The sequence below is a fragment of the Dasypus novemcinctus genome, chromosome 13 (genome assembly GCF_030445035.2).
Source record: "Dasypus novemcinctus isolate mDasNov1 chromosome 13, mDasNov1.1.hap2, whole genome shotgun sequence".
NCBI classification, from domain to species: domain Eukaryota; kingdom Metazoa; phylum Chordata; class Mammalia; order Cingulata; family Dasypodidae; genus Dasypus; species Dasypus novemcinctus.
Genome location: NC_080685.1, coordinates 111,761,413 through 111,905,591, shown reverse-complemented (window position 1 = coordinate 111,905,591; position 144,179 = coordinate 111,761,413). Strand labels below are relative to the sequence as shown.

The window sequence follows — 144,179 nt, the reverse complement described above, 5'->3', positions numbered from 1 at the left end:
GAAGTTCTGAAGTACCAAGAGAGTAAAGTACTGTTCGTTATCTTAGTATGCCAGGGCTGCTAAGATAAATGCCACAGGCTTGTTAGCTTAAAAACAGGAGTTGTTTTTTTTTCCCCACAGTCTTGGAAGCTATAAGTTCCTAATCAAGGTATTGACAGGCCGTGTTTTTCTGAAGTCTGTAGCTTTCTGGTGGTCACATGGCAATTTGTCTCCTCCTGTGGCTTTTACTTCCATGTATAAATCTCATTTGCTTATAGGGACTCCAGCCATATAGGATTAAGGCCTACACTGATTCAATTTGGCCCCCTTTTAATAGGATGTTCAAAGATCCTATTTACAAATGAATTGCCACCCGCAGCACCAGGGATTCAATTTTGAACATGTCTTGCGGGGGCCATGATTCAATCCCTAACACTCAGTAACCATTATGGTGATACAGTAAATCTGAGATCAACAAGCTCCAGTAGCTGGGAGAAGAGGGGCAGTGTCTCTGGAATTACAGTACCATGTACTACTTTTGATCTACTCTTTCATCCTGCCCTCTCTGCTCTCAGGATGAATATTGGAGGAAGATCCAAGTATGTGACATTAGTTACCGTCAGACACGTATTTCTCTCAGTCAAGCAGTCTGAGAACATTAGAAAGACACAGTGATAAATTAGGAGAATCTATAATGCTAAATAAAATATGAGAATAATTAATTAATTCTAATCATTTGAACTAGATAGAATTTTTGAGGGGCTTGGAGATTTTGAAATCCTCTCCAAGAATGACATGAGATCTCTTTTTTCAAGGTTATTTCAATCAATTTTATCACTAAGGAATGTGATGTACAAACATTGCTGATAAAATTCATAAATTATATCATAGCTTTTTTCTGATTTTTTTCTATTTTTAAATAATTCTTTTTAATTTTTAAAAGATACATAGATCATACAAGATGTTACGTTAAAAAATATAAGAGGGAAGCGGACTTGGCCCAGTGATTAGGGCATCCCAGAGTTTGAACCACAGACCTCAATGACCTGTGTGGAGGTGGCCCATGTGCAGTGCTGATGCATGCAAGGAGTGCCGGGCCACGCAGGGATGTCCCCCATATAGGGGAGCCCCACATGCAAGGAGCATGCCCCGTAAGGAGAGCTGCCCAGCGCGAAAGAAAGTTCAGCCTGCCCAGGAATGAATATATATATATATATATATAAGAGGAGGGAAGCAGATGTGGCTCAACAGATAGAGCATCCGCCTACCACATAGGAGGTCCAAGGGTTCGATACCCAGGGCCTCCTGGCTCATGTGGCGAGCTGGCCCATGTGCAGTGCTGCTGCACGCAAGGAGTGCTCGCCCATGCAGGGATGCACCCGTGTAAGTGTGCCCCCCATGCAAGGAGTGACCCCTGTGCAAGGAGAGCTGCCCCACGTGAATGCATAGCCTTCCCAGGAGTACACACCAAAAAGAGACGCAGATCCCCAGGGCTGCCTGATGACAATACAGGCAGACACAGAAGAACACACAGAGAATGGACACAGAGAACAGACAACAGGGGGGAGAGAAATAAATAAATCTTTAAAAAAAAAAAAAATATATATATATATATACACACACACACACACACACACATATAAGAGGATCCCATATACCCCACTCCCTACCCCCCACTCCTCCCACATCACCAAGTTCTTTCCTCAGTGTGGCACACTACACAGCATGGATTAGAGTTTACTTTGTAGTTTACACTCTCTCCCAGTCCATTCAGTAGGTTATGGCAGGATATATGATGTCCTGCATCTGTTCCTGCAATATCATTCAAGACAACTCAAAGTCCTGAAATGCCACCACATCACTCCTCTTCTACCCTCTCCCTGCCCTCAGCAACTCCTGTGGCCACTGTCTCCACATCAATGATACAGTTTCTTCCATTGCTAGAGTCATAATAATTTTATAGTAGAATACCAGTAAGACCAGTCTAATCCATATTTTATTCCTCCATCCTGAGAACCCTGGGATGGCAATGCCCACTCTGCCTCTAACTTGAGAGGGGGCTTAGATCCCATATGACTGATGGATGGAATTCTCCTGCTTGCAGTTGTAGACTCTCTTGATTCCCTGGGTGGTGGTTGACCATCCCCACCTCCCTGTTAGCAGACATGGGCAAGTCCAATGAACCAAAGAGTAGGTGCTGCAACTCTGCTGAGGCTTGGGGCCTAGGTGGCACACAGTCAGTTCAGAGATTCAGGTCTCCCGAGCATACATCAACCCCAGCACCAACCACAGGTTCAGTAAAAGTGACAGAAGAGGCATGTGTATAGAGGTCACATATGAGTCCAGCTCCATCACACTCAGGAGCACAAATTCCACTGGCAAGGCACTGAACTCCAGAGCCATCTGTCATGACTATAGGACCTGGGTGTCTCTGTAGCCCTCAGGAGCACCACTACTTGGGGTTGTACCTACTTTGCCTGTCTCTGAGATCCTGCTGAGATGTGCATAAGTGTAACACCTCTGATGGCCTCCCAATTCACTTTGAAGTCTCTTAGCCATATAAACTCCTTTGTCTTTACCGTTTCTTTTCCCCCTTTTATTCAAGGTCTTTTTCTAGTTGCATCATCAGCTGGTGCTGATCCCTCGGTGCCAGGGAGGCTCATTCCCAGGAGTCATGTCCCACATAGGAGAGAAGGTAATGCATTTACATGTTGAGTTTGACTTAGAGAGTGGCCACATATGAACAAAGTGGAGGCTCTCAGGAGATAACTCTTAGGCACCCTGCAGCTCTAGGCCAAGTTGGAATTTCAGGCACACAGGCTCATAAGAATAGTTATCAGTATCAAGGGCCCATCACTGGACCATCCTTCTTCACTGGTCTTTGTCCTTGCACTTGGGGGACTGTTGCTGCTCCATTAGGGAGTGCGACAGATTTTCCTGGAATGGGAACTTAGTACTCCCTCAGTTGTCATGTGAAACTCTACCCATTATGTCAATACCCAGTGAACATATGAACATACCTATATACCTGTATGCAAGCCCTTGAGAACTCCCTCCCACCCATGCACCCCCATCAAAAAAAAAAAAAAAAAAAAAAAGAATGTAGACACTGAGGAAGAAATGGAAGAGATTGCCTTGCCCCTGTGCATAGGGAGCAATACCTATTACAGTGATGAAAGGCAAAATACAAAAAAAAAAATTTATTATGATTTTTTCAATTTTTTAATACCCCAATTTATTTTTTACTTTATTTTAGTTTTTCTAATTTATTATGTATTCTATTTCTAATCTTTACACCTACCATTACTACTTCATTTTCCTCTTAATTGAATTCAGCAATATGTTATACTTCATTTTTGAAGAAGTTTTGGATCACAGAGGGGTTCAGCTATGGCAGGGGAGGAGCATCATAGCTTTTTGACCTGACATTTGTGATAAGACATTAAAAAATCAACCCTGGTAGCTTTTTATTTTTTTAAGATTTATTTTATTTATTTATTTCTCCCTATCCCCTCGTTGTTCACACTTGCTGTGTCTGTTTGTTGTGTGCTGGCCTTCTTTAGGAGGCACCAGGAAATGAACCTGGGACCTCCCATATAAGAGGAAGGCACCTAATCACCTGAGCCACTTCAGCTCCCTGCTTTGTTGCATCTTTCATTATGTTTTCCTCCAACAGAATCTGGGGCCTCCCTTGTGGTAGGCGTGAGCGCAATCACTTGAGTCACATCCACTTCCCAACACTTGTAGTTTTTAAGACTAAGCAGTTTTAAAAGACTAAGAGAATCATTACTGATTTTGCAATTAATCTGAAGAACTTCATCTGATTTTACATTGCCCTTTCTCATCAGATCAATATGTTTAAAATACTGTACTAGTGTAGCAAATTTACATGTCCTATTGGATTTATGTCAGTGCATGAAGTAGTATTAATGACATGGCTCTGGCCTGTCCTTTGCAGATGGGAGAAGTGATTGAGCTCCTCCAGGCAGCCCAAAGGAGAAAGGAATTTCAATCTCCTCACCTCCAACCTACACATAGAGCTTTACCCTACTTTTGTTACCAGGCTCTGAACGTACCTGGGAATGCTAATGAATAAGTGACCTGAATTATCTCCAACGCACACTAAGAGGAACGCATTTCCAAGTTACAATATGTTTACTATAACTGAAATAAATTACTGGTAATACATCTTGAAACACAGCTGGACACTTGATGGATGAACTAAGGAATCTGTTGCTTTCCTGAGAAAAATGATATACGATTTTCCAGGCCTCATTTACACAGTCCTGCTCCCTGCTAATAAAGGGGATAATCTGGCTTCATTTAAACTTTTTGTGGTTCTCTCTGTCTTAGCACAATTGCTGTGTTCCTGAAAACCTGTGTGCATTTTGGTTTTACAAACAGTACCACCTTTGAAAGGCACTAAGGGAGATTCCTACCTAAAGGAATTCCTCATTAAGCAAATATCGAAAGTATGGCTACAAAGACTTTGTGGCAACATGAAAAATTCTTATGACTCAGTGTTAAGAGGAAAAAAGTCATAATTAAAATTGTATGTACAGGGAACGGTGTGTGGGAATCCTGTGCGTGATGCATAATTGTTTTGTAAGTTCACAATTTCTCTAATAATAATTTTTAAATTTGTGTGTGCACTGATTAAAACTGAAATAACATAGATGTGCATATGATAAAACTCTGGAAGAAAATTTACAAAAAATTATACTAGTTACATTAGAGGGAAACAATTGGGTGATTTTTTTTTCTCATTCTACTTTCTGAACTTTCTAGAATGATGTTATATTCTATAAATCAATGTTTATAAAACTAAAAATGTAAATTAAAATAAGTCCGTGATAAATCTCTCTTGAAAAGCTGAACAAGTAACCAGTTATGCTGTCAACCTGGATCTGTGCACACTGAACTTCAAGTTGGGGGCAAGCCTGTGTTTCAAAGGCTTTAGAGCGATGACTATTTCTGTCCTCTAAATGCAACTCCTGAAGCAGTTCTCTGCACAGGACAGGCCAAAACAGGAATCTCTCACCTTTGTTCTTTGCTCTGCAAGGAAACCCTCCACTCCTCTCTCCTCCCCCCCGCATGTTTACTTTCCATTATTTTTGCTAACAGCAATCACACCCTTCCTTAAGCCCTTGGAGCAGACTGAAATTATATTCACAGAGGCATCCCAGTTCTCCCCACCCCACCCCAAAAATACGTTCATAAACTCTCTCTCTCACCTTCCCTCCCTCCCTCTCCCTATTTCCCTCTCCCTCCCTTTTTCTCAACCCTCCCCCACCCCTTCTCTCTCTCTCTGTCAAAACTTTCAGAGCCTCACACCCCACACATGTTTCCCTGATCTTTCCTGGTTGCGAAGAACAATCTTAAAAGCCTAAGAATGGATTGCCAACTTCCTTGATGTTTGGTAAATATGAAATTTCCCTATGTCTACTACACAAATCAGTCACCTACTCAAGAACTTCATTACCCATTTTATCAAGTTTATACAAGACTAACAAAATAACTGCCAACAAATTGATTCCTTAAAAACAAATAAAAAGAAGAAAGATTTTATTTGTAGGCTTAAAATACCCACATAAATTGGTAAGAAAGAAGATACTATTTTATGGGACAAATTACATGCTCCAGGGTCAATGCCCTCACAATCCAGGGAGCTCACTGACTAAATCCATGTAAATTGATTAGGTGGTTCCCTGTCTCCATTCTGATAGTGTTGCTTATTATGAAAAAGTAGCCAAAGTCGTTCAGCCTTGCCATCAACAGATGCCATTTTTCCCTTATACCTGGTCTAAAGGCCCCTACTATAAAATCAGATATAAAATGGAAACCTTTAGAAGAAACCTCAGAGGGAAGAAGAGATGTGATGTGGGAGCATTTTTGGGATTTTGAGTTGCCTTAATGATACTGCAGGGTCAGATGCTGACTTTACATATCCTGCCAGAACCCACTGAATGTACTGGGGGAGCGTGAACTACAGGGTAAACTATAATCCATGTGGTGCAGCAGTACCCCAAAATGTGTTCACTGAGTTTGATGAGTGTGCCACAATGATGGGGGAGGTTGTTGGCATGGGAGGAGTGGGGTGGGGCGGTGGGAGGTATACGGGAACTTCTTATGTTTTTGAATGTGACATTTTTTGAGATGTATATATCTTCAAAAAAATACAATTGACAAAAATGATGGGGGTGGGAGTAGGGAGTGGGTTATATGGGAACCTCTTATGTTTTTTAATGTAACGTTCTTTGTGATCTATTAACTTTAATATAAATAAATAAACTAAAAATTTTTTTTAAATAAGAAGAAACCTCAGAAAGAGACTCATTCCCAGGCGGAAACAGATGTGGCTCAAGGGATAGGGCTTCCGCCTATCATATGGGAGGACCTGGGTTCAATCCCTGGGGCCTCCTAGTGAAAAAGAAGAAGAGAAAGTGTGCCTGCACAGTGAGCCTGTGCCCATGTCGGTGCCCGCGTGGCAAGCTGAGTGCCCATGCAGCGAGCTGAGTGCTCATGTGGTGAGCCAAGTGCCCGCGCAGCAAGCAGAGTGCCTGTGGCAAGCCGAGTGCCCATGTGGCGAGCTGAGCATCCACACAGCAAGCCGAGTGCCAACGCAGTGAGCCAGTGCCCACGCAAGTGAGTCACGCAGCAAGATGATGACGCAACAAAAGAGAGACGAAGGGGAGAGTCAAGGTGATGCACAGCAGAGACTAGGAACTGAGGTGGCGCAATTGACAGGGAACCTCTCTCCACATCAGAGATCCAGGATCGAATCCCAGTGAATCCTAGAAGAGAAGACAAAAGAGAAACAGAGACAGAAGATCACACAGTGAATGGACACACAGCAAAAACAACAGAGCAGGGAAGGGGGAAGGGAGGGAAAAAAGGTACCAGGGGGAGCGGATGTGGCTCAAGCCCTGGAGCCGTCCTTCCTACGTGGGAGGTCCCAGGTTTGGCTCCCGTGCTTTCTAAAAACAAAAACAAACCAACAACAAAGCAAACAAATGCCAAAGCCAACAGTGGTTGAGCCAGTCCATATATCTCAAATAAACAAAAAACTGTACCAGGTCCTCTTAACTACTGATGTTACAAAGAACATATTTATGAATGCAGGCTTCCCAGCAGAAGCAGGCGCCATTTCCACAGACATCTGTCAGTCTATGTCAAGGGCCTTAATCAGGATTTTCACGATTCTTAAAACAGCAACAAATGACTTCATCAAAGGAGACTGACTGCTAAACCCAAGATCAGCAAAGCTAATTTCCTAGGGTTAAATGAATTAATTTAATTGTGGCTAATGTTCTACTTTTAATGGGTCCATGAGAAAAAAATCCTTTTCTTTCTTCTTTATCTCTTACCAAGTTAGAACATATGTGTATAAATAGAAATGAAACATTCTTTAAATGATATCTTGTTCCAACATCCCCCTCAGTATTCAGGGGGGAAATATTATGAAAATTCATAATATATATTTTAAACTAGGAAATTGCCAGAAAAACTTAAAAATAATTACTTTGTAGAATGCATTGAAATACTTTATCTATATACTAGACAAAACAATGTTAAAAATGAGTAAATATTATTCAAAGTGTTTTTACTATTTCCCTTACTTTTCATCGTCATAAAGTTATTACTTAGGCTCAATAAAAACCCATCCTCCTTAATACAAGATTGAACTGGATAAATCAATATTTTAACAATATCCAAAACACAATCTCTTTTTATGTGATAGGACAAGCTACTCTTAAGGAACAAGACTAAACCTCACAGGTCAAGGGATAAAAAGTCAGCAAACAGTAATGTGTTGGTAAATATTTAACAACCACCTCTCTAAAGAAAAAGGAAGTAGGACTTTATAGCCCTGCCAATTTCTGTGGTGTAAATACACCGTTCAAGGTCAGTCTCACATGCTGAACATGACGCTGGAAAGAGATACACAGTGGCGCACTATTGTAAAAGAGTTCCTATTGATATTTACATCTAGGTAATAGATGTAAATAACCTCAAAACACAGACAAAAGTAAATATGCAATGATTAGGAAGTAAAGGGTTTTGAGTATTTATTACCACTGTTTTTAATATAACTCACTTAATTGTAAGAAATGCAATTTAATTTCTAATAATGGTCAGCTCACGAAATTCCTGCAGCCTTAACAATGGCTCTTGCATGCCAGCATGAGCCAGTTCCAGCACAATGCTAGTTCTATGATTTTATGGCTTATGTTATATCAGCTTTATTGGTAGTACAGAATTTCCTGGCAGGTCAGTAAATCGACAAATTTGGGGGTCTCAGACAAAGAGTTACGAAACCTGATAGAAAAAAATTGGATGGGTCTTTTTTCTTAGCTCTGTGGATAAGCTGATAAGGGCAATAAAATAATTCTGGTACACAAAAGTAAGTTACAACTGCAAAGGATTTACAAGTTAACTATTAAACCAAAAGCCTCGGGTTTGATTAATTTGGGACAAGGAGGTTTGTGTATTAACACCTCTTATACACTATATAAATAAAATTAATTGAATAAAACAAAACACTAAACGAGTTACATGCATAGAAAGCCGCAGGACAACCATGTGCCCATGGAGGAGGACTTAACCATGGGAGAGACCGAAAACAAAACCGACATCCTGCTGGGCTACCATTACAGGATGCACATCCCATCCCCCAGTCAGGGCAAAAAACACTTTGCACCCAAAAATCAAACAAAAAATAAAAGCATAAAAACCAGGGTCATTCTGTATCATTTTAGCCTCCAAAATAAGAAACCTTAAATTTCCTATAGGTCACTGACTCCCTAACTCTAACTTTTGCAATACTGATGTCAAGATAAGTCTCAAACTTTGTAAATATTAAAATCATGTAAGAAAATTACTGTTTTTCCACCATAAACAGATTAATAGCAAACTCAACAATTTAGTAATTTCACCCTTTAAATACCTGTCGATGAGCCTGCCTTTCTAAAGCCTAGACTTACTTGCAAATCTCTAAGTAAACTTTACTTTACTAAATGCTTCTGTCTGGGTCTCTCTTTGATGGTAACTTGCTTATGTTTCTATTTTTTGGTCCTTTATATCCATCTAGGTTCCCTGCTCATTCATGGCCCAACTATTGGGCCAAATCTCCCACAGACAATATCTATAAACTCCAGACAAACTATTAAAACAACTAGCTAAAGACACTGGAAGAGCAAACCAGAAGCAGGTTAGTCAACTTTGGAAGAAGCACAGGGCAGATAAAAGTCTAAAAGAAAGCCCAAAGACTTAGTGGCTTAAAAAGCCAGAGGAGGGAAACGGACTTGGCCCAGCGGTTAAGGCGTCCGTCTACCACATGGGAGGGTCACGGTTCAAACCCCGGGCCTCCTTGACCCGTGTGGAGCTGGCCCATGCGCAGTGCTGATGCGCGCAAGGAGTGCCCTGCCATGCAGGAGTGGCCCTGCATAGGGGAGCCCCACGCGCAAAGAGTGCGCCCCATAAGGAGAGCCGCCCAGCGCGAGAGAAAGTGCAGCCTGCCCAGGAATGGTGCCATGCACATGGAGAGCTGACACAACAAGATGACACAGCAAAAAGAAACACAGATTCCCGTGCCGCTGACAACAACAGAAGTGGACAAAGAAGACACAGCAAATAGACACAGAGAGCAGACCCTGGGGTGGGGGGGGAGGGGAGAAAAATAAATAAATAAGTAAATTGTTAAAAAAAAAGAAAGAAAACAGGTTAACAGGAATTATTCAATATAAAGATCAGAAAGAAAAAAAGACTGAAAAATCAACGGAGCATCAGAGACCTGAGGAACATGACCAAAAGACTTAACATGTACAAGTGGAGTCCTAGAAGGAGAAGAGAAAGAGAATCACGCAGAAAAAATATTTGTGGAAACGATGGCTAAATATTTTTCAAAATTGCTACATTCCCATCCAAACTGCAAGCTTAGTAAAGGCAAGGAATTCTGATTTATACCTCTTTAGTAGCCCACATAACACCTAACAAAGTTAGGCCACATAATAGAGTCTCAGCTAATACATATTTATGTATTCATCATTGAAAATAAGCATTTATTATGTAAAGTCCTGTGAAAGGTGCCAGAGTAATGAAAATGCATTAGCTAGCACCTTTGTGCTTAATGAAGAAATAGGATTTTGAAAAAGATAAGAGGAAGAAGTAACATTATTTGTTTTTGAGGAAGGAAAGTGCTTCCAATGACCTCTGATTTTCACTCTTTCCTGGATAATTCGCCATGACTGGATTTAACTTGCTTATGGCGATCAAGCCTGAAAGGAGAAAGTGATATTGGGAATCTGGAGAGAGAAGGGATCTCCCATCAGCAGGTCATGGTTTACAGGTATATCTTTCCAGAGCCCCTTCAAAGAGACCAGTATTCCTTACCTGTGCTCTTTTAGGACCAAAGGGGGGGCCTTTTCTATACAATTTTCTTTTTTTTTTTTTTAGGCACTATCACAGATTGAACCCAGGACCTCATACATGGGAAGCAGGCTCTTAACCACTGAACTATATCCACTCCCCAATTTTCATTATTTTTGCTTTAAGTTGCCTTTAGTTTTAAGGCAGAACTTAGAGTCTCCAAACATCTACAGATAATTAACCATGACCATTTTGACAAGTCAGTAAAATATGAGAGAAAACAGCAGAAAAAGATCATTTCTCCAATTTGGGGAGAAGATATAGAAATGGGCATAACCTCTCCAGAACCTATACAGTATAAATGATCAAAAGGACAGTGTAAGTGTGTGTGTACATACATGAGAGAGAGAGAGAGAGACAAAGAAAGATAAAGGAGACAAAGAAAGAGAAAAAGAGAAAGGGAAGGGGGACTCAACATTCCTTTCTCTGTGTGAACACTTGTGCTTCCTTCAGTCTGTTTGCAAATAGCCCCTGGTCTGGGGTCCTGAGAACCAGCCTGTCCACAATTAACTCAGCAAAACACCCCAAATGAGACGTACTTGTCTTATGTGCTTATTTCAAGTATTTGCGGACATGATTTTGGACATAAGGTCTGAAACTAGATGCCTGGAACAATAAATTTAGTAAATCCCCTTGAAATGTGCTGCTGGGAATGTCTTCTTTCATTATAAAATTGAATTCACTCAGAAAGATATAAGCAGGAATTGGATTTGTGTGTGTTTACAGGAGTCTCTGAGTCCAGGAAGCAGCATTTATGAATTTGGTTATGGAGCTCTCACTGGCTCTTTAAAATACTGACTTTGGTCAGTATTTTAGTCTCTCTGGTGCCTGTTTAGTCAGCCAAAAATTGTGGATAATACTCTGTTATCCATTTTACAGCAGTGCTTCATCTGTCATAATCAGAATAGCTACCATTTATTGAGTTACTACTATACATCAGGCATTGTGATAAGCACTCTGCTTGCATTATTCCTAACAATCATCCTGAGTGTGGGTATTATTCAATTTATGGAGGATGATATTGATTCTCAGAGAGGTTGAGCAACTTGGAAAAAGTCACACCAACTAGTAAGTGGCAGTGAGAGGATTCTATCAGGTGCTCTCACTATCCCATGCTAGTTTGCTTTTATTCATTAAGCACGGTTGATATATAAAGAACATTCTAGGTATAAAATGAGATATAGTCTAAATCAACAAGAGACTATTAACAAACCATAGGGTGAAAACTATCGGCTGTACTTAAGGATTGTGTAGAAAATACAAAGTAAGAGAGTTTTTGAGACGCTGTGGTACCCATGGAAATCATTGGACATCTCAGGTTTCATGTTGCATACATCCTAACCCTGCATAAGAAACCATCTCAACAGTGAAGCGTTCTCCCCACACCTCACAAGATCAAAGGGCTGTACACACCCTACTGCATTATTCCAGATGTAACCTGAAAACAAGCATATAGCATTTGCAAATCAGAAGCACTAGAAAAAAAGGCTTCACAAGTTTGATTGTTGTTGGGCACATGGGAGCCCAATGTACCAGACTCTATTTTTGTGCATGTTTGAAATTTTCCATAATTATAAGTTTTAAAAGAAAAGTGGAAAAAGAAAGTAAAAGAAAAATGGCAGTCTACCTGGAGTGGAAGAAGAGTGATGCCTGAAAACAGGAGAAATTCTGAGAAAATAAATGACTTAAGAAGGATGTTCTTTTTCCCTGCTGGTCAGTAGTGGTAGGGTTTGAAGAGGAGAAAACGTGGGGAAGAAACAGAAAGATTCCCAAGTTAAAACCTGGGAGTATTCTCACAAAAAGGGAGGGGTCCTTAATGATCAAGAAAAGCCAGCATCTTGGAAGAGGCACCCGAGTAGGCCAATGAAGAACCTAGTGTGGCTATATAAGGAATTCAGGAACAAAGGGGAGAGATGTCACAAAGGATTTTATCCAATGAACTTAACTGCATCCCAGAACAAAGTTCAAAAATACTCGTAAGAATACAAAAATATTCAGGACTCAAGATGGTAAAATACAATGTCTGGAATCCAATCAATGACTATCAGGTACACAAGGAAACAGTGAAACATCATGACCCCTAATGAGGACAATGATCAATCAAAATAAACTCACTGAGATGCTAGAATTGACAGACAAGGACATAAAAATAATAATTATAACTGTATTATACATGCTGAAAAACTTAAGTAGCCACATGAAAGATATTTTAAAAGACTCTAATCAAACATATAAAGATGAAAACTACAATATCTGAGAAAATACATTGATGAGATTAATGGTAAAGTAGAAAGTAGACATGGCAGAAAATTTAGTGAACTTTAAGAAATAGCAGTAGAAACTATCCAAAATGAAACATAGTAAAAAGAATTTAAATAAATGAAAAGAGCATTAATGAACTGTGGGACAACTACAAAAGGCCTAATATACATATCCCCAAGGGGTAGAAGAAGCTGGGGCAGAAGAGGAAATGGGATAAAAAATATCTGAAGGAATAATGGCTAGCATTTTGCTAAAATTGGTGGAAACTATAAAGCCACAGATACAAGAAAGCACGATGAATCCCAACACAGGAAACATGAAGAAAGCTACACCAACATGCATCATAATCAAAATGCTCAAAACCAGTGGTGAAGAGAAAATCTTAAAAGTAGTTAGAGAGAGAACTTACGGGGAAGATGATGGAGTAGGGAGCTCCAAGGCTTAGTCCTTCCATGAGACCAGCCATTAAACAGCCGGGAACCATCTGAAACAACTGTTCTGGGGCTCTGGAGGCCAGAAGAACACTGCAGAGCATCCAGGGAAGAGTGTTACGAAGAGACTGATCAGCAATGGAAAAGAACATTGACTGTTCTCCCTGCATGGTGGTGGCCAGCACCCATGTCCCCACTCTCATAGCAGGGTGCCTTGGGGTCCAGTCTCTGGCTAGGTCAGGGGTAACAAAGGAACATAAAAATGCTCTTACCCAAGAACAAGAACGGGTACAGCTGATCACTGATCACAGCTTTTCATTAACAAATCTAGTCAAAGAAAAGCCTTAACACAAATAGAAAGAAACTGACCTTCAGAGTAAACTTATCAAGATAATCAGATGCCTAGACAGAAGCAAAGAATTACAAATCATACTGAAAAACAAGAAGATATGGTCCAGACAAGGGAACAAATTAAAACTTCAGAGTAGATGCAGAATTTGGAGCAACTAATCAAAGATGTTCAAACAAATCACCTAAATCAATTCAAGGAGATGAAGGAAAGTATGGCTAAAGAGATAAAGGATTTTAAGAGGACAATGTGTAAACATAAAGAATTTGAAAGTATAAAAAGTTATAGAAGAAATTGTCAATATACATAGAAAATACCAGATCTCACAGTGATGAAAACACAATCCAAAAATTATTTATTTTTAATAAATTTATTTATGCTTTGGCAAAAAAAGAAATATAACAGGGAAGCAGACTTGGCCCAATGGATAGGGCGTCTGCCTACCACATGGGAGGTCCACAGTTCAAACCCCGGGCCTCCTTGACCCGTGTGGAGCTGGCCCATGTGCAGTGCTGATGCGCACAAGGAGTGCCCTCCATGCAGGGGTGTCCCCGCATAGGGGTGCCCCACGCACAAGGAGTGCGTCCCGTAAAGAGAGCCGCCCAGCGCAAAAGAAAATGCAGCCTGCCCAGGAATGGCGCCACACACACAGAGAGCTGACACAACAAGATGACGCAACAACAAGAAACAGATTCCCGGTGCCACTGATAAGGATAGAAGCGGTCACAGAAGAACACACAGTGAATGGACACAGAGAGCAGACAACTGGGGGGGAGGGGTGGAAAAGGGGAGAGAAATAAAAAATAAATCTAAAACAAACAAATATAACAGAAATTATGGAGACAAAAGTCACTATAGGCACAAACAAACTAAAGGTATGTGTAGTAGTTTGGTATTATTTATGAATTCCAAAAATAGGTATTGGATCATGTTTGTAAGCTGGTTTTTTCCTCTGGGCATATTAGATTATATTGGATTCAGAGGTTTCATTTTTACTTGATTAAATAAAATTAAGGCTTTGACTAGGCTGTGTCATTAGGACATTACCGCAAAGAAGGGAGGTTTGAGTTTTGACCTGGAGCCCCGGGAAGTAAACACACAGGAGAAGAACACAGAGGAATAGAGACAGCTCCACAGACACAGCAAAAGCCCCAGGAAGAGAGACAAGTCTTTCACCAGATAACTTATAGCTGACCTTGTGGAGAGCAGAGCAGCTAAGCCCAGAGAGAAATGAGCCCTGGGAGAGATACGGGACTTACCCAGCCTACAGCAGATACTGGAAGAAGCTGGGACCACAGAGCCTTAAGAGGAGGAGGAAGCCTGAATCTTCACAGACATTGCCCACCATCTTGCATCAAGACATGGCAAGAGACCTGGTGAGGGAAGTAACTTATGCTTTAGGGCCTGGTAACATAAGCTTCTACCCCAAATACATACCCATTTTAAAAAGCCAACAGATTTTTTATATTTTGCATCAGTACCCCTTTGGCTGACTAATACAGCATGTAAGTGCAGATTTGAACAGGCAGAAGAAACAATCAGTGAGCTAGAAGATGGAACAACCAAAACCTCACAAACAGGAGAAGAGATAGAGAAAAGAATAGAAGATATCAGGCAGGGCCTCAGGGATTTGAGTGACAGCACAAACATGTACATCATGGGTGTCCCAGGAGAAGAGAAGGGAAAAGAGGCAGGAAGAATTCTAGAGGAAATAATGGCCCAAATTTTTCCAACTCTTTTGAAAAATGTAAACATACATGCTCAAGAAGTCCAACATACTCCAAACATAATAAATCCCAATAAACCTACTCTAACACACAAACTAATCAGAATGTCAAGTGCCAAATATAAAGGCAGAATTCTGAAAGCTGCCAAAGAAAAGCAATTTATCACATACAAAATATTCGTAATAAAGCTAAGTGCCAATTTCTCATCAGAAACCATGGAGGGGGAAGCAGACTTGGCCCAGCAGTTAGGGCGTCCGCCTACCACATGGGAGGCCCGCAGTTCCAACCCTGGGCCTCCTTGACCCGTGTGGAGCTGGCCCATGCACAGTGCTGATGCACGCAACGAGTGCTGTGCCATGCAGGGGTGTCCTCCGCGTGAGGGAGCCCCATGCACAAGGAGTGCACCCTATAAGGAGAGCTGCCCAGCACAAAAGAAAATTCAGCCTGCCCAAGAGTGGTGCCACACACATGGAGAGCTGACACAGAAAAATGACACAACAAAAAGAAACACAGATTCCCAGTGCCATTGACAAGAATAGAAGCAAACGTAAAAGAACACAGAGCAAATGGACACAGACAACATACAACTGGGGCGGGGGAGAGGGGGAAGAGGAGATAAATAAATAAAAATAAATCTTTAAAAAAAGAAAATACTAAAGGGAATTCTGCATATCTTTTTTTAAAAAGATATGATATTTTTAAAAGGATAAAATGGCTGTAGTAAGTTCTGCCTTTACAGTAATAACACTGAGTGTTAATAAATTACACACCCCAATCAACAGACACAGACTGGAAGAATGGATTAAAAAAACATGATCCAACTATATGCTTTTAACAAGAGATCCAAAGACACAAACAGGTTGAAAGTGAAAGGTTGGGAAATGATTTTCCAAATAAGTAGTAACCAAAAAAACCTGGGGTAGCTATAGTAATATCTGACAGAACAGACTTTAAATTCAAAATTGCTATAAGAGACAAAGAAGGACACAATATATTAGTAAAAGGGGCAATCCACCAAGAAGAAATAACAATCATAAATATTTAAACATCTAACCATAGTAACCTAAAATACATTAGGAAAAAACACTGGCAAAATTGAAAAGAGAAATAGATGTCTCTAGTAGCTGGGGACTTCAATTATACAACTCTCATCAATAGAGAGAACATATAGACAGAGAATCAATAAGGAAACATAGAACTTGAGTAATACAATAAAGGAACTAGGTCTAGCAGACACACACAAAACGTACCTCAGAACAGCAGTATATGCATTCTTTTGGAGTGTGCATGAATCATTCTCTAGCATAGATCATATGTTGGGGCACAATACAAGGCTCAATAAATTTTAAAAGACTCAAATCATAGAAAGCACTTTTTCTGACCATAATGGAATGAAGCTGGAAATCAATAACAGAAAGAGAACTGGAAATTTCACAAATATACGGTAGTTAAGCCACATATCCAAGAAGCGTTTAATATCCAGAATATTTAAGGAAATCATGCAACTCAACAATAAAAGGAAAAGGAGCCCTATTTAAAAATGGGCAAAGACTTGAACAGACACTTCTCCAAAGAAGAAATACAAATGGCTAAAAATCACATGAAAATGTGCTCAATATCATTAGCTATTAGGGAAATGCAAATCCACACCACAATTAGATGCCATTTCACACCCACTAGAATGGCCACTATTTAACAAACAGCAAACTACAAGTTCTGGAGAGGATAGGGAGAAATAGGAACATTTATTCATTGCTTGTGGGAACATAAAATAGTGCAACAGCTGTGGAAGATAGTTTAGAAATCTAAATATAACACGACTGAATGATCAAGCAACCCTGCTACTACTAGGTACATATCTAGAAAAACTTAAAGCAGGGACCAGAACAGATATTTTCACATTGATGTTCATAGTGGCATTATTCACAATTGCCAAAAGATGGAAGCAACTCATGTCCATCAATCAATGAATGGATAAACAAAATGTGAAATATCATACAATGGAATATTATTCGGCCATAAAAAGGAATGAAGTCCTGCTGCATGCAACAACAAGGATGAACCTTGAGGACATTATGCTGAGTGAAATAAGACAGACACATTGTATGGTCTCACCATTATGAACTAATTATATTATAATAAGCAAACTCATAGACTTAGAATCTAGAATATAAGTTACCAGGAGATAGACTGGGGTTAGAGAATGGGGAGTCGATGCTTAATTTGTACAGAATTTCTATTTAGGTTGGTGGTAAAGATTTGCAAGTGGATGGTGGTGATGGTAGCATATTATTATGAGTATAATCAACAGCACTGAATTATACAGGTGAATACAGTTGAAAGAGGAAACTTTAGAATGTATATATTATTAGAATTAAAATTAAAAGATAAAACATAGGCTTGTAACAAATATAAGAATGTTCTTTCATGAATTATAACAAATATACAATACTAATACAAGGTGGTAATAATAGGGTAGTATATGGGAAAAAATACACCTGATGTAAATAATGGATGATAGAACTATTTTAGCAATCTTTCATCAATGGTAGTAAAGGTAACTACTATTTTTAAAACAGTGCTTTTAAAAAAAAAAAGTGCCACCGTCAACTGTTAGAAATGTTCCACACCAGTGCAAGGCAGTGATGGTTGGGTGGTATACGGGAATCATGTATTTTATGCATGATTGTTTTATAAACTCACAACTCTCTAATTTTAAAAAATTAAGAAAAAAAAATTAAGTAGTTAAAGAAAAAAGATGTATTACATATAGAGGAATAGCAGATTTCTTGTCAGGAATAATTCAAGTGAGCAAACAGTGGAGCAACACCTTTAAAGACCTGAAAGAAAAGCTGCCAAGCTATAATTATACCCCCAGCAAGGATATCTTTCAGAAATGAAGATAAAATAAAGATGCTTTCAGTTATTATATTAACTGCCAAATTTTCAATAGCTTCTGTATAAACTACAAATGACTACAGTAACTTCAAAGCCTTCCAACAGCAACTCAATTCAGTTACAACTCTACAAGGACAATTCTCTACAAGACTGTCCTTCAGGCACCATTCACCCACACTTCTGACCAACTGGCGCAAATCTGGGCTTTCCACTACTCCCTCAGGTTCAGTGATTCACTGGAATGACTCACAGAACTCACCGAAAGTGCTAAGCTTATGACTGTAGTTTTATTATAGTAAAAGGAAGCAAATAGGAAGAAAGCAACTGAAAAATAGATGCATAGGGTGAGGTCTGGGACAGTCTCAAACACAAGCTTCCACGTCCTTTCCTGGCACAGCAATGTATCTTCTCAATCACTGATCTCACCCAAGCTTCAAATGCCCCATATTTATATTGGGTTCCATTAAGTAGGCACACCTGATGTATCAATCTCCACCCCTCTTCTCTCCCAGAGGTTGGGCTGATATGACTTGGCCCAAAGCCTCAACGCCTTAATCACATGGTTAGTCTTTCTGATGTTGCCAACCCCTACCCAAAGACTACTCCTGTGGCTTGCTCCACCCTGAGATATCTCATTAGCATAGGAACTATCAGGTGTAGTCCCAAGCCCATCATGAAAAACAAAAGACACTTCTATCACAGAAAATTCCAAGGATATAGAGGTTACCTCCCCAGGAGCCAGGACAATGGACCTATTTCTTTTCGGAACCCAAATTCCTTAGTATGCAGATCTTTTAAAAAATAAAAAATAAATTTAGAAGTATCTGTTACTACCAGAACAGCACTGCAAAACACAGAAAACAAAGACCTGAAGACAATAAAAATGATACCAGATGAAAATATGGATCTACCCCAAAAACCAAACAGCACCAGAAACATTACTATGTGGCTAAATATATGGGATTTTTTTCTTATTATTTAATATCTTTAAAAGATAATTGAACTCTCAACAAAATATTAGTAAACCAAATTCAGCAAACTATAAAAAGAATTATACACAATGACCAAGTGGGACTTGCAAGGCTGTTTCAGTATTTGAAAAACAATCAATGTAACCCACCATATCAACATGCTAAAAAAGAAAAAATCATATAATTGTATCATTTGATGCAGAAAAAGCATTTGACAAAATCTAACACATATTCATAATAAAATATATCACTTGTTAGATAACAGAGCCAGACAAAGGGACGTGAAGACCAGTGAAAGCAGGCAAGAATTAATTGAGAAAATCCAACAGCAAGGGGTCTGAAGATAGAAACTTCAGCCTGCTGTTGAGAACGTTAGCACTGTTATTTATACAAGCTTGCAAGGGTCGAGAGGAAGGGCTCAGGGTAAGGGGCTAGTGTTGGGGACCAGCAGAACCTTAGTTTGGGGATGATCTGAGGTGTTATTTTTAGGGGTGCATGTGGTCTTGGAAATGGGATCTTTGTCCAGGTTAGTAGGCTCCTTCTGAGTAAACAGCTGGTTGCACTTCCACAAAGGGGCACGTTAATAATAAACTTGCAGTTTCGGCAAGTCGTGGCTGTTATCTGGGTCAGACGCTAGGGATGGGGCCTAGTCCTGTCATCACTAACTAGGAATAGAAAGGAACTTCCTCAACCTAATAACAAGCATCTACAAAAAATAAATAAAAAACCTACAGCTAACATCATACTTAACGATGAAAGACTGAATGCTTTCCCTCTAATATCAGTAACAAGGTTGTCCACTCTCACCATTTTTATTCAAAATAGTACTAGAAGGTCTAGCCAATGCAATAAGACAAGAAAAAGAAATAAAGACAGAATGAAAGGAAGAAATAAAACTTCCCTACTTACAAATGACATGATTGCCTACATAGAAAATCTCAATAAATCTCTTTTACAGCTCCTAGAACTAAGAGGAGAGTTCAGCAAAGTTGAAAGATACAAGCTCAACACCCCCCAAAAAAAATTTGCATTTCTACATGCTAACAACAAATGTGTGGTAACCAAAATTTAAAACACAATACCATTTGTAATTGCTACAAAAATGAAATAGGAACAGATCTAACAAAATGCGCACAGGATCTAAATGCTGAAAATTACAAAATGCTTAAAGAAAGCAAAGAAGACCTAAACAACCAGAGAGATGTACTATATTCATGGATTGGGAGACTCACCATAATAAAATATCAATCCTCCCCAAATTGATTTACTAATTTAATGCAATTCCTATCAAAATTCCAGCAAGGCTTTTTTAAAATAGATACAGACAGTCTTATTCTAAAATTTTATGTATAGGCAAAGAACCTAGAATAGTTAAAACAATTTTGAAAAGGAAGAATAAAGTGGGAGGAGTCACTCTACCCAATGTTAAGACTGATTAAAAATCTGCATTACTGGACAGATACATGGATCAATGGAAGAGAATAGAGAACCCAGAAATAGACCCACTAAAATATGCCCAAACTGGTTTTTTTGTTTTTTGGGCTTTTTTTTTTTTTTACAGAGGCAAAAAAAAAATTTAATGGAGGAAGGATAGCCTTTCAACAAATAGTGCTGCAACAACTGGATATCCATAAGCAAAAAATTAAAATGAAAAAAATTGAACTTCAATCTAAACCTCAAACCTTTTACAAAAATTAACTTAAAATGAATCATAGACTTAAACATAAAATTTTAAATTATGAAACCTTTGGAAAACAAAAAAATAGGAGAAAATCTTCAGGACCTAAGATGGCAAAGAGTGTTTGGACTTGACACCAAAAGTATAAAGGAAAACTTGATAAACTAGACCTCATAAAAGTATTAAAATTTTGTTCTGCAAAAGACCCTGATAAGATAATGAAAAGGCAAATTACAGACTGTGAGAAAATATTTGCAAATCATGTTTCCAATGAAGGACTTAGTATCTAGAATATATAAAGAAATCTCAAAACTCAACAGCAGAAAAGCAAATGATACAATTAGAAAACAGGCAAAAGGCATGAACATGCATTTAAATGAAGAGGATATACAGGTGGCAAATAAGCCAATGAAAAGATGTTCAGCAACATTAGCAATTAGGGAAATACACATTAAAATTCAATATCACTGTATCTCTATCAGAGCGGGTAAAAAAATTTTTTTTTGAGTGACAATTAGTGGAGAAATCGGATCATTCATACGTTGCTGTTGTAAATGTCGAATGGTACAGCCACTCTGGAAAACACTTCGGCATTTTCTCCTAAAACTAAAACACACTTTACCATATGTCTGGCCATGAACCTACAGAATAGATTCCTCCTATTATAGGTGGACCTAGGGTGGGTCTTAATCCACTTATTGGAGTCCTTTATAAATAGGATGAATACAAAGAGATAGACAGAGAAAGAGAAAGCCACACAAGTTGAGTGAGAAAGCCACAGAAGCTAGGAAGCCCAGAGGAGAGAGAGCACAGCAGAAGCTTCCATGTGCCTTGCTGTGATGGGTAGGCTAACGTGTCTACTCAGCCACGTAATTGTGCCCAGTTGTTTGGTCAAGCAAGCACTGGGCTAACTATAATACAAGGGCATTTATGGACTTCAGTCACCACTGACTTTACTGCAGTGTTAAATCATAGATAGCTGATTACAATTACATCAATCAGGAAGATTGCCATCAGCAATGAGCGATGCTTAACCCAGTCAGTTGAATGCCTTAAAAGGGGAAGTGATTCCAGCATTGACTGAGGATTTCCCAGCTCGTCTTTGAACAGCCAATCTCTCCCAGAACTCATCAAGAACCTTCACTGGACTTTCATTGGAGCCCCTGGCTGCAGCCTGCCTGCAGAACCTGGACTTGTGCCTCCCCATGGTCATGTGAGAGACTCTGATAAAATCTCTTACTATTGACAGATATCTCTCGTTGATTCTGTTTCCCTAGAGAACCCTGATTAATACACTTGCCATGCGGCAGAGTTCAGGATCACTAACAGCCAGGGAGAAAGCATCATGTTATGAGGACTTCATTTGGACATTTTTCTCAGCCTCAAAACTGTAAGCCTTTTTCTTAGGTACTGGGGCCAGTGAGTGAATCCAGGACTTTGTATGTGGGAAGCTGGTGCTCAAACACTAGGCCACATTGGCTTCCCTGAGTTGTTTTTTTCATTTGATTTTCTTGTTTGTTTTTGTTTTTTCAGGAGGCACTGGGAACCAAACCTGGGACCTCCCGTGTGGGAGGTGAGCGCTCAATGGCCTGCGCCACATCTGTTCCCAAAACTGTAACTCCCCATTGTAAAAGCCAACCCATTTCTGGTATACTGTATTTTGGCAGCCTAACAAATTAAAACAAGCTGGAACATCCCAGATTGTTATTTTGGCATTGGAGTTTTGTGCTCTATATCATTGTTCTGTTCCTTTCCATAGCTGGGACCAGAATCCAAGTGGTACTCACTTCCCATTTTGTTTTTGCCACAGGCCCCACCCAAACCCTTCTGGATAGCTGGCAACATCCAATTCACAAGTTTGCCCTGCTATTAAAATACCTAGAGGCTGGATCTGTTTTAGAGCTATTTTTACTTGTTGGATTGCTTGCTCAGCCTCAGTGTCCCAATACCACTGAGCCCCCTTTTTATTAATCTATGTAATGGCCAAAGTATTTGAGCTAGGTGGGGTGTAAAGGGTCTCCAGCAATTCAGTAAGCCTGTAAAGGCTTCAGTCCCTTTACAGTGTGGAGAGTTGGACACATTTGGACTTTATCTGTGATGGCTGCCAGAATGACCTTTGTCTTATCCAACCAAACCACCCTAGCAATTTTACTGACTATCTGTGCCCATGGATCTTGGCATCATTGATGGCCCATCCTTGGCTCATTAATGGCTGTAATGGTAGAAGCACCATTTCTAGAGATGTAATACTACCTGAAGTAATCATATCATCATCAATCTATAAAACATAGCAACATTCTCGATAATCAACTATCATTCTCCAACTACCATCAGAGTTTTTCACTGGCCATACAGAAATATTAAACAGGCTCTCTGCTGGTCATAAGAGCCCCACTCTGGCCAATTCTTATAATACCTCACTGATTTCAGCACGTTCTACTGGGAGACAATATTGTTTGGTATGAAGGACCCTACTGGGTGGAGGCAGATGCACTAGGGACCAATGAGCAACACCCCATATAACCGATTTCACCATGTGGAAATGAAGGCAAAATTCACCAGTGGTGGTGGTAAGGTCTAGGTCTTTTAACACATCTACCCCTAAGATATATTTGGGAATAGGAGAAATGCATACAGTATACTTGGTGGGGGGAGCAGGTAAGGCAACCAATTTATAATGTTAGGATAGTTTGCATTATGTGCATGCCTTGTCCCCCAGGCCTATCTATCACATTTTGGGGCCCATTAAATCTCCAGAGATACACATAGATGAGTGTTGTATTTGTCAGGGTTCTCTAGGGAAATAGAACCAACAGGAGAAATCTGTAAATAGTAGGAGATTTTACAAAATTGTCTCATGCAACCATGGGGATGCACAAGTACAAATTCCATAGGGCAGGCAGCACACCAGGAACTTTGATGAAGATCCTTAATTATTTCCCCAGGAGACCCTAGTCATCCAAAGTAGAGATGGAAATTCTCACTCTGAATGCTAGAATCACTTTCCATTCTCAGGGCTTCAACTGATTAGATGAGACATCACTCATTGTTGATGGCAATCTCCTCAGCTGATAGTAGATGTAACCAGACATCTATGCAATCAACTCACTGATGATTAAAGTCCATGAAATGCCCTTGTATTACAATTAACCCAGTGCTTGCTTGGCCAAACAACTGGCACCAATACCTAACCAAGCTGACCCATAAACCTAACCATTACAGACCACCCCTTGTCAACTTGGCAGCCATACACATCACCTTAAACCACCCTTAGCCTCTAAATAAAAACAAAAACAGACACATATATATATTTCCACCTAACAATACTCAACTGTCCTGCATGCAACCAGAAGTGCACTAAATTCCTCCAGAATAGGGTGCAAGTCCTTGGATAATATCCACTCTTAAACCTGGCATCCTTAAATACTATGATATAAAACTAATAAAACTTATGTCACATAAGGGGAAAGATTAGGGAAGAAAACAAAGATATTCATTTTATGTATATATATAAACATAGTCATAATGAAACAAGGAAGAGATATTCATGACCATGACAGTCCTTGTTTCTATTTTTGGTTACATGGTCAAAATTTGTATTTATCACTACCTTCTTCCACTACCTAGTCCATGTTCTTTACCCTCCAGCAAGCACTTCAGCTGGCCATGGTTCTTTGCCTGGTGGTGTGACCCAAACTTTCATCCCTGAAAATTCTAGGCCATTGTTAGTCCTGTCTGGACTGGGTTGTTGCAGCTTTCCATTGACTGTAATCACAGGGCATGGTAGTACTAAGAGATGCCCTAGAGGATCTCCTGTATTCCAGGCAAACTCTTCTTTCCCTCTATCAAGCAGATGCAGCCAGCCCTATTTCCCCTCGATGGTCAGGCTCAATCACCCCAGCCAGTATAGTAATTCCCTTCTTGGCCTGTTGATTCAGAGGCATGAAGAGCTTAAAGTGGCAGTCTTAACATCCACTTCAATGAAAGCATTATTGTGTTCCCTGGTGGAAGCACTCGTCCTTTGGGAACTAGCAGACCTTATGGTCCCAGGGACAAGAAGCAAAAAGTTTCCTAGTGGATCACTAAGGGTAATAGTGAGTCATGCCACTCCCATTTCCACCTCTTGATTCCCGGACCCATGAATCCTGGCAATGGGAGAAACAGCACCAAAGAGTGGGCAGAATAAAAAAATGCTGATTTAGAGCATATACAGCCTCCGGGAGAACACTGCCCCAGCCCTGCAAGGTATTGCCACCTAGTTGGCACCAAAATTGAGTCTTCTCACTCTGCTTCAGTATCAACGTGCACATGTTTGTTGGAGACCAGTGGATAACCAGCTCTCCCTGAGGCCTGTGAAGGCCTGCTGTCATCTGTATTTTCACGTGACCATGGCCCCACTATCTCTAGTTCAGGGACAGAGGTATCCACCTCCTGATACCAGACTTACTTCTCTTAGAAGGTGCTGTGGGAGTGCCAATTGGTGGCACAGATTTAGAGGTAAGCAGAAGCTGGTATTTTTTTCTCCTTTGACAGCTTTGCCAGGGCATTAGGTTGTTTATTTTTTCTATTGGAGTGCCTGTCACAATCAAATCAGCCCTTAATTGCTTATGGGTTACATGTACAGGCCCCCTCTGCCCCTTCCCTTGCAATCTCTTTGGTTACTTTCCTTACCTCTTCTTTTCTCATCCAAATCTCTTGTCTTTGCCAACCAGTGAATGGCCTGGCTGACTAGTGGGCTTAGAAGAGCTACTAATGTCCCACACCAGGCTGGAGGCACTGTTTGGAGGATTTTATCTTTCAGGCCAGCAGTGAACAGTTCATCAACAAGTCCACAAAAGCGTTCTGCGTATGCTGCACGCTTCATTTTAGTTCTCTGACTGTATCCTGTAATTCATGCACAGTTGCCCACTGGCCTGTGGTAGATGGCATATTCCCCTCATTAGGCCAGGCCTGTTTTGTAGCTAAAATGCACCACACTAATGAAATTTAAATGCTGTCTGATCTTTGCCGTATCTGGCAAAGACACTGATGAAGAACGGGATGTGTGATTGTTAGCCGTTCTTGTCATTTCCACTCCTGAAAATATAATACCATTTTCCCCTATGTCCCATAACCTTAGCATCCAAGTGGTTATGCTCTCCCAACCCTTTTGTTTAAACTTTTCTGTTAATTCTACTAATTCCACAGGTGTATAGTCCCTCATTACTGTTTGCTTATGAGCAGAGATCTCTTCCCCAGGGTCGTCGGGATTCCTGGTTACTTTCATTTTTGTAGTTATTAACAGCCTTTTTGCTTAGAGTCGTCTTCAGTTTCAATTTCCTCCTCTCATTCTCCCGCTTCTGCATTTTCCCAGAGATCCCACACGTGTGGATCCCAGCCCTCCCTCTGGATAACCACCCAACCTGCCGCAGCGGCTTCCTTTCTGTGCATTTTTGCAACTTTACAAGCTGTTACTTTTAATTGTCCCTCTTGGGTTTGTACCTTTTTTGCTAATTCATTAGCCTTGTTGGAGCACGCTAACCTAATACGCTTTTCTAGGATTACAGCCTCTTGTAGTCTCCTCACTTCAGCTTCCGCTTTCGATTGGGCTTTGGTGCATATCTAACTGCCCATAACGGTGGCCACCTGCTGGCAGCGATCACTTCTTTTCCTTGTGATTTCCACTTGCCTCCCATCTTCCCCTTAGAATAATGCGTTGCTGGCATTTTTCGGGCATTCCCGTACTCATACACTGGGCCAAACAGTTTTAAAAACAGGCTACCCCCCCCCATACATACTTTAAGTCTGCCACCCAGGATTTCCCCCGCTGAATTCACATTTCCCTCATCTTATTTCGTTTTCCATCTCCTGGCCGGCTCACCAATTCTAACCATGAACCTACAGAATAGGTTCAGCCAAAGTTCAGTGGGCATTTAAGACCAAAAAACAAAGCCTCTTCATTTAGCAAAATTGTAACAGTTTATTAGTGAACTTACAGGCTGAGAAGCTGGTCCTGGCAGCCGCAGGACATTCAGACCAGTGCTCCATCCCAGCTGGAGGATCACAGGGCGGGTATATCAGGTAAAAACAAGGAATGCACAGGGCCAAGTCAGGATTTGCAAGATTGTAAACTATCTCTTTGAATGTACTGATACGTAGCAGAAGTGGTTCTAGTACAGATAGTTATCCTGCTTAGGAATGTGCATTTGCACTTTAAGATGCACTTACAAAGAGTTGTTTGTTTGTTTGTTTTTGGGGGGTTGTTGTTTTGTTGTTGTTGTCATTGTTGTTTGTCTTATCTAGGAATTTATGGCTTCTCTGGATTTTGGCCTCACACCATATGACCCAGTCACTGTACCATTGGACATTTATTCCAACAAATGAAAACCTATACTCACTCAAAAAGCATGAATTTACACATGAATGTTCACAGCAACTTTATTTCATAATAGTCAAATACAAGCAACAACCCAAATATCCTTCACTGGGTAAATGGTTAAACAAACAGTGGTACATCCATACCATGGAATACTGCTCAGCAATAAAAAGGAACAAATCACTGATACTTGCAACAACTTGGATGGGCCTCCAGGGAATGATGCCGAGTGAAAAAAGCCAATCTCAAAAGGCTGCATAATGTATGATACTATGTATCATACCATTCCTATAACTATTCTTTAATTAACAAAGTTAAAAAGATGGAGAGGAGATTGGTGATTGACCGGGCAGGGGTTGGGTGAGAAGGGGATAGCTGTAGCTACAAGGGCACAAGGGAACCTCGTGGCGGCAGAACAGTTCTTTTTCTTGATTGTGGTGGTAGCTGTACACAGCCTCCCATACACACATAATGACTGCATGTATAACTGGTAAAACCTCAGTAAGCTAAGCTGTGAATTGTTCCAATTCCAATTCCTGGTTTTGATATTGTACTACAGTTATGCAAGATCTCACACTGGGGGAAGTGGGATGAAAGGTGCACAGGGCCTCTCTATGTTTATTTGTAACTTCTTGTGAATCTATAATTATTTTAAAATGAAAATTTTGTAACAAAATTTTTTTTTTAATTTTAAAAGAATAACAATATACAGTAGGGTTTATAACAAATGTATAAGTAAAATGGAGGTATACTTCTGTAAGGGTCTTATGATATATTGGAAGAGGTATAACTTGAAGGTAAATTGGGTTAAGATAAAATGATACTATAAACCATAAAGTAACAATTAAAACAATTAAATGTAACTAATAACCCAACAAACAAGATAACATGGGGGGAAAATACTCATCCCAAAGGAAGGGAGAAAAAGAGGAAGAAGAGAACAAAGATGAGACAAATAAAGAACAAATGTCCACGATAAGTTTAAGCCCAGTCTTATCAATAATCACTCTACCCAAGAGCAGAGCACACCCTCTTTTCAAGGGCACATGGAACATGGGAAGCAGACTTGGCCCAATGGATAGGGCGTCCACCTACCAGATGGGAGGTCTGTGGTTCAAACCCGGGGCCTCCTTAACCCCTGTGGAGCTGGCCCATGTGCAGTGCTGATGCATGCAAGGAGTGCTTTGCCACGCAGGAGTGTCCCCGCATAGGGGAGCCCCACGCACAAGAAGTGCCCCTGGTAAGGAGAGCCGCCCGGCGTGAAAGAAAGTGCAGCCTGCCCAGGAATGGTGCCGCACACACGGAGAGCTGACACAGCAAGATGATGCAACAAAAAGAGACACAGATTCCCATGCCGCTGACAACAGGAGCAGACAAAGAAGATGCAGCAAATAGACACAGAGGACAGACAACTGGGGGGGGGGGGAGGGGAAATAAATAAATAAATAAATAAATAAATAAATAAATCTTTTTTTTAAAAAAGGGCACATGGAACACTCATCAAGGCAGAACATGTCCCGGGCCACAGAGCACATCTCAATAAATTTGAATGGATTTATGTCATTCAAAGTATGTTCTATGACCACAATGAAATTAAATTAGAAAGCAATAACAGAAAAATGCTGGGAAAATCCTCAAATATTTGGAAATTAAGCAACACACTTTTAAGCAACCTATTCAAAGATTAAATCAAAAGGAAAATCAGAGAGTATTTTTAACTAAGTGAAAATAACAACACAACATATCAGAATTTGTGAGATGCTACTACAACCATACTTGGGGTGGGGGCGATTTATAGCACTAACTGCCTATATCAGAAAAGAGAGGCGGTTTCTCCAACTTTAAGAAACTAGAAAAAGAAGAGCAAATGAAACCAAAGTAAACAGAATGTAAGAAATGATAAGGATCAAAGAGGAAACCAATGAAATAGAAAATGACAATACACGGGAAACGGACTTGGCCCAGTGGTTAGGGCGTCCGTCTACCGCATGGGAGGTCTGCGGTTCAAACCCCGGGCCTCCTTGACCTGTGTGGAGCTGGCCCATGCGCAGTGCTGATGCGCGGAAGGAGTGCCCTGCCACACAGGGGTGTCCCCCGCGTAGGAGAGCCCCACGCGCAAGGAGTGCACCCCGTAAGGAGAGCCGCCCAGCGTGAAAACAAAGTGCAGCCCGCCCAGGAATGGCGCCACCCACACTTCCCGTGCCGCTGACAACAACAGAAGCGGACAAAGAAACAAGACGCAGCAAACAGACACAGAGAACAGACAACCGGGGGAGGGGGGGAAATTAAGTAAATAAATAAATAAATCTTTAAAAAAAAAAAAGAAAATGAAAATACAGTAAATTGATAAAGCCAAAATGTGGTTCTCCAAGAACATTAATAAAAATTGATAAACCTCTAGCCAGATTGTTCAGGAAAAAAGGGAGACAATACAATATCAGGAATGAGGAACCATAAAGCTTCTACAGATATTTAAAATGATAATAAGGGAATATTATGAACAATTTTATGGCTATAAATTTGACAACAGAGATTGATCAATTCTTTGAAAAACACACTATCAAAGCTCATTCAAGAAAAAATAAATAACCTGGATAGAGCTGTATCTATGAAAGGCATTAACTTTATGGTTTAAACCCTTCTCACAAGGAAAACCAGATGAATTTAGAGGTGGATACTACCAACCATTTAAAGGAAAAATAATACCAACTCTGCCCAAAGGCTTTCAGAAGATTGAAGAGAAGGAATACTTCCCACTTGTTCTATGAGGCCAGCACTATTCTGATATCAAAACCAAACAAAAATATTAAAAGAAATGAAATTACAGACTGATATCCATCACAAATATAGAAGCAACCTGATAATGACATCTATGAAAATCCTATAGCTAATATCATTCTTAATAGTGAAAGACTGAATATTTACCCTCTATGATCAGAAAGAAGACTAGGATGTCTGCTTTCATTACTTCTATTCAACATTGTACTAGAATTCTAGCCACTGCAAACAGGCAATAAAAAGTAGGGGGAAAGATATCCACACTGGAAGAAAAAACGTGAAATTGTCTATTTGTGGACAGTATGATCATGTAAGTAGAAAATCAGATAGAATCTACAAAAATAGTATTACAGATAATAAGTGAGTTAGCAAATTTGCAGGACACAAGCGCAATACAACAAATTAATTATATTACTATATACTAGCAATCCTCAGAAATTGAAACTTTAAAAAACAATAACATTTACAATAGCATAAAAAATAAGAAACTAGGGCTAAATCTGACAAAAAATGTGAAACTGTGTACACTGAAAACTATAATACATTGCTAAAAGAGGTCGAAGATCTAAAGAAATGGTGAAATAAATGTTGTTGCTGGGTCAAAAGATTCAATATTACTAAGATGTAGATTCTCCCCAAATAGTTGTATAGATTCAATGCAATCCCAGTGAAAATCCTAGCAGAATATTCTGTAGAAATTGATAAGATGGTTTTAAAATTCATTTGGAGATGCAAAGAACTTAGAATAGTTGAAATAACTCTGAAAAAGAACAAAGTTAGTGGACTCACACTACCTGACTTCAAAATTTATTTAAAAGCTATATAAAACAGTACAATTTGTTATAAATATGACCAAGAGATCAATGGAACAGAGCAGAGAACCCACAAATAGACCCACACATATATGAACATCCAATTTTTCACAAGAGTGACAAGTGGAGAAAGGATGGTCTTTTCAACAAGTACTAGCACCATCAGATACCCAGATGCCAAAAATGTGGACTTTGATCCATACCTCACCCCATATATAAAAATTATCTCAAAATGGAGACTAGGCCTAAACATAACACCTAGAACTATAAAAATTCTAAAAGAAAACATTGGAGAATTTTTTGTGACCTTACTAGGCAAAGGTCGTTCACATGTGACACCAAACCATAATCCATAAAAAAATTTATGAATAGGATTTCATCAAAATTAACTTCAGCTCTTGAAAAGACACTGCTAATTAAATGAAAGCTCAAAATCTAGGAGAAAATCTTTGCAAAGCCTATATCTAACTAAGGACTCATATGCAGAATATTAAAAAAAAAAAAAAAACTCTCTCAAAACTTAATAAAAAAATATGCTATTTTTTTAAATGGGCACAAGATATGAATAGAAATTTCACCAAAGATATACAAATGGCAAATAAGCACATGAAGAAATCCATTTAAAACCACAAGTTCCCACACATACCTATTAAAATGGCTAAAATTAAAAAGACTGACAATCCCAAGTGTTGACAAGGATGTGGAGAAACTGAAACTCACATACACTGTTGGTGGTGATGTAAAATGGTACAACCACTTTGGTAAAACAATTTGGAAGTTGCTTTAAAAGTTAAGCATTTCCCTTTCTGAAAACCCACAACTTCTCTAATAAAGAAAAAGAAGGTAAGCCTATCCCTACTATATGATTTAGTCATTCTACTCCTACATATATATCCAAGAGAAAAGCAAAGCATATGCTCAAGCAAACACCAGTACACAATTTCATAACAGCTTTCTTTTAATAGCCAAAAACTGTAAAGGAAAGGATCCAAATGACCATCAACAGGTGAAGAGACGAAACAAATTGTGGTACATCCATACGGTGAACCGGTAAAAGGAATGAACTTCTGATATATGCAACAACATGGATCCATCAAGAAAAAAATTATGCTGAATGAAAGAAGACAGGCAAAAAAGGAATAGAGTATATTCCATTTATATGAAACTCTAGAAAATGCAAATGAATTTAGAGTGACAGAAAGCAGTTCAGGGGTTGCAGGAAGGACAGGAAGGGTTACAAAAGGTCCTGAGGAAACTTCTGGGTGACGGATATGTTTACTATATTGATTGTGATGATAGATTCATAGCTATAAACATGTCAAAAATATCAAATTACCCACTTTAAATAGGTGCAGTTTATTGTATGTCAATTATACCTCGATAAAGCTATTAGAAAGGGGAAAAAAAAAAAGACAACTCCAAGATAAAGAAAGAAGAGGGAAGCGGATGTGGCTCAAGCAGTTGGGCATCTGCCTACCACATGGGAGGCCCAGGTTCAGTTCCTGGTACCTGCTAAAGAAGACGAGCAAGACAGTGAACTGACACAACAGGCTGGGGCGGCAGGCTGACACAACAAGAGGACACAACGAGGAGACAAAATGAGAAACACAACAAGCTGGCAGCAGAGGTGGCTCAAGCACTTGGGCACCTCCCTCCCACATGGGAGGTCCCTGGTTCAGTTCCTGGTGTCTCCTAAAAAGATGAGCAGACACAGAGAGCACACAATGAATAGACACAGAAAGCAGACAGCACTGCAACCCAGGGATGGGGTGGGGGAATAAATAAATAAAATAAATCTTAAAAAAAGAAAGAAAAAGGAGTCCCATGACCCTGACAATGCAGGGGGCGGAACCAGGGTTCACCCGACCCCTACCAGGGCCACACTTTTTCTGAGCTCAGGACCAGAACTCTGCACAAGCTCCAACAATGCATATGATGAAAGCAATTAGACCAGCCTGCCGCTTCCCTTCACTTCCTTACTGCCCCGATAATCCATATTAAACAGAAGCAAAAGACAAGTAAGTGTGTGCTGATGAAACTCCAGCTTCACGCCACCCCTCCCTGGGAAAGATTTCAAATTCAATAATTCTAAGAAAGGTAGTACAAACAGATCTGTTTTACTATGTGCACAGCGTCCTACCAGAAAGGATGCCCCACCAGTGATTTGAGTTGTGTTCTTTACCAACAGATATTTTCTTCATTGTCATAGTATAGATGAGGCCAGGAAAACACCTGGGTATCACCTGGATCACTGTATTTGTTACGATTAGGTATGGCTGAATGTAATAGAAAAGCCGCCACATGAAGGCTGATTCTTTCACTTCATCGAAGACCAGAGACAGTCAGGAGCTGTTACGGCCGCTCTGTGAAGTCGGCAGCGTCTCAGCGGCTCTGCCTCCTCTAGCGTGGGACTTGTAGCTCAAGGCCACATGATCTGAGCAGTAGGTGGGAGGAGGGGTGAAGGCAAGAGGAGGCAGGCGGGCTGTCCTGGAAGAGAAAAGCCGCCCTGTCCAGAGCACAGAGGGGCGGTCACCGGGACGTGGGGACCACCCTGGGACAGCACCGCGCTGTCTTGCTTCCTGGAGTTGATCAGTGGCGCTGACAAGCGCGTTAGTGAGTGCAGCGCGAAGACTTTCCCCTCCGTGAAGAGCTGCTGCACAAGGGCTCCACTCCTGCTTCTGATTCCCACCTTCAGGGACTGCACCCCAAGTGCAAGTAGAGCTGCACACCCGAGGACCACACTCAGCACCCAGGAGACTGCACTGCCACGCTGCCCTGAGTGTCTAGCACCCTCCTCTAAGGACAGGCAGGTGCGCAGTGGTTCTGGGCCACCAGTGACGAGCTGGGTGAATGGGCAGGGTGAGGCAAGAGGAGTGTTGGCTGTCCCTGAGCACAGACTTGAAAAGTGGTAACTTTTTGACAAATTCATAAAGTATGTCATCGTTAGAGGGAGTAGAGGGAAAGCAGCAGGAGGTCTGTCAATGCTGGAATGAAAGGTTGGTTTTAGACAGGAAGCAACAAGAGAAGGTAGTCAGAGTGGCCGCTTCCCTCAGACCTGGCTCTCGGGTCAACCACCCACTGGCCGCGTGCACCCCAGGCCCAGCTGTCTGATGTGAGAGCCCGGTTAGCACCCTGGCACCCTGGGAGGGGCCGCGGCACACCCTGTGCAAATGGACCGGGCAGCCCCAGGCTATGAGGCGGCAGGGACTTGAAGGAGCTCCCGCCTCTCTGGCCGGAGCCCCCACCGTGGATCACGACCTCAGGAAGAGGCCCGCCCACCCCTGCAGAGTCGACCCCGGCAGGCACCTGCTGCCTTGGCTCCTGGACTGCAGAGGGAGTGGGGCGCCTGCCCCTCTGTGCACAGCCTCACCACTCCCCAAGACCAGCTTCTGCTCGGCTGCGGGGCTCTGCCACCAGTCAGCGAGCAAGGTCAGCACACAAGGTCAGCGCACAAGGTACTGCGCTCCACAGAGCGCTCAGGAGCACGCGCAGTGCCTGCACCCGAGCCCAGGAGGCCACCTAGGGCCCCTCGGCTGCCACCATAGAGCAAGGCGCTCCTTTCGTTGTGAACGCATCCAGAGAGAACTAAGGGTGCAATGAGTGCCCTCCTCCCAGACCTAGCCACACTCCCTACAGAGCACAAAACAATTTCTGGGGTATCTTTCCAGAAAGTTTCTGTCCAAGTGCATCCTGTTGAATGCATGTGCAAGAATTTTACTTAGAAATAATTAAATCAATAATGGTCACTAGTTTATATAAAGATCTCATTTGCATATGGAAATTAGAGATGGAAAAACAAAACAACTAAAAATTGTTAAAGTGGACTTTCAATCCTTCCAGGGTGCAATTTTTGAAATGACCACCAGGTGTCAGAGTTACCAATAATATTCCCCAAATTTCGACTGGAAAGTTACCAGAAGGGAAAAGTGGAAATGAGACGGCGAGATTCCTCCCTCCACAAGCTCATTTGGCCCCTTGGCCCTGTATCTCATCTGCTTCGAGTTGAGAGGGAAAAGGGAGGGGAGCTACAGAAAAAATGTTAAATGCTCAGGTCGGGAATGCCCGTCCGGCCGGTCTTTGGAGAAGCTGCACTGACTCACGGGTGAGGTCGCCCAGCGGCCGGCGGGGGGTGGGCGGGCCGCGGAGCTCCCCGGGAGGGCCGGCGGGGGGGGGGGCGGCGCGGAGCCCCCCCGGGAGGGCCGGCGGGGGGGGGGGGGGCCGCGGAGCCCCCCCGGGAGGGCCGGTGGGGCGGGGGTGGGCGGGCCGCGGAGCCCCCGGGAGGGCCGGCGGGGGGGGGGGGGCCGCGGAGCCCCCGGGAGGGCCGGCGGGGGGGGGGGGGGGGCCGCGGAGCTCCCCGGCGCCCGCCTTCCCCGCGGGCCTCCCGGGCCGCCTCGGGCCCGCGCTCTGCTCGCCTCCCACCCGCCCTCACGCGCGTCCGGCCTCGAGGCGCTCGCCTCGGCTCCTCGGCCGGGCCTCCCGGCGGGCTCCAGGCCCGGCCCGCCCCCTGCTGCTGCGGAGGCGCGCCGGCCCAGGCCTCGGGGCTTCCCGGGCCCCGCCTCGGTGCCGGCACAAGGGCGCTGCGGCGCGGTCCGCACAGCGCGGGAGGGCGGCGGATCTGGGCTCGGCGCGCAGGCCCGGCCGGCCCTGCCGGCGGCCACCTCATCTCCCGCCCCCCGGCCTTCCAAGGAGCGAGCTGGACAGAGTGTGGTGATGCCAAGCTGTGGAAGGGAGGAGGAGGTGTGAGGAAAGGCGGGCAGGCGCGCCGGCGCGCCCCGTCTCACCAACCGAGGCCGCGGCTACTCAGGTTCTACCTGCGGCTTGTGATTCCCGTGAATTTTCTGACAGGCAGATTAAGGCGACCTTTTTATGAGCTGGATGACCTCATCTGCTAAACTGGCACATCCTATATAGGCCACAGGAAGCAACAGTAATTATTTTAGTCACGATGCACCTTAAATGATATATGCATAATTAAAAATGATACACCTGTGGTGCCACACATATAATAAAAATGCCAGCTGTTACTAAAACACGGGTAGTATTCATTTTCAAATAGGACCATACACTATGTTTGATGTTTCACAGTAGGCTACATTCTGTACATGCCAAATGCTTCATGTAAAAATAAAAAGGGATAAAACAATGATTATATTGGAATCTACCTTAGTTTACCATGACTGGTATAATAATTGTTGCTTTGATGTGGTTGGCGCAGGTATGGCAATTGAGACCTTTTTTCCATGATCCTATTACTTGTAAGAGGTACGGGACATAAAGAATCTCTCATAATGCTACAACACTGAGCCCCTGGCCATTTCAAGAATGCTCTCCCTGAGAAGGGCCAGGCTGCGCCGCGGATGAGGAGCACCCAGAGCCACCCATGCCTGCTCTGGGAGGTGAGATCAGCAATCGGCTCCCCCTGCGGAGTTCAGGCAGTGTGTGGTGACTCCTGGGCAATCTCAGGTCCTCTACACTCCTGAGAAACCAGACAGCATTCTAAACCCCTCCATGTCCAGCTATCAGGCACAAATCTGACTTCATTAGGCCAAATGACATGGCTTTTAAGTGTGCTAGACAGACTTTACAGGCCAATTTGTATCTTTGTGATCAACTGGGAAAGAAGCAGGCAATGGGGTCATGGGGGAAAGGTGGGAGTTGAGTTCCCAACTCCCTGAAGCAAGCACCTGCTTCCACCTGTCTCCTGCAGCTTAATCGTGCCCTGGGCAGGTGAATCAGGAGGTGGGTGGTCATGTTTGGTTTTGCCATGTGTACAGTATCCTAATAACTCCTCCCTCTAATTAATCCTCTTTCCACAATAGACTCCACCTCCAACCCCCGCATTCAGCCAAGCAAAGGCCTGATTCACAATCTCCAAAGTCCCTTCACCAGAATTAGAGGCTGCTTCCCTTTAGTAAAGTAAGGAATTCACTGATGTGAACGCACAAAAATAGAAGACTTCCTGAATCAGAGGTGAGCTTGAGTGCAGTCAGGACAAGCCAAAAGCTCAAACAGGTCACTGCCCATAATTACCCCTCCTACAAGAGCAGCCTCCCTCACCTGTGGCTGAGCAGCGTGAGGCAGTGAGAAATAGCCGTGCCTGTCGAAACTCCAGTAGAGACATTCCAGCCAAGTCTCCCAGCCTGAGCTCAGTACAGGCACCAGAGAAGGAGACTACCCCAAGAGAAACGAGAGAGAACTGCCTCTCCTGCACTCAAGATGGTTCATGCCATTTATTTTTACTTTTAAAGCAGTTGTGGGTTTACAGAAAAATCCAGCAGGAAGTACAGACTTCCCATATATCCCCACACACCTAACACACACACACACATTTTGCATTAGTGTGCTATGTTTGTAACAACTGTTGAACCAATATTATTATAATTATTTTATTTACTATAGTCCATAGTTTACATTGGGGTTTACTCTGTGTGTTCAACTCTGTGGGTTGTTGTTTTTTTCTATTGTGGCTAAACATATAAAACATAAAATTTTCCATTTTAACCACTTCGAAGTATACAATTCAGTGGTGTTAATCACATTCACAACGTGGTTCATGTCATTTAAGTTCCATGCAATATAGCTGAATTATTTTTCAGCTTTACAGAGCCTCCTGGCTTTGTAAAAGAAATATTAGTTGGCAGAGTTTGAGGATGTGAATGCAGAGATAAAGATAAATAAAAACTTGACAAATAGAAATGAGCCTGTAATTGGTACTAATCGCAATACTGGGCAGATAAAGCACAGGACACATTTTATTCAAGGAACCATGAGTAGAGTATATTTGGAGTACCATTCATTTATAATATATTTCTCAGAATAATATAGTGCATTTATTTTAAGCAATTTCACTGCTAAACCAGCAAATAGCAGAGGGCCCCTCAGCTCTGACTTCCAGGAGCTCTGCTGCCACAGCTGCGAGCTCACATGAGAACAGTTCAAGATAACCCTGCCTACAGTCAACCTGAAGAGGCTCTTAACACATGGACTTCTGGAGAACGTGCGTGATTCAGTGTCAAGACAAACTGACCTCACATTTCTTAGCTCTGCTTTGGGGTGGATTAAAGGGTGGCTGCAAGAAAAGGGTCCCATTTCACCCCTTTTTTCCCCACATTTCTTTCCCCCTGTATGCATGAAATTCTCTTTTCAAATCTTGTCAAAGGTACAGGCAACCCCAGAGTAAAAAGATGTATCCAAAGTTCCTCTGATTATGGTGTTATAGTTTAGCACCAGAGTTGCAACCTCCAATGCCTACAGGTACCGAATAGGTTTGTTTCATAATATCTTCTAGAGCTGTCTTCTTTTGGCCTGGAAAATGTGTTGCTTTTTAAATATCCACTCTTCTCAAAATACAGCCTACTTTCAATAGAGACATGGGTATAAGAAAGAGTTCACTTTCCTCTTAATTCTACTACCAGAAGTACAACAGTGCAAGTTTAACCATAAAAAGCAGGTGAGAGCCAATTTCAATGTGTGGGAGACAGTAGGGAAGAGTGGAAACTACACTGAACTGGAGAGCAGTTAACCTGTATAAAAACAGAAGCCACTGTTAATGCCAATAGTCTGCCTTGCAGAGGTGTGGACCCAATCTTTCAAGAGAAACCAGAAATCCAGATTCTCATGAGTAGTCTCCCAACTTTTAAAGACAGACAATTAGTTTTCAAAAATCTAATCAGGGCAGCGGACTTGGCCCAGTGGTTAGGGCATCCGTCTACCACATGGGAGGTCCGCGGTTCAAACCCCGGGCCTCCTTGACCCGTGTGGAGCTGGCCCATGCGCAGTGCTGAGGCACGCAAGGAGTGCCGTGCCACGCAAGAGTGTCCCCCGCATGGGGGAGCCCCACGCGCAAGGAGTGCGCCCCGTAAGGAGAACCACCCAGCATGAAGGAAAGTGCAGCCTGCCCAGGAATGGTGCCGCACACACGGAGAGCTGACACAAGATGACGCAACAAAAAGAAACACAGATTCCCGTGCCACTGACAACAACAGAAGCGGACAAAGAAGAACACGCAGCAAATAGACACAGAGAACAGACAACCGGGGCGGTGGTGGGGGAGAATAAATAAATAAATAAATCTAAAAAAAAAAAACCAATCAGGGAAGCAGATGTGGTTCAAGTGATAGGGCTTCTGCCTACCATATGGGAGGACCTGGGTTCGATCCCTGGGGCCTGCTGGTGAAAAAGAAGAGAGTATGCCCGTGTGGCAAGCCAGTGCCTGCATGATGAGCTGAGTGCCTGTGCAGTGATCCAGTGCCCATGCAAGTGAGTTACATTGCAAGATGATGATGCAAAAAAAAAGAAAGACGAAAGGTGAAGCACAGCAGAAACCAGGAACTGAGTGGGCACAGCTGACAGGGAACCTCTCTCCACATCAGAGGTTCCAGGGATGAAATCCTTTTGAATCTTAGAGGAGAAAAATGAGAAGACCGAAAAAGAGAAAGATAGAGAAGATCACACAGCAAATGGATAGAGAGAGCAAAAAACAGCGGGGTGGGGGTGGGGGGGAGATAAATAAATAAATCTTTAAATCCTTAAAAAAAAAAATCCAATCATGAGGACACCTGTAGGTCGCCACTTTGCTATCTCCATTTAAAGACTAGAGGCGGTAACACTGGGAATAGGAGAATTAGGCTGGCAGTCAGGAACCCAAGACTACTGACCCACATCTGTCACTAACCTCCTCTCTGGCCCTGGGCAAGACACCTAACTTTACTGGGCCTCAACTGCCTTGTCTGAAAAGTTTAGAGGTCCAAAATTCCTTCAGTCCCAAATTATTATACTAATGGTTGAAAAAATTTTTGAAGAAATTTTTAAAAACTAGATCACTGTGCCATGGCGGGCTCTATTACATTGTCTAGACATGGCCTTAGCCACAGGGTTAATAAAACCACAAGAGTGCACTCTTTCATCAGGCCAGAACTCCTCTGTGACACCCACCCACCCGCTGGAGAAAAGAAAAAGTGTCTACCTCCAGTCTAGGATGACTGTAGCAGGGAGTGCCTCTCTAAGAAACAGAACTCTCATGGATCTCTTGAATCCAGACCAAGGGTTGCAAGGGACCACTGTAACTCAGAAAACAAAACTGATCAGCAGGCTGCCCTGAGCTCAACTCTTGCTCTGGTTTCACACGCAGCCTTGCAGAGATGAGATTTTACCTGTTACATCACGGCCCCCTGCACGAGCCAGCTGTACCCAGAACAGGTCTTCTTATGTAACATGGCTTGCCCTGCACTAAGCATGCAGGATCTCAGATACAGCACCTCTTCTTTCGTTTGGGAAGCACAGGAAGGGAATAAAACACATTAAGCTGGAAAATAATGATCAGTGGGTAAACTGAGGGCCTTTTCCCAAGGTAAAGGTTAAAGAGGCACATTTCTGAGCCAACTGAAGTGTCCGCATTCTTGAGGGTATCCTGCATGGCCTCGGCAAATTGAAGGCCCAAGGGCAGAACCCACGTGAACTGCCATGTGGCAGCTTTTTCCCACGGCCGCTGTAGTAGACAGCTTGGCTCACGTGAAATGGGGAGTGGGCATTTGGCAGCTACATTCCTTGGTGCTTTGGTGTACCAGCTGTAAAAAGAGGGCTTTTTTATTTTGCTCCTAACCACTGCCAACAAGTATCTAGTATGTTTTAACAAATGGGTTACCTTTGACTCAAAGCCGGCTATCATCTCTGGTTCTGTCACCTTTAGAGGCATTTTCTTCACTGCACAGTTACTGCCCTGGCTTTAGGTAACCAGGTTATTTATTCTAAAAGTCAGCTCGGAAATGGATTTCACCCAGTGGTTAGGGCGTCCGTCTACCACATGGGAGGTCCGCGGTTCAAGCCCCGGGCCTCCTTGACCCGTGTGGAGCTGGCACATGTGCAGTGCTGATGCGCGCAAGGAGTGCCGTGCCACGAGGGGTGTCCCCCGCATAGGGGAGCCCCACGCGCAAGGAGTGTGCCCCATAAGGAGAGCTGCCCAGCGCGAAAGAAAGTGCAGCCTGCCCAGAAATGGTGCTGCACACTCGGAGAGCTGACACAGCAAGGTGATTCAACAAAAAAAGAAACAACAGATTCCCGTGCCGCTGACAACAATAGAAGTGGACAAAGAAGAACACACAGCAAATAGACACAAACAACAGACAACCGGGGTGGGGAGTTGGGGGGGGGGAGAGAAATAAATAAATAAATCTTTTAAATAAATAAATAAAAGTCAGCTCAGCCTCACCCTCAGGCCTGTTCCCTCTGCCTGGAATACTTTTTACCTTGACTTCCACCAGGCTAGAGACCTCAACCTAGAGGGTGCCCCTCAAGGAATAAGGACTTTGTGCCTTGTTCAGTTACTGTATTTCCAGCACCTAGAAGAGTGATTTGGGTATCGCAAATGCTCAATAAACACTAACTGAAAGAACGGACAGATGGTTGGTTGGATGGAAGGAAGGCCTTCAGCAAATACCTGTGCCATGCAGGTGGTACACTGGGAACACAATCACGAGGAAGACCCTCTTGCAGAGCCCTGACTGGAGTCTTGTCTTTTTTTTATCTCCCCGACTTTGCAGCTTTTTGCTTTCTGTCTGCTTTCTGTGTCCATTCGCTGTGCATTCTTCTGTGTCTGTATTTATTTTATTTATTCATTCCCCCCTCCCTTGCAGCTTGCTTGCTGTCTGCTCTCTGAGTCCATTTGCTGCACGTTCTTCTGCATTTTTGCTTGTCTCCCTTTTTGGTTATTGCATCACTTTGCTGAGGCGGCTCTCTGCAGCGTGCAGGCGAGCCTGCCTTCACAAGGAGGCCCCGGATGTGAACCCAGGGCCTCCCATAAGGTAGACAGGAGCCCAACTGGTTGAGCCACAGCTGCTTCCCTGGAGCCTTTTATAAATAGGATGAATAGAGAGAGTCATGGGAGCAGGAGACTGGTGGCAACAAACCCCGGAGAGAAGGGAAAGACCAGCAGACTCCGCCCCGTGCCTTGCCATGTCACAGCAGAGTCCTGGATTGCCGCGGCCAGTCTCTGGGGAGATAGCATCGCCTGATGACGCCTTGATTGGACGTTTCTCTCAGCTTTGATACAGTAAGCTTGTAAACTAATAAATCCCTATTGCAAAAGCCAACTGGTTTCATGGTATCTGCATTGTGGCAGCCTAGCAGACTAAAACGGATTTTGGTACCAGGAAAGTGAGGTGCTACTATTACAAATACCAAAATGTGGGAATGGCTTTATAATGGTAAGGGATAGAGTTCAGAAGAATTGTGAGGTGCTAGAGAGAAAAGGCCCAGATTGCTTTGAAGGGACTGTTACTGGAACTATGCATGCTAAGGGTAGTTCCAGTGAGGCCTTAGACAAATAATGAATGTCATTGCAAACTGGGAGAAAGGTAGTCCTTGTTTTAAAGTGGTAGAGAATATGGCAAAATTGAGTCCTGATGACGGATGAAAAGCAGAATTTCAAAGTGATGAGCTTGGATATTTAGTTGAAGAGATTTCCAAACTAAATGTGGAAAGTACCTGCCTGGTTTCTCCTTGCAGCTTATAGTGAAAGGCGAGAGGAAAGGGATAAGCTGAGAGCTGAACTCCTGGGTACACACAAAAAAAACAGAAATTCATGGTTTGGAAAATTCTAAGCTTCCAGAAAATGAGTCCCCAGGGAACAGTGCTTCGTGTGAGGAGTTAACTAGTCACCCACTTCAGTGCAAGTCAGGACTGGAAGAGCAGTTACCCAGGAAGGATCTGTAGAGAGTCCTCCCACTTCAGTGCAAGGCAGGACTGGAAGAGCAGTTACCCAGGAAGGATCTGTAGAGAGTCCTCCCACTTCAGTGCAAGGCAGGACTGGAAGAGCAGTTACCCAGGAAGGATCTGTAGAGAGTCCTCCTGTCTTCTGGTCTGGATCCCTGTGTACTACATGCAAAATCAACAAGTTTTTTTGTGAGATCTGTATGAATGGAACCACTGCCAGCGTGGACTAAAAGAGACAGAAAAGGAACAGATTGAAGGAAAAATTACTTCAAAGGCAAGAACTGAGGAAGGTGAGGTCTGGACTGAATAAATGTCCTCAGGCCAAGAGAAGGGACCCACCCATGCATGTGGAAATGGTATTTATTTAAATAAATAAATATATCTTTTAAAAAATAAGATATAAACCTACTTTAAGTAGGGTCTTTGGATTAATTTACTTCATTTAAGGGTGGATCCTAAACTTCTCACTGGAGTCCTTCATAAACAGGGCAGGTATGGAGAAAGAGAAAGCCATGGAAGCAGGAAGCTGGCAAGACGAAACCAGGGAGGGATGGAAAAGACGAGTAGATGCCACCTTTGACAGAAGGGCCCAGGACTGCCCCAGCCGGGCTTTCAGAAGAAAGCACTGCCTGATGACGCCTTGATCTGGACATTTCTCTCAGCCTTGAAGCAGTAAGCTTGTAAACTAATAAACCCCCATTGTAAAAGCCAACCTATGCCATGGTACTGCATTTTGGCAGCCTAGTAGACTAAAATATAAGCCTTCTACCCAAGGACAATCTCTAAGGAAAATTAAGAGCTGGCCAAAATGACAGAGGCAAGGAAGGAGGTGGCAGGGAAGGCAACCGAGCAGCACCACCAGAAGGCACCAAGTCTGGAAGCAGACCATAGACTCCAGGGCCCCGAGGGCCTGGCGAAGCTGGTGCCGCGGGTGAGGCAATGAGGGAGACGGGGCCTCAGAAGAGAGGCGCGGGCTCACGTTTGAGGACACTCGTGGCCAGTCCCTCGACATTAGCTTTTATCTAACGGGAGCCATTGCAATAATTTCAACTAGGCAAGTGACACAATTGGTTTTATGCTTTATAATTTTGGTAGCAGTGAAGTCAACTAATTAGAGAAAACAGCAAAGCACTGAAGGAAGGGGCTGTTGCACTAATCCAGGTGAAAAAATGTAAAGGATCCAAAGTATTAGTGGCAGTGAAAATCGGTAGTGAAGACAACTAATCAGAGAAAATAATCAAGTTGGTAGTGAACACAGCTAATTAGAGAAAACAACAAAGCATTGAGGAGGTGAGAAAAAGGATAGGGTTAAAGAAAATCCCAATTTCGGGTCGTGCCAGTGGGAGAAACTGTGATGTTCTTCATCGAAGTCAGTGGTTCTCGTGCGTTCGGCCTGGGAAGCCCATTCATTCTATTTGTGATGGGGCTGACGCTAAGTCGGCTGGCTTATATTAGCTCATGGACATTTGCCCAGGAGGCTATCTGTGGTCCTAGCACAAGTGTCAACTTATCTGCTTAATAAGTAAATTTGTCTAGAAGTCCCTCTGATGTGTGTATCAAATCTACAATGTCAATGCTTTATCTCTTCATAAAAATACACACTATTACTTCAACGCACAGCCATTTTGGAGGCACACACTGACCATCACCACAAAAGCATGACTACTGGTCTACATATAGATGTGCCTGTCACCTCAGAGAAAAACAGACCAGAAGTCATGATTCCACTTACTCCAAGGAGATCTGATGATAAAATTGAAAGATAAATCAATGTAATGTTTCTTAAGTCTATAAATCCGATCTCAACTTCAACTGGTGAAGGCTTCACCTATGTTGCATTTCTCTTGACCCTAACTGCTAATTTAGGCCCCAGTCTCCTTCTAAAGCAATCCCCAAACCCCAGATATTTCTGACGGTCCTCAAGGCATATCTCACTAAGTTGTGAAAAGCAAGTACAGTTGGCCATCTGGCCAGACACTCTGCAGGGATCCCGTTAATTCCTTTTCTCCTATTCTCGCCCCCATATTCTGCTGCTACCTGAGAAACTACATAATGCTAAGAGCATGGGCTCTGGTGCCTGCCAGCTTGGGTGTGAATCTTGGCTTTTGCCATTTATGAGCTGTGTGACCTTTGTCAACTTGTTGAGCCTCTCTGTGCTCCGTTTCTGCCCTTGTAAAATAGGGATAATGTAATCTACCCTACCTCATAGGGTGGATAGGATGATTAAATGAGTTCATATTTATAAAGTACTTATAAGCATGCCTAGCATTTAACAAGTGCTCAGTAAGTGTAAGATATTATTCCTGCTACCACTGCTCCTGCTGGCGATGGAGAACCCTTTGGTGGCCCTGCCACCAAGTCCCAAAGCTACAGGAATTCTGTTGTTAGGGAGGGGATAATGCCCTCCTTCTGCAACATGCTGTCTTCTTAAAAGGGTAACAGAACAGTACAGCTTATGCCCACTGTCTTCCCAAGTTCCGTGAACCAGTTCTCCACACTTCCACTCACAGTCCCCTCCTTCACACCACCCTCCCGAGAGCTGGGCCTGAGTCCACGGGCGCCCGGGCTGGAGGACGAATGAGCGGCAGCACCACACAGCCGCCTGCCTGGGCTCTGCTACGGGGTCCGGTGGCCGGGCCTGGCCCCAGCCCCCGGAGGATGGACCCTTCCCCAGGGCGGGCATCCTTGGTGCCTCACATTAACAGACTTCCAGAGTCCCCCCTTCCGGATTCTTCCAAAAGGAGCATTTAAATCTGGTGCTTTTAAAATAATGAAACACCAGTTAAATTGTTCAATTGTTTTGTAAGGGAGAAGTAAATACAAACTGTAAAAGCATGCTAAAGCCAAGACCAAGGAATAGTCCTGATAGGAAATCTAGCTTTTATCTTTTTCTCTGCTTTGTAAAATTTTTTAAATTATTTTTTTAAGAAGCTTTAGAGTACATAAATGTTACATCAAAAATACGGAGGAAGGAGTAGATGTGACTCAAGAGGCTGAGCGCCTGCCTCCTATATGGGAGGCCCCAGGTTTGGTTCCAGTGCCTCCAAGCCAGCAAGCCAGCAATAAAATCATCCAGGAAAACCGAATGGACCCCAGACATAGGAGGTCCTGGGTTCAATCCTCAGCCCCCGGTACCTCAAAAAAAAAAAAAGTTATATATATGTATATATGTACATGGAGCCCCATCTACCCCACCCCTCTCCCTCACACACTTTCCCCATTAACAAAGTGCCCATCAAAAGTCTTAACATTAGGGCAGGGAGAGGAAAATGAAATTTTTTAAGTGAAACCATTTACATTAGCAAAAACAAAAACAAAAAACACATTAGCAAAAAACACCCAGTCCTAGCAGTAAATCTAAAAATGATGTAGAAAACTTCTATGCAGAAAATCACAAAAATTACAAAGAAAAATTAAAGGAATCCTTTATAAGTGGAGGGACACACCATATTCCTAGAAAGGAATATTCAGTATTATAAAGACATCAGTTCTCCCCAAATTGATCTACAGATTTAATGCAATTCCAGTAAAAATTTAAGCAATTTTCTGTGGAAACTGACAAAATGATTCTATACTGTATATGAAATGCAAAGGACCAAGTATAGCCTAGACAATCTTAAAGAAGAAAAACAAAGTTGAAGACTTACTCAGATGGTAAAACTTATTACAAAACTACAGCAATTAAGTCAGTGTTGTATTAGCATAAACTTTTACAAATAAAGCACAAAGACACAGACAGACCAATGGAACAGAAGCAGAGAGTTCAGAAACAGATCCACACATGTACAGCCAACTAATTAATGATAAAGAAACCACTGCAGGGAAGTGGACATGGCTCAGCTCATAGAGCATCCGCCTACCAAATGGGAGGGTCCAGGGTTCAAACCCCAGGCCTCCTGACACGTGTGGTGAGCTGGTCCATGCACAGTGCCGATGGGCGCAAGGAGTGCTGTGCCACGCAGGGGTGTCCCCAAGTAAGGGTGCCCCACACGCAAGGAATGCATCCCACAAGGAGCCGCCCCATGTGAAAAAAGTGCAGCCTGCCCAGGAGTGGCACTGCACACACGGAGAGCTGACGCAGCAAGATGACACAACAAAAAAGAGACACGATTTCCCAGAGCCACCGAGCGTGCAAGCAGGCACAGAAAAACACACAGCGAGTGGACACAGAGAGCAGATGGCGGGGGGAAGGGGAGAGAAATAAATAAAATAAATCTCTAAAAAAAAAAAAAGGAACCACTGTAGGACACAAGGGAAAGGATGGTCTTTTTTAATATGATGCCAGGTCAATTGAATATCCATGTGAGAAAGAAATGAGCCTTGACCTTTACCTCACACAGTCATAAAACTCAATTCCAGAGGGAAAGACATAAATGTGAAAGGCTTAACACTGAAACTTCTGGAGGGAATGGAGAATCTCTTCATGCCCTTGAGGACAGGAAATGACCTCTAAAGTGGGTCACAAAAAACACAAGCCATAAAGGGAACAATTGATGAATTGGATTTCATTAACATTAAGAACTTGTGCTCATCAGGACGCCATTAAGAGAGAGGACTTCTGGGGAAGATGGCAGAGTCGGGAGCTCCAGGGCTCAATCCTCCCACCAAAGCAGCTATGACACAGGCAGAAGCTGTCTGAAACCACTGTTTTGAAACTCCAGAGGCCAGAGTCTGTACAGCATCCATGAAGACTGGAGGAAGAGGCTGATAAATTACAGCAAAGAGCTGTAAATCGCTCTCTCCGCTCAGCAGCTACCGGGGCCCACCCCCCACTCTCATGGCAGGCCACCACGGGGTCCGGGCCCTGGCTGGCAGCCAGTGACAGACAAAGACACGAAAATCCTCTTACCCAAAAAGAGAGGTGAGCACGGCCAATCACCAATCACAGCGTTTTTTGTTATTGTCTGGGTTTTTTTGTTTGTTTGTTTGTTTAGTCGTAGGAGTAGGAGTAGAATTGGAATAATGAAAATGATCATGGCTCTTGATTAGGGAATTAGGACTGCTGGGTCCCAGTTCTGAGGCAGCTATCATTTCAGCCTGCTCTGGACAAAGGCAGTGGCCGCCATCGTTTCAACCCTCCATGGGCGGGGAGACACAGGGTTCCTCGGGGCTGTAGGAGAAAGTTAGCTGGAGGGCTACATTTGCTGGGCAGACCAGAAAAGCTCAGCTTTTAGGAGCCCTTGGAGAAGTTCTTGGCACCTGTCCTGACCCCTTCCACAGGGCACCTGGGAGTCAGTCTGAGCCACCTTCGTGGGTCCCAGGCCCCGTTCTGGCTGGGAAAGACCAGAATGGGAAAGTCCTCCCTGGGGCAACCCTCCTCCCAGAATTTTCCCTCCAGGCAAAAGCAGCAGAAGATAACAAAAGGAGTGTAAATAACTACAGAGGCAGGCACTCAGGGACAAAGGCCTGCCAGCTTCAGATACCCAGAGGAGCGAGGTTTGCCCCCAGGAAACTCCTCTAGATAGAGTTCACAATTAAGTAACTACCATTAATAGTAAGCAAAGCCCAGCACAACACTGAGGCCGTAAGACCAGGAACACCCAGCACAGCACATTCGCCTTGGGCAGACCTTCCTGATAAGAGGGGCTAAAGCTCAAGAAACCTGTTATATCACCAGCTGGTTACAAAACCAGGAAACAGATATCCCGGGGAATAAATCCCAGAGTTAACAGTTAAAATATTAAAGTATACAATGTGCAACAAAAAAGTACAAGACAAAGAAACAGGAAACGATGGCCTACCCAAAGGAAAAAGATAAAAATACAGAAAACACCAATGAAGATGAGAAAGTGGACATACTGAACAAAGCCTTTTAAAAAATTATCTTAAAAATGCTTCAGGAGATGAAAGTACAAAGAAAGTCCTACAGGATATCAGAAAAACAATGAACAATATGAGAATCTAAATAAAAAGACAGAATTTTTAAAAAGGAACCAAACAGAACTACTGGAGTTGAAGAATACAATAAATGAAATGAAAAATGCCAAGGAGGGTTCAAGAGCATAATGGAGCAGGCAGAAGGATCAGTGAACCTGAAGATGAGACACTTGAAACGAGTCAGGCTGAGGTGCAGGAAGGAAAAAGAAATATTAAAAAGCAAAAATTGCCTAAGACAGCTATGGGACACCATGAAACAGACCAATGTTATGTGAGTCCCAGAAGGAAAAAAGAGAAAGGGACAGAAGGAATAGTCAAAAAAGTAATGGCAGGGAAACGGACTTGGCCCAGTGGTTAGGGCGTCCGTCTACCACATGGGAGGTCCGCGGTTCAAACCTCAGGTCTCCTTGACCCGTGTGGAGCTGGCCCATGTGCAGTGCTGATGTGCACAAGGAGTCCCCTGCCGCGTAGGGGAGCCTCACGCGTAGGGGAGCCCCACGCGCAAGGAGTGCACCCCGTAAGGAGAGTCGCCCAGCGCAAAAGAAAGTGCAGCCTGCCCAGGAATGGCGCTGCCCACACTTCCCGTGCCGCTGACGACAACAGAAGCGGACAAAGAAACAAGACCCAGCAAAGAGACACAGAGAACAGACAATGGGGGGGGGGGTTAAATAAATCTTTTTTTTTTTTAAAAGCTTTCTTAAAAAAAAAAAAGTAATGGCAGAGCACTTCCCAACCTTAGCAAAAGATGTGAATATGCACATCCAAGAAGCTCAGAGAACACCAACCAGGACAAACATGACAAAACCCACACCCTACCATATTAAATGTGTGTTTGTGTGTGTGAGTTAGAGATCCAGAGATCCAGATAAGGCAGAGCAATCATTTATCCATATTCCTTGGGGTATATGCCAGTGTAAGGTCTCTAAGTGGCCTGGTTGCCCTCCCCAAAGAAGTAGCATCTTAACAGAAGCTTCTGTAATTTCTGTCTTGTCCCTAGACATTAAGCTTATGCCATCTAGTCTCATGTCACTTAGGTATCTGTGGCTTCCTCTGCCCACTGACCTGGCTGTTGTTATTAATGGAGTAAAGTAATCAAGTATTCATTAACAGATCATGTCTGACTCTTTCTTATTCTAGAATCCTAGACCATTATAGGTCCACATGATTTAGAAAAGTTCAGTGCAAAGCACATGGTTGCAAAATTAAAACTAGCTAGGGCTCCTGACTCACAATGTGTCTCCCGTGAAGCCCTCCAGGTTTTAGACTGTTTCTAGCTCAAAGGGAAAGAAAAATCCTTCAGTCTTTCCTCATTTGCCCTTTCAAGGTGAAGCCCTCTAAAATGATAAGCTTCCAGGTTACACCAAGCTTAGTGTTATTCTTTCTAGGCAAAAATCCCTTTTAGGCAATCCCTTCTATCCCATTTCAACAAGGGAAGTTCATTTCTCCAAATACTTTCAAAAAGCCCCTGTGATAGCTTCTAGGGGAAAGAAAACATTTGTGTCCCTCATGAGCTCACTTAGCTACTAATCAGACTGAGGAAGAGATGCACACTTCAAAGGGGGGGGGACCAAGGTTTAGGGCACACGGCAGAAGTTAGCTTACAAGACTTGCTCCACTTCTTCTCCCCCTGAGGAATTTAATATACTAGGTACTTTTTAGACTCTAACAGCACTCATCTCTGAATAGTATAGCGTAGGGGTTGAGCATGCAGCTCAGAAGCCTGTGCAGTCCAGCTCTCCCACACACGGACGGTGTGATCTCAAGTTTTCTATGCTTCAGTTTACCACCTGTAAAATGAGGGTAATAATAGTGCATACCTCATAAAGCTGACAGGAAAAATTTAAAGTACAATACATGGAAAGCACTTAGAACAATGGCCGGCCCATAGTAAGTGTTAGTTATTAGCATGATTTTATTATTATGGAAACCCTACTGTGTGCATATGCCAGGACAGGAAAGGAGAAGAATGGAAAGAGGGAAGCGGACTTGGCCCAGTGGTTAGGGCGTCCGTCTACCACATGGGAGGTCCGCGGTTCAAACCCCGGGCCTCCTTGACCCGTGTGCAGCTGGCCCATGCGCAGTGCTGATGCGCGCAAGGAGAGCCCCACATGCAACGAGTGCGCTCTGTGAGGAGAGCCGCCCAGTGCGAAAGAAAGTGCAGCCTGCCCAGGAATGGCGCCACACACGTGGAGAGCTGACACACAAGATGACACAACAAAAAGAAACACAGATTCCCGTGCCTCTGATAAGGATAAAAGCGGTCACAGAAGAACATACAGTGAATGGATAGAGAAAGCAGACAACTGGGGCAGGGAGGAAGGGGAGAGAAATAAATAAAAAATAAATCTTTAAAAAAATAAAAATAAAAGAATAGAAAGAGTAGACACTAAGAAATAAAAAGGATACTGCTACAGACACTCTTGCTAAACCTTAAGACTGTGTCTTTTTCTATGTCATAGTATTTGTCAATAATAGGGGGCAGAGATACGTAGCAGGAAGCTGGGCATCCTTATTTTTCAGAAATGTTTATAGAAAGGATGCTCCTATGTGTCAGGATACAAACCCCGTTATTATTAAGGAAATCAGCAAGATTCTGACTCAGTCAAGTACTGCTCTACTGGCCACAGAAGCTAAAAACTATTTTGCTCTTTTGTTGTCAATGACTGGCATTTATGGGCTCATTAGATAAGCTATTATTATTTAAGCTTATGATAGCTATTATAATGTTTTATGCTTACCTATATATTTAGTATTATCCATTAAAGAGCACAATTTTAAAATAAATAAGAATTTCAGGGACCCCTTCATTAATTTTTTTTTTTTTTTAACGTTTCAGGGCTGGAGATTGAACACAGAACTTGCTTTGTGGGAAGCCGGCGATCTACCACTGAGCCACATCAGCTCCCCTGAGCTGGTTTTCTCATCTGTTTGCTTGTTGTTTGTTTTTGTTTGTTTGTATTTAGTAGGCACCGGAGATGGAACCCAGGACCTCCCATGTGGGAAGCAGGCTTGAGCCACATCCACTTCTCTCAACAATTTTGTTTTAAACTTTGTGAATAAATGTCTACTACAGTCTTTAAAAATTTTCATTTCTAAAGCTCTAGCCATTTAACTATTACCTCTATAAGGGTAACACATTTTCTCAAAATAACTAGCATTTGGTCATTGTTAATCATAATTGTGTTTTACCATGGATTATTATTATCATAATGCCGGAGGGATGAAGAGCACATATGAAACCGAGAATAAGGAAGATGCCCAAAGGGCCTGTTGTCTAGAGTCTACGCAGGGACTCCCAGGGCTATTAATTATTTACCTACTTTTCAAAGTTAATAAATAGAAATGTCTTTTTGCCCTTTATTCCTCAGATGAATTTACCCAAATGAGATGTGCGTGTATGTGTGCAAAGACAGCAGTCAGAGAATATAGGAAGTGCAGCTGCTGGAAAGAGGGAAATAAAAAACATTTACTTTCAACGAAATATGCAGAGCACTGCTTTATCTGGCATATTTATATTATGGTTAAGATCTCATGAATATTTTTACAGTTTTTGAGTATACTTTAAAATGTTTATGGGTGCTTTAAAAATATAAAATATATTAATACCAAAATATAAAAAATTATTCATAATTTCACAACCCAAATAACCCCTAATGAGACTTAAAAAGGAAATATATAGCTAGAAAATGCAAGCAATGAAGAAAAATACAAAATGAAAATAAAACTCTCCCTCCTTACCACCCCAAAGGTAAATTACTCAAAGGTAGACTATTGTTTATGATCTTCTGTCCTACCAGAAAAAATATTCATAAATATTGATTCATTTAGCCAAAATGAATCATATTATACACACTGCTTTGTAACGTACATTTTTTACTTAATAACATATCTGGGGTAATATTTCTGTATCAGCACACAGAGGTTAGCACATTCTTTTTGCTTAGAAATAATGCTTCAGTGAGTATCCCTACACAGTGATACTCACTTAGTCAGTGTTACACCCATTTTTTTAAACGTGACTCTATCACCAAGCAGGTGCAGCAAGTACAAGCCACACCAAGCAGTCTATCTCCAGCTTTGTGATGGGAAAGACCAATCCAGTTCCCTTGCTTGTTTCAATTCCTTCAGAAAATTTCCCAAGACATTGTTATTTACCCCGAAAGGGTCTCAGGAATACCATGAGATGGCTATTAGAAAAGGACAGAGAGGGAAACGGACTTTGGCCCAGTGGTTAGGGCATCCGTCTACCACATGGGAGGTCCCCGGTTCAAGCCCCGGGCCTCCTTGACCCGTGTGGAGCTGGCCCATGTGCAGTGCTGATGCACGCAAGGAGTGCCCTGCTACACAGGGGTGTCCCCCGCATAGGGGAGCCAGCCCCACGCGCAAGGAGTGCACCCATAAGGAGAGCCGCCCAGCACGAAGGAGGGAGCAGCCTGCCGAGGAATGGCGCCGCCCACACTTCCCGTGCCGCTGACGACAACAGAAGCGGACAAAGAAACAAGATGCAGCAAAAAGACACAGAAAACAGACAACCGGGGGAGGGGAGGGGAATTAAATAAATAAATTAATAATAATAATAAAAAAAAGAAAGAAAGAAAAGGACAGAGAGAGGAATGCTTCTCCCTGTTCTCTGGCCCTGTGGCACAGCAGTCGTCCAGCCCCTGCTCTGGGATGCACCCAGGTACCGCCCCTACCCGCCCTGCCTTACAGGAGAGCACTGAAACCTCATGGCATGAACGGAATGTTTGTAGAAGAGGAAGCACGGGCGCTGAGGGACAGGCGGGGACGGCAGGTGAAAGGGCCAGCTTCCTGGGCCCTTCTTGGTAAGACCCACTCCTGGGAGACAGACACGAAGCCCAAGGCTCAGAACCGTCTGCCTAGAGGTAAGAGGAATGCAGCTGAGGGGCAGAGGCGGGGTAAGAAATGACTACACAGTCCACAGAAGAAAACCACCTCACATGCCTCACATTCTTTTTGAAACGATGGAAGACTTAAACTGCATTCTGAACTCCTTTAACATAGTATCTTTAAACACTATTTTTACAATTATATTATTAACTACAGTCCATAATTTACAGTAGGGTTCATTCTTGTGTTGTACAGTTCTATTCTGATATGTACACAACGTACAATTTCCTATTTTAATCCCTTTCAAGCGTAAGTTCAGTGGTGTTAAATATATTCACAACGTTGTGCTACCATCTATACCAAAACTTTTCCATCAATCCAAATAGAATCAGGAGTACTGTTCCAAATGTTTTCTAATATGCATTCTCTCATGTGACCCACACATCACCTCCACGAGGCAGGTAGGCCAATGTCATTACCCTCATTTAAAAGATGACACGACTGAGGGGCAGCAAAGTTAAACGACTTACAAAAGGCCGACCAGCTGATCCAGTGTTCTGACTCCATGAACTGTGTTCTCCCAAGCTCACCCAACAAGTCCAGCTTGTCAATTTTATAACCCAAAACAAAGAAAAGGTAGGAATGAAACTGGAGAGATGTACACAAAAAAATATTCCCCTCCCCAGGGACACCTAAGATCCTGAAAAGTATCTCTTCCTAACAGGAATTTAATAAATTGAATGTAAGCGCAGGTAAGTACCAGGTAGAAATATCAAGCTTGACAGAAGATTCCAAGCTTGACAGAAGAATAACAAAGTCTCACAAAAGACTTAAAAAGTTTCATTTTAATTTTATAATAAACATATTATCTCAGATTTTTAAAAATCTGGTAACTCTTAATTTTTACAGCTAAGCCACTGCCTTGGCCAGTACCAGTGATCATTTATATATCCCACATCTATTTCTTGAGCTGCTGTCTTATCAATCAGGACTAGTTATATTTCAAACTTTTCTGACCATGAACCACAGAAGAAATATACTTTACAATTAAATCATATACCGGTGTCTATCACTGAAATAAAAGTTTCACAAAACAGTAATCACCCCTAATGTGGGTGATTCACTTTGATATTTTCTATACTCTTATACTGTTCCATTTCCTTTTTTAAAATGGTTATTATAGTCTACATATTTGATTTCTTGATTCACGAATGGGTCACGACCCAAAATCTGAAAAACATTGGCTTAGATACACAACACACAGACCCTGCCCTCAGGGAATCTAAGCACTGGTGGGAGTCTCATACGTACAGGTCGCAGACATCTTACAGTGGAAAGGCCTCAAAGGTCACTTAGTTCCACCACCTCCTCTGTAATTCATTCAGTAGCATCCCTGACAGAGGGCAATATACCTGAAAGTCTCTGCTTGAATATCTCTAAGACAAGAAGTTACTTACTACTTGGAGCCTGATACCAGGTCTGGGAATGACCAAACAAAAACCTGTTAAACAGTACAAAAAAAAAATTAAAATGAATCAGATTCCTAAACATATACTCAATATCTTTTCCTAAAAGACAAATTGATTCCTAACCCCATCTTAGTCTTTTCCAGGAGGGGGTTAAAAAGGGGAAGGTATATTAGGAACACCAGATCTAGAAAGGTTCCGCTCAAATGACAGGAGGAAGAGGGCTTGGCAGCCTTCGAGATTGAGGACCTAATAAATGACTCACAAGGAGGGCTAGGAGGCTATATGAGGAGGTCCAAAATGAACTGAGCCTGAAAGAATGGCGGGATTAGACAGGCAGAGAGAAGGTGAAGGATGTGATCAGACTCAGAGGAAGAACGGAGTCCAGCACATCCGGGGACAAGAACGAAGGTTCCATGGAGAGGAACCGTGAGAGGTGGAGCCGGAAGGAAGGATTCAGCCCAGTTCCGTGGAGAGAAAAGGAGAATGTGGATTTTCTTCCATAGGCAGTAAGGTGTTGCTGAGGGTTTCTGAGTGTGCAGAGTGGAATATCAGAATTATTCACTCGCACGTGGACCTGAACACTGGCTCCTAAAAGACCCAGAGTCCAGACCACAGGATCCCCACCTGAGTTTTAGGACAAAGAAAAACGTGTGTACAAACGAACTTCATACATTCAGAATTCTAGTAAGAGCAGTCTTGATTTCATATAAAAATAGACAAGCTGAGATATACATATTGAGTTTAGATAGCGAAAGAATCCAATTTCTTTTTCCTTTCATCCTTGAACTTTTGTTAACAAAGGGTGCACCTGTCCATTAGTTACCACAAACTGATTGTTTCCACTATGAAAGCTATAGACTTCATTCCAAACTTCTCTCAAGGCTGCTACGGGACCTAATAAATTACTAAAAACCATTTTGCAAAAATTAAATTTTGTATAAATAATAATAGCACCCTTTCCATAATAAAGTTGCCCAAAGTTAATAAACACACAGGGATCTGCAAAGGTGTTAGCTATCTAGTAATACAGGCTCGACTGGATACAGGGACGATGCCCTTATGAACCGTCGCTAGAACTCAGGTATGTCTCTGGTGAATAAAAACACTGCATGTGAGTCACCCTGCAATTGCAGCCACCCCCTGGAAGCGTATTTAAGAAGTGAGAACTACAAAGCTAAATCTCTGTAAGATCCTACCATAGTCCTCCTCTCCCTTCTTCCAGTCTGAGGCTCAGTAGAGATGAGGATCCTTCACTAATTTCTCATAAGTATCGTTTCTTATTATATTTATAAATTTTAAAAAGACTTGTCTCCAAAGGCCTCAATTACTTTGAGTTATTAACACGGTAAACTTCAGAGATGTAAGATACATACCTCAAATCTGTGTTCTTTTCCACAGGGAAACTACTTTGGAGAAAGAGTTCTTTTTACATTTCTGAGAAAATGTTTGTACATATCAGGTGTGAGGATGCGATCCATCACACACACGTTAAAAATTGGGAATCCCGAGCAGTGTTTGGGACAAAGCAGACCATTCACCAACAACCGAGATTCAACCCAGGGTTCTGTGACTGCATTTCAGCATCCACGCGGACGGGCAAACCCAGGGACACAGCAGCCTCACATTTCATGTGAAAATTCCAAGCCCGGATCTGAAGCGGAGCCTCGGGATGCATATTTCGGGGCAACTGCTTGGTCTATTTTACCGCACCCGCCCTGGGCATTGACTCGAGGGTAGGCGGGAAGGAGAAGACAGCCCTGGACAAGGCCTGGAAGGAAAGAAAAAGAGTGAAGCCCCCCAGCACGCCCCTCCCTCCTCCTCGCACCGCAGGCTTTTTGCGACTCCGTCCCCACGCGAGGTGCTTGCAGAGACTCTCTCACCTTCCCAGGCTGCAGCACAGACCCGTCCGTTCCTTACACCCACACTCGGGTACAGCCCGCTGTGCGCGGCACTTGGCCGGGGAAACCCCGGTGTTTCCGCGCCGAAGCGAGAGGCCGCTCCTCCGGGCCCCGGCCCCGGCGACCACTGACCGCCGGCAGGGCCCTCCACACCCTGGGCCTCGCGCTCCGGCCGTCCGCAAGCCTCGCCCCCTGCTGGAACCCCGGCTCCGGCCGGCGAGGGGGCGCCGCGCTCCAGGGGCACCCGCGCGCGCCGGGCCGCCCGGGGCGCCGCCGACCGACGCCGGGCCGAGCCGGGCCGCCGGGGCCGGGGAGAGGCCCGCGGGGCCGCCGGGCGCGGGCGCCGCGTCGGGGTCGGGGTCGCGGGCGGCGCGCGGGCCTCTCCCCGGGCCCCAGGGCCTGCCCCCGGCGCACGTGCCGGGTGACAGGCCCCCTATAGGTTCCATACCTGCCACCGGAAGTGAGTGAGGAGGGCAGTATAGGCATTTCCTGTGACGCGAGCGCCTGGACTCCATTAGGCAGCAGCTGGGGGAAGAATCAACACACCCGGGAGCGGAGCGGAGCGGGCCCGAGGACAGAGGCGGCAGCTGCCTCGCTGCCGCCCGCCGCCCGCCGCCGCCAGCGCCGGGGCGCAGCCCCGCGGCGGGCCCCGCGCCCCCGCAGCCGCCCCGCGGCCTCCCCGGCGCGACCCCCGGGCCGCGCACCCCGAGCTGCCTCCGGGAGGGGGGGGGGAAAGGGCCCGGATCCTCCTTCTCCCCCTCCTCCTCGGCCTGCTCCCGCGCCCCCTCCTCCTGCCCCGACCCCCCCCCCCCCCGCCGCCCGGACCCCCGCCCCGGCCCCCGCCTCCCCTCCCCCGCCTCGCCCCACCGGCTTCCCACCACGGCCTCTCTCGGCGAGGAAACTCTGGCCTCCGCTTCCTCCTCCTCCGACTCGGACACCGGCGGAGCCTCCCCGCCCCCGCGGAAGAAACCCCGAGCCTCGGCGGCGGAGGGAGCAGGAGAGCCTGGGGCTTCGGCAGGCAGAGCAGGCCTCTCCCCCCCGTCCTCGTCGTCCGCGTCGTCGTCGTCCTCCTCCTCCTCCGTGGTGGTGGTGGTGGGACTCCCCCCGGCTGCCGCGCCTCCCGCCGCCGCCGGCCCCCACCGAGGTAGCGGCCCCGGCCCGGCCAGCGGCAGCATCATGCAGGCCAACGGGGCAGGAGGAGGAGGAGGCGGCGGCGGCGGGGGCGGGGGCCAGGGGCAGACCCAGGAGCTCGGCTGCCTGGCGGCCCAGAACGGGGAGTCGTCCCCGTCGGCGGCGGCGTCCGCGGGGGACCTGGCCCACGCCAACGGGCTCCTGCCGCCCGCCCCCTCCGCCGCCAGCAACAATAGCAACAGCCTGAGTGTCAATAACGGGGTCCCCGGCGGGGCGGCCGCCGCCGTCGCCGCCGCCGCCGCCACCACCGCGGCCCCCTCCTCCTTGGCCGCCCCGGAACTGGGCAGCAGCCTCAAGAAGAAGAAGCGGCTCTCCCAGTCGGACGAGGACGTCATTAGGCTGATCGGACAGCACTTGAACGGCCTAGGGCTCAAGTAAGTGTCCCTCGCGGGCCGCCGGCGGTGCGCGGGCCGGGGGCCGCCCGGAGGGGGGGCTCGGCGAGGGGGGCCGGCTGCGGGGCGCGCAGGCCCCGTGCCCCCGGGGGCGCAGCGCGGGCGGCCGGGCGGGGAGGGGGCGCTGCCCCGGTCCCTCGGACGAATTGGGAGGCGAGGCGGGCGGGGGAGGGGTGGCCGGGCCCTGCGCGGCGCGCCCCTCCCCGCGCACCCTGCGAGCGTGGGGACCTGTCAGGAGGGACAGGCGCGGGGAGCGGGGCTCCGCGCTGGGGCAGGGTGGGGGGAAGGCGCCGGGAGGAGCTGGGCCTCTCGTCCGTCTGAGGGGCGTCTTTGTGGGACCCGCCCCGCCCCCCGCCGGGGGAGACAGCCCCCCAGGCTGGCCGCTCTGGAAAGACAGTCCCCCACAAGCGTTGATGGGAGCCCGGGGGGCTGGGGTCATTTGGAAAGAGGTCGTGGAATACATCTGTTGGGGAAAATGGGGACAGCACGTTGACGCCACGAAAGGCCCTTGTGTGTGTCCAGGATGCCTGGTACCAGCAAGCCAAGTCCCAGCTCCGCAGCAAGGGGCCGGCCTCTGCGAAAGAGACAGCTGATCCGAGGAATCATTTGTTTTTAAGTCCAGTTTAGATGGTCATGGGTCCCTCCAACGGCGTGAAGGCAGGCACTGACCTTGACCAAAATCCGGCACACCGCCGTTTCGTAGGCGCAGAGAGAAGAGCTGAGGGGCGGGAGGTAGGGTGGGTAGGAGTGCCGCGGGCCCGGGGAGGAGGTGGGCGAGGTAGACCAGACTAAGGACAGGCTCGCACCGGAGTGCCCGGCGGCAGGGCTTAGAGGCGAGGAAATTCTCAGGCTAGCCACTGTGCAGTTTCGGGTTTATGGATTTGTTTCGGGGCCAAACGGCACTTTTTAAAAAGTGACAGAAGTATTTTGAGTCTCAGGCAGATCGTTGCACTGTTCAACTGAAAAATAAAGAGAGGTGAGTAAGAAAGCATTGGGAAAGAGAAGACTGGTAAATGGAGATTCTTAAATATCCAAGTATCTGAGGGAAGAAACAGCACTGGGTCGAACCTTTACTCTCTGAAAGAGAAATATATGTCATAGGAAGATTTTCTTTTTATTCCCCAAGGAAATGAATTAGTATGAAAACAGATTTTGTAAATGCTAACAGAACATATTACTGAGACAAGAAGCAAGCTGACAGCAGCAGGAGGAAATAACTCGTGACTGTTTGGAACCTACACCATAGTAAATTTGCTATTTTTAGTATAGAGAGAAAGGAAATGATTTTTTTAATGCTGGATTTATTTTAATTTTCAAGGTTGACCTGGTAAAATTTCTGTGAAAACCTAAGGTCTGGGCGTAAAGCTCTTCACTAACACAGGTCATCTCTTGTCACCTTGTATGGAGCTAATAATTTTTCTCTTTTGCAATGTAGTAACATGGTCAGTATGTAGATCCTGATTTTTCATTTATTTAACCAGTTGCTTACAACAATACATTTTCAGAAATTTTATATTTCACTAAACTGAGGCATTAAATGGCAAAACTGGGAAGAACTTATTTTATTTCTGGAACTGAAAAGGTTTTTAACATGACTAGCTAAAACTATAGGTGACATTTTAAAAATCAAGTTTGTTTAACTCACGTTAAAGCTATTGCTTTTTTCTTGATCGTGAAGCTTAAAATCTTCTGCACCTGTTTTCATAGACATTAGTTTATTTGGAAGAGTAAAACCCTAAAGTTGGTCAGGTCTTTTTTACACTGTATCTCTCCTGCAGCCAGACTGTTGATCTCCTCATGCAAGAGTCAGGATGTCGTTTAGAACATCCTTCTGCTACCAAATTCCGAAATCATGTCATGGAAGGAGACTGGGATAAGGTAAAGTAGGGCACATAGAGCTGAGTGACTGCTGCTAAAATTATGTATTTGATGTGCATTTTGTGACATTGCTGTTTTTTCTTTTATACCAATTTTTGCAGGCAGAAAATGACCTGAATGAACTAAAGCCTTTAGTGCATTCTCCTCATGCTATTGTGGTAAGAGGCGCACTTGAAATCTCTCAAACGTTGTTGGGAATAATTGTGGTAAATACACTTTTGTTCTTAGTTTCACATTTATGCTTATTTTAGTAGGTTATTGATAACTCTAGGCTTCTGCCTCTTAAAAAAAATAAGACCTAAAAATAGCCTAATTTCATATAACTAAGTTTATAAACTAGAATTAGTGTTTATAATGTTTTAAAGTTTGAGCTTTGTGTTTTTAAAATCATACTATATGTGTCATTTCAACCTAGTTTGCAAGATAAGTTTCATAAATATATATTGAAAGATATTCAAACTTAGTTTTATATTTATAGAGTCAAGGATAAATTATATTTTTATATTAAAATAATGAATGTCCTGGTGAAGAGAATGTGTTTGGGTGTATGTAGCTAATACATTACCCTTTTTTTTTTTTTTAATATTTGAGAAGTATAGTTAATTCAAACCAACTCCATTGCTTTGCTCACCATTTTCATTCTTACATTCCAGTTGTGTGAATTACAGTGTCAAAATTTGTATAATATATATCACTCTGGTGGTGGGTTTATATACAGGTTTGACCATTGGGCTTTTCTTACTGGCCTTATTTTCCAAACAAGATCACAATTTAATAGTTTAACCTTTTAAGTTTCTTTCATAAATCTTAATGACTCTTCTATACTGATAGGCTTTAATTCTCCAGTAGGTGTTGGTGAGGTGAGGATAAGTTTTTTCTTAAGCGTTTGTGATTGGAAACCATGAAGAATCAGCTGCTAGCTGCTGGCTATTGGCTTAACTTCTAGCTGATTCATTTGTTGTCAAAAGCAGTTTCCTGTCTGGTGGGGGAGGGAAGAAAGCAAATAGGAAGTAAAATAGGGAAAACAGCTGTTTGTTAAATATTAGTAAATGACTTACATTTTTATGTTTTCTTTTAATTGGGTCAAATATTAACCTCTTCTGCCTTTGTCTGTAAACCTAATAGCATCCTGAGTTTGTTTGGTTTTTTGAAATCTTATTACAAAAGAATTTTCAAGTTCTATATATAATTCTTTACAAAAATATAATCTTAGAGAATGGCCTTCAGATGAATTAAAGACGCAAATAAGTATGAACAAATATGGACTCATTTAAATTGGTAACCTAGTATATTATTTTTATTCTTTTCATTGAATACTTAATTACCAAAATTTTAAATTTATTATTGAATCAGATGATTGATAATAAATTAACATGGAGTAATTAATTCCATGGTAAATTTAAAAAATGAAAACTCAGAAATTAAAGCAGATAAATATCTATATTCACAAGGATTACAAGTTTTTCAGTAACTAAATTTTTCCCAGTTAGTGGGTCTAGGGTTTAAAAAAAAAAACAAACCCTAAGTACATTTAATTGGGCAGCTTTTCACAAATTGTTAGTGCTTACTGAGTGGAAGGAGACCCTAAGATAAAAACAATTAAATGGCCAAAATGAGATTGGTGTTCCTTCTCCAATGGGCAAGTAACGCTGCTTGTGTGATGACTGTAAAGGACTTGCCTATAGACTATTTTTAAATGTGTGTGATTTCTTAGAGAATTGTTTTCCTTTTGTCATTCAGATTATGTATGTAATTTAATAGCAAAAAATTTAATAGGCTGGGCACTTCCTATTTTTTTCTTATTTGTTTATAGTAATTTGAGACTTCTGTAATTGGATTTAGATTTTGACTGTCTCATTAGAAACCTTCTTTAGAAACAACATGTAAGCTGAAGAAAGGTAGTTGTAGATAATAAGGAGGAATCCTTTCTTTTTGCAGCCTGTTCAGTCTATAGAACATTCTAGGATCTAATAAAAGATGAAGATTAAATCTCTGGCTGAGCCTCACACCATCAAACTGTTTAGGTATTTATACAAAGAAAGGGGTTCCAACTTTATCTCACTTTAAGCATTGATGAATCAATTGCTTTTAAAGATTGAATTCAGCATTTTTTGAAGTTGCCCTTCACCTTTCTAATTGTGTTTAGATTTACTCCTCTTTCCGATCCCATTCCCTGAAGAAAGTAGTCTAATGTAAACTTAAATTTATAATACCTTAGAAGACAATAACGGTGGCTTTTTAAATATAAATTTTATTTACAAACACATAAGAAGTAGAAAACAATAAAAAAGACCCAAAAAAAATTATTTGCATACCCAGATACATTTGATGACTTAGTCTAGAAAAAAATTGCATTTTATTTTTCAAATCACTTTTTAACTGATCCATTTCATCAGTTACACACCCCCTCATTTTTAAATGTTCTCCCATCAAATGATAATACAAATAGCAGAATATCCTCTGGATTCTGGAAGCTGAGCTCATGAATCAACATTTTTTAGTTTGGGTTCAAATATGAGTAGCCATGTTGGGTGAATTTGGGTGGATTTTGAGAATAATAAGTTAGGAAAGTTTCATGTATTTAGATAGGTTTGATTATTTTTTAATGTAATAGAAATATGCATAACAAAAGTGTTCAAATATTAATTGACCTAAAGAAATGAACTAATGTGTTTTAAAGTCAAATAAGGATGAGTTTTGAGAGCCATGTTTTAAATATAATTTTCCCTTTCTGAGTCAGGATTTGGTTGATATAACTTCATTGTAATTTTATTCTATGCCCGAGTTAGTCAGAAGCACCACTAAGTTATCTAGGAGGCTTTCCTCAAAAACAAGACTTGCTGGGTATCATCACTTCTGCATTTTTCTCTCACTTTTTAAGTTCAGTCTTATAATGTGGAAGTAAAGGATAAAGCAATCCAAGTATTGGGCCAGTGGGGGTCAACAGCAGGATTTATAGTGTAAAACAGCCTTTGAAGCTATCCTTGTCACTTACCAATTTCAAGTTTTTATTGGATAGTAGAAGAGAGAAGGAAATATTGCTGGACTCATAGATGCCAAAAAAGCATCAGAGATCAGAAATAATCCCTTAGATGGGTCTAATTAGATGCTGGAGAAAGATGAAAGAGTTTCTTCTTAATCATCATCATCTTCAAGCTCATCATCCTTTACAAAATAACCATTCGTAGAGTCCTGTCCCTACCAGCAAAATTGAAGTTTGCCTTATTTTTTTTTAATTTTTTCAGTAAATAATTAGCATCATTTATGTATTTAAAGGTTTTTATTTTCTTAAAATTATGTTTACATTTTTGTGCTCTAAATATTAAGGGGTAAAATATAGTTTTATTCCCCATCCATAATGTATCACATACCTTGATTTACGGAACTGACTTTTAGGAGAATAAACATGTTCTCTCAACGAAATCTCTAGCTGTGTTTGGCCAGCAGCATGTTCATTGCCAGGCACAATACCAGGATTTCATATCTGTTTGAGGATATTCTTTGTCTTAATCTGGATAAAATGACTTATCGAGAAATACTCTTGCCCTGCTTTTGTAGCATTCCCTGTATATATAGAAAAATGTGTCTATATTGGCTTTTGTCAAGTTTAACCCTGCCGTCATCTTCTCATGCTCCACCTCTGACCCATAGAAGTACAGTAACATATTCCATTAAAGGTCTTGGTGGGAAAATAAGGGGAAAGAAGCGTTTGAGGCACTGTCCCTACACACATTGGAACGTGGGCGAGGACCTAATGATTGACACAAAAAAACTTGCCCTGAATTTTAAAAAATTCCCAATTGCTAAAAAAATTTAGTGAAGAAATTAAATACGTATGCTGGCCAGTTCCATGTGGCATTTAAATTTAAAAGTTCTGCAATAAATATTATTCTCAAGCTTGAATCAAAAATACGCTGTAAAAGGAAACTTTTAGCAGTATATTGATAAATGGAACTATATGAGCTCTTCATTTCACAAAGAACTGAAGTTTTCTATTTCTGTTTTTTTGGTTTTTTTTTTTGTTTTCAGAAGATAAAATGGTGAGAATGTCTGGAATAACTTTAATTTAAATGTAAAATCCTTAGATTTTAGATGTTTTCTGTTGTGTTTAACCTTTTGGTTTTTAGTTTGTTTATTTTTTTCCACCTGATGGATTTCAAGTTATTTTTTTGTTTGACACAGAAAAGTTAACTTCAGGCTACTTATATAGCAGTATTCAGGGCATCTTGATAATCTATTTCTGAAACTTTCTTTAGTCAATCTAACTTTGTGTGTAAATTTTGGTAAGTGTAGTTTTTCTAGTTACAGGAACTTCTCTCATAGTTTGAAAACTTTTCTGTTATTGGTCTTTAGCTGTTAGATTTAAGATTAAATTATTACCAGATGTAAGCAGTGTATCTTATGAAGGATATGTTTAAATATATGCCTAACTTGGAGGGCTTATTTTTATTTATTTTCTCTAGAAACTATTTTTATTTTCATAAGCTGATAGTTTGTGCTTCTCTTCTAACTACTCCTTATCCAGAAAATCCTGTAGAGCAGTTCATTATACTCTTAATTCAGTAAATAGTAATTTCTTCACACCTGTTCATGGCAGTATTTTTAAATCTGTTTTAAAGTAAGCATTTTACTGTAGAAGTAAAATAAAACTCAAATGATAGCGTTTTCATGATTTTGGGGTCTTTACCACTACTATTCTTTGGAGTCTCTAAAAATGACTAACATCTGCTACTTACTTTCGAAAAGTAGTTTAAAAAAAGTTTTCATCAGTTGGCTTGCTCAAGCACCACAAGTAGCGAATATAATGAAAAGGGTCCCTCCATGCAGTGGTCCTTAATTATTAGGTTTAAGGTTTAAAAGAAATTCAAACTTGATAGTTATAAACTATTTTTATCCCATCTCAAATATTGTGATTGTGATGATCACTTTCAAGTTAAAAGTAAAACAATAGAGTAACATTAAAAAGTATTAAAAGCAAACATTTCAGAAAAATAAACTAAATATGAAAGTGCTTCACAATAAGTGGGAAATGGCTTATCCTTTTGGGGAAAAAGAGTTGATGATAATTGTGCTTCATGATTAAATGCATCAGTGAACAGACTATTACAGATAAATACTGCATCTTTTTAAAAATCTGTAAGTTCCACCTTCTAATGTAGGCATTCCTTTATAGCATCTTAGAGAGATGGAAATCTTATGCTCGTCCACTTTTGTTATCGAGAACTCAATACTTGACAAACCAATCTCTAGTCCATTTGTTGGACAGTTCTACTTACTTCTGATAAAACAAAAACTGACCGACACATTGTGACCTTTACCCAGTGACTCAGGTTCTGCTTTCTGGTCTACTTAGTCCTTCTTACATTGAGGCTTTTAAGTAATTCCCCCCATTAACTGGTGTTTCTTCTAGATTTTCAAAACTTGTTGCATAATATCCCCCATGCCCCATTATAAAAGTTAGATTTTTAAAAAGCAAATTGAGAAAAATTGAAATAGTTCTAAATTTTCATGCAAGAAATAACGTTCTAGATGAATGTTTTGAGGTCACAATTTTTCCCTGTGTTTATTCCTTTATCACTAATGATATTGTCTGATTTGGGACTCTTCAAACTCGAGTTTTATTAAGATGTGGAATTAAGTCACATAATTTACTATGACTCTATTAAACCAAAATATTTTGAATCATCTTGAAGCTTTATGAAAGTTATTTTCAAAGGGCATAGTAGAATGGTTTCTACTGTTCTGTTTAGGCACAAACATTTTCTGAAACTTCCATCAACTTTTTCCCCTGACTGCTGCTTTCTGTCATGTCAGAGGATGAAGTTTTTGCTGCTGCAGCAGAAGTACCTGGAATACCTGGAGGATGGCAAGGTCCTGGAGGCACTTCAGGTTCTACGCTGTGAACTGACGCCCCTGAAATACAATACAGAGCGCATTCATGTTCTTAGTGGGTAAGGAGGCGTATTTCTTAGGCTCCAGGTGGTAAAGTGGCTGCTGTTTTTATAAGGGTTACCTTCCGAAGTTGTATGTCTTTAACATTGTTCCAAGATACAAATATTTGAATGTCACTGAATTCTTAGGTATTATTTGTCTGGGTAGATTCACTTATATGTGTTCCAGGCTATTTTTGTCATCCTCCAAAGCTTTCCATGGAGGTGGTAGAGGTATATCAAATGGGTGCAAAGGAGAAGAAATATATATTGCCAGGGATATGGCATTTCATAATCTTCTATAAAAACCCCATTGACATGGATCACAATAAACAATGTGATTTCCAACTTTTAATGAACACTTGTTTACCAGGTCATTTGCTAAGCATTTCATAAACACAGTTTCTTTTTATCCTCACTTCAGTCCTTAAATCTTAGAATATCCCTGTTTGGTCCTGGGCCTCCCTTCTGTGCTCTATCTACATACTCTTTCTAGGTTATCTCATTCTATACCATGCCTTTCGTACCATCTGAATTCCAGGGGTTCCCAGATTCACCCTACCATCTGAGGGGGAGTGTATGTGTATATTTAATAGCCTGACAGTCTTCACTTGGGTGTCTAATAGGCTTCTCAAATTAATATTTTCAAAACAAAATTCTTGTTTGTTTGTTTTGGTTTGGCTTTAGGAGGTACCGGAGATCAAACCCAGGACCTCATACATAGGAAGCAGATGCTTAACCACTTGAGCTATATCTGCTCCCAACAAAATTCTTGATTCCAGTTGTACCTTCAGTCCCTCCTACCCCCATAGACATGTCTTTCTTGTTTCAGTAAATGGGCAACACCTTTACCTAGTTGCTCAAACCAAAAACTTAAACCTCATCCTAGTTTTTTCTTTATCTTTTAACTTTGACAGGTATTGGCCTAACTCCAAAACATACAAATTTATCCATTTCTCTCCTCTCCACAATTTCCATTCTAGTTAACCTCGGACTCTCTCCTATCATAGTAGCCTCCTAATTGCTCTCACTACCTTCAGCTTTTGCTCCCTCAACAATGCATATTTTGTACAGCAGCCAGAAAAACACATAATACAAAATCATAAATCATTTACTCCCTTAAAACCTTCCACTGACTTTCTAGCATACTTAAAAAATCCAGACTCTCTACATAGGCCCACAGAGTTCCTATTTTTTGTCTTTTCCTTTATTCGTTACTCATAAGTGACACTGTTCTTTCTATTCCTTAACTTGCCAGGCCTCAAAGCATTTGTGTCATCTGTTCCTTGTATTTTGAATGTTCTTCCCCCAGTTTTGCATCTAGTTGCTTAGGTCCCAGGTCTTCTCAGACCACCCATTCTGTATTACATTACTCTATTTTTCAGTTCTAATTTTCTGTAGCATTTATATGATATAGCTCCAACATCAGGAAGAAAATCCGACACATAATGAATTTTCAGATTACAAAATGATGAATTCACTTTGCAGATATGGAAACCAAGCCTTAAAAAAATTAACTAGCCCAAGATTTAACTAATAAATCAGAGCTGAGATTCAAATCCTGCTTTGACTGATTCCAAAGTCATTGGTCTTTATCTACCACCAAATCTTGAAATAGTCCATTCGGCTGGATATTTTAATATTGTAGTTAACAAATTACCTTGTTCTGGTGACCTTTTTCATAAGGTGTCTGCTGCTTTATCACTCAAATATTATTCACATGATGAAATATTTTATCCTGCTGGTAACAGGACACATACATTTTTTCCCTGTTTACTTAATTTTTTTTAGAACTAAGATTTATAGAAAAATTACACAGGAAATATATAGTTCCTATATATCATGCCCCACCAAAAAAACATGCAGTTTCCCTATTATTTACATTTAACATTAGTGTGCTATATTGGTTACAATTGATAAACCCATGGTTTACATTAGTGCGCACTCTTCGTTGTTCAGTTCTATGGTTTTTTGTTGCAGTTTTAACATAAAATTTCCCATTTTAACCACTTTAAAGTATATGGTTCTGGGGTATTGATTATATCCACAGTATTGTACTGAACATATAGTTTGTCATTATAGCCTTTATTTCAAAATGAACTTCAGCATCAACTTTATCCCCTTAATTTTTCATGTAAGGGAAATGGCTCAGAGACAACAAAATAGATGTGGAGCCTGGATCAGAAGCCAGGGTTTCTTACTTTCAATCCACTTATATCATGTGGCTTTCCATAAGCAGTTATCATTTGAAACCTTGAGGCTTAATGTGTGTTTTCAAAAGGACCTAGAAGTTGTTGTGACACTCTTTTGCAAAATTTTAAAAGTACCAATTTTTCCATATAATTATTGATAATAAATTTTGTTCCCAAAAAGTTATTTTGAAAACCAAATTTTCACAATATCAAACTTTGTATAGGGCGTTTTAAGTCTAATTACTCATAACTTTTAAAAAAGAAGAAATTCTCATCAGTTCAGGCACTGTTTATTTACTAAACAGCAAGAGAATGAGAAGTTCTACTATTGGATAAAAGGCTTTTAAGCCCCTTAGACTCCAAGTGAAATAAGCTTTATTCTGTTGAAAAAGGAAGGGTGGTACTCAGGTTAAACGAGAGGTTTCTTAGGCGGTCATTTTTCAAGCTCTGCTGTGTACCATACAGCAGACCAGGTCCCTCACGTACTTCGTCTCGTTTAATACTTGCTACCCTGTTTAGTATGCTTTTTACAAGTGAAAACAGATTTGTCTAAGTTACCAAAATAACAGGAAAATTATTTACCAGGCCTAATTCCCATGTTTGAATAATGACTTTTTTTACCTAATAATAATAAAGCAGTTCCCAAATTTTGTGCTTTGGAATCTCAGTACCTTTCACAGAATGACACAAGTATGATTATCCAATTATACCATTTTTTGACTGACATTTATGATAAATTCATGAAGGTATATTGTTTTTATTTAACTTTATATAAGTATTTTTGAAGGTTTTTGGAGGTTTTATTGTTTCACTCTTAAAACAAGCAGTTTAATTAGCATAGTAGGTAAGAGCAGGTTCTCGAGTTAGAATGCCTGGGTAAATAACTTTGCTTTGTCTCTTGATGTGTAACCTTAGACAAATTACTTAGGTTTTCTTTGTTTTGTTCCTTATTTATAAAAATTGAATAATAATAATAGTGCTGATTTCATAAAGAGTTGTTATGTAATGAAGTAAAATGTTAAGTGCTGAGCCTGACACACAATAAGAGCTACAATAGCTATAACAATATAAACAATAATGTAAGAATATATATTATTAATATGGTATAATATAACTCCTATAATGATACGTGTTGGCTATTATTACATTCCATTTTATTAGTTATATCCAAGTGCCAGGTTGAACTAATGAATTGGGTCCACTGTAGAAGTTTCATTTCTTAGTAAGATCTAGATACCCAAAATACAATCAGTATGCTGCAGTTATGTTTACTCCAAAGAAGAGTTTGATATTTGTCGCTTCTCTGGTGTGTTTTTAGGTATCTGATGTGTAGCCATGCAGAAGACCTCCGTGCAAAAGCAGAATGGGAAGGCAAAGGGACAGCTTCCCGGTCCAAACTGCTAGACAAGCTTCAGAGTAAGAATCCGTTTCTGTGCTTTCTCTTAGATTAGAAGTAGATGTTAGGAATGGATTAGGAAGACTCCTATCGAAACATACTTGTATTGAGTTGTTAACAGTGGGAAAGGAGGGGGAGTCCTTTAAGAAGCCCTTTAAACTAAAGGTTCCCAAACTCTGCCCTAGAGTTCTGAAGCTAAGTTTCAGGAGTCGGAGAGTGCGCTGGTCCCAGAGCAGTTCTTCTTTTGTTTTATGCAGTGGTCCTCCATGTGAGATTTTGTGTGGAGGGAGAAAAGCTGTGGTTAGAGTGAAAAAACTATATAAACCACAGCTTTAAGTGAAAAGTGTTTTAAATATTTTGTTGATTTCTATAGTAAGACACAGATATTTTTAAATAAATTGTTTTACTTTCCCCCAAAATATATAGCTTCCTAATTAGAGGTTTAATTTTTGCCACATCTTTATATTTTAAAAAAACTCTCCCTCTCCTTTCAGATGACATTATTCTACAGTTTTTATATTGAGGTGAAAGTAGGGATCCTAAAAATTGGAAAAAATCATGAAACCAGGTGGTTGGAGAGATGTAAGAATTAGACTGATACGTTATCGAAACAACACTGATTCCCTGAATTTTCAGTTTTCTTTGCATTAGAAGCAATTTGAAGGAGTCTAGAGCTGGACCTTGACGTGTTCCACCATTTTCGTTTACCCTTCCTTAAGTGAAGGTTTTTCTTATACTTTAGTGATGATTAATTCTTCTTTAATATACAATCATCTTTAGATTATTTTTTCTTCTCTTTCTCTTTTTTTAGTCAATCCCATACAAAAATTAGTTATATCCCATTCTAGTGGCAATGTGACAATGTAGCTATAGCTAACGACAAATATTCATATAGATCACACATTATATTACATCACCCAGAATTTCTGTGTTTAAGAGACACAATATTATTGGCATAGAGGCAAGCAATAGAAGGTGAGAAAATGTCTTAAATAAAAGTTTACAGTTTTTTAAAAGATTTTTATTTTGTTTTTTCTTTTTTTTTAAATGTCTTTATTAAAGCCTATTTACCACCATCAGTGATGCTTCCCCCACGGCGTTTACAGACTCTCCTGCGGCAGGCTGTGGAACTGCAAAGGGATCGGTGCCTCTATCACAACACCAAACTTGATAATAATCTAGATTCTGTGTCTCTGCTTATAGATCATGTTTGCAGTAGGTAAGAAAAAACTTCTTACTCTCTGAAAAAGGCTAACATTTTATGGACTCAATTAAGAACTTTATTAAAATATTTTCTTTTTTAGAGTTTTCTCCTGTAATTGGAAAATAATTTGTCTAATTTTAGCGTTTGTTCACAAGTAAACCTAGAACTGCTAAAGATGAAAATTAAAAGAAATGTATGTATGTTTATGTAGTAAACACACCTTGCGAACGAAAGCTAGAAAGCTTGTATTTCCTTCTCTTGTCTATGGATTTGGTTAAGTCATTTTGTGTAATAATTTTTTTAGAAGACTTGTAAAGTGATATTGTGTTGGAATGCCAGTGATGCAAGTGTTTACTGTCCTTGCATGCCAGAAATCACTTATTGAGTCTTTCTGTGGACATTATAGCTATTTTAACTATGTCTCAAATTATCTTCTGTCCATAAAGATCATGGAATTGTTTTTATCCATCATGAAACTTTGTTCTTTATCAGAAGATAGATTCTGAACTAAAATAGAATAACAGATCCTACTTTTCTAGTTTGGATTTTGTTGTTATACTTATCCATATACATCATTTCATTTGTAAAAAAAAATTTCAGTCTTTTTGGATTTTAGGAATATTTTGAGTAAAAATGTCTATTTTAATCTGCAAAATTAAAGCAGAGATTTCATTTCTAAGTTACTGAAAAATCAAACTGGGAAAATTCTCATACTTTGGGAAGGAAATGATTTGGGTCTTGTGAACTAAACACAAAGGGGAACATCTGCCGTGCACATGCTCAGTTTCTCTTGCCAAAGATCATCAAAGAATGAATGAAGTAGCATGAATGGGAAGGACAAGTGTATACTTCAGTGTGGAAGACAAAGTGTTAGTGCGGAGGCTTTGGAAAAATGAGGAACTTTGAGTAACCATAAAAATTTTGTACATCTGCACTGTGATTTAAAATAAGTATTTTAGGTGTGCATAATTGGGTTTTCATCTCATCCTCCCAAATGTCAATAAAAGTAATTATTTGGACTATTGGCCTTAACATCCCTAAAAGTATTGTATCCCTCAACCCTTTCCAAGTGCTTTTGTCGGACCTTTTGATCTTTCAGCCTTTGTGCGTTAACACCGTTCTGTGACTTGCACATGAGAATTTTTAGTCTTTTCATTTAAATTTATTAGAGGTAGGAGGAGCTGTAGAATTAAAAGGCCATATAGTTTCCTATTTCATAGGCCCATTAGGAAATCTGAGAACAGTGTTAAACGTCAGGCAGTTACATACCCCAACCTTTTTTTGGTCCATAAATATATTGCTGGCGAAATACATGGAAGGTGGTGACGTGGTTCAAGAGCAGTCAGTAGGTTGAGAGCTGGCCTGCCTTCCCGTTTGGAAACTGAAATCTATGGAAATGTGGCCTGCGTTCTTCCTAAGTGCCTTACCTTTTACACCAGTACATCTGACACTGAATGATGACCGTTAGTTAGAAGGTGTTCTCTGATCTTTAAAAACTAAAAACCCGTCATGATGCTCCTCCTACTTACCACTGTCTTCCTTCATTTTAGAATCAACTTACAGAAAACTCTGCCTACTGTACATTCGTAATATCTACACCTTTACTTCCTCTTATGTTTTCTTAGATTTACTTTCTTTATTTCTCCTGCAGCCCCCTCATTGTTTGCACTCACTGTTTGCTCTCTGTGTCTGTTCATTGAGTGCTTTCTGTCTGCTTGTCTTGTTTTTAGGAGGCACTCATAACCGAACCCAGGACCTCCATGTAGGAGAGAGGCATCCATTTGCTTGAGCCATCTCCACTCCTGCTTGTTGTGTCTCTCATTGTTTCCTCATTGCATCAACTTGTTGCATCAACTTGCTGCATCAGCTCACTGACTCATTCATCTTCTTTAGGAGATACCAGCAACCAAACCTAGGACCTCCCATGTGCTAGGCGGGCATCCAGCTACTTAAACCGCATCTGCTTCTCCTTACTTCCTCTTTTTTTTTTTTTTAAAGATTTATTTTTATTTGTTTAATTCCCCTCCCCTCCCCCGGTTGTCTGTTTTCTGTGTCTTTTTGCTGCGTCTTGTTTCTCTGTCCGCTTCTTTTGTTGTCAGCAGCACAGGCACAGGAAGTGTGGGCGGCGCCATTCCTCGGCAGGCTGCTCCCTCCTTCGCGCTGGGCGGCTCTCCTTATGGGTGCACTCCTTGCGCGTGGGGCTCCCCTACGCGGGGGACACCCCTGTGTGGCACGGCACTCCTTGCGCGCATCAGCACTGCGCATGGGCCAGCTGCACACGGGTCAAGGAGGCCCGGGGTTTGGACCGCGGACCTCCCATGTGGTAGACGGACGCCCTAACCACCGGGCCAAAGTCCGTTTCCCCTCCTTACTTCCTCTTAATTCTTAACTTTCTTTAATCTTACAGCTTGTATAGCTAACAACACCAAAACTGTTGCCGGTGTTGGTGAGAACAATTTTATTGTTAAATCCAATGGACACTTTCTAGCCTGTATCTTGACCTTTTTTATAGCATTTGACTATTCTGCCTTGAAACTTTTCTGACTTCAGATACACGCCAGGCTCTTGGTTTTACTCCTGGCTGTTACTTAGGCTCCTCCTCTTTGTCTGTCCCTTAAATATGTGTGCAGCTAGACTGTGCTTCTTCCCTCCTCCTTCCCTCCTTAGGCCATACTCCCTTGCTTCTCATGGTACCTAAATCTGGTCTAGAGTGACAGAATGTATCTCCCTTGCCCTAGAACTTCATACAACAACTTGGATGTTGTTCTCAAGTACCTTAAACTAAGCACGTCCAAAATAGATGATCTTTCCCTCAACACCTGTCCATGCAAAGTCTGCTTTTCCTCTTGAATTCCCGATGTCAGTGAAAGGCTACCATCTACCCAGTTTCCCCAAGCTGGAAAATCAGGAGTCAACCTTGACATTAACTCTGGAGATGCATGTATTTATTATCTAGCTATCTATCTATCTATTTTTTTGAAGATACGGTTTAAAAACACTGACAGTGGGATGTCAAGCACCAAGTCAGAATCACCAGTCTTGAGAGTGAGCTGTAATGTCCTTCATTGCTGAACTTGGAAAATAGAATCTGAATTTGATTGTTAATTCCTAGTATTCACCATCATCTACATGCAAGTCTTCAAAACGTTAGCTAATAACTTTTCATTATCTGCCTTATTCCCTTTTAGAAACTGTATTTTAGCATTGAAACTAGAAAAACTGTATTTTCAGCAATTAGATCTTGGCATGAAATCTAATTACCAGCTTTTCTCTCGAGAATAGAGACTTGATTAAGAATAACTATGACTTGACTTTTAAAAATACAGATCACTTAAGAATTTCTTTAGATTGTATACGTTTTATATTTTTCACAATTAGGGTATACATTTTTAATTAAATATTACAGGTAAGGAACTGAAGTGTTTTTTTTTTTAATAATTTTGTGCAGTTTGTTTGCCAGTAGCCAATGGAAAGATGGAACACAAGGAACTTTCTTGTTGTTAATGTTTATAGCAGCTTTATTTTTTTCCCCCCGACTTGGTTCCCTCATCTGTTTGCTAGTTGTTTGCTTGTTTTTGCTTGTTGTCTGCCCATTGTTTGTTGGGGTTTATTGGGGGGGGGTGTTTGTTTTTTTGGGGGGTATTTTGCTTGTTGTTTTCCTTTAGGAAGCACTGGGAGCCAAACCTGGGACCTCCCATGTGGGAGGCGGGTGCTCAACTACTTGAGTCATATCCACCAGGAACTTTTAATAAGTATTAATTTTTTAGTAAAGGATTATTATAAAATACTTATAAAAACTCACATTTTAAAGATTCAGTTTGATTAAAATAATGTGTTTTATTTAGGAAGGTACCAGTATTTTTAATGCCATTTTAAATTTCTTTAAAAGCAAAGACATGTAAATTTATCACAGGTATAATCTAAAAATAGACTTTTAATAAACCAGGGATTGATTGTTTTATGAGTCTTTAAAAAGATGTCTTCTGATAAATATAATGACAATTTAACCACTTCAGTTATATATAGGTACAAGTAACTATTGTCAATAGATTTGATAATTTGTGCCTTAGAATTTTTTTGTACAATCAGGTTTTCCTTAGGGAGATTTTGCTATCCATTAATTTTAAATACATCTTTTCATTAATGATAAACTTTAACCAGTGGAATTATTGTGTATTTTATGCTACATATAAAGTGTTTCTCATTGAAATAATGGCATTACTTTTTCTTTTGGAAATTTGATGTTTACCTTGAAACTTGAGATTTGAAAACTGACGTTTGGAAAGAAAACTGGCCTTGGAGTCAGCTGTAGTTTGAAATCCTAGTTCAGTTACCAGTTTTGTGACATCTGATAAGTTATTTACTGTCTTTGAGCCCAAGTTTTTTTCATCGTAAAAATGGGGGTAAGATTTCTGTTTTGAAAATTAGTGATACTATATGTGTTTAATAGCACAGTTCTTGTCACCTTGTAAGTACTTAATCATTATCAACTAGTATTGATTGTACCTTAATTCCAGATAAAGAGTAGTAGTAAAGCAATTTATAGTTAAACAATCTGAACATTTAAAGCAGTCTTCAAATTACCAACTGCTAAGGTAGGTTGCTGTGTGTGCCAAATAAAGAATGCTTATTTGATTATTTAAGTATACATTACCTATCAGATGATGAATTGACAAAATGTATTTTTTAATTGCACATTGGTTGAGGGAGAAAAGTAGGGCAGTCCATTTTCCAAGGCAGGCCTGAAAGTTCATCCATTACTGTTTAAACAACTTGTTGTTTAGAAGAGATAATTTATAATACAGAGCTATACTGTCCAGCGCAGTAGCCACTACCACGTGGCCATTTACATTGAAATGTAAAGTAATTCAAATTTAATTTAAAAATCAAGTGGTTTGGTTTCACTAGTTTTTCATTTCGAGCGCTCCTGTGTCTAGTGGCTGCCATATTGGGCAGCACAGGTAGATAACATTTCCACCATCACACGTTTCTACTGGATAGCACTGATGGAGAGATCAGAAAAGGACAGATGGTTTTTAAAAATGAGTTCTTCATGAGAGTTGTCATTTTTTCAGTAACCGTTTTTCCTCTTTAACTTGGTAAGATAATAAATCATGTAATAATACCTGCCATTTATGAGATACTATCTGAGTGTCAGACTCTTTCTAAATGTTGTACATTCATTACCTTATCCTCTTATTTCATTCTTGTGTAAAGAATTCTGTTAACATAAGTACCATTATCTTTATTTTATGGTTGGAGAAATTGAGATTTAGGCAGGTTAAATAACTTCTCCAGAATCAGAGCTGGTAAATGGCTGATCAGGATTTGAACCTAAGTTTATCAGACTGTACACTTAACCACTACAGCCCCTGCCATATGTTTCACTTCTCCTATGCTCCCCCCACAGTAATGTTAGAAATCACTATTTGAATGTCTATGATATTACAGGAATTTTACACAGATTTCTACTCCTTACAAGAACCCTTTTAGGTAGATATTAACCTTATTTGTGGATCATGGAACTGAGGCTCAAAGGAGTTGAATGTCTTGCCAGAGACATTATGTGTGTCCCTGAGTGGGAATTCAGACCCCTGACTTCAGGGTCCATTCTCTTTTGTTGCACTAAGTTACTATTCTAATAAAGAGAGGTTTAACTGGATTTTATGTAAAAGAAAATATTACATTATTCCCTTTAGAACAACCTGATGCCAGCCAGTTTATAGAGGGTTTTAGCATAATTTTTAATGGGAATAAATTTTAAGTCGAAGCAAATTTTAGATAGTATCTAATGTTTTATTTTATTTTTCATTTACCGAATGCATTTTATCTTATTTTAAAGTTAGTAATATCTAAAGTTTTATCATCTGCTTAAAAGAGAATTCTTATTTATGAGTGGACTTCTTTGTTTTAGGAGGCAGTTCCCATGTTATACTCAGCAGATACTTACGGAGCATTGTAATGAAGTGTGGTTCTGTAAATTCTCTAACGATGGCACTAAACTAGCAACAGGATCGAAAGATACAACAGTTATCATATGGCAAGTTGATCCGGTATGTACTCCAGTATGAATATTTCGATTGCAGAATGAGGTGATTTTTTAATCTAATTCATCAGATATATTTTTTAACGTGTACATATATAAAATTAGTATTCTTTTCCAAGAGCATTTTTGTCATCATTGTCATATCTTACCTCTTTCTCTGTTTTCTTGATAATATAAGTAAGTTAATATTATCTAAATTGTTGAATGTGATTATGCTAAATCTGCATGTTCATGATCTAATTTAATCCTCTGACTAATCTTGAGATAGTAATATCTCCTATTTTCAAATTAGAAAACAGAAGATAAATACCAGGCTCTCATAGATGTAAATGGCAGAATTTATTTACTGTATAAATATATTTGTATAGATGAATGCTAAGATACATTTCTTTGCCTTAAAGTAGAGGTTCTTTTAACAGTGTACTCTTTTGGCCCTCTGGCAAAATTATGGACTCTTCAGAATAATGTATTTAAATGCATATGCCAAAACACATAGGAAGGCCAATTATATTGAAATATAGTTCTCAAAATAATACAAAAACAGGTATAATACATTGCTTCTTTACTAACACATTAAATAACAAGTTCTAGCAGCAGATCTAACAACTACCAGAATTTTGAAGTATGATCATAAAACGATATGTTGAGATAGCTGCAACAACTCTAATATGTGAAAATATTTGAGATTTTTATTGATAAGAGTGACAGATACTGCTAATACTACTACTGTGGTTAATTGCCTACATTCCAGATTGAAGGAAATACTGAATTTCAGGCTGTGGTAAGTGAAAATAAAGATGTACCTTTTTCCCGTTTAATTTCATGGACCCCTGATTCTATCCATGGATCCCTTCCTGTATATCTCAGGTTAAATATCCCTGCTAAAGGAATGTATGGATTAGAAAGAGAATAAAAGCACAGTATTATTGTAAGTATCAATAGTGTATGTAAATAAAGTAGAACGAGAAAGCACAAAGGAGCTTCACAGTTTAGGAGTACCTCGTTGAAGAGGCAGCATTGGAGCCTTGCTATGCATAGAACAAGTGGAGATAGAGAAAAGACTTTGGAAGAGAGGGAGCTTCCTTGCCTTGCCCTTCCCCCTCTCACCTGGAGTAAGAGAGTATGATGAGTATGCGCAGAATGGAAAGTAGTGGAGAAAGAGTTTGGGATCAAATCATGGCCTTTGAATACTGTGCTGAGAAGTTCTAATCTCATTCAGCAATAATTTGCAAGCCATTAAAGTACATGAAAAAGAAAGCAACAGCATCAAAATACATTAAGGTTGTTTTTTGTTTGTTTTGTTTTTTTGACGACAATATTTAAGAGTCCCTTCATTTAGCAAGTATTTATTGAGCACCTGTTATGTGCCAGGCCTTTTGCTAGGGAGAGACTTACTGAGAACATGACAATATAACATATTTGTGCTATAATGAGTTCCTCAGAAGCTCATAAAAGAGATCTAACTGGAGCTGCAGAGCTAAGGGAACGTAGGGAAAATAAGTCTTTGGGGGGAAGCAAGGGATTTGTTAAGGCAAAACTAGCTAAGAGTGATGCTTGGGTAAAATAAAAGTGCCTTGGCATTTGTGGTGGCTTGGGGAAAGAGTTCTAAGAGCTGAGGTTAAAGAAAATAGAGCCAGGTGAAGGAAGATCTTGTAATACTTTGCTAAGGAATTTATGCCCATGTTTCTCAGGGTGTGTTTTTCAGAATATAGGCATGTAGAATGTTAATGTTAATATGTGTTACATAGAAAGGGTTTTTGAGGCCAGGTTAGCTTGGGAAATGTAGTTAATGCTGGCATTCAAATCTAAGATACAGAGGGTTTTAGAGAGTATAATTTTTAGATAGCTGTGCTATACAGTGAGTTTTCTAGGACTCTTCTTTTGGTGTACTAGTATTTGATAAACTCTTCTTAAATATGTTTTGTATGTATTTTTTTTAAATGGGTAGCTAATACAGACGGAACCTGAAGATTTGAATTGATGTGATTCCAGTGCCTACTTTTTTAAGTTTTTCACACCTTTGCCCAAAAAATGAATTTTACCTATTCTTCCCTAAAAATCAAAGTGAAATCATGGATTTCCTGAACATGGCATTTCCGTTTTAAATAGGTTAGTTAGGAAAAAGGCATCTTACTTCCAAAGATATAGTAATAATATTCTCATTTTTTTCCAACTTGTCTTTTATTGGATTATATCTTTGTATTAATGTATATTACACAATTGGTTTTTGAGTTAAGCACTCCTAAAGGAGTTTGTCTTTGGTTTAGAAGAAAGTCTTCGTGTAGAGCTGGAACGCTACTATGAATGAAAAGTTTGTTCCTGGAAGATTTTGAGCAAGTCAGAGAGATGTCTCTTTTTTTTTTTTTTTTTTTTAAGATTTATTTTTATTTTTTCTCTCCCCTTCCTCCCCCAACTCCCCCGTTGTCTTTTCTCTGTGTCCATTCGCTGTGTGTTCCTCTGTGACTGCTTCTATCCTTATCAACAGCACCTGGGATCTGTGTTTCCTTTTGTTGCGTCATCTTGTTGTGTCAGCTCTCCGTGTATGTGGCACCATTCCTGGGCAGGCTGCACTTTCTTTCGCCCTGGGCGGTTCTCCTTATGGGGCACACTCCTTATACGTGGGGCTCCCCTACATGGGGACACCCCTGCATGGCAGGGCACTCCTTGCACGCATCAGCACTGCGCATGGGCCAGCTCCACATGGGTCAAGGAAGCCCAGGGTTTGAACTGCGGACCTCCTATATGGTAGGTGGACGCCCTAACCACTGGGCCAAGTCCGCTTCCCCAGAAAGATGTCTTGACCTGCTTATTAAATTATGCAAGCCACTTTGACCTAGGTATACTACTGATGTGATGCAAATACCCCATGCCTATTTATCACCGCCTCCCTGAAGAAAATTCAGAGGTAGTAGCATTGTTAAGTATTCGATTTTGTCAAAACAATTAACATTAGACTAGTTTTATGAATATGGACTTAGGGCCCCATGCAGAAAAAAAGTAAGGTAAATGCAATCCATTCCTCAGTGACGTTTCTGGGGGGAAAATTCCCAATCTAATTATATCAGGCTACTTCCAGACCCATTTCTAAGTGGTCATCTCCATTCAAATTTCCCACAGGCTCAAAACTGGACTCAAGAAGTCTTTAGACTCAAATATTCCCACTCCTGAAATGTTTATTTACTTCCTCTCTTCCCTATACACATTATCCACATCCCCTAAACCAGAAATCTGGAGGTTTTCTTTGAACATTTCTCACCATGTTCTGTCTTATCAGTCTTCTCTGTTCAGTCACATTTGAGCTGACCACTTTGAATCCTGTCCATTTTAGTTTAGGGCCTTAAAAATACTATGCTAAGCTGCATATTCCATGACTCCCCTTACAGAAAATATCCAGAATGGATAATCACAGAGACAGAAAGTAGATTTGTGGTCGCCAAGGACTGTGGGAAAGAGGAATGGAAAGCGTTTCTTATGGATATAGGGTTTCTTTTGGGAATGAGTAAAATGTTCTATTAATAAAATTAAATAGTGGTGATGGTTGCATGACTGAATATACTAAAACCACTGAATTGTACACTAAAGGATGAACTTTTTGTTACATAAATTGCATCTCAATAAGCTATTTGAAAAATAAAAGGTAGCTCTTGTTATACACATCTGTTCTCTGTTCCCTAGAAAGTTTCCTAAGGGCAAATTCTGTGCCATCTTTTATATTTCTGTCTAGCACAAAATGTGTCTTGTGTATTGCTTTATGTATCGTAGATGCTTAATATGTTTCAGCATGAATGACTCTTTATGAAGCAAGCTTTAGCTCTTCAGTTGGGGGAGAAAATTGGTATGAAAATTTCCTCAGGTTCATTTATACTAACAAAGTATATCTTTGCAGCTATTTAGGTTCTTGTGCCAGAAAATAATGACTGGAGGGATGGGAATTAACTGAGTTTTCTCTTTTCCTTCCTAGGACACACACCTGCTAAAACTTCTTAAAACATTGGAAGGACACGCCTATGGTGTGTCATACATTGCGTGGAGTCCGGACGACAACTATCTCGTTGCTTGTGGCCCAGATGACTGCTCTGAGCTTTGGCTGTGGAATGTACAAGTGAGCAAGTTCCATCCTTGGTTTAGTCATAATGCATGCATTCATCCTGACTTCCTTCTTGTGGGTCAGTGGAACCAGAACCATTGAATCTAGGCTACTGAAATGTGTATCTTATACAAGATATCTCTTCAAGTGGAACCCAGCCAAGGGTCCAGATTAATAAATATAAATACTATACTGAGGATAATAGAGTTTCTGAAAACATATGCAGTGTGTATTTTCAGGAATGTTTTGCTTCGTTCTGTGGAATTTGTACTATTTACTGTGATACCTTGTGCTTCAGAAAAGATTTTATACTTGTTTCTTATTTAATTGTACATGAAACTTTTCAGTGTGAAAATGATACCAGATCAAATGTTACATTCTAATACTAATTGCGCCATCCCCTTATTTTTTATTTTTTTAAATAAATTTTATATAAATGGATTCATCCAACATGTTACGCACGATATATTTAGTTCATAGTTGCACAGTCATACAGTATCTGTCCTTTTGGATAAAATATTGGAGTATTTTCTTCCAATCTAGTTTAGTGAACCTTAATGTTTTTTTGAGTACTTATTATTAAGGTTTTTGCTACTGTTTATTACTATTTCTAAGTGAAAACTTGAACTTTGTTCATGGTCCCATTTTAGAAAAACTCAGCATCGAATTCACATTATCTTCAGACCATGTTTTTAAAAATCCTGTCTTACATTTTAAGTTTTTCTTAAAGCTTATGTAAACTAGTTCGATAGGGGTTTTTTAGTGTTTTTAATCCCTAGGCAAAAGAAGGATACAGGCTATGGTTGGATGTGAAAGTATAACTTGATGGGTAGGATTTCTAATCCAGGGACTTAAAAAATAGTTGACTTTACCAACAGAGTCAAGATAAAGCTCAACAGAAATTACTCGGATAAGTGTGTTTATACAAGTCAGACTGAATACTAACATGTACCTGGAAAATGGTATGCCATAATTCTAAGTGTTATAATAAGATTTTCTTAGTCATTTCCTTACATTTTTCAACCCCAGCCTTTTATTTTTATTAAGAAAATGTTCAGATATTAAGTTGAAAGACTAGTATAGTGATGATTTATTTGCCCACCACCCTGGATTCAACAATTGTTATTACTGACACTTTGTTATATTGTATACATAGAAATATGCATGCATGCATACTTATGTTAATATCCATATTCAAAACATTGGAGAGTAAATTACGAACATAATACTTTACCCCTAAAAAATGGCATTGTCTTACATAACCAGATATCATTCTCATACCTAAGAACATTAACTGTAATCTCTAACATTGTCTAATATTCATTTCATAATTAAAAATCCCCAGTTCACAAAATGTCTTTTATGCCATTTTTATCAATCCAGACTCCATTCAAGATTCATGGGTTGTATTTGTGATTGGGTTCTGGGGGGTGGCAGGGTGTAGACTAGAATAGATGGCTGTCTTTCAGTAAAATAGAGCTAGGAATAAATTTGACCTAAAAGATAAAATAACTTTTTTTCCATTAAATGTACCCACCCCCACCCCCCAAAGGGAGGAAGTGTGTGTAGTCTTAATGCTATAAAAATGAGTTACTCTCCTAGTATATATAGTGCCTGTGTGTGCTCCTTTTAAGTCAATTTTAAATTTGTGGACAATTAAACTATATTCTATCTAGCATTGCTTTACTATGCATTACTTTGTATACTTAGACGTATTCTCAAAGGATGACCTTTTACTCAGTTTTCAAATAGTTGCTTTGTGTTTTTAGGTAGGTTCCTAATAATCTAATAGTTTAATATATTCATATATTTACTCTACTCTGCATAACAGAAGAAAAGACCATTTCTGCCTTGATAACATACTTTTAACATTTTTTTAAATAGAAAATGCCAAGACTATTAACTGTTGCATGTGCATATTTGTATTTACAAATTTTTATTTTAGCTTTTTACTATATCAGGCACCCCAAAAGTATAAATAGGTGAGAGAAATTAACAATTTGGGTGAAGATTTAGATAGCTGAACTCTCCCCTCTTCCCCCAGTATAAGAGAAAACTAGATAGTTTTCTACTTGACCCCATTTCCTAATCATGCTTTTTTTTTTCCATTCTTTTATTTTTACTTTTGATTACCCATTTCTCACAGGAAAATTATGCCCATGTACTTTTTATTATACCAAGGGCAGCTCTTTTTCTCAGATCCTGTGTCTAATTCAAATGGAATCAAGACTAGATTAAATGGTATGTGTCTATCTTCTAAGTTGAATAACTTAGAAAATGTAGCAGGAGGATTTCTGAGGATTATAGCACTAAATATTGCTTAGTTCAGAATGCTTTTGAATGATTCTGCTCGACAGTACAGAGTTCCTTTTTTTCTGTTACTCTTGATTGAAATACAATTCTACCAGAAAGATAACTTTCATTTCTCTCTTCTCATCTTCCGTACTACATTTTGAGCATCTTGAATATGAAATTTAGCATAACTTAGACTGCCTGTACCCTCAGCCTAGTTTATTATTTTTCTACCCATTAATGTTTTTGAGAAATTGCTATTACTGCATTTTAGAATAAAATTTATAATGAACTACAGACTGAGAAGTAGACGCTCAGAATATATAGCCTTGGGCTTTTCATCATCTTGCTTGGGAAAAATTACATGTTAATTTCAATTATGAATGTAATTGATTTAAGATATGAGTTTTATTGGAATTTATCTTATCCTGTCTAATATTTGCATCACCTCTGCCTGTTCAACTCTTGCATTTTTCTTAAAGTCCTTAATTTCTCTTCTGAGTGCTATAATCTTTTTTTGTAAAGCCAATTAAGACAGTTCATTTCTGCAATTAGGAATAACAGACTAACCAGATATCCCAGTTACCATTCTTTTTTTTTTTTCTTTACACATTCCTTCTAGGGACTATCCAGAAGGTCTTATCCTAAGCTTTTATTTCTTTGCAGACGGGAGAGCTAAGGACGAAAATGAGCCAGTCTCATGAAGACAGTTTAACAAGTGTGGCTTGGAATCCAGATGGGAAACGCTTTGTTACTGGGGGTCAACGTGGACAGTTCTATCAGTGTGTAAGTATTGTGCCTTTCCAAATATTTCCTTGTTTAAAAGGAACTTTAGTTTTGTTTAAATACAGAATTCACTTGAATTGTTATATACTATATGAAGACCTACTTTGCCATCCCTAGATAAGTACTATCCAATGATAACTTCAGTGATGACAGAAATGGTCTACAGCTGCACTATCTCAAAACTGTAGCGTAGCCACTAGCCACATGTGAATACTGAACAGCTGAAATATGACTAAGGAACAAATTCAAGTTTTTAGACATTTCTTTTTTTTTTTTTTTTTTTTTACAATTTGAAGTGTACAAAGTATAGACCTTGAGTTTGGTAAAAAATCATTTTACTAAACCTTTTTCTTCTAAACAAGTTTGTAATTCATAGGAATAAAAAAATTTAGTATTTAATTTCTTTTGATGTTTTAGCCTTTTGAATTTTTGCATGAAAAAACAATTTCAGGAGTAACTTGTCTTAAATATTTGAGAAGTTAAGGTGTTGACGGGTGCAGCCTGAGAACTTTTCCGCTTTTATATGCAATATCTTTTGGTCAGTACCTGCCCTGTTTATCTTGGATTGTTGGAATGACTTTTTAAAAAATGAGTAACAAAGTCTTCTAACAAACTGGATTATAATATAAATGCAGTGTCATTACTTTTCTGTCTAGATTCTACATGGAATACCACACCTCATGATCTCAGAAATATGGTTCAAGTAGGCACTCTCAGATTTATTTTTAAAGACTCAATTAAATGAGATATTAAACCCCATCAAATCATTTATATGTAGCTAGAGATCACCTAAGAAAAAGTTAATTTCTTTCTTGAGCTGGCCATGAAACTGGAATCTAGTATTTCATCTTACTGTAATTATAGGAATTTTTTAATTCCCCAGATACAAGAAAATTCTTGTGCTCTGCTGATTTTGCTGTCTCAAACAGTGTTTAAAACCTTAGGATACAGGACTTGGAAGTTCCTGCATCTGTGAAATGGGGCTGGTAATTCTTCTCAGGGCTTTAAATATTTCACTGAGATAACGAATGTATAAGAGCTATGATTTGTAGCACATGTTACAAATTTAGTGGAGTTTTTTTTTAATGTCATAGTGGATTCCTAAGTTCTGTTTAAAGCTATAATTAATGTTTTAAGTAACCCTTTTCCATATTACAACTTCTGAATATTATAGGACAAATACCAGTTTAGTGAACTTTAAAGTAACGCTTGAATTATTTTCCAATAAAAGTGAGACTTTTACTTGGAAATTAGGGAATCTTTCTTCCTTTGTATTTATTTTTTTTAATCTTTTTTTTTTTTTAGATTATTTATATATTTTATTTATTTATCTCTCCTCTTCCCCCTCCCCTCCCTCCCGTCTGCTCTCTGTGTCCATTTGCTGTGTGTTCTTCTGTGTCTGCTTGCATTCTTGTCAGTGGCACCGGGAATCTGTGTCTCTCTTTGTTACATCATCTTGCTGTGTCAGTTCTCCATGTGTGTGGTGCCACTCCTGGGCAGGCTGCTTTTTTCTCACAGTGCAGCTCTCCTTGCAGGGCACACTCCTTGCGCACGGGGCTCCCCTACGTGGGGGACACCCCTGCGTGGCATGACACTCCTTGTGCGCATCAGCACTGCACGTGGGCCAGCTCCACACGGGTCAGGAGGCCCTGGATTTGAACCCTGGACCTCCTATATGGTATAAGGGGACACTGTATCAGTTGAGCCACAGCCGCCTCCCTATTTGATTTATTGATGCATATTAGATTATTGAAGGGGAAGTAGGTTTACAGAATCCACCCCCTACCACCATCTAATGTCGTAATAAGATTTGACCTATACTCAGTGTCATGATTAAAAACACTTCTGAACAATAGGCTGAGATGAGTCTCAAGAAAACAAGCCTGTTACTGAAGGATGTTGCAAGGGATGCTTTAGGTTCTCTGATTTCTGGGCACTGTTCAGTGGCACTAATAGTACTTTTCTCCTGATCAGGATTTAGATGGTAATCTCCTTGACTCCTGGGAAGGGGTGAGAGTGCAATGCCTTTGGTGCTTGAGTGACGGGAAGACTGTTCTGGCATCAGATACACACCAGCGGATTCGGGGATATAACTTCGAGGATCTTACAGATAGAAACATGTAACTATTTTTTGTTTCCATTAAACAATGGTTATCTGATCTTTATTAAAATGTTTGGTGGGACTTAGATTTTCAGAAGAAGAGTTTTTACTTTGTTTTTGGTTTGGGTTTGATGGATTTTTTTGATTGATGGATTGATGGTCAGATGATAGTAATCATTAACTCAAATTCTTTTTCTCCATTGAAATATGTTAATAGCAATTGCAGGCAAAACTGTAGCATTACTAGAATACTTTCTATTTAATAATTTGAATATCTTGATTCTTACTACATTGCTTTTGATAAATTTTTTTTTTCTGGTTACAGAGTACAAGAAGATCATCCTATTATGTCTTTTACTATTTCAAAAAATGGCCGATTAGCTTTGTTAAATGTAGCAACTCAGGTAAGTTTATTAATATAATTTTCAGGACAAATATTTCTACTTGTCCCTGAATTTTACTGCATGCATTCATTTCTTAAATATACAGAATCAACCATAAGTTTATCAGAACTTTGGCATTTTGGCTAATAGAAAATGAAAATGTTCCATCAGACAGAGATATTCACAGATTACTTTTTAAATTTTTTTGAGTTGAGGCTAAATAAATACCTATATTCTCTTTCACCTGCAGGGAGTTCATTTATGGGACTTGCAAGACAGAGTTTTAGTAAGAAAGTATCAAGGTGTTACACAAGGGTTTTATACAATTCATTCATGTTTTGGAGGCCATAATGAAGACTTCATCGCTAGTGGCAGTGAAGGTAAAAATTTGTGTCACTCTCAGTTCACATCTATTGAATTTAAAGTTTTTTAATTTTCTCACTTTCTGAAGGTAGTCATGTCTCAAAACAAAGTCAAGATATTAGGTTAAAATTTGTATAAATCATTTATCTTTACACTGTTAATTTCTTCTTTTTTGGAATGACTTGAGCCCTTCTTACTGTTGTGATCTAATAGTGCATATTCTGGCCATGTGGAGGTATTTTGGTTCATATAACAAATCAAGGTCAGGTAAATCATTATACTTTCATATGTTGACTCACGTTTTTATGGGACTGGTGGTTTTCAGAGGGCAGTTAGTATCTTAGAAAGTCTAAATTAATTATGTTTTACCTGAACTTGGACACAATTCATTATCATTAGATCTTCAGTATTTAAGCCACCAAAGAGATTGATTCAGTTTGATAATTCTTATAATTTAGGAAAAGCTGAGATTACCGGAATTGTCTGTCCTTCCCTTTTAAATAAATGTATTATTTTCCAGTCTGCAAACATCCATATTTCAGGAAAGCATATGCCTAAAGTAATTAGCCCAATAAAAATATGAATTGTTTAAAATATGAAAGTACAGATGAGTGAAGCAGTATGAAAGTTGAGTGCATTTTTTTTAAGGTAATAGGAACATAACATTCAACACAGCAAATTATTTGTCACTCTTAAATACACTGATTCTGTTTTGTAGGATAAATCAAGGAATTGGATTATGTTGGTTAAGACTTTTGGTTTTGTTCCCTTTTTTGTAATGCATGGTATTATCCCTATCTTGACAAAAACTGATCTCAGTAGCTAAGAGGATCCCAAAGTGACCTATGAGTGTTTCCATTGTGAATAAAGAATATTTAAGGTTTAGGACAAAGAGACATATAGGGCTTTAGATTTTTACATAAAGCCTATGAATTTATCTGTTCCTTTCTTGACCCAGAAAATCACATCAGGCAAGATTGTGAGAAGAGTGGCTTGTTGGCTAACAATTATAAATTCACTGCTTTCCAGTCAAAGATTATTTTTTACCTGTTAGTTTAATTATGTCATGGTCATTGGTTTCCTTTTTTTTTTTTTAAGATACATAAATTAGACAAAATCATTGGTTTCTAATTGAATTTTCCCATGGTTTAAATATGTTGAACCTTCCACTTGCCTTTTAGCTCTTCCTCCTCTCTCCCGATAACCTGGAATCCTGCTTGTGGTGGGTTTTCCCCCACAGAATCCCCCAGCTTTTTGTAAAAATAACATACCCTAAAGGTGCTTAAAAATATGTATGGCTACCATTACCACTAGTAATGGCAGTCTTTTTTTTTTTTTTAATAAAGCCCAAATTAACTTAGAACTAAGCATGGTGAATAACGTAATTGAACTATATTATATTCTGTTTGGGGCTAAAAATAAAATAAAACTAAGAAGTAAAGAAATAGTCGTCTTTTTAGAATGATTCTAAAAATGTTTTGAATGCTAGTTGGATCTAGTGAATATATTACCTACCATGATGATTACAGTAATTTGTTAATTTCAAGGAATATATTTCAAGGACCCTCCAAATCCCCACATATGTTGAATGCTAATATAAAATAAAACAATTAAAAAACCTTTCCCCCAAGAAAGTTATGCTGTTATTTAGCTTTTTCATTGTGCTAGCAATATATAGAAAAACTAGACTTATTTCTAACCTTTGAATAAACACTGGATTTCTCAGGTTGATACAGCAATCAGAGCTTGATCATAAGCTTGTCATTCTGACGTTGGCTAATTCAAATCCTAATTTTTCCTGTCTCTTCAGAAAATACCTTCCTTGTTTATGTGTTTAAAAGAATTTTCCTCCAAATATAAAATGATTTCAGTTGCAGTCATTCTTTTCAAGCCTACAGTCTTTCCCTTTGTGGACTTCTTCAGTTGAAGAGGAAACCAAGCTGATCTGCTTTGCTTTGTTTTTTGTTCCTAATTTCATTTTATGCAGGGAAAAAAAGTATTTTCAAAAATTATTGAACAATATCTTAGAAAGATAAATTCAGCATCTTCAGTTAGTGTCCTTATCTTTTCTTTCACATATAATATAGAAGTACATTCCTGGATTTTTATCTTTATGTCTGAAGTTTTGAAACCAGCACATATTCTTAAGTCACAAGATAATTACCTTTTTGCCATTCTCTAAAGTTTCCCCAGTGGCAGCGCACCCACTGAGTGCTTCCACGTGACGCACCATCAGGCTGAATGCTTGTCTCATTCATCCTGAGGTTCTGCCTTCTGTTTATGAACCATCACCTTTGTGTAGTTAACTGTCTCTTCACAGTAGTACATATTTTACTGTGTTCTAGTCTGTTCAAAACACATGCTAATACACGAAATCATTTAATCCTCACAATAACACAGTAAGGTAAGTACATATCCCCATTTGACAGATGAAGAATTGGGAACAGTGAGTAACTTACCTAAAGTCAGTGGTAGGTGGAAGATGTGATCAAAGAAACAAAGTTGTGGGAGGTTGGTGTTGATGGTCACATCAAAATATATAAATAGTCTCCCACAAAGCCTTTTTATGATGCAGATCTGGGATAGTTGTCTGTATTCACAGGTAGCCCCTCCAGCCTTGCTGCCTGGATTTGAATTCCAGCCTCACTATTTATTCGCTGTGGATTGTGAGCAAGTCAGTTAACCTCTCAGTGCTTTAACGAGGGCCCATCCAAAGAGGATAAGCATAGTATATACCTCATGGAGTGGTAATGAAGATTAATATGCACAAAGAACTTAGTACATAGTACTTTATTAGCACTCAGTAAAGGTTTAGCTAACATCTTCTTTGTTGTTATTTTTTAACTTAGATACAGTGCTTGTCTGTCACCTCAAGATTCCATAGAATGACAAGTGACAAATGTTTATCATCTCTATCCTGGTTAGATCAAGGACCTTATTATGTATTAACAGAATTGACAGAATATTTTAGGTAGTTTTTTTTTTTTTTATGACTTAATGAGAACTGATCATCTTTAATGGAAATGATCAAATGTGTATTTTATTAAAATGTCTTCCTATGGTAATTTGTTAAACTATTCAAGTTATTTTTATTCTCCTTTACGTTAGAGTAATCAAAAGTCATATGTTGTTTTTTGTTCATGTAAGACGACTAACTTTTCTCTGAATTACTGTTTATTCAGACCACAAGGTTTACATCTGGCACAAACGTAGTGAGCTGCCAATTGCAGAGCTGACAGGGCACACACGCACAGTAAACTGTGTGAGCTGGAACCCACAGATCCCATCCATGATGGCCAGCGCCTCCGACGACGGCACTGTTAGAATATGGGGACCAGCGCCTTTTATAGACCACCAGAATATCGAAGGTAACACTGTTGCACCATGTTCCAGCGATTCCTCCAGAGGAAAACATTGCCCTGCTTATTATAAAGTTCCAGTAATTTATTTAAAGTGTGGTATATGATTTATTTTCTCCCATTTTGAGAGATTGTGCCCTCTCTCACCCCACAAGAGAAGTTCATTTACTCTAAGATCTAGTGGGGAGAATAAGCTGGAATATGCAACCTCATTTACATCCAGTTAGCTCTTTAGTATTGTCACTTTTAAAATCTTACTGAAAGTCTTGCTTCTTCATGCTACCTAAATGTAATATTGCATTGAAACATTTTATACTTAAGAGAAATAATTAATGGTACACATGAGAACTAGCCAGTCTGTGTACAGTATTCTCTCTGAACAACTTTAGAAGATTTTAATAATACTGATTATGTATTTTACTCTTTAAGAAAATCTCAACACCATGTAACATGCTAGCATGAGCTGTGCTTGATGGAGCAGGAGAGAAAAGGGCACTACGATTTTTATGTACCTATGTGCCAAGCAACACGCTAGGTCCTTTATATGCATTACGTTGTGAAAAGTCTTCCATAGCCCTGTAAGAGACATATTTTTTATAAATTAGGAAACTGAAGCACAGCAAGGGTAATTAACTTGTTGAGAGCTGTGAGATAGTCAGATCTAGGTCTGAAAGGTTTTTACCCCTACTTTGAAATGCGTGGTGATGAAGAGAGCCCAAAGCAGACAGCTTACAGTTAAAGACCAGTGTTAAATTGAGCATATTAATACTAGAGAGAAGAAATGATGAGAAATTTTAGGTAAATGACTTAACACTTTTTTCAAGCAGAGCAAGTAAAATGCTTCGTTTCCTCACAAGGAAGCAACCTAGAAACAGATAGACAGGTTTTCTTTATATAGCTACAACTGTGATTACATGCACTATTCTAATTTTAGTAGTCATTTTAGGCATATTTGATTTGAAGAAATAGAAAACTATTTAGGTATATAGTAGTAGATTTACTGAGTAGGTGGATTTTTTTTTGAGATACCTTTGAGGATATGTTTGTATTTTTGCCTCCACTGCATTGGAACGAGAGTTGTACTACTTTTTGCTTACTATGAGGGGTGAGTCAAATTTTGACTCATTTGTAAGATTTGTGTCCTGTTCAGCTTTCCGTTCAGTTTTGGCAACATGGGTATAGCCCTTAAAAGATACACATTTTCACATGAAATAGGAAAACAGTTTCTACATAACAAGGCATTTGGGTATATGTCTTTTATGCAGGTATCTTCTGGAGTCCTTTTCCCCCCCCTTGAAAACATTTTTTCCTAATTAAAGTAATTCCTGTTCAAAATTTAAAATTTGAAAAATATAGATGAGGTTAAAGAGAATGGTATTCAAATATAAAAACCCTCAGATACTGTAAGTCATTTAAATAATATTTCACCTGACCTCATTTCCAAAGAGAGACTTTGCATTCCTTTTATTAAGTAAGAGTTATAAATTGTGCATATGTGTTTCAGGGATATACAAAATGGATTAGGGGTACTGGTACATGCTAGAACATGGATGAACTTTGAAAACATTAAACTAATCACACAAAAAAACACATATTGTATAGTTTCATTTATATGAAATAATCCAGAATAGGCAAATCTGTAGAGACTAAAAGTAGATAAGTAGTTGCTATGGCTGTGCAGTGACTGGTAATGGGTAATGAAAATGTTCTAAAATTGATTGTGGTGATGGCCACAAAACTCTGTTGAATATACTCAAAACAACTGAACTGTATACTTTGGGTGAATTCTAAGGTATATGAATTAAATGTCAATAAAGCTGTTACAAACATACACACAGAGTAGGGTGAAACAGAATGCCAAACAGAATGAATGAAAGGAGAAATAAACAAATGCATAGTTAGAATGCAGAGTTCCAACTTAGACTGCCAGATCTGTCTTTCCTCTTATTGTAAGTTATCAGAAAAATTTTTCTATAATGTATAAATATTTCAAGGTTCGCTTAAAAGGATGAGATTATTCATTTAGGTTCACCATTATTTGAAATGATCATGAGTATAGGCTGTAATAAATGTTCTAAGACATGATGTAGACACATTGTAGTAATGACTGTTGAAATTATCAATAATCCGCTTTGATGAGATTATTTTTCAGTGTTTCTATATTTTGTAATTGTCATGATGCTGATTTTAAAACTTTCTAACTGGTAACTTTTTTTCTCCCCCCCCCCCCCCTTTTTCTCGCCTCCCACACATTTCATCTTGTCTTCACTCAGAGGAATGCAGTAGCATGGATAGTTGATGGAGAATTTGGAGCAGACGACTTCTGTTTAAATTAAAATTAGTCGTATTTTAATGGCTTGGGATTTGGTGCAAACAAACATGATTGATAGCTGGACAGACATGCTCGTCATGAAAAAAAGAACCATTTCTGAAGCCCGATTGGGGCCAAACATTTACACCTTGCTTCATAGTAACCAGTTGAGATGAAGCACGTCGTTAGAACGTTGTTGGACACCATGTTGAATTATCCCCCATCGGTTGTGAAGAACTGTGCTACATTCAGGCTTACCCATTGAACTCAGTATATATATTTTTTGCCCTCTCGCCTTTTGTTTGGCGGGATACCATTCTTGTTGCTCTTCTGTGTAATGAAGTTCAAATGCTTGTTTGGAAAACTTTATTTAACAGTTTAGAAGGCTTGATAGAAAGAGTGCATTAGTCTGAAGAGTATACATTGGATAGGAAAGAATTTCCTTCTTTTGTTTCTCCAAATCTTTCCGCCTTATTTAGCTTGAGATCTTTGCAGCTTGGTTCATGGATTCTAGCCTTGCCCGTTGCACAGTATATACTGATCCAGATGACAAACCAGTGAACTATGTCAAAAGCACTCTCAATATTACATTTGACAAAAAGTTTTGTACTTTTCACATAGCTTGTTGCCCCGTAAAAGGGTTAACAGCACAATTTTTTAAAAATAAATTAAGAAGTATTTATAGGATTAAAGTGACTTCATTTGTATACATTTGGAATCTAAACCAGCTTAAAAACAGTTTCCTCTATGACTTAGATATGCAGTATAACTGATGCTCTTCTGGAGTACCATCTGAGACACGATCAGAAACAGTGCTTGGAAGGACATTACACAGGAAATTAAGAGTAATACTTTGAAGTTTATTCCCCTTTGTTTTATTCCTAAAGAAACATCATACCTGATCTTGAAGAAATTCAAGATTTAAAAAGAATGTTAACATACCAACGTGAGAGATCAGTAGTCAGTTTAGGTATTCAATAAAGTTTATTCCAAGTTGTTCTCAACTTGGGAAATCATTTTGGTGTGATCAAAAGAGTAGAACTCAGCAGATAAAATTGCTTGGGAAGTTTATAGTATAACTGAGATTGTTAGAAGGATACAGCAGGTTACAGACATACTTAAGCTGCGATTAAAACCTCATAGTCATTGCCCGTTACTGCCCTTAATATTTTGACATCTAGGAATACATAAATTTAAAGAATATACTTTCTCAGTTTTTCAGATATTGCCATACTGAACCTCATTCTAAACTGGTGCTGTGGATAGGCTTTCCCTCTTCCCTCCCCTTTTAGTATACAGAAAGGTTTCCTACATGGAAAAGCACTTTTAATTTTGAGAATTTCACATTTAAAGTAAGCCAAAAGCCTGATGTTCACATTGTGCTTTTAAACCTCAACAGAGGAATATGACATATTTAGTCTCCCTTGAAATTCCCTCCTTTCTTGTAGAAGATAAATGTGGTGACCACAGTTGCTTTGTTGGGAAAGAAGTGGGGATACTCCAAAATAAAATAAGATCGTGGTGAAGCAAGTCTTTTAAGTTCCCCTTTAGACCTAGTCAAGTCCATATTTTATTACCACACACAGACTCCTACCCAATGCACAAGAGAAGAGAAAGCTTGGATGTCAGAAATTCTTCCATGGTTGGGGGAGGGAGTAGTGATGGCAGCAGGGAGAAAGGGGAAAATCAGGTAAAGGGAGAAGAAAGGAAAAAAACAAAATTGGCCTTAAAATAGCATGGATTCTCCCAAAATTTCATAACAGAAAATGATAGATCGTGGTCAGCAGATTATTTTATCAAATTGGTATGTAAAGATTTCTTTAAGCTCATTTGCAGAGACCACCACTTAAAGAATCAGAGAATTCCTGTTTTGATAATTCTAAGTTAAAATATGTTACAGTTTATCTGGTACTTCATTTTTCTTAACTAAAATTACTTTTTACTTTAAGCTTGAATAAAATTTTTCATTGGTAACTGTATATAATTAAGTGGCAACTTCTCTTTACCTCAGTACAGTTAAAACCATATTTTAAGTGATTCATGTATACCCTGAAGCCGTTAATACCCCAGTCTCAATAGTAACATCACTAACAAAATGTGGGCATAGAAACTCCACTGCTCTTTGCAATTCTGGCTGCAGTGTGCTCTGGTACATTTGTAACATTTACTGAGATTTGTGCCCATTCGGGCTATTTGGCACTCAGATTCTATATGCTTCACCCAGCTACCACTAGATCTGAGTTTTCAGAGTGCTTCTGAAGTACAGTTAAAAATACTTTAAAAAGGTGGAGTAAAAGGCACATTTTACAAGAACATAACTCCATTAAGATGGAGTAACAACTATGCAAAGGTTTCTATAGAGGCTTAGGTGAGTGTTTCCCAGGTCTGTCTGAAACGGGCAGCTTCCTGTATATACTGGTACTTTGCTGTGCCAATTTGCTGTAAACGTCTGTTTCATACATTTGCCGTGCAGTGACTGTGCTAGAAAGATGAAATAAATGGTGAAGAAACTTAGGATGTTATGGTATAAAGAACCTGATGATGGTTTTCTAATGCAAAGTTATTAACTGAAAACTTCTGATACTGCTATAGGCTATAGTAGGCTTAGGAGAAAAAGCAAAGTGAGAATACTATCAAGCCAGCCACGAGATACTAACAAATGTATAAATTGAAAAGTACCAATACTTTTTGCACTTAGAACAATTAGAGTGGAGATTTTGGCTCCCAAAAAAATCAGGTTAGTAGGCTCATTTCCATGTGCTTAAAAATGTTTTTGTTGTTCATTGATTAAGGGCTAGAGCAAGTATGAAATTAAATGTCTTCTTCCTCCAAATAATTGGTTATTACTGGTAAAATACTGGATTGGGGGATTTATAAAGAGTGGTGTGTGGGTGGTGATAATTAGAGTGGGGAATTAGTTGGGAAGGATGGCAAAGCTTTAGTTCTGGTTTTTGTAGTTTATTAATATTCTTGCCAGCTACATTTCTGTTTTTCTTATTAGCCAGGTAAATGAGTCCTATTAAACCAGGTAAGTAGTTGAAACAGGAAATTTTATCATGTCCCAACCAATTGGCTTGTTATAGTGGGTGGGAGAATAAAAAGGGATTCCCAAACTTTAAATATAAGTTATATGATTAAAATAGCCTGCTAGTCTAAAGAAAAAGTCCAGTTTTGTCAATATTAATTTGATGAAATCACACAAGTAATCAAGGGTGATTTTTTTTATTAGATGAGTGTTCTGCCTCTAGTGGCATTCCATGGCATTAATAGAAAATCCTTCTTTCCCACCCCTCCCCATTTTGAAATCTTTTTTAGGATGTTGGTTCCCGCAAACAAGAACTGACCCTATCACCTCTGCCTCACAGTGGGTAAATATGTCGTACATCTCTTGAAAGGGAAAAAAATCCATGTCAGTTTCTTTCACAGCAGAAGAATGGCTGCTTTTGAATGGGGAGGAAAGAAGATATTTTTCTTAATATCCTTTTTGTCCCATCTCTGAAGTGTATAAATATATTTAGTTTTACTTTAAATTCTCATTTAGAATTTAGCAATGCTCCTTTTGAGTTGCTCTCCAAAACACTGCTTCCATTTCAAAACCATACCTGATTTAATATAAACTGCTAACTTTAAAAGAATAGGTGAATTTACGTATACACTTAGACACTTTCTAAAAACAGGGTGAACTTAATTGAAAATTTTCAGTGTTGCTAAGCTTTTGTTATAGTAGCTGCCCAATAGGTGCAAAAACAAAAACTGTAAAAACCCATCCCCTATCTACTTAATCCGGAAAACCTGGATTCAGCAAGACTAATAGCATAAAAAAGTGTGTATGTTGTATGTCTGTGTGGGAGAGAGGGAGTACTTAAATCCTGGAAACAGCTGTTCTAGGTTCTTGTCAAGTTTACTACAATCTTTAAAAGTCTTGTGCACGTGTGAAGTGCCCTCTCTGAATTTAAGGTTTGGTTAATACTGTATATTTTTATAAGATTGAAATTGTGTCCCATCTTTAACCTAAAACATTTTCATGATCAGGGTTAGTGTGCTAGAACTGAATCGTAACATTTTTAGGCAGATGGAAAAAAATGTTATTGGCTCCGAAAATGTGTGTGTGTGGCGAGGGGAATGGATCCACAAAAGCATGTATGTACTTACAAACCAAGCTGTAGAGATCAAGAAAAGAATTTAAGTGTTGATCTCAAGATTTCTAAATTGTCAAGATTTACATGGAGTTGTGGTGGAACTAGTGAACACTTAGAGCTTTTGGTATGTAATGACTATTTGCTATGGACTGATTAAATATTTCAAAGGATTGTGTTCTTAAATTGGGGGAGGGGTTTTATTTTTTTTTAACTTCCTCTCAGATTATATTTAGTAGTTTAAATTTCTTTGCTATATTCTTTCATTAAAGCACAAAAACGTCAGGTGTCTGATATTTATTTTCACTTGTTCTATTTACAAAACACCCTTTGTTAACTTTTATTTTACAAATGTGTATATTAAATGTCTAAAATTTTGTTCAATTTAAACTTCATTAGCTTTGATTTGCTTTACTGGGTTTTGTTTTTGTTTTTAATACACCTCTTCCATGTGGGTGCGCAACACTTAACCGTTTGTATTCCCTTTCTTTCGATCCAATAAACAGAATGAATAATTCTTGGTGTGTTAAATCTCCTATTCTAAAGTGTTTAGATAGTACTATTTTTGTCTAAAATAATGATATGGTGAATTATAGAGTTCCCTATATTTTCCTAGAGTTTGCAAGTTGTATCTAAAGAAGCAATGCTTAGTCTTGGACTATCTTACTGTGCAATAGTGGGTAAAGTGGAGAAATGTACTCTGGCAGCCCGTTACCCCCTTGTGGAGCCGTGCGAGGTGGTGCTGCCCGCTACCACCCACTGCTCTGGCAGTTGTGATGTGCCGGTCACGGTGAGCAGTTCCATCTGGTCGAGAAGGGAGTTTTTTCTACTTGTTTAATTTAGTCAAGTTCTTCATGTATATCTAAATTTGTATGCCAAATCATAGCATCAGGTATAAAAAATTTCCCAACTTTAATATTACTAAATATTAAAGACAGTACAGAATTATATTTTAAAACAATCTATTTCTCTTCCACCCAAGCAAAAGGAAAGTTAGTGATATTTAGTTACATCATTTAATGACCTCTACTTGAATTTTTTTCCAGAAAAATTTAAAACCCTTAAGGACTTAACCAAAATCATTCTGTCCTCCTGTCACTACTTTAGGAATTTTGTCTGTCATTGGTTTTGTGACAGCAGATTGTTCTCCTTCAGACTTGTTTAATCAATTTTATTATTAAAGTGAGCTTACTATGTGTGATCATAGAGTTAGAAAAATATTAAGTCAGCATGTAATTACACTAATGCAGGAAATAGAAAAGAACAAACAGCAAACTTTCAATTGTTTTAATTTCCTTTTCTGATGTGATTACTGGTTTTATGATCAACAAAAGAACTTTCTAAAAGCCCCTCCTCCCTTTTTGTTAAAAATTTTTATTGTGGCAACATATGAAACCCTGTATATTTCCATTTTAACCACTTTCAAGTATACAGCTCAATGGTGTTAAATATATTAACAGTGTTGTACTTTCATCACCCCATTCATGACCAAAACTTTTCTATCATCCAAAAAGAAACAGTGCCAGTATTTGTCCTTTTGTGCCTGGCTCATTTCATTCAACATGTTTTCTGGGTTCATACATTGTGTTGCACATATCAAACATTCCGTTTAAGGGCTGAATACTCCATATGATGCATTTGTCACATTTGGTTCATACATTTCATCAGTGACGGACATTTGGGCTCCTTCCAGCCTTTGGCAACTCTGAGTAATGTTGCTATAAACATTGGTGTGCAGATATCTGTTTGAGTCCCTGCTTTTGAGAGGGATGGCCAGGTCCTACAGTAATTCCAAATTTAATTTCCAAGGAACTGCCAAACTACTCCACAGCGGCTACACCATTTTATAGTCCAACAGTGCTCAAGGATTCCTAGTTCTCCAACATTTCTGCCAACACATATTTTTCAGAAGGTACTAGAAATTCAACCCAGGACCTCATACATGGGAAGCAGGCACTCAACCACTGAGCTACATCCACTTCCCGTATTTTATATTTTTAATAGCCATTCTAGTGAGTGTGCATTGTAGTTTTTACAGTTCAGCATCCTTTCATGTGGTTATTGGCCAATTGTATATAGTCTTTGGAGAAATGTCAAGACCTTTGTCCAATTTTTAATTGGATATTTTGTCTTTTTGTTGTTATGTAAGTTATTTATATATTCTGGATATTAAACCCTTATCAGATATAGTTTGCGACTATTCCATTGTGTAGGTTGTCTTGTCTTTTTTTTTAAGATTTTATTTCTCTCCCCTTCCCCCCCCACCCCAGTTGTCTGTTCTCTTTGTCTATTTGCTGCGTCTTCTTTTGTCCGCTTCTGTTGTTGTCAGCAGCACAGGAATCTGTTTCTTTTTGCTGCGTCATCTTGCTGCGTCATTTCTCCGTGTGGGTGGCGCCATTTTTGGGCAGGCTACACTTTCTTTCGCACTGGGCGGCTCTCCTTACTGGGTGCACTCCTTGCACATGGGGCTCCCTTATGCAGGGGACACCCCTGCATGGCACAGCACTCCTTGCGCGCATCAGCACTGTGCATGGGCCAGCTCCACACGGGTCAAGGAGGCCCGGGGTTTGAACCGTGTACCTCCCATGTGGTAGACGGACGCCCTAACCACTGGGCCAAGTCTGCCGCCACCTGTCTTCATTTTCTTGATACTGCTCCTTTGCACTGAAGCTTTTCATTTTAAGTCCAATTTATATTTTATTTTGTTGCTTATGCTTCTGATATAAAACCTAAGTATCCATTGCCTGAGGTCCTGAAAATATTCACCTATGTTTTCTTCTAGTAGTTTTATTGCTTTAGTTCTTTTATTTAGGTCTTTGGTCCTTTCTGAGTTCATTTTTGTTGGAGATGTGAGGTAGAGGTACACTTTCGTTTGCCTATGTACTTCCAATTTCCCCAGCACCATTTGTTGGCAGTAGATGTGAGGGGTCTACAAGCCCTTTTAAGAGATTGAAATATTCTTTTGTAGCAAGGTAGAATTCTTTCTGATTAAGAATGAAATGAAACATCTTTTGGATCTTAAAGCGTGTAGTTCAAGAATGAAAAACTCGAGCAGAACATGCCCCATCCTCTCCCAAAGCATATTTAACTGGGCTTTGCCCCATTCATGCAGTTTACATGAAAACTTTTCTGTCATTTAGTGCCAGGAAACTATGCTAAGCACTAAACATTTTATCTCATTTAAACATTTACATCTGTAAGCAAGTGTTAGTGCCCCCGCCCCCCTTTTCAGGTAATAAACTTAAATTATAACAGTGAATAGGTGGTAGACCTGGGACTCAAACCCGTCTGATTCCAAACACTGCTTTTTTTTCTCTCTCAAGAGGAAGATGTGCCTTAGAAATTGTCATGAGCCACAACTTAGGTAATACTTCTGAAGCCACTGAGGCTACCAAAGACTGCTTTTAACCCCTAAATTCAAGTGCATGTGAGACTCGGGGCTTTTTCTAAATTTCAGATTTCTAAGCTCCCTTTCAGACCTGGAATTTCTTTTAACACCCCCATTAATTTTATATTGTCAGCCTGGCACGGACTGTGCTATATTACTTTAGCAACAAGACCAAAAATTAAAAGCAGGAGCAAGAAAGATAATGAGACATTTATTAAACACATACCACAGACCTATCTGGTCACTGAGTAACATTAATAAGTAACTGGTATTCATTTGGGCCACTTAGGAGCTAATATTGGGTGTTTACTACAGGCCAGTCAGTACAGATGAGCCACTTTATATGCATTCTAATTTAATTCTCAGGATAGCTTTATAGAGTAGACACTCTAATCCCCATTTTACAAATGACAGAAATAGGCTTAAATTAACTCGTTTAAAGGAGCTACAGCTCAAAATAAGATGCCTCTGAGCTCAGCGGTCATGTTTTCAACCCTAAACCATACAGTCTTCCATTGGACTATGCATGGCCACTTGGAATAAAAATTGACATATGAAACTTATCAAAGACAGATACAAAGTTTGAGGGCCCACTTTTAGTGATTCTTAACTGTTTAGTTGGAACCTAATAAATGACTCGAGACATTAACCAAATAAAATGTACAAACCTTGTTTGGATCCTAATGTGAACCAACCAACTGAATATTTGATACTGAGTAATCACTAGTTTATGTATGGCTTTGCTAGTATGGCTGTGCTGAAGGGGAGCAGGGTCTAAGAACCTTTATCTTACAAAGAAACATATTAAAATGTTAACAGATGTAACGATGTCTGGGATTTGCTTCAAAACAGAGTAGGAAGTTTCATAATCTCTCAGATGTGATCACAAATACCATACAATCTGTTGACTTAAACAGTGAGAATTTATTGGCTCACATTTTGAGGCTAGAAGTCCAAAATCAAGATGTCAGCACGGCAAGGCCTTCCCCTGAAGACTGAGACATTGCTGGGTGGGCTGCCAGAGCCCTGGGTCCTTGGGTCTTCTGTTGCATGGCGATGCACATGGCAGCATCTTCCAGGCCCTGCAGACCTCCACTTCCACTCCTCTATGGCTTCTTCTCTATATACTTAAATTTCATTCTGTTTATAAAGGACTGGAGTAATTCAGATTAAATTCCAATCTGATTCAGCTGGCCACACCATAAATAAAAAGAACATCTTCAAAAGGCTCTCTTTACAATGGGTCCACACCAACAGGAATGGATTAAGAACATGTCTTTTTGTTTGTCTTAGCAGGTACTGGAGATTGAACCCAGGACCTCATACATGGGAAGCAGGTGTTCAACCACTGAGCTACATCCGCTCTCCAAGAACATGCCTTTTGATTACTGTAGCTGGTAAAGCAGAAAATTATCAAGTAACAGATTAGTCCTGTCATTCTCTTCTGAAAAGTTATACAACATTTACGTAGAGCTAAACCAGAGCATTAGCTTTGCCCTGCAGGCCACTTTGTGATATAGTACATTTAGTGGCAGCCAAACTCAATTGAGCCCTTATACTCAGTTCTCATGCAGTTTGCATTCCATCTATGAAATAGGCTGCTGATCAAGAAATGGGACATCAAGCCCTGGAGAAAACCTGACTCCATGTTCTATCTTCCTTTCCCTCATGGGTTATCAATTTGAATGAAATGAACTTTAAGGACAAAGGAGGGATTCAAACTCCTTCCGTGTACAAGGTCCAGCCTTTTGCCCCAAAAGTATATGGTTCTTAGAATAGCAGATATAAGATGAAACCAAGTCCACTGAGTCAAGATCAAACTGGGATTCTAAGGAAGCACGGGGCCCTTATAGGTAAACTAGGAATGAGAGATGGCTGGAGAGTGGGGTTGTACAGCTCAAAACTTACCATAGCTATTCAATATCAGACACACGAGGTGCTCTATCAGAGAATAGGAATTTGTATTTGTGAAAGTATGTGTTAAACTCACGTTTTGACTAGGTTCTAATGTTTAATGGGAAGTGAGACAGATTAAAACAAGATTGCTCCATAGCGGATACAGCAAACCAAATGCACAGCAAAAGGAAGCCACAGTCAAACCTCTGAGTTCTCATCAGCTGATTCTGACCACGGTACACCTACTCACTTCTCCCCACCCTGCGTCAGAAGGAAGTAATTGAAGACAAAAGCCACTTTTACCAAGGAATTTATTCTACAGAGCAACTTGAGTTCACCACCAAGTTAGCTCCCTCAACAATCCCTTTGATTACTGCAGTTCAGGATGATAATCCTAAGGCTTTTATCCTCAGTCATTAGTTTGTATTCATTTAACCAAAGGAAAAAAGTTGGCTACAAACTTTTATATCTTCATGAAAAATATGGCTTAAAACCAAAAGGCTGCTCTAGCAAACCCCCAGACAGTCTTGTTAACTGAAGTTTCACCATACCAAGAATATTTCAATCTTTGTTATCCTACATAAGAAAACAGCATATTTGGTTTAAAGCACATACTCAGATAGCTGAGCTAAATAATAAGCATACTTCTCTATCTTGCTTCCTATTTCTTATCTATTAGAACACGTTTTAGATTTTGAGGACAACTAATTACACCCAGTACATGGTACTTTTCACAACTACTTCTGACAAAATAATACTTTTGAGGAAGCTGATTTCATAAGTCTCAAATACAGCAGTTTCTTTACTAGCCTTGCATGTCTAGGAAGATTTCATGGTGTGACTGCTTGCAAACAGATAGTGAGTGGGGTTTGATTAGGCTGTTCATCGCTTCTTCAAATTCTTTGACTTTAAGGACATCAGCTAGACTCCTGACCGAAAGAGCAAGAACAACACAGATTTACTTGTCTATTCAACCACCACTTATTGTTTCTATGTGCAAGGCCCTGTGGCAGGTACCAGGAACAGCAGAAAAGACATACAAATGGAAGTTAAGAATGTGCTCTTGGCAAGCGGACGTGGCTCAACTGATAGAGCGTCTGTCTACCATATGGAGGGTCCAGGGTTCAATCCCCAGGCCTCCTTGACCTGTGTGGAGCTGGCCCACCCGTAGTGCTGCCACGCAAGAAGTGCCGTGCCACACAGCGGTGTTCCCGCATAGGGGTCCTCCACACACAAGGAGTGCGCCCCACAAGGAGAGCCACCCTGCGTGAAAAAAGCACAGCCCACCCAGGAGTGGCGCTGCACACATGGAGAGCTGACGCAGCAAGATGACGCAACAAAAGAGACGCAGTTTCTCAGTGCTGCGTGATAATCCTGATAATGCAGGGGGACACAGAAGAACACACAGTGAATGGACATAGAGAGCAGACAATGGGGGGGGAGAAAAATAAATGGGAAAAAAAAGTGAGAACACTTCATAAAAAAATAAAAATTTTTAAAAAAGAATGTGCTCTGCCCTCCAAGAGTGTACAGTCTAGCGGGAGGGATAAAATACAGAAATAACTACAATACCAGATAGAAAGCAGAAAGAAGTACCATGGGAAGCTTTCTTAGCTTTCAACTTCAAAGTAAGACCAGGCCAGAGGATGCAGATTTGGACTCATTTCACTGCCACTTGTGGCAAGAAAGGCAGGTGAGGGAGCCCGCGAGGCTTTGCTGCACGAGCTGCGTCGTAGATCTTGCCTCTCAGCTCTCATCTGAAACTTCACTGCTTAGCAAGAACGCCTACTACTGCTGAAAGGAAGGACGAAGAAGGCAAGGAACAACGACGCCTAAGCACGGCACTCTACAGGAGCACCGCACGGCAGTGTGCTGGCGGGCCCTGGGGACTGCCTTGGAGGGAGGAACGGGTTATCACCGTCAGGGAGGGCTCAGGGAGGAGGACACTGGACTGAACATCCGGATCCAGACGCTCGTTGTCAGGAGGCCCAGGCAGTCCATCAGAGCCTCCTCCTCCAACTTTAAGGTGAGTTTAAACTAAAGGACCCAGGTGCTCTGCCACTCCACAACCTCTGAAAAGCACAGACAATTAGCCTCACCACCTTAAGCACAGCTGTTAAAGTCAGCGCTGACTTTTCCCCTTTCTCATCATTTTTAGAAAAGCCTCTAAAATAAAAACAAACTAGAGTTACCCCCTTTCCGGACTTGGATAGGCAAGCAATACAGGAAAGAAAAGTTGTTTATTTTAAATGTAAACATTTCAGAAATAAAGTCCCTGTCCTTTGTTATAAACGCACCTTTCTGGTTTGCTCAGCCTCAGCAACGTATGCCTGACAACAGGTAAACGGACAGCTCAAAAACATGAGTTTCTATTTTGGCTATTAAGGAGTCTTGAATGAGGATTAGACATTTTGACCAAAAGTTCCCCACTACCTTTGAGCTTCTTAAAGGTTCTGCTTGTCGCTCAGCTGTTAAGTTTAAGCTGTCCAGCAGCTTCTCGACTTTCAATTCTGAAGCAGAACATTAAGAGTCACTGGAAGTTAGGGGAAAAGGCAAAGCAAAGGGGCTGGTTTTTAAACAGAGGGAGGTGCCTCAGTGAGAAAGATGAGGAAGAGAGCTGTCAGCCAAGCAATTTTTGTTACGGTTTCTTGGCCCTTCATCCAGCAGAAACATGAGATTGCCACAAGGGCCATCTCTGAACCCAAGGCTGCAGGACGTTCCCTGTCCCTGCCGGCACGCTGCTGCTCTGGAGCCGCGTGCTGCCTCCCGCTGAAGCGTGGGTCTGTCTGTACAGGGTGTTTAGCTTACTGGATCCTCGCATCTGCCAAGGCTACACCTAGGCCAGGGTTGACAGGACACGTTACATTGATTTTCTGATGACCAAACACATTGTTTAGCAGGCCAATTCTCTCACCAGAGTAAATAATAATCCCTTTGAACTCTAACATAAAACACCGTCATGTTTTGCCTAAATGCCAATGCTTAAGATAGCAACATTAATGCACAAACTAGGACTGAAGATGAACTGCCAAGTTCACTTTACCCTATGACAGTTGGCAAACACCAAAAATGTTAACTGCTCTCATCAAGATTTTATAAATGTAGCACAAGGAACAGAGTTTTGTTGAATATTGCTATATCCACAAAGTGGCCTATACTGGGGCTTCCAAACCACAAAGTGGTTAGTATATAAGGGCAAAAGAGTGAGTTAATCTGGCACCAAAGAAAGCATTAACAGGTTCAATTTCACTGACATTAAATATTTTCTATGCCTCATATGATAAGCCTCTTCTATGACATCACCTCTCCAAACCCATTAAAAATACAGCAGAGGGAAGTGGACGTGGCTCAAGTGACTGGGCTCCCGTCTACCATGTGGGAGGTCCAGGGTTTGATTCCCAGGGCCTCCTGGTGAAGGTGAGCTGGCCCGAGCAGAGAGCTGGCCCAGCAAGATAATGCAACAGAAAGAGACACAGAGGCGAGCCAATCGTAAGAGACGCAGCAGACCAGGGAGCTGAGGTGGTGCATGAGCTTAAGCACCTCTCTCCCACTCCAGAAGGCCCCAGGATCGGTTCCCAGTACCACCTAAAGAGAAGACAAGCAGACACAGAAGAGCACACAGCAAACAGACACAGAAAGCAGACCAGGAGGGGAGTTGGCGGGGGGAAGAGATAATAATTCTTTAAAAAAAAATAGAGCAGAGGGAGTACTGTGGCTCAAGTGGTTGAGTGCCTGCTTCCCACATGGGAGGTCCTGGGTTCGGTTTCCGGTGTGTTCTAAAACTAAAATAATAAAGGAAAAAAAACTCAGGAGCGTGGATGTGGCTCAGTGGTTGAGGGCCAGCTTAAAATATGTATATCAGATAGATAAAATACTTCTTAGAACAATTACGAATACAAAAACAAGACCTGGCAAGAGCCAGTGGGATTGCATGGGTTTGAGGGTGATTGTGGAAGCAGCAGCTTTTTAATGAAAGCTCTTGATTCAACTTTGTTTTTATTTATTTTTCCTTCCTATAAACAGGAATTACACTGTACCTTGACAAATGCCTTATAAGGTTTCACAGATTCTGCAATGAAAAAAATTTTAATGTCATTTTCTATTAACATCTTTGTGAAAAGACTGTTAGCTGACAGCCCTATAAATCTTCAAACCATTGTAAACATATGAAGCGGCCATAATATAGGCAAAAAAAGGGGGGCAATTCACTTTCTTTTTTTTCCTTTCTCCATGTAACAGCACTGTTTGTAGTCTGACTTTTAGGTAGACTTGAAGAGCAGCTCTGCTCATCTACTTTTAAGTTTCTCCTTTAAGGTATGCCTTCTATTTCTTTGGCATACAAGGCTAGAATGGTAGTGTCCTGTTCCACACACAAACAACCATCTTCAACATAAAGATGAGGAAAAAAACACCTTCACATGTTGGGGTTTCTGTCTGGGTTTGGATTAAAGTTGAGAACCAGAAATCTACAAAAACTCAATTCATGTTTTTTAAATACTTTATATGGTAAAAATACAGCAAAAATAGTTTTTTGTTCAAAGAGGAAAAAATATACTGCTATGGTCACGGTTCTAAGGATGATTTAAGTAGTCTCTGGCTCCTCAACTGTGCACTGTAGTGTAGGCTGACTTCAACCGTGGCTTCTCCAGCTTCAGTCATTTATCAAAGCTAAGATCATACTGTGGAGAGAAGAAAGGAATGTTACTCATGTTGTCTAGGAATGCTTCTACAGAGTCTGGTCCTTCCAGACTTGTATCCCTTAGGCCCAGCAAGAAGCACTAATGTGAGTAAAAGACAACCCTTTATACTTAAGTATCTTTACAAATAAGGCATGGCTGGGATGGGGGTGCAATCTAAAACCCCTAAAACCAACGGTGGGCTATAGTTTAGGAAAAATAGACTACGTCCAGAAGAACACTTTCATTCTCCAGCAGATCTTCGGGCGTGCTGCCCCTGTGCCTGGGATCCCTCCTCCCCAGTCCACCCCCAACCCAGTGCGTCCCTGCTCAGGCTCCGCGGTCTAGAGGTGAGGCTGCTCCTCTGGGAAGCGGGTCTCTCAGCCCGTGCAGCCGCACAGCCGCCTTCCACAGAAGCCCTCTGCCTGCACGCTCTGTCTTACATGTTGGTCTCCACTACTGGACTGTAAGCTCCTCTGAGAAGAGAGCAGGACTGAGGTGTCATCGTTTCCACACTCCAGTGTTACACCCCATGAGCTGCTATTACCAAGCCACCAGCCTTTCCTGTAGGGATTTTGCACTGCTCCTGTGTCATCTCAGTGTCTGACACAAAGCATTCGCTCAATACTCTAATAAAACCACCACAGTTAAACAATAACAAAACCATCATTTACTTTTAAATACTGGGCTCAGCCTTGCTTTGCTGAGATCAAATAACTGAAATACACAGAAATTCCCATACATTACTAGTGGTATAAATGATAAGTCATCCAAATTTAATAATAGTAAACATAGTCTGTACACAACACAGGTTAACCGAGGTGCTTATGTTTTTTAAAGATATTTGAGTGTTTCTATGGGCCAGGACAAACCAAATGTCCTTACATGCATTACCTCATTTAGTCCACATCACAATCTGATAAAGTAGGGACTATTCATATCCCACTTTCAGATGAGAAATTGAGGACCAAAGAGGTTAAGATACTTGTCCAAGGTTATATAGTAAGCTACAGAGCCCAGATTCTACGAGGATAACACCAAACCAAAAACCCAAGGCACTGATTCCACCATTCTCTAAAGGTGAGCATTATTTATTTATTTATTTTGGGGTCACTGAGCTGTACAGTCCTATGTTGCATTTTTAAAAATATTTATTCTTCTAACATATACAGCCTAAAATTTCCCCTTTTAACCACATCCAAATATGTAATTCAGTGCTGTTAATTACACTCACAATGTCAAGGTACCATCACCACCATCCATTACCAAAACTTTACCATCAGCCCAAATAGTAAGCATTAACTCCCCATTCCCTACCCCCCACCCCGTCCTCTGGTAACCTGTATTGTAGATGCTGACTATGAACTCAGTTACCTTATTCTAATTATTTCTCAAGGTAGGCCTTTTTTCCTTTTGAATCCACTTAACAAATGCTAAATGTCTGCTCTGTGCAAGGCATCATGTAAGGGATGGCAGCATCATAAAATCCCTGCATTAACACTGCTGATTTGGTAATAAAACCACTTTTAAACAATGGTAACCAAAAGCCAATAGGAAAGTGTTACAGAAGACACCTGAGACTCCTCTTTCGTCCTGATCCCCTCTAGCTACGAGGGAGCCTAGGGTAAAGTAACAGCAACGTGGATGTCAACAAGCTGACAAGGGAAGGGGGAAGGAGACCAAGGCAAGAGAAAAGAGTGGGCCAGCCACAGGGGCTGGAGCTACTCAAGGAAGCCAGTTACAAAGGCTGCCTGTCTTCGAATGTGGTTGACTTGTGCCCAAACTGCCTCCTGATTCCTCCATTCCTGTCTTCAGTCCCTCTTCCCCATTGACGTAAATTATTCAGCACAGAGAGCTAAGACACTCTTAGGCACTTTAAATCCTAAGACGTTAGGTCTACCAGGCAAGACACCACCCCCTCTCCTACACTTACTCCCTAAAATGTGACCACATGGGCGGTACACCTCAACACTGCCCCAGAAGCTCCTCGTCAGGACCCGAGGGATGCCCGCTCTAGTTGCTCCAGTTCCTCCTGACAGTAAAACCCGGAAGGGGGGAGACGGCGAAGGAAGGATAGCCTTGAGCTGAACTGCTTCCAACTTGCCCTTGATCTCCTCAGAAAGAAAAAAATAAGGGAACACATATGAAGGTAAAAGAGACCTCCATACAGTCTAAGACTTTTTAAAAAGAAATAATTAAAATAAGAATAGAAGTATGTTATCATATTCTTAATATTAAACATTTTTCTCTTTATTCTTCACCTTTAATACCTGGATTAGAAATTAAGCACATTAGCATCAAGGGAGGGTTTGAGAACCAGAACCTGATACCAGTGTGCTTTTTTGCCCTAGTTTTTGAAATACAGAAGAGCAAGTAAGATGAATGGTGAAAAGGAAAACAACCTAAACCAGGGGTTCTTCACCTTTTTTGTTCCACAGACCCCTTCCTTCGCAAGTCAGGTGAATACCACAGACCCCTTCTCAGAATGTAACGGCAGGTAGTTTTAAGGCACTCAACTAGCATCAGATCTAACAACTACCATGATTTCGAAGTATGGATGCGCATAAGCAATTTTTCAAGATATGCAACTGTAATGTGATATGAAATGAATACTACTGTAATTTATTGCATAGATTCATAAGTGAAGAAAATGCAAGATTTCAGTTAGAGGTCAGAGAAAATAATTTCATTTTTTTTTAGTTCAAGCTCATGGACCCCCTAAAATCTTTAGGGGGTCCAGGGACCCCTGGTTAAGAACCTCTGATCTAAACTCTTAATCTCTGCTGGTGGGTGGAATTAGCACAATAAAGGGTAAAGTGACCCTGTCTTCTAAGTTATTCAAACAAAATAGCAATTTACAAAAAGCTGCTCTGTCTACACCGTTTTTACTCATTAGGAATTTTCTGAGTGGTACAAGTTTACATTCAGTACAAGTTATTCCTAATAGTTCTTATGCCTATATTGAAAAAAATGAAATTCCTAAAAAAATAGGAATATCTAATTAAGCTTTGATACAGAGGATAAGCTTCTTAAAGGCTTAATCAAATCATATGCATATGATGATTTGTTTTCTCCATTGCTCTATCCTATGGCTCTATGATCAGTAAAGCATAAGGAAACAACACAAAGCATAAGGAAACAAATTTAAGTATAAAACAGGATTGCAAAAGTCCTCCAGTAGCCTGAAGCCGATCCCTCACACTACTTCGTACTTCCAATCTATTATAACCGCGATTCCACAGAACAGACCCCTCAGCATGCTGGGCAATCAGCACCACGCCCAAATTCCTTAAAGCCCAGAAAAATCAGCCCCACGCAGATCCAAGCTGTAGAGAGCTGCTTCCAAGTGGCCACCTGGAGACCCACTCAGTGGAAAGGTCTCTGGAGGTACCTATACCAAGGTTTATAACAGGCAGCGACACCTCACAGCTGAACATTATGGCAGGAAAAGAACAGCAAAGACAGTATTAAGCATGCTGATAGTCTCAACAGCTAAAGGATAAGATACCACAGAGTAAATTCTACTGTAAGTCAGACAGAATGCTGACTCAGTGCGTACAGGAAAAAGCTACACAGCCACAAGAAATTCACACAATCCCCAAAGGCTCTGCAATGTCAATGCAGAAATGTATATAAGTACAGTAATTCTCCTCAAAAGGAGCCATGGTATACATGAAAACATTATGAGAACTCTAAACTCACCTATAAAGATACATGAAGAAACAGAGCAAGTGAAAACCAAGCTTGATCATGGCTTCTTTCATGTGTGACTTTAGTTGCCCTCGATTGTGTATTTCTGTTGGATCAAATACTCCCATGTTACCACTCGGCACCATAATGAACCTGGGAAATTAAAGGATACAAACACATTAGTAGGAAAATCAAATCATCAGCAAAAATATTTTTAAAAATAGCCAATAATAATCAACCTTTAGAGGTGAACCAACCATACCAGCCTTAAATTCAAACCAAATTTGGACAGGGTAATATGGTGATGTCATGGGCTACCACTTATTTTTCCTTTGGAAGATAAAATACTGTTAATTTTTGGTGTAATTTTCTGCCATCTGAAACAAATACAGTTGCACTCTAGAGAAGAACATTTTATGCACTGAGACCCTTTTTGCCGTCTTCTGTAGAAAACTACTGAAAAGATAATACCTCTAGACCTTTTCCATTAGACAAAGGTGAAAGAAGGCTCCAAAACCAAACCAATTTTATCAAGTTCTTAGAAGTTTTTATCTAAAAAGCTCTAAATTAAATTAATTCCATTTATTTGTTCACCGTCACAACCTTATAAGGAAGAGGAGCGTCAAACATAATTATTCTCATCTCAGATGACAATTTTAAAAAAATGATTCTATGTCCAGAATAGTCATAATTGGTGCTCCTGTTGATTGATAATATGTTTCCATTTTCAAGGTTTACAAATGGCACCTATCTTAAAAGAGTAAAGAAGGCAGAACAGAAGTTTGAAATAGATATAATGGTGGTAAAACTAAACTCAGTTGAGACAGTCATCAGGAGATGCAGACTCAAAGAACAAAGTTTAACTTTATGTAACTCTTAGAAATTAGTAATGGGACAAATAAAAAATGGACTTTTTATGTACTTACCAAATCCAATGGATGTGTCATGATGATGGGAACGAGTGTTGCTGGCGGGGGGGAGAGGTGGGGTGGGGGGGTGGGGTTGAATGGGACCTCACATATATATTTTTTTAATGTAATATTATTACAAAGTCAATAAAAAAATTTTAAAAATTAAAAAAAAATGGACTTTTTATAGCTGTGAGGAATAGGAATAGGGGTACACATCAACACAGAGGTAAAGGGTACTATAAGCATATGCCTAGTTCCAAACGCAGACCAAATCAAGTCAGTGTTTCCAACTCAGAATAGGTTTAAACTTTTTGTGTGTGTGTGGCACATTCATTGCATTTGGTGAATACTAGGCTTAAACTTTTTAAAAAATCTTGAAGAGAGCATGTTTAACATACTATGGCATCTTTTTGTACTCTTTAGATGGCCTATAACATTTCTCATCCATTTACTTCATATTACTATGTGTTAAATAGTAACATGTAGGTCTTTTCCTACTCCAAATTATTCCTTTTACACCTAAGGAAATTGGGTTCCTCTGAGAGGATCAACGAGTTTGAGTTTCTGGATTTCAACACCCAGATTGTGCCATGTGTGCAAAATGTGTCTCTTAACCTAATACTGTTTAGGACCTCTTCCTGCTCTCATGCCCAAGCATCTAGGCCAAACTTGGGCTCCTCACTCTTGCCACATACTCGGTTTCTCAACTATCGCTTCTGTGAAACACAAATGCCTCGCCAATGAACTGTCATTTGTGTAAATGCCACAAATCACCGACCTTTAACTCCTACAAGGACAAGACGTGATTCCAACCTTAACTTCTCCTCCCAAATCCTAAGAGCCCATCTAAAACTAAGAGAAAGATTTCCCACGTGCCTATCTGGATTACATCTTAATTCAAATAGTTTCAGAGGCTTATCGTCTTTACTTCTAGATTATCTAATAAGAGCATCACCATTCCTTGGTGAGTCTCAATCTTCTTAGCTGGGTTCTGACTTCTTTCTTACCCTTTACAGTCATGAAAACATTGCCCACTCTTCCCTCCTTTTACTGCTTATAAGGCTGTCTCTTTTTATTCCCACGATCATAACTTTTCCCCAGCACTATATTATCTCATTCCCACTGCTTAAGTGTTTTCTATCCAACCAATACCATATGATACTTCCAGAAAAATTTTCCCAAAGCATAATTCATTTCAGGTCAATTCAGATGCTCAAAACATAAAAAAGAAGATGAATGAATGGCTGATAAACACATTAAAATATGTTCAACATTAGCTATTAGGGAGATGCAAATTGAAATTGAAACCACAAAGATACCACTTCAGACCGACTAGGATGGCTATAATAAAAAGACAGATGATAACAAGTGATGATGGGGATGTGGAGATTTGGAACCCTCATACAGAGTGGGCAAAAAGATAGAATAGCGCAGCCACTTTGGAAAACATTCAAGCAATTCCTCACAAAGATAAAGAGAGTTACATATGATCCAGCAATTCCACTCCTAGGTATCTACAACACAAAAGTGAAAATACATGTTCACAAAAAACCTTGCACATGGAGTGACATCATCAGCATGGCAATGTATGATATCTCTTGAAAAAACCTGCCCAGAGACTCAGAGAATAAAAGGACAGATCCCACTTGCTTTAAACTCTGAAGGACAACAGAGACTAGAGAAGGACTCCACAAATGCTAAAGCAAAGAAGAGGAAAAACACCAGGTAGGAAACTGCCGTGTGGGCCTCAGTCCCCTGCAGCCTGGCAGTCCCTCAGGGACAGAGGCCAGAATGCCTCCCTGCGCCACAGTCAGACTTCAGAGCCACCCCCAGAAGCAGGCGAGAACCCCAGGCGTATCGAGACCCCGGGTCCCAGGCCAGCAGAGACAGGCAAGACCACCTGAGAGCGCCACGTGAGGGACCCTGGGATGGGGGCCTGGGAGCCGCAGCAGGAAAACGGTGCACTGACTCAGACCAGCTCAAGGGCCCGGCCACCACCACGCAAAAGGCGCTTTTCAGGAGGGACCCACCTTTCTGGATTGACTCTAACTGCTCCCCAGGGCAGGATTCCCTAGTGGGGAAGAAACTAGAGGAAGAAAAGCCTCTGGGAGAGGGAAAAAAGGGGCAGATGGGGGTTAAAGGGAAGTGCTCTAAGACGGGAGGTTCCCAGAGCTGAAAAGTACAAGGAAAACGGGACTCTAAGTGAGGGAGAGAATTTGAACAAATCTTAAGAACTGGGAAGAAAGTTCTGCACAAAAACAAACAGAACAGATCAAGATTCTCAGCGAAGGAACAGAGGAAAGGAGGCATTCTCATGAATATGAAATAACAACACAAAAAGTGCAATCTCAAAAATTGTACCACGTATCAAGAGCAAGAATCAGATGAAGAAATGAAAAAATCTGATCAGTTAAAACGCAAGCTATTCTATAGGTCTAGAATAAGGCAGAATAAGCATCAAAGAACGGCTGTAATATAAATACAATTAGGGAAGCGGATGTGGCTCAACTAATAGAGCGTCCACCTACCATACAGGAGGTCCAGGGTTCGAACCCAGGGCCTCCTGGCGCGTGTGGTGAGCTGGCCCATGCACAGTGCTGCCATGCGCAAGGAGTGCCGTGCCATGCAAGGGTGTCCCCCATGTAGGGGAGCCCCACATGCAAGGAGTGCGCCCCACAAGGAGAGTACCTCCCTGCGGGGAAAAAAGAAAAAAAGACAAAGACAATTAACAATAAAACCCTAGGGAAAAGAAAGAATCTGACCTTCAGAGTAAACTCAAGATAATCAGATGCCTACACATGAGCAAAAAATTACAAGCCATACTAAGAAACAGGTAGAAAAAATAAAGGAAAAAAAAAAAAAAAAAAAAAACCAGGAAGATATGGCCCAGTTAAGGTGACAAATTAAAACTTCAGAGGGGAAACAGAACTTGGAACTAATCAAAGAAGGCCAAACAAATCTAAGTCAATTCAAGTAGATAAAGGAAAATATGGCTAAAGAGATAAAGAATATTAGCAAGACATTGTGGGCACATAAAGAATTTGGGAGTGGGTGCAGCTCAAAGGTTTGAGTACTTGTTTCCCATGCACAAGGTTCAATCCCAGGTACCTCCTGGAAAAAAAAAAAAAAGAATTTGCAAGAACAAAAAGAAACTTAACACACATCATGAGGATGAAAGGCACAGAAGAAGAGATTAAAAATACACTAGGGGGAGAAGTGGCTCAAGCAGTTGAGCGTCCACCTCCCACATGGGAGATCCCAGGTTCAGTTCCCAGTGCTCCTAAGGGAAAAACAAAAAATAGACAATGAGCAAACAACAAGAGCAAAAACAACAAGCAAGCCATCGTAGGGTGGGGGGATACACCAGAGGCATTCAATAGCAGATGTGAATAGGCAGAGAATAGGCAGAATAAAGAATCAGCAAATAGAAGACAGGGCATTCAAACCCTTACAAACAGAAGAACAGACAGAGAAAAGAATAGGAAAAAATCAAGCAATGTCTCAGGGATTTGACTGACAGCACAAAGCGCACAAGCATATGCATCATGGGTATCCCAAAAAGAGAAGAGAGGGAAACGGACTTTGGCCCAGTGGTTAGGGCGTCCGTCTACCATATGGGAGGTCCGCGGTTCAAACCCCGGGCCTTCTTGACCCGTGTGGAGCAGGCCATGCGCAGCGCTGATGCGCGCAAGGAGTGCCGTGCCACGCAAGGGTGTCCCCCGCGTGGGGGAGCCCCACGCGCAAGGAGTGCGCCTGTGAGGAAAGCCGCCCAGCGTGAAAAGAAAGAGCAGCCTGCCCAGGAATGGCGCCGCCCACACTTCCCGTGCCGCTGACGACAACAGAAGCGGACAAAGAAACAAGACGCAGCAAATAGACACCAAGAACAGACAACCAGGGAAGGGGGATGAATTAAATAAATAAATAAATCTTTAAAAAAAAAAAAGAGAGAGAAGAGAAAAGAAAACAGGCATGGAAAGTATCTGAGGAAATAGTGGCCAAAAATTTCCCAATTCTTATGAAAGACATAAATATACATATGCAAGAAGTGCAATATATGCCAAACAGAATAAATCCCAAAAGACATACTAATCAGAATATCAAATGTCAAAGATAATTGAGATAATTCTGAAAGTAGCAAGAGAAAAATATAAATACAAGGGATGTTCAATATGACTTAGAGCAACTTCTCATCAAAAACCACGGAGGTCGCCGCTTCCTCTCGGTCCCATACTGAACCCGAGTTGGAGGAGGCGAGTCTGGTCTCAAAATGGAGGTAAAACCACTGCCTGGCCTCCCCCAGCCCAACTCCGGCCATCACCATCGCCATCAGGGGGAGGAGGGCCATGATCCAAAGGAAACAGAGCAGTTGAGAAAACTGTTTATTGGTGATCTGAGCTTTGAAACTACGGATGATAGTTTAAGAACATTTTGAGAAATGGGGCACACTCACAGATTGTGTGGTGATGATAGACCCCCAGACAAAATGTTCCAGAGGCTTTGGTTTTGTGACTTACTCTTGTGTTGAAGAGGCGGATGCAGCAATGTGTGCTCATCCACACAAGGTTAACGGGCGTGTAGTGGAACCAAAGAAAGCTGTTTCTAGAGAGGATTCTGTGAAGCCTGGTGCCCATCTAACAGTGAAGGAAATTTCTGTTGGTGGTATCCAAGAAGATACAGAAGAATATAACTTGAGAGACTACTCTGAAAAGTATGGCAAGATTGAAACCAGGGAAGTTATGGAAGACAGGCAGAGTGGAAGAAAGAGAGGATGTGCATGTGTGACTTTTGATGATCATGATACAGCTGATAAAATTGTTGCTCAGAAATACCACACTATTAATGGGCACAACTGTGAAGTGAGAAAGCCCTTTCTAAACAAGAGATGCACTCTGCTGGACCAAAAGAGGTCATGGAGGTGGATCTGGCAACTTCATGGGCCATGGAGGGATCTTTGGAGGAGGTAAAGGGACCTTTGGCCGTGGTGGAAACTTTGGTGGAAGAGGAGGCCATGGTGGTGGAGGTGGTGGCAGCAGAGGTAGTTATGAGGAGGTGATGGTGGCAACTATGGCGGTGGTCCTGGTTATAGCAGTAGAGGAGACTATGGTGGTGGAGGACCAGGATACAGAAACCAAGGGGTGGATATGATGGCTATGATGCAAGAGTCAGTTTGCACAAAGTGCAGCTATTGATCAATGCAATGTAGTGTCAATTAGATGTACATTCCTGAGGTCATTTATCTATTGTAGCTTTGTCTTTTTCTTTTCATCACATCAGGTGTATTGCCCTGTAAATTGTGGTAGTGGTACCAGAAATAAAAAATTAAGGAATTTTTAACTTTTCAATATTTGTGTAGTTCAGTTGCTCCACATTTTAGTACAGAAACTTAACAAAACACAGTTTTGAAAGTGTTTCCTTTTGAGTTAACAAGAAAAGATCGTTAATTACTATTTTGTATGAATTTTGCTAAAGTTAACTGTAAAGAAACACCTGCTGACTTGCAATTTAAGGGGAATCTCTTCTCCTCATTTCCAAACCATAATATGAATGGATACTGACATGTGGAGGGAATAGTTATTTGTATGTTTGCAAATGTGTGTTTTAGATAACAACTAGGACTGGGTATTTAAATTAGCATATTTTTGAATTTAATAGCATTAAGATTTATTTTCAAATGAAAAACTCTCAAACTTAAAAAAAAAAAACAAACCATAGAGGTGATGAGCAGGTACAGCTCAGGGGTTGAGCGCCTGCTTCCCACATACAAGGTCCTGGGTTCAGTCACCAGTACTTCAAATAAATAAATAAACACGGAGGTAAGAGGCAGCGGTACGATATTTTCAAGATACAAAAAGAGAAAAACTGCCGGCCAAAAATTCTTTATCTAGAAAAACTGTCCTTCAAAACTGAGGGACAGTTTAAAATATTCAGATAAATGGAAATTGAGAGAGCTTGTCAGCAAGAGACCCGTCCTATAAGAAATACTAAAGGGAATTCTGAAGGCTGAAAGGAAAAAACAGGAGAAAGTAGTTTGGAGTAGTGTGAAGAAATGAAGATTATCAATTAGGGAACTAAAAGGGTTTTCAAAAAAATAAAAGACAAAAAATAAAGATATGACACATAAATATCGAAGTATAAAATGACTGAAGTACTGCCTTCACAGTAATTAGATTGAATGTTAACAGATTAAATTTGCAATCAAAAAACAAAGATTGGCAGAATAGATTTTTTTAAAAAACACCAAAAAAAAACCATGATCCAAGAATATACTGCTTATAAGAGACAAAAGACCTTAGATACAAAACACAAAATATGTTGAAAGGGAAAGGCCGGAAAAAGATATTCCACATGAATAGTAACCCAAAAAGAGTGGGGATAACTATATTAATATCTGACAAAACAGACTTTAAAAGCAAATATGTTATAAGAGACAAGAACAACGCTATATATTAATTAAAGGACTAATCCATCAAAAAGTAATAGCAATCATAAATACTTACGTACCTAAACATGGTGCCCCAAAAAACATAAGATAAGCACTAACAAAACTAAAGGGAGAAATGGATACCTCTATAATAGTTGTAGAAGTCAATACACCACTATCATCAATAGACAGAACATCTAGACTGAAGAACAATTAGGAAAAAGAGAACATGAATAATGTGCTAAATGAACTAGACCTAACAGACATGTACAGAACACTGCACCCCATAACAGCAAGATACACATTCTTCTCAGGTGCACATGGATCATTCTCCAGGACAGACCACAGAGTGGGTCACAAAACAAGTCTCAATAAATTTGAGAAGGTTCAAATTATAGAAAGCACTTTCTTTGACAATAATGAAGCTAGAAATCAATAAAAAGCAAAAAACTGGAAAATTCACAAATATATGCAAGTTAAATAACACAAATAATCAGTGGGTCAAAGAAGAAATCACAAGGGAAGTCAGTAAATATCTCGAGAGGAATGAAAACAAGTACACAACATATCAAAACCTATGGGATACCATGAAGGCAGTGCAGAGAGGGAAATTTATAGCCCTAAATACTAACATTAGAAAAGAAGAGCTGGGAAACGGACTTTGGCCCAGTGGTTAGGGCGTCCGTCTACCATATGGGAGGTCCGCGGTTCAAACCCCGGGCCTCCTTGACCCGTGTGGAGCTGGCCCATGCGCAGTGCTGATGCGCGCAAGGAGTGCCTTGCCACGCAAGGGTGTCCCCCGCGTGGGGGAGCCCCACGCGCAGGGAGTGCACCCGTGAGGAAAGCCGCCCAGCGTGAAAAGAAAGTGCAGCCTGCCCAGGAATGGCGCCGCCCACACTTCCCGTGCCGCTGACGACAACAGAAGCGGACAAAGAAACAAGACGCAGCAAACAGACACCAAGAACAGACAACCAGGGGAGGGGGATGAATTAAATAAATAAATAAATCTTTAAAAAAAAAAGAAAGAAAAGAAGAGCTAAAATCAAAGACCTAACTGTACATCTGGAGGAACAAGAAAAAGAACAGCAAACTAAACCCAAAGCATGCAGAAGGAAAGAAATAACAAAGATTAGAGAAGAAAAAAGATAAAGTTGAGAGTTAAAAAACAATAGGGAGAATCAACAAAACCAGAACTTGGTTCTTTGAGAAGATCGATAAAATTGACAAACCCTTAGCTAGGTTGAAGGGCGCAGGAGGGGGGTGGGGTTGGTAAAGGGAAAATGCAAATAGATAAAACCAGAAATGAGGGGAGGGTACATTACTACTCATCCCAGAAAAATAAAAGGGTCATAAGAGGATACTCTGAACAACTGTCCTCTGAACAAACTAGATGAAATGGACAAATTCCTAAAAACACACCAACAACCTACACCAACTCTAGAATAGAAGACCTCAACAGACCAATTACAAGTAAAGAGACTGAATCAGTCATCAAAAACCAATCAGGTGATTTCCAGGTAAATTCCATAAAACATTCCAGGAAGCACTAACGCTAATCCTGCTCAAATTTTTCCAAAAAACTGAAGGGAAGGGAACACTACCTCACTCACTCTCTAAGGCCAACATCACCCTAATATCAAAGCCAGATGAAAACACCACAAGAAAAGAAAATTACAAACCAATTTGTCTTATGCATATAGAGGCAAAAATCCTCAAGAAAATACTTGCAAATTGACTCCAACAGCACATTAAAAGAATTAGATACCATGATCAAGTGGGTTTTATCCCCGGTAGTCAAGGGTGATTCAAAACAAAAATAAATTAATGTAATACACCACATTAACATGAAGGGGGAAAAAAAACATTTAAAAAACCACGATTATCTCAACTGATGCAGAAAACGCATTTGACAAAATATAGCATCCTTTCTTGATAGAAATGCTTCAAAAGACAGGTATAGAAGGAAAATTCCTCAATATAACAAGAACATTCTTTCATGAATTATAACAGATGTACAATAGTAATAGAAGGTAGTAATATTAGGGTGACATATGGGGAAAAAATACACCTAATATAAATTATGGTCAATAGATAATAGTATGACTTTAATAACCTTTCATCAATTGTAACAAAAGTAATTACTGTGGGAAACAGAAGTGGCTCAAACAATTGTGTTCCCGTCTACCATATAGCAGGGTCCAGGGTTCAATGTCTAGGGCCTCCTAGTGGAGGCACGCTGACCCATGTGGTAAGTTGGCCCATGCGGAGTGCTGGCCCATGCAGGAGTGCTGGCCCACGGAGAGAGTTGGCACAGCAAGATGATGCAACAAAGAGAGACACAGAGAAGAGATAAGAGACGCAGCAGACCAGGGAGCTGAGGTGGTGCATGAGAATGATTGCCTCTCTCCCACTCCAGAAGGTCCCAGGATCGGTTCCTGGAGCCACCTAATGAGAAGACAAGCAGACACAGAACACACAGCAAATGGATACAGAGAGCAGACAATGGGGGGGGGGGGGTTTAAAAATCTTTTTAAAAAAAGGCAATTACTGTTAAAAAAAAAAATTGTACAGGGAAGCGGATGTGGCTCAATTGATAGAGCATCCGTCTACCATACGGAGGTCCAGAGTTCGATCCCCAGGGCCTCCTGACCTGTGTGGTGAACTGGCCCAAGCACAGTGCTGCCATGCTATGCAGGGGCACCCCCACATAGGGGTACCCCATGCGCAAGGAGTGCACCCCACAAGGAGAGCCACCCCAAGTGAAAAAAGCGCAGCCCGCCCAAGAGTGGCGCCACACACAGAGAGCTGAAACAGCAAGATGATGCAATAAGAAAGAGATGCAGTTCCCCAATGCCACCAGATAATACAAGCAGACACAGCAGAACACACAGCGAATGGACACAGAGAGCAGACATGGGGGGAAGGGGAGAGAAATAAACAAAAATTAAATCTTAAAAAAAAAAAATACAAGTATAAAAACGTGCTGTCATCAATTATAACAAAGGTTCCACACCAATGCAAGATTTTGTCGGTGGTGTGGTGTGTGGTTTTATGCGTGATTATTTATTACACCCAAAACATCTCTAATAAAAATTTTTTTAATTAAAAAAAAAAAACTTGCATATTTTGACGTTTGAAGTTTTGTGAATCCCACAAAGGACCATTTCTTAAACAAATCCATTCCTGTGGATATGAAACCCTTTGACTGCATTAGGTTCAGTTAAGGGGCCTTAAATAGATTACCTTTTTTTAAAGGTTTATTCTATCTATCTATCTATCTATCTATCTATCTATCTATCTATCTATCTATCTATCTATCTATCTATCTCTCACACCCCTCGCTGTTTGCACTTGCTATGTCTGTTACTCTTCTTTCTTTAGAAGGCACCAGGAGCTGAACCTGGGAACTCCAATGTGGGAGGGGGGCACCTAATCACTTGATCCACTTCCATTCCCTGCTTTGTTGTGTCTCTCATTGTGTTTTTCTTCTTGTAGCTCGTTTAATCAACCTTGTTGCATCAGCTTGCCACGCCTGCCTGTTTCATCAGCTTGCTGTCTTGCTCATCTTTTTTAGGAGGCACTGGGAATCTCCATTTCCTGCTTTATTGTGTTTTTTCATTGTTCTTCTTCTTGTGTCACTTGTTGCATCAGCTTGCCATGCCTGCCTGTCGCACCAGCTCGCTGTCTTTTTTAGGAGGCACCAGAATCAGAAACCAAACCAGGGACCTCCCATGTGGTAGGCAGGAGCCCAATCGTTTGAGCCACATCTGTTTCCCTAAATCCCTTTTGATTAGTCACTGTAAGGCCTCTGATTGGACTCCATCAGTGAGTGATGACCCAGGTTAGGTTCTCTGCCCTCCTGCTAGGGACTTACATAAAACAAGAACTGAGGGACGCAGAGTTGGCCCAATGGATAGGGTGTCTGTCTACCACATGGGAGGTCCACGGTTCAAACCCCGGGCCTCCTTGACCCGTGTGGAGCTGGCCCATGCGCAGTGCTCATGCACGCAAGTAGTGCCCTGCCACGCAGGGGTGTCCCCCATGTAGGGGAGCCCCAAGCACAAGGAGTGCGCCCGTAAGGAGAGACGCCCAGCGCGAAAGAAAGTGCAGCCTGCCCAGGAATGGCGCCGCCCACACAGAGACCTGACACGGCAAGGTGACGCAACAAAAAGAAACACAGATTCCTGTGCTGCTGATAAGGATAGAAGCGGTCACAGAAGAACACACAGCAAATGAACACAGAGAGCAGACAACGGGGTGGGGGGGAAGGGGAGAGAAATAAATAAATCTTAAAAAAAAAAAGAACTTGAAGGCAGCAATACAGAGACTGACAGCTGCATATTTTTTTTTTGCTTTTTTTTTTGGTAGCTGCCATTTTGACCCTGCCATGAGAAAGAGATGATTGAAGAGAGAAACCCCAAGAGGCTGAGAAAGAGTCCAGAGGCTGGAATCAGGAAAGCAGGCCCAATGCACGGAGAAGCCGCCATTTGCCTTGCCACGTGGCAGGAGTGAGAAAGCAGCTCTGACGATGCTTTGAGTTGGACATTTTCACAGCTTCAGAACTATAAGTTTTTACCCTAATAAATTCCCTTTATAAGAGCAAGCCCATTTCTGATAGTTTACATCAGCAGCCCCAGCAAACTAAAATGCATATGCATGTTCAAAGGATCATTGTTCATAATAGCAAAAAAGTGGAAACAGTCTAAAGGTCCATCAACTAATATATGGATAAATAAAACGTGGTATATCCATACAATAGAATATTATTCAGCCTTAAAACAAATCAAGTTCTGACACAACCTATAACATGGATGAACATGGAAAATATTATGCTAAGCAAAAGAGCCAGTCATAAAGGACTACGTATCATATGATCCCTTTTACATATGTCAGTCCAGAATAGATAAATCCAAAGAGACAGAAAGTATACTGGTAGCTGACTAGGGATGGGGGAGAGGAGTGCAAGTAGGAGTGACTACTAAATACTAAATACGTGTTGAATAGTACACTTTAAATGGGTTAACTTTACAGTATACAATTATATCTCAAAAAAGCTATTATTTTAAGAAATCTATAAAGCTATGAGTATTCATATTTATACATAATAAACTCCTTGGACCAGCATTCAAAGCTCTCTGATATCTATCCCAATCAACGTTTCCAGCTTTGTCTATCACTCCTCCCTCAACTACATGATTTCAGCCTAAGTGATCCTTAAATATGCCTGTGTTCATACCACTACTAGGTATATACCCAGAAGCAGGGACTCAGACATCTGCACACCGACGTTCATAGCGGCATTATTAACAACTGTCAAAACATGGAAACAACCCAGGTGTCCATCAATTAACAAACGGATAAACAAATTGTGGCACAGACACATGATGGAATATTATTCGGTTGTAAGAAGAAATGAAGTTGTGAAGCATATGACAACTTAGATGAACTGGAGGAAATTACATAGAATGAAGGAAGCCAGACACAAATGGACAAATACTGTATGATTTTGCTATTATCAATTTTTAAAAATGAGCCAAAAAAAGGAAGACAACACCATAACAAATATTAGTTTTCTGAAAAAAGCATATTTTCTTATGCATGTTGATTTTGAACACACCTATTATGAAAGCATAACCTGGAATTTCTGTCCTAAAAGCTTTTCTCTGAGAGCTGATCAATGGCATGTAGGCAGAAATGATGGATGCCACCTGCAGGCGGACTTCCAACACTTCCCAAACCATTTTACACACTTCCTCTCTTCCCACCACCCAACCCAGACAGAGGATCAAACGGAGGGCTTCCAGGTCCTAAGAGGGGGCACTTCAATGACCACAGACCAGCAGCTCACCGCAGTGCCGGACACTAACCGGAGAGAAATAAAGCTTACTGGATTAAAAAATACACACACACACACACACATGCCTGTGTTTTTGCTTGAGGCTCCTCTTCTACTCTTTCCCCTTATCTTTCCAATGCTGAGAAGTCTCTCCACACTCCTGTCAAACCTCATCCATCCTGCTCAGACACCATAATTCCCTTAAATTCTCCCAGTCCACAGTAATCCCTCTCTCCTACGCACCCATAAAATCCTTATTACCCTCTTATAGTAACTATTTTATATTGCTTTGGGATACCCTTTATTTAACTAGTATATTTTGTTATTCCATTTTTGCCTCTTTGTCCTGTGGGTAGAGTCCATGTCATGTATGTTTTTATAGCCAATAACAATGTACAGTGATCAGAAAAGAAGAAATGATCAATCTGTTTATTTTTTTTAACCTTTCAAATTTGTGACCAGCAGACAGTCAACTTTAATACAGTTCTCAGGGCAATAAACACACATAATCTTTTTCTCTATTCTGTAATTAGAAGAAAAAGGAATCTTTGGACTTGAGTGCCCAAAAAAAGACCACAAAGAGCTCTTCTATCAGTCTATACCATATACAAAGAAGCCATACCAAAGCTCTCTCTTCCTCAAAAATATTTTCATTTCTAGCATAAATGAGTGATGGTATGGTCTGGAGTATCATTTGGATCTACAGTCTCAAGAAGTTCTAGTTCCCACTCTCACTTCCAAATTTGTGTTTTGCTTGGTGGGACCGCAGGGACACTTTGTCATGCTAAAGTCTGCATGGGATTGCACCTCACCAAATATGCAAGGAGTCTTTTTCCAGCACTCAACTCAGGTTAGGGTGCTGGTCTACTTGAGTGATCATGGGAGAGCACAATAAAACTTAAAAAAAAAAAAAAAATTCTATCCCAGGGTACCCACCCTCTAAAAGAGAGGAAGAGATGAAGAAAATTTTCCTAGCTCAGGTTCTAGCCTCATGATCTTTCTAAGATTATTCTCCCAAATCTACTCACTATCATCTCTAGTACCTTCCTTTATCTTTTCCTGTGCTTCCTACCCTCCTCCTATCCTCCCTTGTTCTTTTCTATGTCCTTCCTATCCTAACTTCAAAAAAATCACACTTAAAAATCAGCTGATGGCAATGACAAAGAAGATATTACATCAATTCTAAGGGACAACAATTGGGGGATATAAGGAGCATGGAATTTTTCCCTATGGAGTAATGAAGACGTTCTTAAATTGACTGGGGTGATGACAGCACAACTCTGATGAAAATGAGGGCCACTGAGTGTGCACTTTGAAAGGACTGCACAAAGCATGGGACTGTACAACACAGTGAATCCTGAGGTGGAAGATGGACTGTGGTTAACAGGACAAATATGAAAACATTCTTTCATAAACCAATACATAATGCTAATACAGGGTGTTAATGATCGGGTGGGTTGGGGGGAAATACATCAAATGTAAGATATGGGCTATAGTTAGCATACTTCATAGTTTATAACAATGATTCACAACAAGGCAAGGTGCTGGTGGTGGGGTGATGTATGGGAGCCCTGTATACGTATGCCTGCTTTATAAATTCACAAGTTTTACTATAAACTTGTTTATATAGGTTCATGTATGAATAATATACTTCAATAATTTTTAAATGAAAAAAAGAAATCAGCTGATGAATGATTTTACCCTAAAAACCTAGATATAAACAAAATTTAAAACGAAACGTAAAAACTTAGTGGGCAACAGCCCTTTTACATAAAAATAATTCCAGGTTGTCAAGATTATTCCACAGTTGTTCCCATAAAAATATGCTAGGACCAACTATAAAATATGTCCAATTAGTGCTTCCATTGAGCTATGTTTGAACAACTTCCTAAGTTTACATCAAAATTTTGATAATTTGCAAATTAAAAATAATTTCCTTTGGAGCAATCCAAGCACATTTTAATTTAAAATTACAGATATAAATAAGGACCTTTTATTATATTCTCATGCTTTTGATCACAATTTAAGGAAAAAGATATTCAAAATCTGAAAAAAAATCTTTCAAGCTTCCAGACATCACAACAAAACATTATTTTTAAAATTTACACAGGTAAAGGGAAGCAGCTGTGGCTCAGTTGACTGAGCTCCCGTCTACCACATGCGAGGCTCTGGGTTCGCATCCCAGGGCCTCCCTGTGAAGGCAGGCTGGCCTGTGCCCAAGGAGAGCTGACGGCCCATGCCCACGGAGAGTTAGCACAGCAAGACAACACAACAAAGGGAGACAAGCAGACACAGAAAAACGTGCAACGAATGGACACAGAGAGCAGAGAGCAAGCAAGCTGCAAGGGGGGAATAATTAAATAAATAATAGATCTTTTTTAAAAATTTACATAGGTAAATTCATGTTTTTAATACAAGACTGAGATATGCAAATTGCCGCTTGGCCCAACACCCCAGAGTGAACAAATGGTGATTTAATGAAGCATTCTGCTGACATTTATTTTATTATTGCCGCATATTTTAGTGGAGAAGAGAAGCCTTTTAAACAAAAACATAAAATTGCTCTGACATGAAACAGTAAACAAATCATACTTACCGATATATATTCCAAGTGGCAACAGGCAAGTTGAGAAGAAAAATAAACCAGTGCAATGAAATGAGCATTAATACAGTTACAAAGGTATGGCCAATCAATTCTGGAATCACCCACTGCAAGGGAAAAACACATTATTACATCTCCACTGCTATGTCCTTCCTGACTGTACACGTTTTTCAAAGCTAAATCAATGAAAATACAGAGAACTTTACAAGATAGTGTTGCAAGATTATTTTTAAGGTCACATGTCCCTTATTTGCATACTGCTATAACTACATACCCCATGCAAATACATGTGGGTACAACTTAAAAATAAAGCACTTTAATTTTTTTTAAGTAAATTTTTTATTGTCTTTTTTTAAAAGATAACATAGATCACACAAAATGTTCTACATTAAAAAATATAAGAGGTTCCCATATACCCTACTCCCCACCCAAGCACTTATATTTTAATTAAATTTTGTCCCAGGCAAAGGTTTAAATTCATTCACTACACAGGTTTTGGATGGTAACTAGGGAAACATAACAGTATTATTTACTTTCTATTCTAACAGCTGTGCTAAAGTCTTTTACTCTAATTTGGGATAGTTGATATCCACCTAAATATTCAAGTCAGAATATCAAACTTAAGCATTTCTAATTTCTAGAATCCTTAAGAAGAAAATGACTTCACACACAAAAAAAATAGTAATAAAGGATTTAAAGGCTTACAACAGCTCGAAATTGACCACGTGTGATAATGAACCAGGATGTTAAAAACCCAACATTGGCTACAGAGGACCTCCTACACTTATCTATGCTCCTTTCATTTACTATCTAACTTCCTAGTTCTCATGAATCAGCAGCTACTGTGTCGGGATTCTTAAGTCACCAATAGCCTTACTCTCCTATCTAGTGCATAATTTTCTTTCAATGGAAGCTAACAGCTAGTATTTATTGAGCCAGAAACCGGCACTCCCCACTTTCAGGAAAAAAAAAAAAGAGAGAACTCAGAGAGTTTAAGTAACTTGTCATGGTCACACAGCTACTTGGTGGCAGAGCAATACAGCATAAGCCAGGCATACTGGTCCCAGATCTCTTGCATTTAGATTTCAGATACTTTTTATTTGTTTGTTTTTTAGGAGGTACCAGGGGTTGAACCCAGGACTCCTTACATGCAAAGCAGGCACTCAAGCAATGAGCTACACCTACTCCCCTCAGATAACTTTTGTAAACAAAAACAGTGATTTGGGGGGGGCCTTAAACTTAATTTGCAATCAATTGGAACTTCCAATAAGTAGTGTGCATTTTAAAAAGCATAACCCATTCGGGAAGCAGACTTGGCCCACTGGTTAGGGCGTCCATGTACCACATGGGAGGTCCGCGGTTCAAACCCTGGGCCTCCTTGCCCGGTGTGGAGCTGGCCCATGCGCAGTGCTGATGTGCGCAAGGAGTGCCCTGCCACGCAGGGGTGTCCCCTGAGTAGGGGAGCCCCACGCAAGGAGTGCGCCCCATAAGGAGAGCCGCCCAGCGCGAAAGAAAGAGCAGCCTGCCGAGGAATGGCACCGCCCACACTTCCTGTGCCGCTGACAACAGAAGCGGACAAAGAAACAAGATGCAGCAAAAAGATACAGAAAACAGACAACCGGGGGAGGAGAGGGGAATTAAATAAATAAATAAATAAATAAATCTTAAAAAAAAAAAATTTCTATGTAAGGTCTTCCTATTATTATTTCATGATCTAAAGCACTGTAAAACACAGTAGCTCTTTTCCATTCCAATAAGCTCTTCTCATTCCAATAAGGGACAGCATGCACTCTAGAACCAAATACATATATATATATATATACATATATAAAATATATATGTTGGTTATAATAATCTTTATCTTTTTTTAAAAGATACCTAGATCACATAAAATGTTATATTATAATCTTTAATACAGAAAATGAAGAACTTCGATATCAGAAAATGAGCAAAGAAATGTCTTACCTTATTTAATTTCGAGCAACATGATCTAGCATTAATGTAATCACATTCTAAATCAGACAGTGTAATTATCTGATGATCAAGGTAAGGAATTATAAGTGTTTCATAACAACTAAGTAATAAAGTTCATTCATTAGACAACTCAATTTTTAAATTTATGTTCCTTATAACAACTGATTTTCACAAAACAACCCCTTTATTAAGTTCAATTCCAATCTGACCCATATCATAACTCTCTTTTCTGAGTTCCTCAAATGTGGAACAACGGCTATAAGAAAAAGAAAATAAAACCTATAAAACAGTTTAAATGTTTAAAGCCTGAATTCCCAGTGTAGAAAAATGTTCCTGATATGTCTATAAAACACCTTTGAAGACTTAAGATATGAATAAAGAAACAGAATATAAAACTGTAAATACAGATTGTTTAATGTTGGCAGTGGTTATGATTTGAAAGTTGAATTACAGATGATTCTTTTTTCTTAATACTTTTATTCCCCAAACTTTTCACAGTAAACATGTATAATATTGCAATTAGACTAAAAATGTTTAATATAAAACCACAATTAAAAATTTAAGAGGGGTAAATAGATATAAATATTAACAGTCCTCGAATGAATGACATAATGTGTGCAAATTACTTTAAAATGCTCTATCACTCCCCTATATAGTTGAGGGAGAGATGAAAAAGAAAAAGAATGGCAAAATGTTGAAAATCTCTGAAGCTCATTGATGGAATTTATTACACTACTCTCTTTACTTATGTTAATGTCTGAAAATGTCCATTCAAAAAAGCAAAAATTAATGTTCTCAGTTAAATATTAAACATTTCCATATGGATAGCCCTCATCACATATAAAATCAAACTAATCACTTTCCCTACAAAATTGCTCTTCCTCCAATTTACTTTATTTCTGCCAATGGTCATTTGCTCAATTATCCAGGCTCAAAATATGGAAAGCTGTCTCCACATTTTGTTTCTCATCGTCAATCATTACCAAGTCCTGTCAGTCATTTCCTCCTGTCATCACTCATATTAATCTTTCACTTGCCTACAATTAGCCCTCTCTTTCAAATCCAGATGAGCCTATATCCCCTAAACAGTCTTCCTATTTCCAACTCACCCTGTAGATTCATCTTCCTAATACATGTTTATATCCTACCAACAGGATAAAAATGAAAGCCTTCATTTAACATTTAAGCTCTCCACAATCTGACCTAATCTTGCCTTTCACCCTGCCTCTCCAAAATACCTTTCTACCACTACCAAAATAACTATGTGCTCCAGATGGCCTATTCCTTTACTCCATGCCCCATGAAAGCCATGAGCATACCCATCTCTGCCTCTTTGCTCTTTTAAGTATATTTTGAGTATCCATTTCCTCCTCTGTAGATTTGTTCACAGTTCAAAGTCCAGAAAAACTGATATCTTACATAAAGTCTACCCTGATCATTGTCCACTCTTATCTTTAATACTAAACTAGTGCAACTATCCTAAAACACATTAATACAATATACTGGATTTTATCAAAATACACCCTGAACGTATAGCTTAATGTCTACTTACATCATTTATTCCACCTACCATTTTTCTGCCAACACAAATTGGTGTAAACCAAGGCTATTTTAAACTATCAAGCCTAGTTTTCCTAACTGCAAGGAAAGAGGAAAGCAGTTTCCTATCTCTGAGTTTAAGAGTTCCAGTTCCTTATGCCACAAGAGGGACCTGAGTCATCACAACTTAGGCAAGTGCTTTGCCGCATCTACTGCGAGAATGAAGATCATTCTCAGCAACCAGACTGTCGACATTGCAGAAAAGGTTGACATCATGCTGAAGGGGCAGGGAGGCAGTTATTGTGGCAGACACCAGAAGAGCCCTGTCGGGGATTTCAATCCTCTCAATATAGAACTCGGTTTCCTTGGGAAGAAAGAGAGGCAGATGGTGGGGAAACAGGAAGGAAGCTGCTACAGTTGGCAGCATCTGTGGTCATGTACAGAACACCGACAAGGGTCACACGAGGCTTCCGTTAGAAGGTGAAGTCTGTGTGTGCTCACTTGCCCATCAAGGCCGTTACTCAGGAGAGTGGTTGAAATCCAAATTTCTTGGGAAAATACATTTGCCGAATTCACATGAAGGCAAGTGTAGCTTGTTTGTTTTCTCAAGCCCAGAAAGATGAGCTAATTCTTGAAGGAAATGATACTGAACTTGTACCAAATTCAGCTGCTTTGATTCAACCACCCACAATTGTTAAAAACAAGGATAGAAGAAAAATTTTGGATGGTATCAATGTCTCTGAAAAAGGAACAGTTCAGTAGGCTGATAAGATCTAAGGGTTTGCAGCCGTGGAGTCAACAAGATGCCAGACCTATTTGTGATACTGTAAAGATGCAATAAAATTCATGTTTAACTTAGGGGGAAAAAAAATGTAGGCAAATTATATTGCCTTTTCAATCAGTTCCCCAAACCTTATTAATAAAAACTCAGGGTTTTCATTACATAGTATCAGGTAAAGTAAAAACTGCTGCTTAATTGGGATGGGGGGAATGCAGGGGGTATTTGCTATGAGCCAGGAGGTCCTGTGCTGGTTGCTTACCACTTGCTATTTAAAATAAATAAATAACAACCGTAAGGCCCAGAAAAGTGAGGTAATATGCACAGAAAATAACTAGCTAAGCAGGAATTTGTGATTCCAAATTTTGCCCCTTTCCACTACAAGAGGCTGCCTGTCTACAACCAAGTATGAAGCCACACTGAAAAAATACTTTGTACAACTATCCTATAAAACCAGCATGCTCAGGCAAACAAAAAGTTCAATTCGGTCAGAAAGGGGTATAAGCGATTTCCAAAGAAAGAAGATAATAGTTTCTCATGCTTTCTCCCTAGTGCATATTTAATTACTTAAAACTGGATTGTGCATTAAAACACTGGGCAAGAACTAAGACTAGACGCTCCCTCAGGGCAGGGACGACCGTGCTAGGTTCAAGAACCATTGACTGGGCTGGAAAACCGCAATCTGAAGTAACATCAACAGCTATGGAAAAGACCCACACAGGTAATCATAAAAGTTAGGAAGCGACTGGGAACTAAATCACGTGTACCGATCGAATTCACAGATCTGCAACAGCCGGGGGCAACCAAAATAATCACTTGCTGATGGTTTTTTAAAATAAACCCTTCCCAAAACTCCCTACAAAACGATACTGCGAAGAAACCCCTTCTCCTGCTTCGAAATGCGTGGACTCTGCAGATGTGAAAGGTCCCGGCAAGGACCAGCACCCGCGAGAACAAGGCGGGGACGACGGGGCTGGTGCCGCAGAACGACAAGAGGCGGCGGCTCGCCTCCGCTGGTCCCCGAGACCTGGGCGGGCGTTCCCGAGACCCCCGGCATCCACCCAAGGGTCCGACGCGGGGAACGTCCGAGGAAAACTGCGACCCTTGTCTCCCGAGGGTCAACGGGGAGGCCGAGAGCCGGCCCTCAGGGGCTCCGCCGGGGCGTCGTGGAAGCCAGGACCGCAGACCGCGGCGCCCCGAGGACGGCCGGCCAGGACCCCGGGCGAGGGGCGGCGTAGCGCCGCAACCACCCCCGCCCCCGCGGCCCGGCCCGCCGCCCCCGCCGGGCCCGCGCCCGGGGAGGCGCCCGCGACTGCCCGCGTCCCCGCGCTCGCCCCCGCCGGGCCCCCGCCTCCCGCAAGGATACGAAGTAGACGGAGAGGAAGATGAGCGCGCAGCAATCGAGGAGCGAGAAGACGAACACCACGGCCTCCATCCTCCGCCGCCCGGGCTTCCGTCAGGCCGGGGCGGCGCCCCAGCCCGGCCCTCATAGGTCCCGCCGCGGCCGGCGGGCGTGGGGTCACCCCGCCCGCGCGGCATGCCGGGAGTTGTAGTCCTCTGAGACGCGCGCTGGGGTCACGTCCCGGAGCGTGCCGGGAAGTGCAGTTCACACCGTCAACCTCTCCACGGCGCGGGCGGGCCTTCCGCTCTGAGTACGGCTGATCATTTCCGGAAATCTTGGCGAGTGGCTTGGAATTCACTGAGCGTTGTAGTGTTCTGGATTCCTGCAGCAAGTGTCTGCCCCGTGTGAAAGTATCACTGGTGTGTGCGCCGCACCCTCTGCATCGCCTGACTTGGGGGTGGTAATAGGTTTTCCACCTCAAAGCACTAATGTAACCTCAGCACCCCTGGCCTGACCCTTGAGATTTTTCCCTTCCTGATGTCATTATATCCAGAGTTCTCAGTCCCTTGCTCATCGTACAGCAGTGTCCCTCTCATTCTGAATTTTAAGATCTTTGAAGACTGAATAAGGTTGTCTTGTTCATCTATTCATTCATTTAACGGATATTTAGTGGCCCCGCCCCTGCTATATACCAAGAATTGCTCTAGATTCTGGAGATACAGAAATGAGCAAAGCAGACAAGATTCTTGCCCTCATGGGGACACAGGCAATGAAGTAACAAATAAATATAGGAAAATATCATCAGAGGGTGATGAAAGATATAAGGAAATTATGTTATTCAATCAACCAAAATTTTTTGAGCAGCTAGTAGATGCCAGGTACTGTGGACTGAGTTGCTACACAGTGTATTGTAGGAACACAGGCTCAGGGCACAACAGAAACTTTCAACAAATGACCACTTTAGTATGTACACAGCACAAAGGGTCTAAAAGAGCAGGGGGAGAGATGCCGTAGTGGCCTGTTAAACCGAGTGGCCAAAACTGCCGGGTTAGGGATCGTAGACGGCAGTTCTTAAAGCCCCACTTTGCAACAGGAAGCATGCTCTTTGAGAGTAGTATTGATCCATCCTGGGGGAAGAAGATCTGCCACTGAAAATTCCTGCAGGGATAAGCATCTGGGGCTGCTTGTTTCCACTTTTGGCTTACGGCCTGATCCGGCCTTTTCATTAGACTTAACATCTGCCCCAGGGTGTGGAATGGAAGGGGCACACAATCAGTGAAGCCGGTTGGGGAAGGAGGAGGAGGGATGGGTGTAGGCAAGGGCTGGGCAATGGCTGCTGAGTGTGTGTTGGTGACTTCTCTGGCAGGTACTGTTCTAGCCCTTGGAGATACAGGGTGAACAGGAGAGAAAAAATTCCCTACATTGGTGTAACTTACATTACTGCGGGGAAGACAAACAATGAACAAACAAATCTATAAGGTCAGGTAGTTATACGTACTTCGAAAGGGATGGGGAAACACTTGTAGACTGAGTGATCAGAGAAGGTCAGGCTTGGGAAGCGGACATGGCCCAACTGACAGAGGGTCCGTCTACCGTCTGAAGGGTCCAGGGTTCGATCCCCAGGGCCTACTGTCCCATGTGGTAAGCTGACCCACTGCAGCGCAAGGAATGCCTTGCCATGCGGGGCGCCCCTGCATCGGGATGCTCCACACACAAGGAGTGCACCCTATTAGGAGAGCCACCCCGCATGAAAAAAGTGCAGCCTGTCTCGGAGTGGCGCAGCACACAGAGCTGACGCAGCAAGATGGCACAAACAAAAAAGAGACAGTTTCCCAGAGCCGCCAGATAATGCAAGCAGACGCAGAAGAACACACAGCGAATGGACACAGAGAGCAGGCAACAGGGAGGATTAGGAGAGAAATACATAAAAATAAATAAATCTTAAAAAAAAAAGAGAGAGAGAAGGCCATACTGAAGAAAGGGCATTTAGCTGAAATCTGAACAACAGCTGTGTGCAGATTTGCAGGGAGAGCGTTCCAAACAGTGGGGACAGTGACTGCAAAGACCCTACTGCACACAGATTTGGTGTCTTTAAGGACAGGAAAAAAGCCCAGTGTGGCTGAAGCACAGTGAAGAAGGGTGAGAGAGTAACTGTCTTTTCTTCCATACCTAGCCAGCCACAATTTAGATTATGATCCGGGTAACAGATTTTATTAATTTGTATCTTCCTAGTATATTATCTTCTATCCTGTAAATATATGGTGCTTAATAAATAGTCGCTGAATGAATGATTCATACTATCAGGACAGTAGTTTCTACAGTTAATTAAAACATAAACCTCCTCTCACACACATTTCCTAAGTTGGAACTGAAAACAGACCATTTCATATTCTTTGCCTGCAGTTTCATCCTTAGTAAATAAAAAAATCAGTACCATAACAAGAGGTAATTATTAAATTACCTACTAGTTAAGATAGCCTTCATCTCTTATTTTGGTTGAAAACTCAAAACATTCTTGCAATATAAAAACTATAGAAAATAGAAGGAAAAAGAATAACAGCTATGCATGGCAGGGGAAGCATAGGGAGATTGAGAGGTGATGAGTTTTGTTTGTTTATTTGTTTTTTATTTATTCTTGTTATTGGAATAATGAAAATGCTCTAAGAATGACTGAACTGATAAATGCACAAATATGTGATTACACTGAACACCATTTATAGTACACTTTGGATGGATTTATGCTTTATTAATATGTACCAATAAAATTGATTTGTTCAAAAAAAAACTATAGGGAGAGGAGCAGATGTAGCTCGTTGGTTGAGAGACTGCTTGCATGTGTGAGATCCCAGGTTCAATCCCCCATACCTCCTGAAAAAAAATAACAGCTATAGGGAATGCAAAATTTGGAGGAAGGAAAAAAAATGTAAGTGGTGTGTGTGTGTCATACATTATTCATTATATTTTTATGTATTTTCCTTATTTGTATTATATATTTATTGTATTATATGCATTTTAGTTATTATATTTTTAAGGTACAAATTGAACTGGTTCCTCACCTGGTTGGAGGACCTCCCTCATTAGATTCCAGAGAAAAGATACATGGATGCAATTTTTTTCAGATCTAGCATGTCTGAGATTAGCTTCATTCTACTCCTACCTTGACTGATATTTTTTAATTGGTGTAGAATTATATGTTGAAAATTGTTTTCCAGTAGAATTTTGACAGTATTACTCCACTGTCTTCCAGATTCTAGAAGCAAGTAGATAAGTCTGTGTCATTCTAAAATTCTTGATCCTATGTTTGTGTTCTCCCTGGAAGATTTAGGACCTTTTCTTTATCCCTGCCATTCTGAAATGTCTTCTTTCCTTCATTTTGCTGTGCACTCAGTGGACTCTTTCAATATAGAAATGCTTGTAAATTTTCTACTGTCATTTCTTTGGCCATTTCTTTTTTTCTGTTTTTCCCTTCTTGCTTCCTAAAACTTCTTTTAGTTGTATATTGAAACTCCTAGACTGAGAATTTTGTATCTCCTGTTTCTATCTTTGTAAATTTTTTGGTTATACTTTCTATGGAAACTCCTCAACTTTACCTTCCAACCCTTCTAATGAAATTTATTTCCTAACATCTTTTTAATTTATAAGAGCCCTTTTTGTCTTCTGATTATTCTTTTTTATTGTATCCTCTTCTTATTTCGGTGATGCAGGGTCTTCTCATCTCTGTGAGGATACAAATTTTGCTATGCTTAAAATATTCTTCTGTTCCATCAATTGTCTCTGCTTCTTCCAATTTTTTCCCCCCATTTCTTTGATTTGGTCTGCATTCTATGATGGGAATTTTTCACTAATGAACTTTGATTCATGTTATTCTGTTCATATGTGAAAGAGATACTCCAAAAAGAGGATGGGGAGCTCAGTGTTGGTGGACAGGGCAGGTTGATTAGTGGAGTCCATGGTTGGTCAATGATGTCCAATAGTGGTGACCTAGACATTGGCCACCCATGCTTTCCCCTGCCCCCCAAATGTAGATATTTTCTTTGGAGTCCTTCAATTGCCTTAGTAAAGAATCTAAGGGAAGTGGATATGGCTTGACTGATAGAGCATCTGCCTACCAGAAGTCCAGGGTTCAAACCCAGGGTCTCCTGACCCATGTGGTGAGCTGGTCTATGCAAAGTGTTGATGTGAACAGAGTGGCATGCCATGCAGGGGTGTCCCCCACATAGGGGAGCCCCACTCACAAGGAGTGCACCCCACAAGGAGAGCTGCCCTGTGCGAAAAAAAGCGCAGCCTGCCCAGGAATGGCACCGCACACACAGAGAGCTGACGCAGCGAGATAACGCAACAAAAAAAAGGCACAGGTTCCGGGTGCCACTAAGAAGAATATAAGTAGACACAGAAGAACACACAGTGAATGGACACAAAGAGCAGACAACTGTGGCAGTGGGGGGGGGGGGGGAGGGCGTGAATGAGAGAGAAAAAAATAAAATAAATAAATAAATATTAAAAAAAAAAAAAAAGAATCTAAGCTCTTACCTGGAAGTGTTCTGATAGCCACATGGGGAAATAGGCTGAGGTTTCATGTTTGAAAACTTTCACTTCATCTTCCTGTTTTCAGTATTCTGTTTCTGTTCTCTGTTGTGATATTTTAAATAATGCTGCTGTAGGCATTTCTGTGCATGTCTTTTAGTGAATATATATACATATTTCTTTGGGGCATACACTAGAAGTGCAATTGCTGGGTCAGAGAATACGTGTTGTTACTGCCAACAGTTTTTCATAGTGGATTTAAGGCTGTTCTTCAATTTTCTTTACTATAAACACAAATCTATTAGCACATTTGAAAAAAGTAATAATTCCATGGTATTATGAAATAGCTAAGTATTCAGATTTCCCCATCTGTTGTCAAAAGTTTAATTTTTGCTAACCTTGAGGTAATAATAGTACCTCATTGTGCTTTCAATTTGCACTTCCTAAATTACTAAATAAGTTAAGTGTCTTTTCGTAGACCATATTTCCAGTGAGTAGTTTGTAATTAAGTTGTAAGAGTGCTTTATATAGCCCAGATAATATACAATTCAATATCTTCTCACAATTGGCAATTTGTATTTTCACTTTTTTTACTTTAAAACTTTTTATTGTAGTAACATATATACAACTTGAAATTTCCCTTTTTTTTTTTTAAGGAAGTACAAGTGATTGGACCCAGGACCTTGTACATGGAAGCAGGTGCTCAAACCATTGCACCACACCTGCTCCCCTCAAAATTTCCCACTTTAATCACTGAAAAGTGTAGAATTCAGTTGTATTAATTATTCACAATATTGTGCTGCCATCACCAACATCCATTTCCCCAAATTTTTCATTACCTCAAACAGAAATTCTGGCCCCATTAAGCAATAATTCTCCCTTTCCCTTCCTGCCCCACCCACCCCATCCCACTCCCGCCCCTGGTAACCTGTAATCTACTCTCTGTCTCTACGAAACTTGCTTATTGTAGGTATTTCAAATAAGCGGCATCATATAATATTTTTGCATGTATGTGTCTCATTTCTCTCAACATGATGTCTTCAAGGTTCATCCATGTTGTTGCATGTATCAGAACTTCATTCCCTTTTACATAATAAAAGCTGAATGATATTCCATGGCATGTATATACTGCATTTTGTTTCTCCATCCATCTGTTGTTGAACACTTGGGTTGCTTCCTTCTTTTGGCAATTGTGAATAATGCTGCTGTGAACATTGGTGTACAAGTATGTATTTGAGTTGGGTATACGTCAGATGGGTATATGTCAAGAAATAGATCTCTTTTCACTTTTAATGGGATCTTTTTAGTGGAATTTCTTATTTTAATTGTCATTTATTCAATCTTTTCCTTTACAGTTGTACATTAATGTTTTATTTAACAAATTCTTCCTTTTGAGGTTTTAAAGATATTACTCTAAAATTTCTTCTAAATTGCCTTTCATATTTAAGTCTTTCATATATCTGGCATTATCTCAGCACCAATACCATTGTCTTAATTATAATGATATAAAAAGTTTTGAATGGGAGAGAATAAGGACCTATATGGTTGTGAAACTGGGAGAGAATAAGGACGTATATGGTTGTAAGGCTTCTATATTTTACTTAAAGGGACTAAATATTGACACCAAGTAGAGTCTGAAAGGTGAGACTTATGTATTGTAACCGCTAAAGTAACCACTGTTATAACAACGTCATATAGCAGAAAAAACTAATAAGATAAATTAAAACGGAATACTTAAAAACATTCAAATAATCCAAAAGAATGCAGGCAAGTGGGAACAGAGGAATTTTACACAATGATAAAAGGGTCAATTTAGGGAGTGGGTATGGGTCAAGCAGTTGGGTGACCGCCTCTCACATGGGAGGTCCCAGGTTTGGTTCTTGGTGCCTCCTAAAGAAGACAGACAGTGAACAGATATTGAGCAAAAACAATGAGCAAGACGATAAGCAAACAACAAGCAGACATCGACCAAAAAAAGTGTCAATTTACAAAGAAGTCATTGTAATTCCAAATGTGTGCACAACACAAAAACATCAAAATATCTGAAGCAAAAATGGGTAGAATGAAAGAAGAAATAGACAAATGCAAAATGATGGTTGGAAACTTCAACACCAATCTCTCAATAAACAATAGAACAAGTAGATGGAAAATTAGTAACAAAGTAGCTCTGAAAACACTTCAATCGACTTGTACTTCTTGACATTTATAGACTACTCCATTCTACAACAGTAGAAAAACATACATTCTTTTCAAGTGCACATGGGCCACTTACCAAGATAGACCACATACTGGTGTTTTACTTTGCTAAACGTTGCACAGAGCAATGTACCAGAAATGGGTTAGCTTTTACAATGGGATTTTATTAGGTTAAAAGCTCATAGTTCTGAGGCTGTGAAAATGTCCAAATCAAGGCATCATCAGAGATGCTGTCCCACTGAAGGTCGGCTGCTGGTGATCGCACTCCTGCTATGTAGGAAAGCACATGGAGGCATCTGTTTCTTTTCCAGGTCTCAAGCAGCTTCTGGTTGCTTTGTTTGTGGCTTCCTCTCTCCTGAGTTCCTCTCAGGGTTCCTGGGTTCCTTCTTTACATCTCTGTGGCTTTTTCTCTGTGTGGTCTTGCTTTCAGCCCTCCATTTATAAAGGACCCCAGCAAGAGGACCAAGACCTATCCCGGGTCATGCCTCATTGATAGAATCCAACGAAGGGCCCCACAACTGAATCCAGTCCAATCACAGGGTTGCACACCCACAGGAATGCATTAGCTTCAAGAACATGACCTTCTCTGCAATGCACAAAAAGCTTCAAACCGTCACACCGGGCCATATAAAAACTCAGCACATGTAAAATGCTTCCTGTGAAAGAAGGTTTCATGTATTTATAGAATTAAGTGCTTTTATTAGAAAGGAGGAAAAGTCTCAAATCGAGGATCTAAGTTTCTAGCTTTGGGAACTGGAAAAAGATGACCAAGTTCTAACTGGAGCAAATAGTAAGAAGTAAATAATAAAGATAAGGGTGGAAATCAATGAAACTTGAAAACAGAAAAACAACAGAGAAAAATCAATAAAACCAAAAGCTAGTTCTTTGAAAAGATAAATAAAATTGATAAACCTTTATCCAGACTGACCAATAAAAAAAGAGAGAAGATACAAATTATCAATATAAGGAATGAATCTTCAGAATTTTTGGACATTAAAAGACTAATAAGAGAATATTATTACAATTTTTAAATAAATAAATAAGAGGAGAACAGCAGGGCTTCTGAGGGCTCTAGAGACATCTCGATACTCTAAGCAGGGCAGGCAATCTCAGGAATTTACCACCCTATTAGTGGGCCTTGCTTTGGAATATATGTATGGAATATATCTTCCCCAAAGCAACAGAGTTAGACTCATTTATAATTTCCCTACACATGACTTTCCTGCCCCTTTTATTTGAACCTATAGTTAGCACTTTACTTAAGTATATGTTCCAGAGACTTAAAGCTTCGGTCTGTTCATAGGCCGGTTGAGCCCTGAATCTCAGCAGAGTTGCAACACCTACTCTCCAGTTCACCGGACTTGCCCAGGACAATAACAAAAGATAATGATGGACAATGCCCAAACCAAAAAACAGAGAGTATTTATAACTGCAAGCAAGACAGTTCCATCCATCTGCCCCATGGGGTCTAAGCCCCCTCTCAATCAGAAGCAGTGTGGGCATCACCATCCCCAAATCCTCAAGATCAGAGAATGAACAATGGACTAGAATAGACTTATTATTCTATGATTCTATTATAAACTTATTATTATTCCAGCAATGGAAAACTTGTATCATTAATGTGAAGCAGTGGCCACTGGAGGTTCTGAGGGCAAGGAGAGAGAATAGTTGTAACACAGGATACTTTGGGGACATTGGAATTGTCCTGCATGACATCACAATGGCCGATACAGGCCATTATACATTTTGTCAAAACCTATAAAATTGTGTAGGGCAAAGTGTAAACTATAACGCAAACTATAGTCCATGGTTATTAGCAATGCTTTAATGTGTTCATCAATTGTAACAAGTGTACCACAGTAATGAAAGACGCTGTTAAGGTGGGAAATTGTGGGAGGGGGTGGGGGTTGGTATGTGGGAATCCCCTATACTTTCATGTAGCATTTATGTAATCTAAAGCTTCTTTTAAAAACATAAATAATAAATCCCCCTCCACCCCCGTTGTCTGCTCTCTGGGCCCATTTGCTGTGTGTTCTTCTGTGTCCACTTGGATTCTTGTCAGAGGCACCCAGAACCTGTGTCTCTTTTTGTTGTGTCATCTTGCTATGTCAGCTCTCCGTGTGTGTGGCACCACACCTGGGCAGTCTGAGCTTTCTTTGTGCAGGGCGGCTCTCCTTACGGGGCGCACTCCTTGCATGTGGGGCTCGCCTACACAGGGGACACTCCTGTGTGGCAGAGTACTCCTTGCACGTGGCAGCACTGAGCGTGGGCCAGCTCACCACACAGGTCAGGAGTCTCTGGGTTTGAACCCTGGACCTCCCATGTGGTAGGCGGATGCTCTATCCATTGAGCCAAATCTGCTTCCCATAAATAAAAAAATTTTAAAAATTTTTCTTAAGAATATTATAATTCACTTCATGTCCATTAATTAGACAACTTAGAAGAAATGAACTAATTCCTTAAAAGACAGAAACTATGAAACCTTACTCAAGAAGAAACAGATAATCTGAATAGTCCTTTATTAAGTAAAGAAACTGAATTCATAATTTAAAACCTTCAAAAAACAAAACAAACTCTAGGTCCACATAAATTCTAACAAATATTTAAGGGAGAAATAACACCAATTCTACACAATCTCTTTCAGAAAACAGAAGAGGAAAGAGTACTTTCCAATTCACATTATGAATCCAAGAGTACCCTGACACCAAAAGCGGTCATGAACATTACAAGAAACAAATATTCCTCATGAACATAAAAAAACCCACAGCAAAATATTAACAGTGAAATTCAGCAACACATAAACAGGATAACATATCATGAACTTATGAAGTTTATTCCAGGAATGCAAGACTGGTTCAGCATTTGAAAAATCAATCAAAAAGCCATGATCATATTAATTTTTTCAGAAAAGGAATTTGACAAAATTTAACATCCATTCCTGATAAAAACTCAGCTAACTAGAAATAGAAGAGACCTTCCTTAACCTGATAAATGTCATCTACAGCTAACATCATACTTAACAGTAGAAGATGAATGCTTCCCCCCAAGATCAGGAATAAGGCAATTTGTCGACTCTTATCACTCCTATTCAACATTGTAGTGGAGGTCCTAGTCAGTGCAAGAACACACACACAGAGAAAGAGCACAAAAATTGGGAAAGAAGAAATAAAACTGTGACTATTTGAAGAAGACATGATTATCTATGTAGAAAACCCCAATGAATCTACAGCAAACCTACTAAAATAAATGAATTTAGCAAAGTTGTTGCAGGAACAAGGGTAACACACAAAACTCAATTACATGTCTATATTTTAAAAACAATAAATAGCTAGATTATAAATCACCAGAGAATATGATGTGTTTAAAAGAATGGAAAGCTGAGGTTTATTCTGTGCAGAACTAGTAATTGTTTGGAAATGAACAGAAATGATGAAAGCACATTATAGGATTTGTAGTTAGTAGCACTAACATATGGGTATGACAGTGGTTTGTTTTTTTGTTGTTGGTTTTTGGGGTTTTTTGTTAAGTAATGAAAATGCTCTAATTGAAGTGATGATCGTGCACCTTGGTGATTCTACCAAGTGCCACTGATTATATACTTTATATGGTTTATGAACAAAAATAAATAACAGGGTGGGTTGGGGAGAAAATACACCAAATGTAAAATACAGACTATAGTTAATAGTAATATTTTGACGATGCTCTTTCATAATTTGTTACAAATATTTCACAACAGTGCAAGGTGGTGGTGGTGGGGTGATGTATGGGAACCCTGATGATGTTATGCATGTTTCTTTTTTAAGTTCACAACTTTTACTCTCCACTTATTGTTTATGTATGTTTATGTATTAATGATATACTTCAAGAAATTGCTTTTAAATGGAAAAAGAAAAAAGAAAAAAAAAGCCTACACAGTCAAAACAAACAAAAACAATAATACCAAAATGTTGAAATGCTTAAAAGTATAAGTCTAACAAAATTATTTGTAAACTCTGTTTGCTGAAATTACAAAACAATTATGAAAGAAATCAAAGAAAGCCTAAATAAATAGATACATTCATGGATTGGAAGACTCCATATTGTTCAGATGTTAATTCTTCCCAAACTGATTATAGATTCACTGCAATCCCAATCAAAATCCCAGGAGAGTTTTTGGTAGAAATTTCAAGTTTATTCTAAAATTTATATGAAAAGCAAATTAACTAGCAAAGCTAGAACAATTTTTAAAAAGAACAACAAAGTTGAAGGGCTCATATTATCTGATTTCAAGATTTACTAAAGGCTGCAGTGATTAGTACAGTATAGTATTCATAAAAGGATAGACACATAGATATTAATAAGTGGAATAATTAGAGTCCAGAAGTAGATACACACACGTATGGTCAATTGGTTTTTTTGACAAAGATGCAAAAGCAATTCAATAATTTCAACAAAGTACTCTGGAACTATTGGACATTCATATGCAAAAAATGGCAGCTCTCGCCTTATTAAAAAACTAACTCAAAATTAAATCATAGAGGGGAACAGATGTGACTCAAGCAATTGAGCACCTGTTTCCCACACGGGAGGTTCTGGGTTTGACCTCTGGTACCTCCTAAAAACAAAAGCAAACAAATGAAGCAACCAACTCAGGGGAACTGATGTGACTCAGTGGTTGAGCACTAGCTTTCCACCTAAGTAGTCCAGGCTTCAACCTAAAAAAAAAAAATCAAATCATAGACCTAAAAGTAAAACCTAAAATGATAAGGAAAAGAAACTGAGATCAAACCTTTTGTTGGTACTGTTGTGGAATTTAAGAGAAGTTCAATTATTTTAGTATAGAGAGGCCAGGACTCAGGAATGATTTTGAGAAGGAAAAATGGTTTATTGACGGCCGGCCGGACTCGGGAGCTTTCAGTTTGAATCCCGAGCCCCGAACAAGATTTTCAAACGTCTTTTATACAGAGAGGAAAGGCCAAATGGTCCCTTTGTTTCAGTTCTCAATAGGCTTCAATTAGCATATATCTCTTTCACATCTTAGGTAAGCTTTTAGCAAGGACTCCAGACATTTTAGATAAGCCTTGGTTTTTGCATTTCCCCTAAATACTTAAAGTTTATAGCCCTTGCTTTGTTAAACATTTCCTGGGACTGGAGCCTGCTGGTCCCTAAGAGCAGTACTGCAGCCTCTTACCGTTTCACACCCACAAGTCAAACAACTTAGTTATCTCTGAAGAGACAAAGAGCCTTCCACCCATAGCCCACATCATTCCCCCCTTTCTGCCAAAGATTAACTTGCTAAGCTTTGGCATAATTATTGTTGGAGCTATGAGGTGGATGGCTGTTTGTTGTTTTGATTGATTATTTATCAGTCTTTAGTACAGCATCCAGGACCGTTTTTAGAAGTTTAGAGCTTTTCATTCTGGACAGCAGAATCTTGGGCAGGGGCCTCCTGCAGTTATTCTGCTGCCACTGGCACTCACGTGGATTTCCAGTGAGGTTCCAGATCCATCTATTACCTTTATTTTACTCTTAAAGAGTTTACACCTTTAATTTAAAAGGGGTGCTGAAGGGAGACGGATCTCTTTTCTGTAACTGCTTCCTGCTGGCCATGGGCTGTAGTCATTGCCTAATAAGGTGTAAAACTCTTTAATTTATTCTAACTGGAGGAAGATGGATCTGGCATTCTGTACGAAGTTGGATGAAGTTTTCATATGGTTAATAAGATGTTCACTCTGAAAGAAACAAACTTAATTAAAATTTTGGAATACCTGTTTTTAAAAGAGGACACATTGGATTACAGAGGTAGACAAGGTTAGGTACCTATAAAGATGGCATTCCTTAAAAGCTGGTGGGAACAGCATATATATTCTTTTTTAAGTTATCCATCTTTAGAGAGAAATTGCAACAGACA

At 40.4% G+C, this 144,179-nt stretch overlaps 2 protein-coding genes and 1 pseudogene across 3 annotated transcripts; 2 read left to right on the top strand and 1 right to left on the bottom strand.

Annotated features, from left to right (window-relative positions):
* Positions 1 to 57,297: 57,297 nt before the first annotated feature.
* WDR26 (WD repeat domain 26) lies at positions 57,298 to 97,033 on the top strand. Of its 2 annotated transcripts, none has more exons than XM_004461922.4 (14): positions 57,298 to 58,034; positions 59,831 to 59,930; positions 60,032 to 60,136; positions 65,745 to 65,881; positions 69,371 to 69,468; positions 70,511 to 70,667; positions 76,567 to 76,705; positions 80,660 to 80,800; positions 83,744 to 83,863; positions 85,838 to 85,983; positions 86,290 to 86,368; positions 86,598 to 86,727; positions 89,893 to 90,078; positions 92,343 to 97,033. In XM_004461922.4, the coding sequence occupies exons 1-14, from the start codon at positions 57,646 to 57,648 to the stop codon at positions 92,366 to 92,368; spliced, it is 1,953 nt and encodes a 650-aa protein (XP_004461979.2). In that variant the 5' UTR covers positions 57,298 to 57,645; the 3' UTR covers positions 92,369 to 97,033. The 2 variants fall into 2 exon arrangements, with proteins under 2 accessions (XP_004461979.2, XP_004461980.2); XM_004461923.4 differs by having other exon boundaries at positions 57,299 to 58,034; positions 60,032 to 60,088.
* Positions 97,034 to 100,095: 3,062 nt separating this feature from the next.
* On the bottom strand, positions 100,096 to 131,783 carry CNIH4 (cornichon family member 4). Its single transcript, XM_004461919.4, has 5 exons — positions 131,594 to 131,783; positions 127,902 to 127,970; positions 125,931 to 126,043; positions 110,179 to 110,319; positions 100,096 to 106,479 (listed from the first exon to the last, which is right to left on the bottom strand). The coding sequence occupies exons 1-5, from the start codon at positions 131,660 to 131,662 to the stop codon at positions 106,452 to 106,454; spliced, it is 420 nt and encodes a 139-aa protein (XP_004461976.1). The 5' UTR covers positions 131,663 to 131,783; the 3' UTR covers positions 100,096 to 106,451.
* Positions 115,345 to 116,266, top strand: LOC139436359 (heterogeneous nuclear ribonucleoprotein A3 pseudogene; annotated as a pseudogene).
* Positions 131,784 to 144,179: the final 12,396 nt, after the last annotated feature.

Excerpts from the sequence above, each read along its gene's own strand:
- WDR26 (XM_004461922.4), top strand. The coding sequence starts at position 57,646 with ATGCAGGCCAACGGGGCAGGAGGAGGAGGAGGCGGCGGCGGCGGGGGC. Across the intron at positions 65,882-69,370 it reads CGCATTCATGTTCTTAGTGG|GTATCTGATGTGTAGCCATG; the intron begins GTAAGGAGGCGT and ends GTGTGTTTTTAG. Across the intron at positions 76,706-80,659 it reads TCATATGGCAAGTTGATCCG|GACACACACCTGCTAAAACT; the intron begins GTATGTACTCCA and ends TTTCCTTCCTAG.
- CNIH4 (XM_004461919.4), bottom strand. The coding sequence starts at position 131,662 with ATGGAGGCCGTGGTGTTCGTCTTCTCGCTCCTCGATTGCTGCGCGCTC. Across the intron at positions 110,320-125,930 it reads GCCACTTGGAATATATATCG|GTTCATTATGGTGCCGAGTG; the intron begins GTAAGTATGATT and ends TTAATTTCCCAG. Across the intron at positions 106,480-110,178 it reads TTCTTCATGTATCTTTATAG|TATGATCTTAGCTTTGATAA; the intron begins GTGAGTTTAGAG and ends TTCTCTCCACAG.